This window comes from Fundulus heteroclitus, chromosome 7 (genome assembly GCF_011125445.2).
Source record: "Fundulus heteroclitus isolate FHET01 chromosome 7, MU-UCD_Fhet_4.1, whole genome shotgun sequence".
Lineage (NCBI taxonomy): Eukaryota > Metazoa > Chordata > Actinopteri > Cyprinodontiformes > Fundulidae > Fundulus > Fundulus heteroclitus.
The window spans coordinates 16,039,536-16,183,714 of record NC_046367.1 but is presented as its reverse complement, the minus strand read 5'-3'; the positions used below and the strand labels follow the sequence as shown (position 1 = coordinate 16,183,714).

General features: G+C 39.7%; 4 protein-coding genes across 4 annotated transcripts in view; 1 reads left to right on the top strand and 3 right to left on the bottom strand.

The window, feature by feature from the left end:
- rpl8 (ribosomal protein L8) overlaps positions 1-3,364 on the bottom strand; it is a 3,389-nt gene extending 25 nt beyond the window's left edge. Inside the window, exons 1-6 of the mRNA XM_012864414.3 lie at positions 3,254-3,364; positions 2,431-2,574; positions 2,201-2,342; positions 605-823; positions 395-510; positions 1-172 (exon numbers count right to left, since the gene is read on the bottom strand). The exon at positions 1-172 is cut by the window's left edge and continues 25 nt beyond it. Coding sequence (XP_012719868.1) covers positions 14-172; positions 395-510; positions 605-823; positions 2,201-2,342; positions 2,431-2,568 — 774 coding nt within the window. The 5' untranslated portion in view covers positions 2,569-2,574; positions 3,254-3,364 and the 3' untranslated portion in view covers positions 1-13. The remainder of the gene's footprint in view (positions 173-394; positions 511-604; positions 824-2,200; positions 2,343-2,430; positions 2,575-3,253) is intronic.
- Positions 3,365-50,022: 46,658 nt separating this feature from the next.
- Positions 50,023-76,972, top strand: itga4 (integrin alpha 4). The gene is made up of 29 exons (XM_036139039.1): positions 50,023-50,372; positions 52,184-52,384; positions 54,071-54,189; positions 55,252-55,349; positions 56,981-57,113; positions 57,795-57,862; positions 58,371-58,500; positions 62,416-62,501; positions 62,660-62,725; positions 62,817-62,957; positions 63,132-63,240; positions 64,462-64,556; positions 64,900-64,990; positions 65,088-65,133; positions 65,971-66,125; positions 66,313-66,467; positions 66,575-66,727; positions 67,851-67,927; positions 69,766-69,904; positions 70,152-70,253; positions 71,117-71,193; positions 71,338-71,427; positions 71,593-71,680; positions 72,702-72,809; positions 72,954-73,079; positions 74,163-74,288; positions 74,603-74,701; positions 75,331-75,450; positions 75,593-76,972. The coding sequence occupies exons 2-29, from the start codon at positions 52,197-52,199 to the stop codon at positions 75,689-75,691; spliced, it is 3,084 nt and encodes a 1,027-aa protein (XP_035994932.1). The 5' UTR covers positions 50,023-50,372; positions 52,184-52,196; the 3' UTR covers positions 75,692-76,972.
- Positions 76,973-77,082: 110 nt separating this feature from the next.
- On the bottom strand, positions 77,083-123,559 carry cerkl (ceramide kinase-like). The gene is made up of 14 exons (XM_021317423.2): positions 123,247-123,559; positions 116,053-116,162; positions 105,028-105,258; positions 92,581-92,712; positions 91,908-91,971; positions 89,082-89,212; positions 88,920-88,994; positions 84,248-84,425; positions 84,056-84,121; positions 82,982-83,019; positions 82,755-82,863; positions 82,573-82,669; positions 80,271-80,467; positions 77,083-77,514 (listed from the first exon to the last, which is right to left on the bottom strand). The coding sequence occupies exons 1-14, from the start codon at positions 123,390-123,392 to the stop codon at positions 77,436-77,438; spliced, it is 1,653 nt and encodes a 550-aa protein (XP_021173098.2). The 5' UTR covers positions 123,393-123,559; the 3' UTR covers positions 77,083-77,435.
- A 4,875-nt stretch (positions 123,560-128,434) lies between these two features.
- neurod1 (neuronal differentiation 1) lies at positions 128,435-133,573 on the bottom strand. The gene is given in 5 exon segments (XM_012864475.3): positions 128,435-129,132; positions 129,134-129,579; positions 130,558-130,787; positions 131,854-132,128; positions 133,467-133,573. Coding segments are annotated over 4 exon segments (1,053 nt in total). The 5' UTR covers positions 132,117-132,128; positions 133,467-133,573; the 3' UTR covers positions 128,435-129,018.
- Positions 133,574-144,179: the final 10,606 nt, after the last annotated feature.

The window sequence follows — 144,179 nt, the reverse complement described above, 5'->3', positions numbered from 1 at the left end:
AAGACAGTCACGTTTAGTTCTCCTTTTCCTGGACGGTCTTGGTTCCACGCAGTCTGCCTGTACGACGGGCAGCGATGAGACCGACCTTGCGACCAGCAGGTGCGTCCCTCCTGATTGTTGAGGGTTTGCCAATGTGCTGATGGTTACCACCACCGAAGGGATGCTCAACAGGCTGCACCGAGGTGAGGGAAGAGGGAAAAATAACGGTGAGAAACAGGTCAACCGTTGCTGAATTTCTGGAAAACAGTGACTAAATATGCTTTCTGTTACTTGATCTTTAGGAAGTCATTACTCTAGTTTTAAACAAATAAAACCGAATAGAAACGGCGAGCAGCCTCCTGCACACATCAGGCCTCTGAGAGAAGAGCAGCCTCCTGTTCCCGGGTTCACTTACGTTCATAGCCACACCACGGACGCGTGGCCAGCAGTTCCTCTTGGCCTTGTACTTGTGGTAGGCCCGACCGGCCTTCAGGATGGGCTTATCAATACGACCGCCTCCAGCGACCACACCTGCCACACAGCACCAGAGAAGGTCAGATCCGCTTTAGCCTCAGAGGAACAAACTGTCTCACCAGCGGCGTCAGAACAAGCGGCGGCTTCTCACCGACGACGGCTCTGTTGGCAGAGGAGATGACCTTCTTGGCGCCTGAGGGCAGCTTGACTCTGGACTTCTTGGTCTCGGAGTTGTGGGAGATGACGGTGGCGTAGTTGCCTGAGGCGCGGGCCAGCTTGCCTCTGTCGCCAGGCTTCTCCTCCAGGCAGCAGATGATGGTTCCCTCAGGCATGGTGCCAACAGGCAGAACATTACCAATGTTCAGCTGGGCTGTAAGGCAGAGGGGGGTTGGAGACAACGGCTTTAAATTGGGACAACCAATCACCTTCCCAGTATATACAATGATTTAATTTCACCATTTCGCTACTATTTTTCCTTCTGGCTTCAAGCCGGGACTTAGCTTCCTTTACCGCATCCCCAGGATTCCCTAAATGACTTCCAGACAAGCTGAGGCGGGTTTATTTTTACCACAGCTTAAAACTTCTACAAGGCTTAAAAGCAAAGACAAAAACAAAGTTCAACTAAACAAACTGAATAAAAAAATCCCCATAAATCTGGATAATTCTCATCTTTAGAACCATAACGCTGGTAACAGTACACTTTATTTATTACAGTGGATTTAATGAGTGCAACTCACTTAACTAACATATTTAGCCCAACCAGAAAAGTGAAAAGGGACACAAACGTCCCACTTTACAAAAAAACAACAAAAACAAATGACGGTCTGGGTAAAAACGCAGCCGAGAGAGTTTTAAAGAACACAATTTTGTTTTTGACGTGGATCCTAATTTAACATCAAGACAATAACGTACGATGTGCGCATGACTATGCTTCCATTTCAGTCTGCAGCATCTGCATCTTTCCACAGGCTGACGTCCCACCATGAACAGCCCTATGGCGTCACAGCCACAGTTTGTCAGCCCAGGCACCAGCCGGGCCGTACGGAGGTCATAAGAAACCGGCACCTCAGTGGACTCCTAACACCGAGGCGCCAGAACAACAACCAGCCGCACCAACAACGATCCACAACCCACTGGGAAGCGGTCAAGGCCACATCAGAAACATTTGGACCTGAACCGTGTCACATCAGATGGTTAACCTGAACCAGAGGAGACGGGCCGACCGGGCGTCTCCTGACCCAGTTCCCAGTTTCCTTTGATGTCTGTGGAAGTTCTGCCGACCAGAGAACAATCTGCCACAGATTTAATAGCTTTCAATCTGGCGTAAATGAGGGAATCACCACAATTCATGCACCTAAGCTTGTCTCAAATACCCTGTGACAGTTTTGATGTTGATGATAGTTTTGTTTTTCATCTAATTTAATTTACAAATAGAGAAAATACTTGTGTTATTCTTCTAAAACTTGCATTTCCTACGCTTGTCCGCATTCGACCAAAACAAATTCCTCGTTTGTGTAAAATCCTACTTGGCAATAACGCTCAGACTCTGATGTGGACGCTAAAGATGAAATACTCAGATTTAATGACTTTGAAGGACAAAAACTGAGAAGACGTCATCACAATAAACGTCTGTCAATTTCTAACACTCAGCGCCTTAAAACGTCGTTAAACGTTTGATCAGACAGAGCATCTTTGTCCTCAACACAACCCGATCGTGAAGACAGACCGGCGCACACTCAGTTCTCACCTTTCTTGCCGCAGTAGATGAACTGTCCGGTGTGGATGCCCTCGGCGGCGATGAAGAGCTCCGTCCTCTTCTTGAACCGATACGGATCACGGAAGACCACCTTGGCCAGGGGGGCGCCGCGGCCGGGGTCGTGGATGATGTCCTGTGGGGGGAAGATGCGCACACTTCAGCTCTCCCGACTGCAACACCTGTGCCATCCCCAACAGGAGGACGATGTAGTCCCTGCTTACCTTCACGATGCCCTTGATGTAGCCATGGCGCTCAGCGAAGTCGACATGACGGAGTTTAGCAGCACCTTTCCTGTGCTTGACGTGGGCTCTGAAAACGGAGCCCGCACCTTTTCTCTGTCCCCTGATCACACGTCCCATCGTGTCCTGGAAGACAAACACGTGTCAGAGTCACTGTGGACAACACAACCAGGCATCCACGCTGTCGCTACTCATCAGTTCAGAATGGGCTGAGCTTAATGTTTAGGCTCTATGTTGACACGCTTATCAGGAATTTCAAATTAGCCATCTGGGAGAGATCGGTACCAAAACACGTTTAGAGCCGATTTAAACTTAATTTCTTATTTTAAAAAAATCTCCTGTTCTGACTTTACGAAACTGTCCAACAATCACATGCTTTACAACAGACCCTCTGATGTTCCTACGTGTTAGCCTGCTAGCTAGCCGCACACAGATTGTTTCATTCACAAGTTGTTCGCGGCTCTTCCTGTTAACACTGCTGCTTCTTTCGTATTTCTTAACTCGTAGCATTTTAAACACATTTCGCCCTAAAAAAAACAATTCACACGAAGCTCCTGTGCGCCTTTAGCACAGCGGTAACCGGCCTCCTAGCTGCTCTCACACCGCTAGCGCGGCGCCATGTCACCAAGAGGCGACTAAAACATCTATAAATGCTTTGAAACCCCCTCCGCCATTAAAATAACACATGGGCGACATTCTTATGAATCTTTTGCAGGCTTATGCGTGTAGATTTAAAGTGGATGAGCCAGTAAAAGCGAGATTTACACAGGATTTAAAGACGGGGACCAGAAAGAAGCTGTCCTACCTAAACTCCGTTGACGGAAAGAGGAAGTGCAAAGAGAACAGCGAAGGTTTTCTTCCGGAGAAAGCGCCGAAAGTGGCTGATGGGAGATGTAGTTTAATGTGTTGCAGCGTACCGCTCGGTTTTGTTGGGAACAACAGGCCCACACATTAAATGAATGAATGAATGAATGAATAAATTAAAATGATAATAAATAAATAAATAAGTAATAGAAAAAAATTAAACATTGATAAAATCTTGTTGTTTTGCGTATTTGTATAAACGATCACGGTTATTTGTCTTTTAAGAAACATCTGTTGTTTACATCACTGTTGATTTAAAGCACAGTGTATCCCTAGTATAAAAAAATAAAATGTATATATATATATATATATATATATATATATAAAATGTTTTTTAACTAAATAAACACCGTGCTTTAAATCAATAAATAGTCTTTCAGTATAACAACTGAGTTTTTATCGCAGCTTTTCTGCTTAAAAGTTCATATCTTTACTTGTTTTTTTTTTTAATAGTACAAAAGGAATCTAAAAGATATTATGCAGCACTGTGCAAAAATATTATTTAAAATGACTAAAAACTGTTATTGATATGATTTTCCCACCACTGCAGTCACCCAAAGTTGCATCTGCTTTGATTGTAAAAACAAAAGGTAATGCCAAGAAGAAGAAGTAAAAGCCTGACTACTTCTTTATTATCATTAATGTATTGTACTAATAAAGACTGAACTGGATTCACATTTTTCACCTCAATACTTTGGCTAAAAGATGCTAGAAACATTCTTGATTCGGTTAAACAAGCAAAGTGATTAGGTTTAGAAGACTTGTAGTCCTCACAGGACCCTTATCTGAACCGAAGGCCTCAGCTTTGCGTCTTACTGAAATGTACATTTCTCTTGAAGCTGGAATAGCAGGAAGGACCTCAGATGAATATGAAAGGTTGAAAATATCCCACATTTCAGGGCAGCATAACACTACACAACCTACATTTGGAAGTGGCAGCTATTTATGCACATGTTCTAAAAAATGTATTTCAGCTTTATTTATTTATTAACCATGAGCCATTGTTTCAAGTCTCGTTGTGTTCATATTGTCTAGCTACTGTATTGGCTGTTGAATATTACTCTGTTGTTCTACTATACTATATTACTGTACTATATTGTGCTGTTTATATATATATATATATATATATATATATATATATATATATATCTATCTATCTATCTATCTATCTATCTATCTATCTATCTATCTATCTATCTATCTATCTATCTATCTATCTATCTATCTATCTATCTATCTATCTATCTATCTATATATTACTGTACTATAATGTGCTGTTTATATATCTATCTATCTATCTATCTATCTATCTATCTATCTATCTATCTATCTATCTATCTATCTATCTATCTATCTATCTATCTATATATATATATGGTCCATTTATGTAAGTAGCTGTGACTCTGAAAGAAACCCATTTTTTATCGAGGGTCTTCCTCTGTGACGTCTCATCACTACCAGAAGGTGGCAGCAACACAACATAAAGGAGAAAGAGGAGGTTATAAAAAAAAAACACAATGGTGAAAAGTCACATATCACCTTTGTTTGTGCTTTAGTGTGTGTAAGTGTATTATTAATGGATCAGGAGAAACGCTGTGATGCTCCATGACTCTGAGGTGGTACTCTGATTTACTGTTCTGGAGCAGACTGGCTGATTCTGTCATCCTTTAAGAAATACTGTTTTAAAGGTGGAGAACCTATACTTGAATTTTGCCAAATTTACAAAGCTGATAACTGTATGATTGCTTTCACTCTTTAAAAAAAATAGTCATCAGACATATTGTGATGTCCAGGGACTCCTGAACATGTGAGCCGATCTTTTTTCTGCGATAAAATCTAAGTTGGTGTTTCCATCTGGGTCCTGAGCCTTGGGTTTGGATCCTGCAAGCGGCTTTAACTAATGGTGATTTGCCAATCTAGTGTCCTTTCTCAGTCTCTCTTTGCCTCCTCACAGAATTAAAATGCAACATGCTGATGACAGAGGTACATGACTGTAGTTGGTTTAATAGCTCCCGTTGTAAGCTCAATTGAGCATAGTGTGCCGTGGACACACTGTGCGTTGAGGTAATAAAGTTGGACTAGGAGGTTTTCTCCCGGAGGTGAACTTTAATGACCGCTTTATGTCATTAAAGCCTTACAATCATCAAACATTTCCCTTACTTGAATGGCATGTTCTCTTGTCTTTCCTATTTTGAGAAGTGTGCTTAAGAGAAATGGTCCTCTGTATCAGGCCATATTTATACCCCACAGGGGTATAAATATGTGTCTAGGTAAAAATACCTAGACACACGAACCTGAATAAAAATAAATAAAATTAAAAAAGCTTCAGGTATATTTATTTTACAGCAGTAATTGGTCACAAACAGCATTCTGAAACTTTTTCTTCGAGCGGTTTCATATTTCGGATGTTTTCTCAGAGTCCCGTGTGCTGGTTTGCCCTCCAGTACAGAAGAGATGTCGAGCAACAGATGGTTCCCCTCCTGAGATCAGAGCATCTCGCTGAAGGAACAGTGCTGTTGTGATTAACGAGGACATGCACACATGCAGGGCTGAAACAGCGGGTGATAAATATACGGCTTGGTTATTACGATGCTGCATTGTTTTGCACGGTCCCGCAGGTATAACAGGCGTAAATACTGCGCGCGCCTTCTCCCACGCGTTCATATATTCTGGATTTGGCCTCTATTGTTTTCTTATTTTTACCCCCCCAGAGATCAGAGAGTTTAGACTGATAAAGCCGCTCCTGTTGATAAGTATTTGTTAAAAAAAAAAAAAAAAGGCTATAAGCTGGATGAGGTGTAGGGGATTTCATCTTTTGGCTCATTTTAACTATGCTAAAGTAAATTAAAACTAAAAGAAAAGGAAGCAGTGCTTATATTTACTGATGGCGCTACAAAGCACAGAGGGACCTCTAATTGTGCTGTTGGGAGGAATTCTCATGATTTTGTTGAACATTGGGCATCCAAGCATGCCTTCTTTCCAGATGGCACCACAGTAAGAGTTGCAATAAAAATAACTTTGCTTGGATTCAGTCTCACAAAATACAAGTGCTGCTAGATAGAAACATCATAATGCAGAAGGATTAGTGCACTTCTGGCTACAACAAATGGTATCTCTTAAGAAAAAAGTTGTAAGAGATTTAGAAAATCCACAATTTTAAATACAATTAGATGTATCCTTCCATATTATTTGAGCAAAGGGAAACTATCCAATTCAATCGATGACTCCATTGTGGCTGCTATGATTTGGCGTCCGGCGAATGTATTAGTACTGAGACCTGGTGCTGCAGACGCTGAGGAAAAATGTGTCTTCAGATGTGTTTAGTACCAAAAAAAACAACAACAACAAAAATAGCATTGTGTCCAATCTTTAGCTGCTTATTTTCCCAGCTGGAATTCATTCCTCACCTCTTTCCAGGCGTCTTTTTCTTCTGTACACCTTTTGGACATATTTGCCAACTCTTCTATGTTTGTAAATTATCTGTCTTAGATCACATCACCTGTGTGTCACTTTCACTGAAGAATATATTTTATCTGGGTATTTTATAGGCCTTTTTAGGGCTTGTTATTTCTGCTACCCACTGATTGCAGCTTGTTTAGGCCTCTTTGGCCGACTTGGTAACTGTCTTTATGTCCTCCTGAAGGTTCACTTCTGAGTCCATCACTACACCAAGATTTCGGGCCTAATCACTGTTTTCTGGCTGTAGTAAGTGAGGCTGTATGTGGGTTATCGCTTTTGCTTTGGTTCAAAAACAATTGAATTGGTTCTACTTTTATTCAACTGAAGAAAATGAGGCATATCCACACATTGATTGGTTCTATGCTTCCACTAAACTCTTGAATGGGTTTAGAGTCACCTGGTGACATTGTAACGTAGCGCTGTATGTCATCTGCTTAGTTATGGTAACTTATCGTCCTTGTTATAATCAAAGCTAGGGAAGCATAGTTTATGTAGATGTTGAAAAGTGTAGCGGATGTTGATTATTGGATGGGGACGGTCTTATCATTAGACTGGCTCACGTTGAACATTCAACCAATCACTACGGACCATGTTCTAAACACAGATAAGAAAGGCATCTGCACACTGACACAGTGGGTTACAGAGAGCTCTCCAGACAGTTGCTGCCGTTATCATGTAAGTTTAACAAATGACAACAGAAGATAAAGGACAGAATTTAAAAGAAAGGCTGAAAATAATAATAATAATAATTAAAAAAGCCTTTACTTTCCAACTTTATCCCAAGAAGTGCCTATACAGCATAAATCCTACAGATCCGTCACGCTGCATTTGTTGGTTTCCCCACCCGCTCTTATGTGTGATAGAGGATGTTGCAGCTGGAAATCCCCGGTTCAAACATTCATGACTGCATTTCCTGAGGAGACTTTCTCCTGCAGATCAGACACAGATTAATCTCTTCTGACATCGCACGAATGTATGTAAAACTTTTAAAACCGATAAAAATGGAAAATATTACACAGTAACATGGAGAAATGTAAAATAACACATATTATACAGTCTGAAGGGCTACAGGGACTTGTAAAAAGAATTATGCCACTAGAACCTTTTCACATTTCGTCACATGACAACCACAAACGTCAGTGTTTTAATGGGGGTTTTATGTGGCCGACCCACACAAAGCAGCTCCTCTGCAGCTACTAACCTCCTAAACGAACCTCCGCCCCCATTCTCATGTGTTTTTTTGTGGTGTCCAACAGGCTTTCTTCTTCCAGGATAACTCTGTGTTCATCGCCATCCGTCCTCCCAATCGCCTTTGACGAGCTTCCTTCTCCCTGCCGAAGAAAAGCATCCTCACAGCACGATGCTTCCGCAAACATGTTTCACTGTGGAGCAAGCGTGTGTCCTGAGCGGTGAGCAGTTTTAGTTTGCATGATACCAAAAGTCATTATACCAGAGCACCTTGTTCCACAATGTTTGCCATGTCCCATATGTTGCTTGTGGCAAAGGCTGTGGAGTTCATGAATAAAGGGTGTCCATATTGTCCCCTCTGCAGCTCCTCCAGAGTTAGCCTGGGACTCCCTGTTTATCTGAACCAGAGGTCATCAGCACGGTAACTGTGGACACCAGGTAGCCTCCAAGGAGCGGATGTGGTGCCCTTGAGCCTGTTTTAAAATTGGCACCACCTTCCAGTGAGCTGCATCTAAAATGTCATTTTATGCCGTCACACTTCCTTTGTAATCACACCTGCCTTTAAATAGATTTAAAAATTACATGATCTAAAATAAAGCAGAAAATGTTATTTATTTTACATAAAGTTAAAATGAACTCTGACTCTACTAGTTCAAAGATCAGTACTGGTCATCCTTCGTATGACACAGTCCCAATGAAGCAGCTCTCACAATCAAAAAAGGTTGGTGACCCCACAATGCTCTCCTTTCCTGAATAGAGCCTTGATAACGCTGCACCACAGTACATTTAACAGCAATCTAAGATAAAGTTCACTAATTTGTCTTTCCGCTGGCATAAAGAAAATTGTTCTTTGTTTTCTCACAAAAAAAGGGGAGCAAACGTGGAGTCCCCTGTAAGACATCAGAGAGGAGGAGATGCGTCTGAGGGCGCCCGCTGATCTCTGACCTCCCATTGGTGGAATGACCTTCAGCCTGCGTGTGGAGGAAAATGCAGAGAGCTGCAGATGTGACAACAACGCTCCATTCTGCTGTCCAACAACCACTAAACATTGCGCTCCGCCGTATGTGTGTGTAGATTAGCCTCTTCATCATTAGTGCAGTGCGTTTTTGTCAGATTGGGGACAAAACAGAACAATGGAGCTGAAGCTCTTATAACGCACAGGCCGTTCTGTTTCTTTTATCGTTTCCTGTTTCTGTCCACGCTGGAGCAGTGAGAAGGAACCGCGCCGAACGCCGTCACTGTGTGCATTCACCGAAGCCGATTCCCAGCTGTTTGTATGTATGGACATAATGTGTATATTTGGATGTCGGTTGCCCCGCCAACTCCCACGGTCAGGACAGGAAGTAGACATTGAAATTTAATTCAATTAGTCACAGTATTCAGAAACAAGCTCATTCTCCGTCTTGAATTCGTCTTTGATACTTGAGCTGAATGTTTGGATCTCTTTATGGGCACTAAGATGCTTCAAAAAATGTAACTTATTTTAATATATTGTTGGATCTGGATCTTTGTTTATTTGCTAGTTGGTGATAAGTCCCCCTTTTTGGACTTCTGGATTCTCTTGCCTCTGACCCTCATGGTTTGGAGTTCACCTCCAAAAATGTGAAAACAAACATGTAACATAAAAAGCACCACGATATGAATATCCAGTGCATTTTCTCATTGGACGCTTTGCAGCGCTGTGCACAAAACTCTTGAGCTACCTAGCTCTTCTGATCTATGAAATGTTGCTTTCATTGAATCTCATTTGCAGGAAAAAATATCTGATTTGTTTAGCCCAAAACAAATCTGTTCGCAAACGAGCACTGGATATGTTGCAGCTTTAATGCTCAAGACCACTTTGGGGAGCGGGAGGAAATATAAAACAATGTCACTGTCCTTCCCAGATTCCACTGGAGTTGAGGGTTCAGTAAAATTCACCCCTGGTAGTAGGAGTAAAAAAAACAAAAAAAAAAACAACAACATATCATGCGTCCCTGAATCTTAAGATCCAAAATGTAGAGATGTGCAAGACAGATAGACATAGACAGATAGACATAGATAGATAGACATAGATAGATAGACATACAGTGTCACGTCTGGGTTGTGGAACATTTTTTGAACATATTTTACAAAACTATTGTATTTTATCTTTACTTTTAATTGTTTAAATTACTTTGCAAATGTCCAAAACATGTTGCTGTTACAGTTCATGATTCTAAATATTAGATGACTTAGTGTCCTTGGACCCCTGTGACCAGGGGGAACTCCTGCTTACTGCTTAGTCAAGCAAAAAATAAGTAGGTGGCCTTTTCACAACTCACAACCGTTCCCCATTTCACCTCGCAGGAACCTCCTAGCCTAGCTTCCTGCGACAGTGGCACAGGAAGCTAGGAGTTTGTCCTGTAACATGTGGGTTACTGGTTTGAACCCCTGCTCCAACTGACTCAGTCATTGCGTCCTTGGGCAGGGCACTTTCACCAGCCTTGTCCGTTGGCGGTGGTCAGAGAGTCCGGTGGCACCGATTGTCTGCTGGCCTCGCCTCTGTCAGTCTGACCCGGGTCAGCTCTGACTGATTGCAGAGTAAAGAGCTTTGGTTGAACAAAGATGATTCTAATCTTGGTTCTTAATTTTTGTTTTTGGTATAGTTGAAAATTCATATAAATGTCCAAATAAATTAGATAAGCACACACCCTGTTGTAGGTTGTCCTAATTTTTTCACTTGATTGTATTCAGGATCCTCTCCACCCTTAAAAAAATTCATTTTCAAAACTATAAGGTGACCTATATCCATCAGCAGGCCTAACGGGACTTCATCGTTCGTCGTATTTTGAAAGGTTCCGACATTCAGAGCTGGTTTTTAAAATACCAAACATTAACCCAGATCCCTTACAGACCGGCTAATTATATGAAAACCAAAGGCTGTGACATGTTTAATTCATTTCTATTCTGATAAACAGGTCACTCTGAGCAAAGAATAAAGAAATAAGAGTTGCCTTGCTCGGTACTGTCAATAACGTTTTTCTCATTCATTTACATTTTTTCCATTTTATTTTCAAAATGCTCTTGATCTCCACCTGAGTGAACAGATTCTCTTGTTCTACCTTTGCACGGGCAGGTTGATTTAAAAACAGCTGCCTTTGTCAGCATGTACAAAACATAGTGGTGTCACAATATTAGATGACTTTGTGTCCTTATTCCCCCCGTCTTGTGCATTTGTGCACATGATGGGGGGGAACTCTTGATTATGAATAGTAAACTGTCTGATTCTTTTTTAATGCATATTAAACTTAAACGTGTGTTCTGTAACAGCTAAACCCCAGCGTGTATATTAACTGGCAGTCATGTGTTTTAAACCTGTAACCCAAACCGTTGGCTGGTGTGGGGTACAATGGTCAAGCAGGGTGAGAAAAAAAGATCAAATATCGACAACATAGAGTGCCGTGTGGAAATCTGGATCCTCATCACTTATTTTGTTACAGCTCAGTCAAACGTGTTGAACATGAGGTATCGAGGCGATGAATACGAACACCGCAACAACTCCTCAAGCAGAGATGTACAATGTAGGCCACATGGGATTCAACTAATTCGATATTTTGTAGCGGTAGCATTATCTCAGGTAAGAAATTATGTGAAATTCAGGCTTTCGTTTGATTGCATCAACTGTCTTCAGCAAAATCTCTTGTGCCAAAATTATTTTCACCCTTAGCAATCCCAAACGTAACTTCATGCCAAATGGCTGGTTTAGAGTGATGCCAGGAAGAAAGCAGTTTTTTTTGTCCAATCATAAATGTAAACATGTGGACTTTGCAAAGTACTACTGGGGATTTAACTGGAACCATGTTCTTTGAGCTGGCTGAGACTAAGATCAAGCTTTTCAGCAGCAAAGACACCTTGTGGGTTTGGCATAAAACAAAGAACCTCAGTTCCTCTTTTGCGCATGGTGGACAGGATCTGTCGTGCTCTGCACCCCTGGTCTATTCCATAAGACATGACGATTAGCTCTTGAAAATAGGAGTTTTTAAATCAAATAAAATCTAGTTACTCTATCATGAGCTGAAAATGGATCAACATTGGGTCTTCAACAATGACAATGATCCCAAATATGTTGCCATATCTGTACACAAACGATGGAAAATTAATCTTCTCAAAGAAACACCGGGGATTTAGCTGAAACCATTTTACACCATGAGATTATGCTACTGAGATGAGAGATTTGTTTTTGAAAGCCTTTTTTTTTTTCATATTTAGAAGGGATGCTAATTAAAGTGACCAGCCCTCCATTTAGGGCAAAAAGTAATTAAACAGAATCAGAAACATGTTTACTTGCCTGGTCTATGTACAAATACGATGAATTTTACTCTGGATTGCACAATTCTCATGATGTGCATACTTATACAATAATACAATAACACAATCATGCAGCAATAAAAAAATAAAACACAGTCTGCAGCAAAGAAAACACATATGAATACATTTGTCAACAAGAGTCAATGAAGCAAAAGTGCAAAGGATGCAGGAGTAAATATTATTAACATTATTGTTATTATTGTGTGCATAACAGAGATAGATGTGATGTACAGGTCCAGGTTAGGTTCACATATCAACATACATGTCCATGATGTGATGTGAGAGCAGAGAATGCTGGGATAAATGACTATTATATGCAGTGTTATGTACGTGAGGTAGTTGGATTTGGTGTACAGTATATAAAATATGAACAATAAGATGAACGGCACTAAAGTAGAGAATACTGGATAAATAACTGGTAAATAGTAAACGAGGCAGAGTAACTGGTTTATTGCACAGGAGTTTGTTTGTGAGAGTCAGCTCTTCATTAGAGTGATGGCTTGTGGGGAAAAAAACTGTTCCTGAGTCTGTTGGTTTTGGTGTACAGTGCTCTGTAGCGCCCACCAGAGGGGAGAAGTTGGAACATGTTGGGACTGGGGGTGAGATGGATCTGCAGTGATGTTTCTTGCCCGGTTCCTGACTTTGAAAATGTGCAGGTCCTGAATGGAGGGCAGGTTGACACCGATGATCTTTTCTGCAGTCCTGATGGTCCGTCGCAGTCTGGCCTTGTCCTTTTTGGTGGCGGATCCAAAGCAGACAGTGATGGATGAGCAGAGGACAGAATGGATGATGGCTGTGAAGACGTGGATCAGCAGCTCCCTAGGCAGGCTGAGCTTCCTGAGCTGGCCCAGGAAGTTCAGCCTCTGCTTGGCCTTCTTGATGACGGTGACAGTGTTGAGCTTCCACTTTAGGTCCAGGGGTAATTGTGATTTTTTACAGTGCATTTTTTTCACGGTATACTAATGAAGCTATTCTGAGCTGGAAACTGGTTGAGGCGACTGTTTCAGTAAGAGTTCTTCAAGATAATCGTTAGGGAAAATATGATTACAGCAACTTCTAAGTCTAAGTCTTTAACTGTTGAACTGCTGAACTATAAACTGGACTCTGCACCACATTTCCACATTTGCTCATTTTTTGCACATACAAATGGTTTAAATATTCTCCTGTACACTGTAAGCGCACATTGTTTCTTTCTCCTGCATCGTTTACATTTCAATTGTTGACTTTTTACTCACTGCTGCACTTTATACTATAATTCACAAGCTGTATGCAATGAAATTTCGTTCTGTGCACACTCTGTACATACAACATGACAAATAAAGTTGTCTAAGTATAAGTCTAAGTCTGTCTCTTTTATAAAGTTTTATTGATAAAAAGACAGATAATAGTCCAATTTCGCCAAATCACGAAGCGGCGAGTCTGAGCCGCCTGATTACGTTTTGATCAGTGGAAACACAGTTTTCTGTTTTTCAGCAAAATGACGCGTCTGTCTCTTTTTTTTATCTGGGTCTCTTTGCCGTCGGTCAGAACAGCTGTTTTCCTCCAGAGGCACTGTGGGTCTGAGTTGCTGTGGCGATGCCTCCAGTTACGGCAGCTGTTCAGTCTGCCGATGTCAACATCCCTGTTGGCGACTCTGATTAAAAACAACATCAAGACACTTTGTGCTATAATAAGGACATCATTAAACAACAACATCATTAAAAGCTATAGGATCTGTGTATGCACATGTGTGTGTGATAATTTAGTCATCGAAAGAAATCGGTCCTCTCTCTGCAGCCTCCCTCCAAGTCCTTTGGTTCTGAAAACAAACGCAGCGCATTTTTTTGAGTTTCCATCGGAACGCCGCTGACCTGACAGGAAGTTTTACCGCAGCTTCAGCCTCTGATCTGCTTAAGCTGATACTACGGTTCACCCCTCACAGGATGTCCCATTCCTGTCATTCTGTTTCACTTCCTGTTTGTTTATTTATTTATTTATTTTTTGTTGCCAAGAAAACAAACAGGTTTTGGAAACGGGTTGCTATAGAGGCCGGAGGCGAACACACACAGTCGCACACACCGAGCGCAGCTGTCAGCTGGCTGAGAAGACCTCCTCTTTGTTCAGAGGAGACATGAATGAACAACGGAGAAGTTGTCAGGAGAACGAAAAAGGGAAAACATACCGTTCAAAGGATAATTGTGATATTTGTTTTCAAACTTATGCGTTTAGTATTAATGCATCTAGAATGCACACCGTCCTCGAATGCAAATGTCCATCCCTGTTTTCCCGCAGGTCGCTGCAAACACCATTGTAGGACCACTGGTCTAGTCAAAGCAAAGTCTTACGCTTGCCCGTCATGGCCTGGGATCACGAGACACAAAGAATTTATGACCTTACTAGCTTTTTATTGTCAAGATGTTCATCTGAATGCCTCACAGACCATGTTATAGCGTCTCTTATATGGGACAGTTCGATAACAGTTTTACTGGGGTTAATAATCTTCTTTTGTTTAATTGAAAAATCAAAGAAGCTTCGAAATAACTCCTAATTAGCTTAGTATTCAAATAGAGATTGTAATGGAGTTTAAATGTGAAGGCGATGTTTTACTCGATGGACCGATTACAAGCTTGAGAACACAAGAAAGGATGAATAAATGTTGAATCAGTGCAAGTGATTGCTGTCAGCGGAGCTAAGATGCAAGCAGCAGGATGCCACACGTCCAGAGACCGAGGTAGCTCCCTCCTATCAGAACCAGAATTAACTTCTTCAGCAGCCATTGCTCCTCATGTACATCATTGTTCTTTTGGTCTGTTGCAGGCTTAATGCTGTTCCTTCCTCTGACCACTTTTGATAGATACAGGCCACTGCAGACAGGAAGGAACCCATAAGAGCCGCAATTTTGACCCTGGCCTGTCGCTCTTATAATCTGGCTGTTGTCAAACTCACGTTTTACTTTTACTAACACGTCAGCTCTGAGGACATCATTTTCATGTGCTGCCTGCATCCCCCGACTAACAGGTCCTATAAGAAAGAGACGATTCTCTTCACCCCCTGGTGGTCATAATGTTATGCCCTATCTGTTAAAAACAGTGCGTCTAACTGAGCTGGTCCTCACACATAGATACAATTCTCGCCTGCATCTCTAAGCCCGCCATGGGTTGTGACTTTGATTGACACGCCTTATAAATGAATCTGATTGGTTAAAGAATGACACAAAAAGCGTTGATTGGCCACGGGCGCAGAGAATGACCAATCAGAGACCAGCATGAAGTCACATAAACGCAGATGATAATTGGTATTTATTTTGAAATTTATGTTTACCGTATCTACACGTTTTTATTCAATTTTGATTGCTGTTGACAAGCTGTCACTACTAGAGTTTAGGCTTTGGGTATCTGTGTTTTCTTTATTTTACTGCTGTTTAGGTTCTTTTAGGCGTTGGCTGTTTCTGTTAGGTTTTTCGGCTCATTTTTATCGCTTATTTGTATTTCTGTTCAGCTCCATTCATGCCCCCCATCCTCAGCCTCCCTGTGCTCCTTCTGCCCCAGTTGCTTCACACCTCTCCCGATTAATTCACCTGTACTCAATATCTTTCTCCACTTGTCGCTCAGTATACATGGTTACCGGTTCTCATTGTTCCTTGGCAAGTTCTTTCTTTAAACCAACTTGTACTCTGTCCCTTCTTCAGTCTGCCTGTTTTTCCGCCCGTGCTGAATGTCCTGTCCCGTTCGGTCCTCTCCTGGTGCCACACCACCTGTACGTTTTTTTTTTCTTCTGTTTTATTCATTTAAGAGCAGCTGCCAGTAGATCTACTTAGGTTCTTTTTTAAACAAACATGACATGTCAGATTTGGTGTGTTTGTAGCTGAACCAGTTCATAGACGAACGCTTGGACGCAGCATGGTGAGATGAGGCGTGATCTATTAAATAAATAAAAGAACAAACTTTCAGGGACGACAGGCGATGAACAGGAGGAATAGACAGAAACAACAGCTGGTGGAGCAAATGAACTCCGGTGAGAGGAGTAAAGGTAGCTAGGCTGAAGAAGAGAGAGAGGGCCATGAACTGGCAGGGGCAGGAGAGGAACAGAATCTAACAGGGAAATGTGATGAAAGACCAGACAGGGAAGAATAACAGAAACAAGACTAAACTACTAGAGAAACTACCAAAATAATAAGGAGCAGAGAGCTAATTAATGTTCAGAATCTAGAGATAATGAACAATGCTAAAGAGGTGCAAAACATAAACAAACTGCAGGATCCCCAAGGACGTAAAACAAGTAATCAAACCCCTGGGGATCCTAACACGACAACCTTAACAGTAACCTTCTGGCTCCTTTAGTTGGTTACACTTTATTTGAAGGGGTGTACATAAGACTGACATTACACTGTCATAAACATGACATAACACCTGTTCTGAACATAAATGACTCTTTATGAATGTTTAGGACTGTTGTCATTAATTGTCATTTGGTAAATTATGACACTATTAAAGCAAAGTTGACATTGTTTAAAATGTCTTTGTTATGACAACTTGACATTAACAGAGACAAGGTTAACTTTAGGGCTTGACTTGGGATTAGGTTAAGTTAAGGGCTTGTCATAACAAAGACATTTTAAACAATGTCAACTTTGCTTTAATAGTGTCATAATTTACCGAATGACAATTTATGACAACAGTCCTAAACATTCATAAAGAGTCATTTATGTTCATAACAGGTGTTTTGTCATGTTTATGACAGTGTAATGTCAGTCTTATGTACACCCCTTCAAATAAAGTGTAACCCTCTAGTTTCTATGCCATCACTTTACTGCCATAATGTTTTTGAGTCTAGAAATATTTCCACACAGCTTAGTTTGCCTGACTGAGGGAAAACTGAGACATTGGCAGCAAGTGGACGAGGGGCGGTGCTGCCTTTCCACAGGAAAACTCCAGGTTGTCTTGTGTTAAGGGTCTTGAAACTACAGAATTAATATGACTGAAAAGTAAACCTTGTTTTCAGTAAGTGGTCCACCGTACACCAGAGTGACAAAGACGAGGTTGTTAAAATCTGTTAAAATATCTGTTTGGGACTCAGAAAGGACACTTCTCAACTAGAGCTAAATTCAGCAACACGAAGGACAAAATTTGTCAGGCCAAAACCCATTTGTTTGTTGACACGTGCTTCTGAAACGTCAGTGTCACAGCAACCTTGAGGAAGTAACAGGGCACGTCTTTCCCACTTTTATCTTTTCAGAAATAAAAACGAAGAGTTGGGGATGTGAAGGAGTAACAGACAAGGGCAGGAAGACTGTTGTCAAAGTGTGGTCGTGTGTGTTTCGCTGTGTTCAGGATGTTGTTTCACCTCAAAGGCAAAAGGGTGAACGGCCTAACTCTTATTGTGACAAGAGTTCGGCTTGCAGTGCTTTTATTTTTATGTCCCTAAATAGAAAGAGGCCTTGACAGGAGGACTTCCTGTGATGATAGTCAGGCAAAAGCAGAAGGAAACAGGCAATGGGTACCAAAACCTCCTCATTCATGGCAACCAAGCAAAGAGAGGAAGTTCAGTCAAGTAGTCATGATTATCAAGGTATTTACAACCAAAGCCACCAGGGAGGAGATAGTTATAAGTGAGAGGATGTGTGACCTCTAAGTAGTTCACTGCAAAAAATAACTAAAAGTAAGTACCATTTTCTTGAAATGAATGCGTTTTACCTTGATATGAGCAGTTAAATAACTCAATTTGCCAATAGAATGAGTATATTTACCCCTAAAAAGAGATAATTAGATACCTTGCACATGAAATAAGATAATCGAGAGTCATTGTTCCTATTTTTAGTGCAAACAATCTTATTCCATTGGCAAATAGTCCTATTTACCTGCTTAAATCAAGAAGAAATACACTAATTTCAAGAAATGTTTACTTACTTTTGGTTGTCTTTTTGCAGTGTTCAGTCTTTCTTTTTCAACCTTAGATATAGTACTTAAGAAAAATCATATTATGTGAAAACCTCAGGGTCAGAAAAATACTGTGCCTGCGCTGAGTTCACCACATGAATTTGGAGATAAGAACTCACACACCCACGGATGACTATTTGTCTGAGCTTTCTAAGCTATTGGGAAATGTACTGAAAATTAGGTATACAGGGTCACAGGCTAAGACCCAAGCTATGGCCAGCTAAACCTAATAAACAATATCCTCTCACTCAATTTGACAGTGTTGGATGTAACATACAACTTAATAATGCTGAGAGTAATTTTTTCAGCTGTTTATGATACGCTGTGGTCATATTTCCTCTAGAACGTGTAGTTGAAACTTTTCTCAGAAACTTAGATATATAGGAGAATGTGATTCAGTGATTAGAGATAGTTCCTGATTTGTTTCCAGGCAACAGACCCATTTGTAGTAAGCAACAAATACTCTCAGCCACAATACTACCACTGCTATTCCAGTTCTGCCTTTTTTTTGGTCATTTTCTTTCCATTTCTTTTGCTGGTGATTTAACATTTCAAAAGCAAACAGCCCGTTCCAACAAAGGGGAAAAACTTGAAAACACCATTGAGAAAAGAAACAGAAAAAATAAAAACAAGTAGATAAATAAATCAAAAATAAAACAGAAAGTTATGGAGATGCTTACTTGACAACCAGATACATTGGTACAAACACCCTACTGTATCCTAAAAAAAGGGTAATGGGTGGGAGGGTGTGGTTTTACATGAAGTCCGATCTTACGAGCATGACATACTCAGACCATTTCGACCAAATTCTACAAAATGTATCTTCTTGTTGCTCTTCCAGTTCTGCCTTTTTGAGCCCACATCCTGTTGGCTTTTTTCCCTAGACAGTCTTTTTTTGGGCCACATGAGTCAATGTGAATTCATTGTTTTACATCTGACTACGTGCTTGAGATGGAATGGCCGGACCTTCTGCATAATGTTTTTTATTCACTCTAGAGTCTAGACAAACAAACCAGTGGGATTTACTGTGTGTTTTTAGTCACGGACAAATTATGGAGGGTGGTAAGTGACCTCGTGGGAATGACCCTCATGAAAAAAAATGAAACATGATGGCGGCGTCAAGGCGAAATACCTTCCCTGTTGCAGTGGAGGGCTGTGATTCCACACCCTTTATTCCTTTATCCCAAAATACAAGCATTATTCAGAATGGGAGAGCGTCAAAAGCAGCCCGTACTGAAAAGAGGGAAAAGGACTTAATGTTTCACAAAATCCTTTTCATTTCTGCAAGTTTAGACCTGCACAACACATGGTCTTCCATACTCGAGGCGTGGCGAAATGGCAAACCGTGTTAGAGCAACTTTAGATTTTAGAGTCACAGTTTGATAAATGCTAAATTTTGCTGTCATGCTGTCGAACTTAACATTTAAAGTCCTTGTAATGAGATACATGAGGAAGTGTCGGCGTGACCAATGCTTTCTCCTTCTTTGTGGGCCTCAGAACACTGCAGTGATCACCCCTCCCCCACGTGTTGCTAAACACTGCTGTTAGGCTGGCTAAGAGAATGCGACACTCAGTCCACACAATGTTTGTTGAGCTTTTGACCGCAGGCTACTGGGCTAGTTAGCCAAACCAGTTAGCATCAACTTATTTAACTCTGTAAACGCAAAATGATAGAAGTGTACAACAGCCTGTGCTTTAGGCACGTTTATTGAAAACCGCTGCAAAATATATATTTGATGGATGTATTCTCTATGTTTGTACTCGCCGTTTCTATCAAATAAAAATAAATACATATTATAGATATTTTTGATTTGTATCATTCTGTATAATTCTTGCTTTCCTGTTTAAAGTAAAGACAATTAGATTCTAAATCTGTTGCAAAACCCTTGATGAGCCTCTTTGACTCAAATGCAGACGGAAAACATGTTTCATGAGGTACTATTCTCCATACCAGTGACAATGAGTCAATAACTTGATGTTTAAATTACATGGGGGGGGGGGGGGGGGGTTGTTCGTAGCACGCACAAAGATAAAGAAATATAAAACACAGAAAAAGCTGAGTAAAGCAGCCTGAAATCTTGGCCCTGCTTTTGATTGAATACCTGATTTCGGCAGCGTATATCACGATATGACAGTAAACAACAACACAAATTGTCTAAGAGACAGTTCTTTACACATAAAGACCCGCATGAGGGGAAAAGGTGCTTCACCTCCAGCTGAGTCTGTTAATGAATCATCAGCCAGTCAGAGCGCTGTGGGAGACAACACAGCTGTGATTGTTAGAGTGCGTGTTCTGCATTTAAAGGCGCAGTGCGACGCCACTCTGCAGCGTCTCTTTGGCTTGGGATCGAATCATTCTTGACTTCCGATGCAGACTGCAGGAAAACTGAATAAAGCAGAGTCCCTCTGAATGATGGACACCTCTGATTCAGAAAAGTAATAATTAATTTCACGCACCGTGTTCCTGCTCCGTGCAGCTGGAACTGGAATCTACTCACTGTGTAATGATGCTGACAGAGCAGTTTGTAACCTTTTAATGAACAGCCTGTCCTTCAGTTCAAACTGTGATATTCTACACATATAACAGATTTCACGCAAGACACATTTTTTTTAGCTGTTTTACTGTCAGTGTGATATGGCAATTATGATAATTTATTCAATGAACCAACAGATTAGATGTAGGATCTGAGATGAGTCAATTTAAATTAAGCACAATGTCAGTACCGCTTGGATATTTAGAGCGATAACAAAATTAACTCTGCGGGTTTGCTCATCTCTCAGTTAGTTGAACTCTCAGCAAACACTGAAAATAGACGCAAGGATGTTGAGATCAGGGCGCTGTGGGGGGCCTGCCACCACTTCCATGACAATTTTTTCTTCTTTACTCAGAAGGTAGTAATCAATGTCCTCAGGTGCATTGTTGGGGGTGATTGTCCTGCTACAGAATAAATCTGGGGCCAATCATATGCCTCCCTAATGACGTTACAACATGGGGAAGTATCTGTCTGTATTTCTCAGCTTTGAGACGGCATTAATACTTATGTATTGAACTGCCACCCCGAACTTGCAAGGAACCTTCACAGTGCTTCAATGTTGCCTGCAGACACTTTTTATTGTACCGCTCTCCTAGCCTCGTGAGACCATCCTGATCTCGTGAGCTTTCAAGGTTTCACTCGCAGATTAGTCTGGCTACTTTCCGTTAAAGAAAATTTGGAGCCGTTCACCAAACGAACGTTCAATCAGCGTTGGCTTTGAGGCGGGTTGAGGTGTGACGCACTGAGAAGCGCGACAGTTCAGTCTAAAGAACATGGCGGCCTCAGCCGATGAAACTAGCGTTAGCGTGGCTATCGAGCAAGTTTTATCGGAACTACAGAGTATTTCTTTGCTGAGCTAACGAGCCTTTACCTGCAGCAGCAAGAGTAGCTTGGCTTGTGGTTGTGTTTTCGTCGTCGCTCTGTTACGAGCGACGACGAAGCATGTTGACGAGTACGTCATATGCTTCATCGATCTGATTGGTTTATTTGGCCCGTCTATCACCAACATAGGCCAATCAGCTAACCAGTATTTTCGCCCCTTCCCAAAATTACTTCAACAGAAGGTTTCCAGATGGATATGCGGAGCAAATCCATCTGGCGGTGTCAGGTAACCGCTCTCCATCCCTTTGGTGAACAAAACGCCTTCTGCTACGGCCCAAGAACTTTTGACTCATTAGCTCAGTTCACCTGCTGCCATCTCCTGATTTTTGGCTGCAACTCTTCCATGAAGACCACTTCTGGCCAGACTTCTCCGGACAGAGGATGGGTGTAACTGGGTTCCACTGATTTCTGCCCATTGTGAGCTAATGGCACTACTGGACATCTTGCAGTTTCTAAGGGAAATAAGCTTGTGTTTTTCTTCCGCTGCACTAAGTTTCCTTGCCCCACCACTGCATCTACGCTGCCCGTTTCTCTGTGCTTCTTCAACAGAGCTTGAAATGCACATCGTGAAACACTAGTCTGCCTTGAGATATTAGTCCCGGGGAGACCTGATGCCGTATAACTACCTTGTGTCTTGATGCTGTGCTCAGCCGTAGTGGAGGACCCGAGGCTGTCTCCCAAAACCTCATCTTGGTGGTAGAGTTGGCTCTTCCTCACCCAGTGTTAAGCCTCCAACGCTGCTGTTTCTGTTTCAGTAAATGACTGAGTTACAACCTTCATGTGACACTGATGGCCATAAGCACCTCTTTGATATAATTGGTTGACGAGACACCTGACCACAATCCTACAGAACCCCTGACTTTTTAAAGGTAAAGATAAGTGACACCAAATATTGATGTGATTTAGATTTTATTTTGTGCATAGACTTTGCATGTTGTGAAACATATCCATAAAAATATACAATCATTGTTTATATTTCTGTCAGCACTCTCAGTTCACAGTATTTTTTCAAACCTGCCTAAAAACATTTGCACAGGACTGTATATCAGTACATGTACCAATTTACATGAATAATACATCCACCTTTAACGGGGAAAATTGTATCATTATATTGCATCGTTTTAAGCAAAACAATATCATTGAATTAATAAAAGGGAATAAAATCTAAATACACATGTACCAGTGAATATAAACCACTGGTACAGAGGTTCAGCAATCACTGCAATAAAGCAAAATACATAGATCTTTGTCAATGCCATGATATAAAATCAATATAAAGTCCACCCAATAGTACGATAAAATACAGAAATGTTTACCTATAAATTTAAACAATGATGAAAAAAAGATTTTAAGTTTGCTTTTATAAGCACAACTATCCCCTAGTGCCCTGACACATTATGATTCACAGAGAAAGACTAATTTTCTCATACCAAAACCACAGCAGTTTTTCCATCTCCCTCCCCTTAACCTTTTACCTCTGTGAACTCACAATGTTCCTCTTTTGATGCTGACAAATGACGCATACTTCCTGTGTCTTTCGCTCTGACCAGGCCCCCATAACATCTTGTCTTGGACTGCATCATAGTGAATCAAGTGTAGATGAAAGTTGAACCCAGACCCCTTGAAGCAGTAATTAATTAAGCCTTCAGTCTATTTTTATGACAATCATGTCCTTCAGAATATGATTGTCAAAAGGTTATATACTTAAAACTTAAAAGGTTATATACTTGAAAACAGTCTGTTTACCAAATGCTATGTGATGATGTATATATTTAGCAGTATAATGACATTGATACATTTGATACATTGACTATTTACAATAGACATACATGTCAAATGCAAGTCAAAAGGTGACTTGACACGTAAAATAAAAAAAATAAAAATCAAAGTTATGTTTTGAAAGTTAAGTATATTTTATATTTTAGTGGATCGGTTGTTTTGTTTTACATGGGAGTGTAAGACAAATATAAAGCCATAAATCTGTAGAGTATACTTATGATACAGAAAAAGTAGGAATCTAGGAACATTATTGTGTTTGATATGTGTATTTTAGAGACTTCTACCTAAATGATGTGTTTGGTGTTACAAGGTTAACAGTACAACTTGGATCATTATTATACATCATAAAATTAAATAAAAACCTGCCCAGGAAGGAGTTAGTGTTTAAGAACCAGTGTGCAACTACCTGCATTTTTATATTCAAAAAGCTAAATGTTGTTTAAAGATAGAAACAGGAACTGTCCTACTAGGTCGCACAGATGAAAAGTATCTCAAATTACTGAGGGTCAAAAGGGAAAAGGGAGTGTGAGCGTCGAGTCGTCTTCTGGGGTGGGAGGTGGCAGTTATCGTCTTCAAACTATCTGACATGTAGTTTAAATAAATAAAAACTGCTTATTTTACAGATAACCTGGATTTCTTTTTATGTTATCAACCTTTTCTGTAGGCCTTCCTATTCAGATGCAGATAAACAGCATTTTACACAATTTTTTTGTTTGTTAGTTTTTCATCTCAAATCTGACTTCACTGAGCCTGAGCGAGTATAACATGAATCTGCCTGTCTCTGGGGCCGGACTGGGATGATACAAGTGTGAAGCCGTTATAGCTTCCTTCCCCCCCCCCCGTCCCACACACCCACCACAGGAGGTCACAGCAGCTTGATCCAACTCGCAAATCAGAAAGACCTTCCGTCCTGCCAGACAGGAAAAGACCTGACTGCGTACGCATGTGTGTGTGTGTTTGTGAGTGTTTTCATATGTGCGTGAGTCTAGTTATCAGAGATAAGCAGGTCAGGGCCGGGGAGGGACACGATTCAGGATGGAGCCCTCCTCCGCACACGCAAGAACCGGCTGTGATGACTGCTAGGGCCAACCCGACGGTCCCTCAGCCGTCATTAACCAACGGCCCGTTTCCCTCCAGGAGAGATTTTAATGACGGCTAATTAACATAATTAATTGGCTCTCGTTAGCTTAATGAAGTTGCAGGTTAACACACACAGAGCGGTGTCTTTTGTTCATTCAGGATGCTGATGCAGCTGAAGTGCTTGAAGTGTTCCCATCAGCGCGAGGAATCAACAAACATTAACAGCACTGGAAAGCTCTAATTGAAACCATTTAGCAATGCGAGGTAGAAAGGAGGCAACGTGGTAAGGCTACACTGCATTACAAGAAGAAATCTAAAACGTAAAACTCTTTCCTAAAGCTGATTTACTAGGAGGTCTTTTCCTGATCTATAGTGGGCAATGCTTCGACCATTAAAGAGGTTTAGAGGAGATGATGCCGCTTCCTACAGTGTTTCCAATCTAAACACAAAAGCATCCTACTGCTCATGTTACCTTGCAGCCAATTTGATTTAATCTTATTTGTATAAGGACTCGACGCAACAGAGTCAGAGGTCACAGTGAGCGCCAGCGAGATTCAGCAGTCCTGATTCTGTCCAGCTTCAGAGAACATTTTAGTCATTCTTAAGTGATATCTGCAGATAGCACTTGAACTTCCGCACCTTTGTAATCTACACCTGACTGTGGGGAGCGACAGTAAGATAAGATGAAGCCTCTAAAGCCTTGGATCATTTTCTAAGCAACAGTCCTGTGAAAAAGCAACTCCGTAAATAGTTATGTTTTTTTCCCCCCTCTTTTTCACATGTAAATGTTTCAGATCACACACATTTTATTATCAGACAAGCTAACCTGAGTCAATAAAAATTACAAATAATTATTTGATTGTATTCATTATTTTCAAATAATAGATGAATGAAAAGCAAAAAGGCAGTCTAAACCAACTTTGCTCTATTTGAACGAGTAACTGCCGCCTCGTTAAATCATGAACAATTAACTTAATTAAAAATTACGTTTTTGGTTCAGTTTCACTAGTTCTCATTACTGCTGGACCTGTAGAATCAAGAAATCACTTAAGTAAAACCTGTCTGACACAACGAGGCTAACCGGTTACAAAAAGTAACACTTTTTGCACTTTTCATGCAATGGAAAGAAAGAGAGAACAGTGGTAAAAAAAATCCTAAGAGTAGCTAAAGCTCTACCAATAATTACTCCAAAAACACATCTTAGACTCACGTAAGATGTCACAAAACAACCCAGAACAACATTTAAAGTACTGCAGGCCTGACATGTAAGACTTCTTCATTCAATAATAGGAAAGAAAAACTAACCCATGGGTCCATGGGAGAGTTCTTTGGAAAAAAAAAAAAAAACACACATAATAAACACAAAGTCCTGTCTCACATATGCCAAAAAAACATCATAGTGATGCAGAGGGATCGAAATGGTAAACCCCTTCTAAAATGCAGAGGATTTCAAGTTATTATTAAAAATGACGAGCTCAACAGAACGAAAACCCTTGAAAATGTTTGACCGATACCAGAGCTGAAGTTGCACCTCAACTTTTACAATGCCTGGCCTAATTACCACACCCGTAGCTGTGAAATGAATTTAGAAGTGTGTCTGCATGTCGATGTGAATTCACTCTGATTCTTCCTGTCAAGCAGCAGCAGCATCAGCCCGGCTGCCCTGAATGACCCTCAGCGGGACGGACAGGCAGTACCAGAAGTCTGCTTCCTGGCGAGCACAATGGTCGTTGTTCCAGACAGGATGTGACATCATCATCAAGGACTCTGGCACAGGAAGAGCCTTGTGACGGCGTCACTCTGTGTTGCCTTTGGTAACTTGGAAACGCCACTTCTGTCCTTCGGCCCCCCGATCAGCTGTTTTAGCAGGGGGCAGAGACTGAACGTTACTTCCACTACTTCATAAGCTTTTAACTCACATTTCCACCACAACAATGAAACATTCGTCTTTTTTTTCTAGCAGACCCAACTGTTTATCGCAGTGACGGAAGGATGTTAGCCGCCAGCTCTGATTGTTTATTAAGTTTCATTGAGAGATACTGGTAGGAAGTTGGTCATAAACAAAAAAAACGCAGCTATATTTTACTTGCTGCATCTGTGCCTGCAGTTGTAAATAATTCAGCTTGTTATATAAAAGGGCAAAAATTAGTGGGGACAGTGATAAACAATGCTTGGCTAAAGGTTTTGCTAATGGAGCCACCAGCTGCTCTGATTGCATCAAATCAAGACAAGACAGATCAGTTTACCACCTAAACTTGATGACTCAAGTATGTAACTATGTAGACTTAATAAGATATATATTGTTTCAGCACAAACATAAATAAATATATAAAAACAAACTCCAGATTTAAAAGCAAATATATTTTTGCCCAATAATAGTTAAATGCAATTACTCAATCATGTTCTAGCCATGGATGGAAATGACTAGGTCTAGAAGAGTTTACGAGTCTGACGGCTCAGATATATCTTTGCTTGTCCTAATAATCGTAAAAAGATAGACTCAGACTGATCTCTTACACTGAAACAAAGCAGGCCCCCTGACTCATCACACAATAACTCATCAGACTGACAAGTATCTTCAGTTTGCAAGTAGATCAGAGAAAAAAAAATACTGGAGTAACTTTTAAGACATAACAGCTAATTGTTTTCACATTTAAGGCTTTAAAACACAGCTTTAAAATATCCTTGCTGGACATTTAGATCTCGTGACAACCTCTTATTTCACACAGATGCCTTCCCATAATCTCAAAGCCCAACAAAAGGCTCTTCTCAAAAGATGTTTTATCTGAATGCCTGTCGCAATATCTCAAACAAATGATCTTTTTTTGAAGTTCAGAAAGCTTTTACACAAGACATGATGTGTTAAATGTAAGATGTTTTGCAGAAAGGGGATTACTACCCAAATTGAGGATGTTTCTATCCTGCTTTGTCAATCAATCATTTTTTAAGACATTGTCTGCTGTGAGCTTTGCTAATAGGCCTGGCTGGATTAAAAGGAAGCAGCTATGCCGTTTTTGACTACGTTGTCAGAAAATTAAAACAGGACAGTATTTTTAGTTGCAGGAGTAGATGGGTGGGTGAATAATTCACTCTGCTATGCAGCCCAATATTAACAGGGAACAGAAAGCGTGAGAACAATTTTACTCAAGTAAGAGTAGCACTAGTTCAACGTATTTTTACCCAAGTCAAAGTAAAAAGTAACCAACCAAGAAATTAGTAAAAAAGGTATTTGGACAGAAGGCTATTCAAGTTCTGAGTAAATATTTATAACTACTGATTTGATATTTAAAAATGTAATGTAATTTGTTAGGCAAAAATATGAAACTATGTTTTAACGAGTAACATAAAAATGTACAAACAATAACAATTACAAAGTAGCAAATAGAAACACTTTTCCAAACAATGTTTTTCAACATAAAACGTATGAAATCAAGCAGTTAATGTATATACAGTAAGTTAGGACAGCGCAAAGTACTTCCAATAACAATATCTATATGTTTGCTGTGGTTACTTAACCTGTAAATGAGCTCGGCAGATAAAAAATAACATTAAAACAACAAACAACAAGTCTTGTGTACGATAAAATAAACTATACATGTGTTTCTCTGGTGCATTTCTGGTTGAAACAAGTTTGTTCTTTATTCAATAAAGTTACTCAAAGTGGTTAGATTACATTTTACTCAAGTAACAGTAGCGATACTTCTTCATATTTATTAAAAGTAGGAAGTATGGTTCAGTAAAACTACTCCCAGAAGTATATTTTGTTCAAAAAAAGTTACTCAAGTAAATGTAACTGAGTAAATGTAACTGGTTACTATCCACCTCTGCAACTGTGCATGTCATTTTTTTCTGTAAACATCATTATTTGCAATTAAACATGGAATTTAAGAATTGTAATGATTATTAATTTGCACAATTCATCTACAATCTCAAAGAATAACAGAAATAAACTGTGCAATAGTCAGGTATACTTGACTATGTAATATAAGTAGGTTGGGGTGAAATGGCAACACGTGGATACAAAATAGGGGTAAATTGACGAGGAAGCAAATCATTCCCATTCTGGCACTTTTAATAATTTAAAAACATTGTTGAAATGTCTAACAAATAACAACAAAAGGTGACGTGTGTCAATTGTGAAAAAGACTCCTGCAAATACGAACAGTTCAAAAAAATGCCAGGAGGTATACGGCAGCAAAAGAAAGGGGAAAAACGTGCAAGAACCCTCCACATTGCTATAGACGTTTCTGCAAATAAACATAGGTAGAACATGTCCACGTTTGCATCTGACAATGCTTTTGTAAATGTTCTGACTGCACTTTTGTCTCTGCACACACATCCAGTTGGAGGTAAAGATATTTGAGCATTCTCTCTTTAGCTCAGGAGACATTTGACTCCACACAGAAATAAAAACTGCTGAGGAGTCTGTCTCTTCAATTGGCAGGGCGTGTGTGTGTGTGTGTGTGTGTGTGTGTGTGTGTGTGTGTATCCGAAGGCATCTTCTTCAGAAACAGCTTGTGTTGCCTGTGGGACAACGTGCACGCTCTCCCTCTCGTGCACACACATACAGTATAAATGCTGCAGGCCTGCAGCTCATTAATGATCCAGCATATGGCCCCTCACACACAGACAGACAAACGCAGTTATCCAGCTTTGATTAACTTGTTATTAATTGCCGTTGCACCAAAGAAGAAGCCGCCTGCCTGCATGCCGCGGTGAACTCTGACCCAGTTTACTGGACTCGGTTTATTTGTGTTGAGTTTCACAGTTGGGACTCCTGCGTCGCTCTGAGATCAGGGTTCAGCTCTGTTTTCTGTCTTCAGGATTCTCAACTATTCCACTCACAGTGCGAAGCAAAGCCTTCGCAGTTGGCTTGTTTTGCTCTCGCTGGTGTTCCTCCGCTCGGTGTCCTCATCAGCCCTGCTACACTTGTGTCTATTTTTGTTCATTTTTGTCATCTAGTCTGTAACATCCAGGCCCCCTAACAGTCAAGTCCTTGTTGTCTCAAACTGCACTGACATGCAGACTCAGCTTTAGGAACTATTTGTATGAAACTTGAAGAAAATCAACATTATTTGATAACTAGGAACTTTCAATACGTTTTGATTGTTATTTTTCTACTTAAGATGCGTATGTAGATGATCACAGCCCCTTTGCACATACCCTAAACCAGAGGCAACATAGACTGTTTTTGTTCTCCACAGTGGATTGACATAAATTTTATCCCCAACTACCTTTTCTTTTCTAAAGATTGTTCCTTTAGAAATTGTGTCCCTGATATCAGTTGGCTTTCTGGCCACTAGATCAATGTTCTAGGCACACACAGACCAACATGTCAGTGTCTTTTCTTTTAGCAATAGGAGCAAAATAAATAGAAAATTAAATCTAATAATAAAACTATATAAGAACAAATGACGTACAAATTAAAAAATAGAGCTGCTCCACTCTAAGAAATATGCATAATTATTATTATTATTTGGTCAAGCCTGAAATTATAGATCGGAGCTTTGTAACTTGTTGCATTATCCTGTTGGAAGCAGCCATCAGGAGATGGGTACATTGTGTTCATTAAGAGATGAACATGGGCAGCAACAATGCTAAAGGAGCCTCCGGAGTTTAAACGATGCTCAGTTGGTACTAAGGGGCTACATAATTATGGCTAGAAAATATTCCTCACACCATTGCGTCACATCCTGGCTCTTGTCAGCTTCAGACACTGATAAGAGCCAGGATGGATCCATGTGTCCATGTGGCTTAATGCAAATTCTGAGCCTACCATCTAAATGTTGTGGCTAAAACTGTGACACTGCGTTGATCTGTTGTTGTACAATTTCATTAAAGGTGTGCAAGTTATAGCCTGTTTCCTTTTCTTAGCTGACAGTAGTTTTGTTGTAGGGGGTTCTAGCCCATTTGTTTCAAGTTCTAACATGTCTTGCTTTTTATGACTGGAGTCTGTTTGAGCTTCCATTATCTTTCGGTCAGACCATTTTCCTCTGATGTCAGCAAAGCCTTTTCATTTGTATAATCGCCACTCACTGGATATTTTGTGCAACTTTCAAACCAAAATTAAATGGAAAAAGAGAAATTGTTCATAGCCTCTCTGCTTCATTCATCGTCGTTATCATTTTTTAAGCTTGTGATTTTGAATTGAGGTGAGATCTAGAGAGATTTTTTAAAACCTCCACTTCCACAGGGTGTCTTTGGGCCCCTTATTGCTCTGCAGTGTGAAACATCCTCAACAAATATGTAAACCAGGTGTCTCCAGAGATGAAGGATACATTTCAGATTGGTGTTCTGCAGCTGAACTCCTTGTGGGTTTAGTCACCTGCTGCTTCATCCTCCGCTGATACTTCCACCCTTCTGTTGCAGCTGAAACACTTTGTTGGTGTTCATAACGAGGCTGTTTTTCATCATTCTCAGTGACATGCTGACTGCCCTCAGCCAATCCCAGCGATGTGGCCTTGTTTCCATTGCTGAGAAGTGGATGTAAGACTTTTTCACATCCTCTGTAAGACAGTTTGAGCTTTAATGGGTCTTCTGCTAATTTCAGTTCTGGATAAATATTTGACAAACTCCATCTGCGAAATTGTTTTGAAAACGGCTACATGAGCCGATTTTCACTTTCCATCTCCCTGCTTTGTGATTTGGACACAGTTTCCTCTTGACTTTAAAGGACACGTGACGCTTTTCCATTCCTCCTTTTCACATTGAAATCAATCAAAAAGCAAAGCTTTTGTCTGAATTCCTTGTTAATTTACCCCCACGTTCTACCTCTTTACCCCTGTTCTGGGGTGTGTCTGAGATCAACTCGTTTAGGTGCTGTATCTTTAAATTCAAAAGAGTCGCAGAGCGTTCTACTCCACACTGTTCGGTCATTTTTGTAGTATGATGTGCGATGGTGTAATGAACAACTAAAACATTTTGACTTATCCACCTGTAGCTTCGGCATTCTTCAGCTTGGACTAGAAAATCGCTTTGATGAAATAAAATTGGTGGCTCCAAAGAATTGGTAAGTTGGAAGTCCATGACTTTTTAGGCAGCTCTGCAGCAAATACTGTGACATAATTGCTCTATAATGTAATAGAAAACAGGGAAAATTAAACAACTTGAAAGTTATGACCCTAAAAGAATATAGAGACATCAACGCAGCACCCAGAGACACTGAATTATAATTTTCTGCTTCCCTAGACACTCCAAGTAGATACAAAAACGTATTTAAGGGCTAAAAAAAAAGTGGATTATATGTCCCCTTTAAAGCCCACCTCAACCTAACATTGTGATGCTACCTGGTCAGGGATGGCTATGCTAAAGCCTGGAGGCACGGTCAGATATATATGCGAGTTAAAAAGGTAACGTCACTCAAACCTGCTTCTAATAAACTGATCAACTCTGAAAGCTGGTTCAAATGAAAGAGAGCTGGGAACAGTTCTGTGATTGTGACTGCGCCATGAGTTTACACAAACACAAACACACACACACACACACACACACACACACACACTGAGGGGCCTGATGGTACCAATTAGCAGACGTTATCATGGCCTGGAGACGTCACAAGCTGTTCACACACCCCCACCCTCCCCTGTGCCTGCCAGGGGGTCTGCATGTGTAACTGTGTGTGTGTGTGTGTGTGTGTGTGTGTGTGTGTGTCGCTTCACATGCATCAGTTCTAAAATATTTACAGTCCTCTGTGTTTTACAGTTTACATGACTGACCTACATTATTAATGTGTGTGTGCGTGCGTGTGCGTGTGTGACGGCAAGTCTGGCTCTCGAAGACCTCAGTCATAGGAACCTCTCCATTTAAGGTCGGAAGCCGGGAGCTTCACAGTCCTCTGTGTGTACTCTCATGTCAAAAAAATCTGACTGTTTTCTGTCTGCTTTAACACTACATCAGTTCTGTTTCTTGCTGCAGTGCAAATACTGAGAAAATTGGCCATGACATTCTCAACACATGTATCATCGCTGTAACTTTGTGTTGCTTCTTCTACCTGAACGCGAAAGGTTTTCCGTTGGTTAAACGTGATAAATTGTTGAGGAGTAAAGTTGTGCTCTTTTTAAACGCTACATGACTCACTGCTGGAGCACATCTCCCCTAGTTCCACCGTCAGTACAAATGACTAAGGCGCATGGTTCACATTAAGAACCGAGCCTCCGCCTAACAAAAGGAAATACTAAACAGGACGAAAAGGTTCACAACTATGGAGCAGGTTTGAAGACAAAATAAGAACAGACATTAAGTCTCATACAAATACTGTTTTGGGACATTCCCTTCAGTTTTTGTACACTATTTAGAACCAGAGATTTCTAGTTTGCCCAGTTTGTTTGGGTAAAACAACCAAACGGTCTGAGTACCCTAAAGTCTTGGAACAAGTGTCACCAAATACACTTCAGACCTAAAGATGGGAGAGAAATTAATGGAGCTTGTGATGGTGTGCCTGTGGATCATAACCAGGTTGTAAGCAGAGGTTCAAAATGCAAAAAGAAGAAACTTTAGCAAATTATTATTGAATATGATGCTCAGTATCAAAATGTGTGCTCATCAGATGATTCAAAAGTTTGGACCCTTGGTCTTAAAAAATGTGTGCATAAATCTGCCTCGTTAGGATATTGTCTGTCAGACATTCACATTGCCATAACAATGAAGGCGAAAGCCTTCAACAATAATAATTTCACACTGAGGTTGGATGCAATAGGAAGTCATTCTAAATTTATTTAAAGGTTTTGAGGGCTAAGGGACAAAAAGACCCACTAAAAGCTTTACTGGCAGACCCCCAAAAAATGTCCCCAGCTCTGAACCAGGGGATCCAGTGGAGAGTCTGCTGAGACTCAGAAAGATGTATGACCCAAATTAAGGCCCTTCATGATGATGGCATGTAAAAACTGAGGACGTTTTCTCAGCAACTCAGTGGATAAGGCTCTATCATGAGCTTTTTTCCTCAATTAAAGGTAGAGTCTGCAATTTTTCCAAAACGCTATCTATCTATCTATCTATCTATCTATCTATCTATCTATCTATCTATCTATCTATCTATCTATCTATCTATCTATCTATCTATCTATCTATCTATCTATCTATCTATCTATCTATCTATCTATCTATCTATCTATCTATCTATCTATCTATCTATCTATCTATCTATCTATCTATCTATATTTGGTTCTACTGCAGTGAGAGCTATAAAAAGCAAAAGTATTACAGGTACAAACAACCAACGCCTTGATACCATCACTGACAAAATATACAGTATTGATTATTATGACACATATGAAGTTACAACTAAGCTAATAATAGGTGTTGTATGGAAGTGAATCTGTAAGCACCTGAATCCAAACACCTATAGGTGTTTTGTAAGAGTGCATGTAGAAGCCAATATGTGTGAAGCCTCTATAAGACCGGAAATGATGTGTGTATGAGTGTGTGTTTCACTGGAAAAGACAAATCGGTTTTGACCAGTTAGCCGCGAAGCACTGTCACCACACAGCTGGCTGTTTGTATTATCTTTTGTTTTATAAGAAAGCTAAAGTGGGAATAAATCGGCTTTTAACTGCAAAAACAGAGTTTGGACATTTTCTATTTACCATCTCACACCGGCAAATGCGTGTCAGCCATAAGTTTCCGGTTTAAAAACACTCCCGTTGCTTTAAGCGTCGGCTTACCCCCTACAGTGCACTTGTGTATATAAGGTTTATCCATAAGAAAAATGTTCAATAGTGGTTGTGATTGATGCTTATTTTTGACAAGAAATACTTTTTTCCAGGAGAATTACAACGCTCATTTGGTTAAACTCACATGTTCCCCTGACTAAAATCCAATGGAAATATTTTGATGAACTGCAAATTGGCCACCATTCTGTGGTACTACAGAGGAAAGTCTGGACTTAGTCATTAGTTTGGGGTCCAAACACTCATTTCCTTTAATTTTGACTTATGTCAGCAGCTTCGCCCTTCTCCTATGCAGTTTCCCAGTTAGAGCAAAGGGACAGACACACATACACGTGTTCAGTCTGAGATCAAAGCATTATATCTGGTCCTGATCGGCCTGATCTGTAATCAATTGATGTAAACACAGATGGGGGCGTCTGTCTATTAGCATACCACAGATAGCACAGATAAACTCCAGACCATGTTGAGAGCTTAGCTTTTTTTTTTAAAATCTGTGACGGTGTTCTTCTTCAAGAGGAGTCGGGTCAGCTAAAACGGTTACTGGCCTTTAGGTGTGGTGCCTTGCAAACTTATTCACACCCTTATCATGTTTCCGTAGGGTTAGGGGTATTCAGCCGCTACTTTGTACTTTGCGTAAAAGCAGATTTTGTGGCGGTTGCATTTACAAGTCATTTAGTATTTGTTCTTACAAGCTGTTCACATTTGTAGAATAAAATCTGTGCCCATTCTCCTTTGCCAAAAAAACTCCAAATCAGTAAGACTGGATGGATATTTTTAATTGACTTTGACTGGGCCATTCTGATCCAGATGTGCTTTAATCTAAACCATTCCATTGTAGCTGTGTTGTGTTTTTAGGGTTGCTGTCCCGCAGGATAGTGAAATCTCCATTTCAGTCACAGGTCTTTTGAAAGCCTCTGACAGTCTCTTTTCCATTACTGCCTTGCATTTAGCTCCATTCATTTTCCTGTCAGCTCTAGCTAGCTTTCCTGTCTCTGCTAAACCAAATCCTCCACACAGCATCATGCCATTTTTCTGTAGAGACAGTATTCTCAGGCTAATGTGCAGTGTCTGCTTTTCTCTAAACATAGCATTTTGCATGTAGACAAAAGTAACAAATTGGTCACATCTGACCAGAGCGACATCTTCTGCATAGTTAGCTGTACCGTGTATTTTCTTCATTAGGGACTTCTTTGGGATTTCTTTCTCCTTACTGACTTTCTTTCTGCCTCTCTTCCTTTCTGGCCAGCTTTGTGGAGAGCATGACTAGTAGTTGTCCTCTCGACAGATTGTCCCACCTAAGCAATGAATCCCAGGAGTTCCTCCAGAGGTACTGTGGTGTGTGGGTTCCCTAATGTTTTCCCAGGACATCTTGATTGGTACTGAGATTAAATTGATCTTTTCACTCTGTTTATTAATTAGGCAACTTCAGAAGGCATGTCACTACATTTTATTTAGGGATATGAGAGTAAAGGGGCAGCATTCAAGTGAATGAAGACAGCACTGGGTTTTAAAGGGGACACATAATTTTTTCAGCACCTTAAATACATTTTGTCGTGCACTTGGAGTCTCCAGGAATGCAGACAGTTTGAATGTGGACTCTCCAGGTGCTGCATAGATATCTTTGTATTCTGTCTCATTTTTAGAACTATTTTGTCTCAGTATTTGCTGTGGAGCTGCCAAACAAGGTCATGGACCAAAAGTTAATTTTGTAGCAGTTTTGTGGATACAACAAAAATGTCCGAACAGGATGGAGTGGAGCACTCCGCGACTCAGAGGAGGGCGGGGTATGCAGGGTGTCCTTTAGATTTAAAGAGACAGCACCAAAACAAGTTTCTCCCAGACCCACCTAAGAACAGGGGTAAAAAGAAGGGCAACATGCATTGCATTTCCACTTTATCTAGACCACAACTGCATGGTTTGAATTTGAAAAGGAAGAACCTGCAAAATATGTAGAACCCTTGAACTGATAACAGGGCTATTTGTGTTGCCGTGGATGTAACTTCTCTCCGATGTTTTGTGTGACTTTGGCTTGAAATATTGCATAGTTTCACACCAATAATTTTAAATGAAATTATATGACTAAAGTAGAATAAAAGTTTCAGACAAATGAATTAAACATAATTTAACAACTTTATTGCATTATGATCATCATTAACATTATTGCAAACATTTTTCTATAATTTATGTTTGATGCTATAAACAGTGCATTAAAATCAAGACCACCAAACTATAATGAAAAACATCTGCAGTGGTGGCCAAGAGGTTGTTTGTTCATCCTTTTAGTTATGAATATTTTTAATTAAATAATATTTAGCTGAACAGAAGTACACAAAGAGAATAAATAAAGAGATGAACACAAAAACAAAAGTAAACTGCTGCCAGTTCTGATGATTCAGAGATAACAAGAAGGGGAAACAAGAGAAAACATTGCACAAGGTGGTTATAGCACATGGAAGATAAAAAAAATGCACGTGTCTGTTTTTAAAATAGAAAAGGAGTGGTAGGTATATCTAAAATAACAGCGTGGGACAAGTGTTTGAAATCAAGTTATAGAAATGAGGTAGATAAAAAAAACAAAAACGTGTGAAGATATTGCTACTTTAAAAATCAAGATAAATATCACTGACTTATGTGGGCAACAAATGTTGCTTGTACACATAGCAAGGTAATCAGAGATGATGTAGTGAAGTTTTTCCACTCCCTCAGAAAAAAACTCATTCCAAAAGCAAGTGCCTTTTACAGCTAATTGGAGAAGAAACTGTGACTGAAGACAGGTAGCCAGGAAAATAAGGTGAATATCTGGAGAAAAGTGTTTGTCAGATGCTCAGCTGAAAAAAATAAAAACTGTTTAAAAAGTATTCAACTTTAGAATAAGACCAGAGTAGCAATCACAAATTGACGCCTATCACATACATACAGGACATCCAGCTGAAAAAAAAAATGTGGCTTTGTTTTTGATAAAAGGAAGATGGTGAATAACGTTAAACTGGATACATTGTTTTAATCCCTTTTAGAGCCCCAGCCCAGAGGTCGGCTGTGATCTCCACTCCCAGGTCTTCAGCCCACGCGTCTCTGATGTGAAAGGTTTGGACGTGGAAGAGGGAATAAGCCAACAGATGTCAAAAATCAACAGCTTGGAGGATTAAACACTGGTACACAAATCACAAATAGTGTGTTGTAAGGCACAACCTGAACATTTTTTTTTAAAAGAGACAGTTGAACATAATTTCTAACTAGCGAAAACAATGTCTCTCAGTTGGGTTAAAGAGACTGTAGCTGAGCAGAAGTTGCAATAAAAGTTAAGTGACAGAAATCATAGTTTTTTTTAGAAACTTTATAGCTTTCTTTCTGGCAGTTTTCCTTGTGTCTATATTGCTTTCAAGAGTAAGCAGATGAAATCAGTGCTGGAGTGGGACTAATTTTCAGCCTTGGAGTTTCAAGCCTCAGACCGGCCCACTTAAGATAACAACTTATTGGTATTAAAAGACATGCACATTTATTTCATATTTCAGCCTATTCCCTTTCACATGTGGGCTTTGTGTATTTACTATCTTACTTTTAATGATTATATATATATATATATATATATATATATATATATATATATATATATATATATATATACATATATATATATGTATGGTCGTATGCAGGCAAAGTTTCCTTACCCATTCCATCGTCCTCATTTAACGTTTCAAACCGCAAGCTCATTTTTTCTACAAAAAGCACCAAATTTTTTTGCGTATTTAGAAGCAGCTGTTTTCAGAGCTTTCCTCTTTAATCCTAAAAATAAAAATGAAAAAATGGTGGAGGCAGCTCAGGGATCGCAGCAGCAGCGGATTGTGACGTGATCCACTGTACTGTGTCATGACAGAACAGCGGCCCAAAAAAAAACATAAAAAATTTAAATAATATAAATGAGAACATATCAGACCGGCTCACAAGGAATTGGCACGGTCCTCTAGATTTGCCACTGGAAGAAATGCCATTATTTGCAAAGTCAACACAAGTTTATGAAGTCTAACTTAATCACGAAAACCTAATCGTTGTGTTTTAGTCTGGCCTCAAACTGATGCGCTGGTATCTTTTAACAGATATTATTCTGTCATTCTAGACTGATTTAGAAGAGTAATGTTGTTGCTTGAAAAGGGAGTGGTGCTTGAAATCCTCTTTCTATTGTCAACCATGGTTACCGCTGATCCCGCTGTTATCAGCAGTTCGCCTCCAAAGGCCTTCATAGGCAACTTTTTTTGACTCATAAATAGCTTAAAGAAGAAAGGGTCAGTTGCTGTGGAGAAGATTGCAGGAAGCCCAAGAAAGACTAGCAGTGTCGTCTAAACGAGGTTCTAGTTTTGTAAAGAGTAAGTTGTAAATTGGCTCTCTGCATATAAATAAACTGAAAACAACTGAACTGATCTGAATGGGATTGGCTTGTTACTATGTGAAAAGCTCCTAAATATTCAAACAACTACACAACATGTGCTGCAGATCCAAAAGATAACGCTTAATCAGCGAGAATGACCCCTGCTTTCTCTTTGAATGACTTGCAAAGCTCTCACCCAGAGATGCAACAGCTGATCAACTTTCTGTTGTCAAGATGACTGTACCTCTGTGTATCTGCAACGACTTCTCTATCATGAGTCTGAAACAGGCCATGGGAAAACCGCCTGTTGTTCACGCACTGCTAGGCAAACTAATTTGCAACATCACCCAAACGTATCGTGACACATCTGAGTTTGCGGAAAGTGTCAAACGGTGTAAGGAAGCCATCGAGCTGTTCTGATCTCCTCGGATCGCTGAGGGGGGAAGCAGAGCTGATGGGACACACACACACACACACAGTCCCTCCCACTCTTAAACGTGGTTTTAAAGTCAAAAGTGAGTTTACCTTGTGGTCGCAACACGTTTCGCGACCGCCTTTAAGCATTAAGAGTTTCATCACTGCACTTTGTGGCTTTTTCCAGACGCTCTCAAGCCAATACCCTCCTGAGACTCCAAGTGGACGGACAAAAACCTACCTAAGAATCCACTCACCACAAGTTCTAATTTTGAATCTTATGTCAACTCCACATTCTGATGAAAGGAGGAAGTGAAAGAGAACAGAGGAAGTACGAGTTGTGAGCTGTCAGCAAACACACACGTGAAAACACGTTTTACCACAAGAACAGCACACATACACCACCACACAAGACAAAACCATGGTGGTGGTGGTGGTGGTGGTGGTGAACCCTCCCGCGGCTGCAGACCGCCTTAACGACCAGATGAGAGGGTTCAACTTTCATCTGGCTGCGGCGGCTTATCGGCTTCTCATCCTCTGGCCTCTCTTCCTCTGCGGACTGTGACCTCTGACGTCCTAATTGCAGGCTGACCAGAAGTTTACAGTAACTTCAGTGGCGGCAGCGCACTGCTAAACAGATCGTTATCAACCATAATAGGAGCCCTACCAGCCGATTGATGGTCCGTTAGTCACAAAACACTGACATCTGTCACTCGCTTATCATTTTTGGGTTGCTTTCGAACGCTTCTGTTGAAGCTGAACTGCAAATCCTTTGTCTGTTGTCGTCGCTGGAAGACGGGGAAGCCGGAGGTCCGTCACATCCATCACCTGGGCCCCGAACGAGTCAGATCCTGGTCTGGTGACTCTGCTGAGGTTCAGCTGCTTTAACAACTGAGGCTTTGTTGCTCTTTTTCCTGCACCAGTCCCATGATGAGGGGCTGAAAAAAAACACCAAAACGCTTCTCGTTAACAGCAATTAGCTTTTTCATACAACATCTTGCTTGTGTGATGATGGTATCATCAAATCATCCCTGCAGAAAAGTTTTGAATTTCCTCTCTTTTTGATGAAGGTTGAATATTTTTTCACTTGGTGTACGCTACAGGTTTTGCTTTCACACAGCAAACGTTTCGGCGGCTTTCACTTGCGTCCATCTTCACTCTGAATGTTTTTGCTAAAATGAATCGTCTCCGTATGAGGCAAGCTCACGCAATGAAGAGGCGAGCAAATATCAACTTATATAAAATATCAAGGGCCCGTGATGAGCCAGGCGTTCAATTCAAGTGTGCTGAGTCAGGAAAACACCTAAAACATGCATGACGCCGGCCTTTGGGGACTGATCACTGCGCCGCATCAATCAGTAAGGTTCTACGTGACCAGACTAAATGAGAACCACAAAAAAAAAAAAGGATTGCTGCAATGTTCCATTCGTAAGTCAGAGCGAGACCTTCTGACTCATTATCGTTTCTTGCCTGAACTCAGATAATAAAGCTGTGGATGATGAGTTTTTTTTTTAGATAAGACTGTTAATAAAGATACTTTGCAAAATCTTGTATGAGCCGTTGATTTCCATGACAGCAGTGTTGCTTTTCACAAGAAAGCGCATGTCGTCATGGTGAATTAACCATAAGATCAGTCAGATAGGCTGAAAACCTTTCTTTAGCATAAACTTCCTGACAAGCTGCATCTTATTATTTTACAAGGTGAGGATAAAGACATTTTAAAACACGAATATGCCTTCACAAACAACTGCTCGCTTATAATAGGTCGTGTTTATATCCAGATGCTCTGACCAGACTGTAATGAACTCAGAGAGGGAAGTATGACTCTATTTTTACCCCATTTTTTTGGAACTCATGGAGACTTGGAGTGAGTGGGAAGTCGGGAACAGTAGTGGGCCAGATTCCAGCGTAATAACTGCCGGGTCATTAGCGGGAAGGACCAATAAACAAACTGAGGAAATGTGAATGTGTGCGTGGAGCGGAGTTCCTGTCCTACATTCACCCAAAATAGTGTCCTTCAGTCTGCAGCTATTTATTTTTTCAGGGTGGATCAAATAAGGCTGATTACTGCCAGAGTGCTGAATAGAGATTGTTCATGTTTTCTGCTCAGGTTCTTTCTCACATTAAAAATGCGCTTTTGTGTTCTTGTTTATACTTTTTGAAAAAATGTTCTTTTAGAAATCAGGAGTCAGAGACTCAGACCTCTTGAACTTTTCCCATTTTGAAAAATCTATATAAAATCTTTAAAAAATAAATAAATAAATTAGAATTTAGTGTGTTAGGGCAATGCAAAGTATCACATAATGCTGAATTAAAAGAAAAAAAAATCCCACGTAGTGTTTTGTTGTTTTTACAAATTAAAGTCTGAAAAGTGTCCATTTGTTTTCACCCCTGTACTGCGCATCACTCTCAAATCCTTGTCCCTTGAGGGAAATATGGCGGTGGCAGCATCTTCATATTTGGATATTTTTCTTAAGCAGGACGAGGGTAGCTGGTCAGAGATGACTGGAAGATGAATTAATCTAAATACGGGGTAATCCTGAAGTAGACCTGTTAAAGCACAAGTGTCCAACTCCAGCCTTCAGGATCTGGTGCCCTGCCAGTTTCAGATGTGTCTCTTACATCCATTCCAGCTGAGCTTCGGCAATTTGCAAAGAAGAATAGGCAAAAATTTGAATTTCTTACTGTGCAAAACCAGGAGAAACGTGTCTTAAAATACCTGCAGCTATAACTGCAGCACAAGGTGTTTCAGCCTGGTTTCAATGCAACGTGTTTCATAGGCCACAGTGTTCAGAAGTTTATTCATGGAAAAAAGCATTAAAAAAATCTTTTTTAAAATGATTTTCTTTCCACTGCAATATAATGTTCGCCTATCATCTGAAAAGGTTCAGTAGATAGGAATATTTTGCAAGGGACAGCATTCAAAGCACAGGAAAAAAAAATCCCTCTCATCTTTGCGTGTCTCTGTAGTTTATTTAATGATGGATGTATGATGATCTGGAACGAATCCCTGAGCACTTCTGAGTGCTCCTGTGAATCTTATTCGACAAATGTTCGGCCCTCTGAGCTTCAGCTAAACAGGGAACCTCAGCTCTACATTACTTCAGTCTGCAGAAAATAAAGTAATAGTTTGGCGACTACAGTAATGATTTAAACAGTTATTTTTGGAAATGATTTTGTACAACTTGGCTTGTAGGATCAACTAGTAACTCTTCTTAGGATGATGTCAGCAGCCTTTAAAAAAGGACTAAATAACATTTTAATGCTGGTTTTTACAAAGTAAAAAAATAACATTTTTGAAATTTCTTAGCACAGCTTCTAGAAGAAGCTCCTTTATTGCTTGATTGCAAGCAATCGTCTCTTTTTATGACAATCTTTGTGCAGCATTTTAAAAAGGGTCTCATGTCACCTATTGGTCTCCATGTTAAGCTGATGGACAAAGGACTATATTGAAAAAGCAATATCTGTGTTTATGTTGACTTCTATATTTGCCCATCTAATAGCTCAACTTCCTATTGCACACATAACTTGCTTTTAGAGTTTTGTTTTTTTCGCAACAGCCTGTCCCCACACCACTGTGGCCAAAAAAACATAATCATTCAAAGTTTTGAAATCTGCTGCTACGCAAAGGTCATATTCTTGTCACTTTGGGAAACAGTGAACATAGTTGTTTTTTTCTCAGAAAAACACAATATATCTTGTGCTAAGCATAGCTGATGCTCCTCTTTTTACTTTAGGTCAGACTTTTTCCCTCCCCTCTACTTTCACTCAATATTTGTGGCCTCCCTGTCGATGTGTCCATTTTATTTTAAGTTTCAGCCACGATCATATGAGCATAGTATTCAGTTTCTGTGACTATTGCGTTTGTCTGGTTAGATTTATTGTGAAGAGCTACAGAAAGACCCCTTACATATTTGCAAAAAAAACCCAAAAAACATGAGTTTATGGTAGCCAGAGAAATCCCATATAAATCAAGTGAATAAATGAAAGAATCATATCATGTCATCCCTGCTATTATGTTCTTGAAGGGAAACACAAAACCGACAGTCACTGGATTGCTAATTGAAAACATGGGCTGTAGATCAGAATATAATATAAGAACCCTTTTGTCTGTGTGGGGACATTTCATTGCATCAGTAGCAAGGGGATAGGCAAATGGAAGCAGACAGATACACACAAAAAATAATAAACAAACAATAATACTTAAAATAAAGGTAATACGGTTGTAAAGTGTATAAAATAATGCAAAATACAACGTAACAATTGTACAGTTATGAATCAATAGCTGACGTGGATCCTGAAATATGCAGCTGTATTAAGGCAAAGGCAGACCGTACAAATTGTGCTTTTTTATTTTTAGAAAAGCAGGCTTTGCACAAGAATATGGAAACCTGCATAAGAACCAGGAAGGATGGTAATGATTCATTTTGTTTGTTGGGAGCTTTGATAGTCCTACGCGCTCACAGCTGCTGGGAGCAACGGCCTACAACATCGCTCCTTCATGCCTTTAGGATGCCGCAGACTGAGAATAAATGACCTCTCCAGTGCTGCTAAAGTCCAAAGCACGGGGTCGGAGACATTGTCTTTTTTAGTCTTTAAATCTTTTTCACATCTCTATCTTTTTTTGATAAGTGATTATAAAAAAATTCCTGAAGGAAACAGAAATAAACGGGAAGCAATGATGATCACTAAAGTGGCTGAAATGCTTTGAAAAATGTTTTTGGGGAAAAGACAACCTGGGTCAATACCAAGTTCTTCCTTTACAATAAAAGTGGCTAGTATTGTATTATCTTGAAATATGCTTAAGTTTTATATACAGCAGGCTTAATTAGGAGGCTTTAATTGGCAGTGAGATGTCTCCCAGTCTCAGCTTTCTACATGAGCCATGTTTTTATTTTATTTTTTTGCCACATGCTTAGAGGGATTGCTGCAAAGTCGACAGCTTGAAATGGGTTTGGTTTGACTATGATTAACAATTGTTAAGTGCCTAAAGCAATTAGAAATAAAATTAATCATTTTAATAAAAATGACAGAGTAGGAACACCATCTGATTATCAGAAATTAATGTTTCTGAATACCTGCTGGGTGAGGTGTGGTATTTTAGAACAAAATAAGTGAATTCACCCACTGCCTTTCTCAAGCAGCAAACACAAATTACTTCTTCCCAAATACAAGGATTAATTAACAGAAAGTTTAAATTCACAGTTAAAAAAACCCTCAGCCAACAACCTCCTTGACTAGACTTGTAACATTCAACCACAAATTAAAAAATGAAAGGAATAAGTGTGATTCCTTCCCAAAGCATTATCAATCTCAAGTTATTTTGTTTAATGGATTTACTTGGGTCTGGTGTAAGAAACTAAAGCTCAAACTTTCAAGAAATACCCCGTTAGCCGCATGTAAGGGAAAGGAAATCATTTTCATCTTATTGTCTTAATAAAAATCGCAAGTTTTCTCTAAAGGCGGTCAACTGACTTTCCCCAACATCACACAAAATCATCTATAACATTTAAATACATTTGAGGTGCTAGCTTGCATTTTTTAATTTTTCTGTATTCTGACATCAAACGACATTTCAGCTGAGATAAAAAAAAAGACAATTTCTGTATTTGAAAATTACATCAAATCAAATACAGAACACCACTCTAAATCACTACCCTATGGGAAATCCAACCCCAGTATACAACATTTACAGTGGCAGCAGTAACAACAAATATTATTAATAAGCTACAGGAAAACAATCGTAAAAAGACTACGTAAGTGTAACTGTGTCAATAAATTCCAAATGACTGGCCTTGAAAATGTATTCAAAAGTATAAAAATCACTGGAGCTCTATGATGAAAGTCAGCATCTACGGTAATTATACTGTAATTACTGTATTACGGTCTAAAGTTTGTTTTGGGGAAACTAATTTGGGATTCTGGCTGTAACATAGAGAGTGTTACTGTGGGTGTGAACTGCACTAATTGTTCTAAAATTGTCACACAGCCCACCTCAGATGAGCGGGATAATGGACCACATGATGGTTGTGACGTTTGCTGTGGTTAAACTCCAAACCTGGTATTATACTCCGAATCCTTTTCAACTAGAAAGAAAAAACATTGCAAAACTGAGAAAATGCTAATCAAGTTGTCATTCACCAGTAGTTCCAGTAGAGTTGAAGCTAATAAAAAGGTCGGCAGTATTTTAGTTGCTCATTTACATGAAATCCCTATCAGAAAGTAGATTTTCAAGAAAATAAGAGTCAGTAACCTTTTCAAAAGACTTTTTTCATGTGCCACCACGCTTACAAAAAGAGAATTGTTGCTTTTTCGAAGTAAATGACAAATTATCTACCAGGTTCCTGAACTTTTCAGATTGTAACAAAAAAATGATCAGAGGCAACGATGGTTAAACTTGTTAAAGTCAACCAATAGCTATCGGGCCAAGTAAGAAATAGAGATGTTGGCCAACTTAATCTCAATCAAGCATAATACTTCATGGATAGCTGTTTTGCTGTATGAATTATAAAATTTTGTGTTGCAGTTATGGAAAAAAGCATACTGTCAGCAAAAAGTTTGAAAATTACATATATTGCTGAAGTTTGCCCAATGGGCTCTTCCAAACAACGTAGGAAAACACATCGCCTTTGGTAAACACCGCTCCAGCAAGGCCGTCCAGCGTATTTGACACAACATATGTCATTTATTTTTGATCTACAGCCAAGCTGGGCCACCATGGATTTTTATTAACACGTCAAAAAATTGGACTGTGAGGTGAGCTTTGCTGTTCTTTATACCAGACATATGCATCATTGCTATGTATTTTTTGCAAGTGCTACCTACCTTTCTCAGCAGTGATTGTATAACGGTATTCTATGCAGCTGTCTGCTCTGCACTGACAAAGACTCACTCACCCCGGCATGCTGAAAGCTGAAAATGGATCCAACTGGTGGCCATTTTAACTATTTTCTGATTGCTTTGACCACTTGTGGCACTCAAAGACTTTGTATTGACAGTTGTTAATTAAACCCAGGATGGTTCACAAATCACTGAGTATGAACAAAGTAATGTGTCTTGTCCTGACACAGTAATGAGAATAGTAGATACCTGGGAAGAGCAGCTGTCTGGCAATGAAATAATTGCGAGTTTAATTCTACCTTACCACTAACGCATGTTTTCTTTTGTGTAAGTCACCAAGCCTCGAAAATTTGATTGGTGTATACGTGCATACATGTGTGAATGTTGTAAGTGTGATTTGGTGCATGCAAGTAGCGCTTTTAGTAGACTGTACGGCTAGAAAAGAAAAATATGAATTCAGGGTGTGTACATTTACACTCTTCCCCCAAACACAATCACAACACTAAACAAGGCTGTTAAATGTGTTACACTTGGCAGATAGTTTTAACAGAACTTTATGTTCCTCAACACATGGTTCAGTGATTCACATTCAGGCTCGCATAAGGGCTTGTCCCGTCATATATGGCAAGATGAGAACCAGAGTGACAACTCAACAATTAATAAAATTCATTAATATTTGAAACATACAAAAAGCTGCAGAGAGCTACTTAATGTTTGCTCTTGATTAATTAGGCTTTGCTGGAATACTTTGTGATGCTTGTAACAGTGACTGGTCCAATTTCTTTCTGCCGAATTTTTACTAAGATAAAACTCAAATCGAAAAATAATTTGAATTTGAATTTTCACCCTACATTTAGCATTCAAGGGCTAGCCCAAGGTTGTAATGGGCCCTTATGCAGAACTTAATTTGAGGCCCGTCTACCATTTAAGAATAACACCACCGCTAACAGCGATTTCATACAAATTTGGTGGAATCTGGGAGAAGGGCCCAGGTCTAATTGTCTGAGCTTAAGAGCAATCGTGGATAATTGGTTAATAATTGCTGAGATATATTTGTGAACAAACCGAGCTCAAACAGGAAGAAACAATTAAACTCTTAGCATTAGATTGGAACTATATCAACACGACAATCATGCAATGAAAATGATTCTTTGCAGTAATACAAAATAAACTTGCCTTTTACATTAAAGGGGACTTATTATGAAAAATTTCCTTTTTGCACATTTTTGTACGTCTATTTCAGTCTCTGTTCTAGAAACAATTCGAACGGTTAAAAAAAAATCCAGCTGTTGTTTGGCAATCAATAAATGTTCTGTTCTGGATCTGGAACACGGGCCGTTTCAAAAACCTCCCGATTTTGACGACAACACTTGTGGCCACTGCCCCTCACCTGGCAACCCCAGCCAAGCAAGGTTAAAATGTAACATATAAAAATGTAACACATTACTTTTATATCATATCTTAAATGAAACTGTAATTATCACTGGAATAAATCACATATACAACTTCACATTGGCATTAATACATGCTGAAAATCTGTATATAATTCCCATACACTTAACTACAGCTGAAAAGACACAGACAACTACAGGTCAACATGATGCTAATTTGCATTAAAAGTCCCAGAGGGATGCTAGAGCTATTAGCGTCTTATTTTTTCTCAGATTCATATGACCTGAAACAACCAGAAGGCCTCTTAGAGGTATCTTACACAAACCGACACTTTATAAACATTCACAGACAGATGTTTCTAGGCAGTTGAGAAGATATAACAGGATGGTTTAACACAGCAGACATGTGGCTTTCAACGTAGCTCTGGAAACTCTCTTACATGGTGGGTTCATAATGATAATTAGCCCAATTTTTGGCACGGGCTTCCTCTTCTGACATGCCCCGATTATCAGGGTGGCTCTTAAGATGATCTTAAGAGATATTCCCTCCTTGCGTTGTGTGCAAAGAGTGATCTGGTCCGCTCGGAAGGACGTCGGGGCCAAACGAGCAGCTCCTCCATATAATAGTGCAGCGAGCGTAGAGCTCCTGTTTGCACCGATTCCACTTCTTTAATCAATGCCTTTTCCTTTTTGTAATGTTTTTTCTCTGTTAAAATCAGTCATTGTTCTTCCACGTCTACCATGTTTATTTACTCTGAACTCACGTTTAATCTCAAGAGATTTTACAAGGTTTCCCATCTGAAATCTGAATAAGTGAAATCTGTACCACACACTGTAAGAGCAAACCTGTGAGATCTATGTTGTTTTATTGTTATGTGTGATGTCTCTCAAGTTTTGAAAATCAGCCAACAATTTTAGAACCTTGCCATGCGGACCAGGCATGGTAGCCCTGTAGGAATGGGCTACTTACTTACCATTCAGATCGATGCATCTTTGCTGGTTGGGCAGGAGGCTCCACTTCAGCGGTCTTCAGTGAAATTTATGATCGCCATGGTAGGTGCTGTCCAAATAATGCAGTGAGTAGAGAAGGTGGTAGGAAAACCATTTACTCTTTCACATATTACATGACTTGTTGGTCATCCATGTGAACAAGAGGCCTTTGGCCATCTTTGTCTTTGTTGTCTATAGCAAATAAGATCCGATAGTGTAACAGTAAAGTTTTAAATCAAAGGAAGCAATGAAAGTGCCAGCTGTGATGTGTGGAGATATAATGTATTTTAACCTTAAAAATTCCATCTTTGATTATTTGTTTATGCTGTGCACATCGTTTATTTTGCGTTTATTTTTGTATGTATATGCACCATTTTCTGTTAAAAATGAAATCTGTTCATATAATTCAAACAAAATAAATAAAACAAAATTATCTCCAGTATGTCAACTCTGTTTAAGAAAACAATAACAAGCCTTTGGAATGGTTACTGTTAGAACTCTGTGTAAGTTTACATGTCTCCATATCTTTTGATCTGTGTAATGAGAGCTTCAGACATTTGCTACGTTTGTCTAACTAGCGTGTTTTGTAGTTCGTTTTTGGAATGCTGTAGGCCCGGATTTGACTCGCAATATCCATGTGCATTTCCATCACATAATGACGTATGAGTTAAAGGCCGTCTGAAATCGGAAGTCCGAAGCTCCTGTCCTACCCACAATAAAGCTCTTACTGTTGACCACATAAAGGTCAAGAAACAGGAGCTGGGAGCTATAATTAGAGCCCAAGTATAAACATTGAGTTGGGGGGTGTGGCCAGCTACAGTTTATTTGCATAAAAGTCAGAAAAACAGCTTATTCTGAAAGGAGCTCAAAATAGGTGAAACTGGGGGGAGGATATCTTACTTTCTGACAATGATTTTGTGTAAAAAATGAAATTAACATGTTTTCTACAGCTCATAAACCTATTCTAAATGTTTGAATAGAAGCATAATAGGTCACCTTTAAATCTTAAATTGTTCTTTTTTATTCATCTATGTTGAAACAGTGTAACAAAACGTATTATACTCACTCTTAATAAACAATAAAAACATAAAAAACAGCTATTATCATATGAGGCCCCTGATGGTTCAAGGGCCCTAGGCAGCAGCATAGTTTGCTGGTGCGTTAGGTGGGCATTGGTCTGTTCAACACACAGTAAAAGTCCTATAGTTTCATATTTGGAAAAGAAATGTCGATTTCTTTGGCTAAAACTTTATGCCAGACTAAACATGGAGATTCATTTTCTCTCTAAATTAAAAAGTGTAAAACTTGAACTAAAACTGTTTTTCAATAACTTTTTTTTTTACCCAATTCAGAAGAAAATCCCGCTAAATGTTGATGTATTTGTTGTTTCTCAGTCTGTGTTGCCTTTCTATGAATTCACTGCGTTCAGACGGCCCAATTGGATTAAAACTCACTTCATTAACACTCATCTGAGAACTGAAGAAACACCGTTACACTCGCGCGCTCACACACACACAAACGCGCATGCGCACGCACATCCTTGTTTTACATACTTACTGAGGACAATGCCTATTGACTTTCATTAATTTTCAGCCTTTAACTGACCTATAACCTAAAAGTTATGATCCAAACCTAATTGGCATCTCAGTCCTGAACCTAACCCCTAGCCAGAAAAAAAGTTAGTACCAAAAAAAGGTCCTCAAGTTACATCAAAGTTCTCACTTTGTTGGTAAAATACGAAAAACACATTCTCACTCAACTGCAAGTACACACACACACACACACACACACACACACACACACACACACGCACACACACACGCACACACACACACACACTGAGCCGCGCGCTGTCCTGTCCTCGCGCTCAGTTTGGGCGGGTGCTGGAGGAAACGCCGCTCCACACATGGAGACGGAGGAAGGGTCTCAGACACCTCTCAGTCTCATTGAAACTCCGCTGAAACTCGCGTCTCTCGGGGTTCTTCTCTGTAGCCTGTCATTGATGTTTGAAGCTTTTTTCTTCGGGATTTCTTTCTCCTTCTATAATATCTCTGAACCTCGTGCGCTGCCGCGAGCCGCAAAGGGAGGTTTCACCAACAAGTCACAGCCGCGAGCCAGAGGAGTTTGACGGACTCCTATTAAAGAAACAGTTTGTCTCGCTTTTTTTTTTTCCTTTTTTTTTTGCAAGAATCATTCTGACCCGGGATTAAAGGCTCTCCGCTTTCTGAGTGGTATGTAAACGCCAAAAAGGTGTTCAGGGCAGAAAATGAATGAAGTGTCAAAGTCGGTTTGTTCTCTCTAATAGTGATTTTCTTTCATACTGAATTAGAAGCAGCAAAAGTTTTCTACGTTTTGGTGTTTCTTTAAAATAAAAAAATAAAAAACAATTATGGCGGATACTTAAATAAAGTGATGATGATGTGATACTTGTGCCAGTTTTTACATAAACAACAAAGCCTTGGCTTTTAAGTACGTTCAGACAAATAATTAGTTTCAGTTGAAACAGAGTGGAAGGAGTCAGGAGAATCAAGGTCCAACACATTCTGGATTTAGTTGTTGAAGCCTGTATCCTTCAAACTGTTTCAGAGCAAAAGAGAAGTAAGCCAGGCTATTGTGACACTTTGAGCATATTGACAGTTCAGCATTTCACTAAATATGGCTTTAAATTCTGTTTTTGTGGAAGGAACCCCTCTTTTATCTATGTACCTGTAGCAGGCATCACTCTATAAAGACTTTGGAAAGTAGAGGAAACAGGATACTGTCTACATAGCAGCTGTCCAAATAGCAGTTTGTGGTATCTACACGTAGGTTTTTCTGTTTGGAACAATCTAAGTAACGGGGGTCTTTAAACATCGATGAAAAACAAAGGCATTTTTGTTGGATTTTGTATAAATGATGTGTCTGTGACATGGGCTGGCCCCAGGCTCAGCCATGGTGGAACAGCCCTGCCGGTTTAAGAGGTGGGAGTTAAACCGCAGCTCATTCCAGCTCCCCCCCCATCTCCCTCCCCCCCCTTCTTTTACTTCCTACTTTTGTTGAGGGGTTCCTCTTGACACTCAGATGATCGCAGTCATGCAGTGGCGGCACATTAAGACATGAAGCTGAATCAGAAAACTGGAGATGACGTTATTTTGACGCCTTGACATCCTGGGTGTCTTGCCAGTAACTTCTGAGGATTGAAGATTTCCAATAAGCTGCCTTTCTAAGCACACAAATTAGATTGTTATAGAATCCCAAATTTTTTGACTGACTTTTCAAAGTTTTTTAGGCTTGTTTGATAAGCTTAAACGCTGTGTCCCAAAAGATTGTATTTTACATAGACTACATTTACATATTTACTCTGTAAACGTTTAAAAGTTGATCCTGTCCTCTTCACAACTCTTAAAATGACTGATATGTGAAGACTTAGGGAATATGTAAACCTGATCTTAATCTAAAACGAAAGCCTTCAATCAAAAAAAAAAATCCCTTAAACATTTGCGTAATTTTCCAATATATTTTGAGTTCAGAGTTTTTAATAGAGTTTAATTTGACCTTGATCTCATTACTGTGTTTTACATAAACTCAGACCACAGCTTTGCTGGGTTTATATTGGATCATTGTCATCTCTCCCCTTCACCATGTCATACCTTTGTAGTTATGCTCATTTTGTGCCTTACTTTTTTTGACGGTGAAGCGGAGCCTTCTTCTAAAGGACATTTGATACAGAAAGTTTATCCATTTGTACCTGCCAGAGGGACGTTACCTACCCACTTTGACAACCAGTGGTTTAAACTAATCTTCAGTACTCTACTTATGGTCTAGTGTAGGGAAATAGGGTTATATCACTCCTATGAATGTTTCATATGAAAGATCATCAGGTCCACCAAAAAAAATCAGACTATGGTTTAGGTAAAGAGGTATGAATTGAAATAAAGAAGGGCCAACATGGCAAAGCTTGGGTACAAATTCAGGGTACAAACTGGCAAAGGGGTGAATTGACCCATTTTGTTCAGTTTCAAGCATCTGATGGATCCTATTGTGTTCTTTTTCTGTCCTGCAGGTCGTCCGCTAACATGTACCCATCAGGGGACACAGTGGGTGTCCTCTTTTGCCTGGCTCCAGTCCTGGTTCAGGTTCTGGTTCTGGTCTGTCCTGGTGCAGGTTACAATCTGGATCAGGAGCACAGTCTGGTGTTCAACGGCCCCAACTCTTCAATGTTTGGATACTCCGTGCTGCTGCATCGCCACCACAGTCACAAATGGTCTGCATCTAAACTGTTTACCTATTGACCTTCATTAACCTTCTGCTGAACCATAATCTATCCCTCATTGTAACTATGAAACTACATGGGTTTGTTGGAGATTCTATATTTACTATCAGTTTACCGTCAACTCTATTGTATTGCTATTGATTGTTTGTTGATCAGGCGTTGATCCACCTTTAATTTACTGAGTAAATGGCGTAAGTTAAAACATCTTGTTTGACTGACTTGTAAGTCACTTATAAATCATCTGATAACCTAAAAACACTTTCTTATTTTTAGTCTAATTTGGGTCCTCTGCAGGGCAGTTCATCCTCTGTTTCAATTCAATTCAATTCAATTTTTTTATATAGCGCCAATTCATGAAACATGTCATCTTAAGACACTTTCCAAAGTCAAATACAACCATATACAGATTGGTCAAAAATGTCCTATATAAGGGAACCAGTTGATTGCTTAAAAGTCCTGACAAGCAGCATTCACTCCTGGGGAACCGTAGAGCTACAGGGAGAGTCGTCTGCATTGTCCATGGCTTTGCAGCAATCCCTCATACTGAGAAAGCATGAAGCGACAGTGGAAAGAAAAACTCCCCATTAACGGGAAGGAAAACCTCCAGCAGAACCAGGCTCAGTGTGAACGGTCATCTGCCTCGACCGACTGGGGGTTACAGAAGACAGAACAGAGACACAACAAGAGAAACAAACAGCACAGAAGCACACATTGATTTAGTAATCTGTTCTACATTAGATGGTAATAGCGGGTGAGCCGTCTTCCCCGGATGATGTCACAGTTAACAGAACGTCAGACCAGGTGTACCTACTATGAAGAAAAGAGAGAGAGAGCAAAAAGTTAAAAGTTGAAATGACAACAGTCATTTCAATGTAATGCAATGCAAAACTGGAGAACAGTAAAAATCAGTAGCGTGAGAAAAATAGGCCCTGATGTCCTCCAGTAGCCTAAGCCTATAGCAGCATAACTATAGAGATAGCTCAGGGTAACATGAGCCACTCTAACTATAAGCTTTGTCAAAAAGGAATGTTTTAAGATTAGTCCTAAAAGTAGACAGGGTGTCTGCCTCACGGACCAAAACTGGGAGTTGGTTCCACAGGAGAGGAGCCTGATAGCTAAAGGATCTGCCTCCCATTCTACTTTTAGAGACTCTAGGAACCACCAGCAGACCTGCAGTCTGAGAGCGAAGTGCTCTGTTAGGAATATACGGGGTATTTTATTTTCTCTTAAATTGTCTACTTTTGGTCTTTTCAATCTATTGTCCATTCTTAGTTGATGTGTATTTCAAACAGCTTTTGAGATAGATTGTTTGTGATAGGATTGTGATATAACTCATGTTCATTTGGCTACTAAACCTAATTAAAATCCAGGAATAGGTTGCGGCATTATTTGTAAATCTAATTTTTTTTTAGCTTTAATTTAAAAAGAAATCCTGTTATGCTCACACATATTTAAATATTTATTTGGTTAGATTCCTTTAGATATTGCAGTAATGTTCATTAAAGGTCCATCCATGCAAAGAACTCAGTGTCCTGCTCCTGTCTGCAGACACATGATTTACTCTGCTCTTGAGCTCAGAGAAAAATTCTTTGATGTTCCACACACAGCTCTCCATTCAGACAGATAAAAAAACAAAAAAAAAAAATCATGTTTTCATTTTCTTCCTGTTTCACTCAGGCTGGTGGTCGGCGCTCCAGTGGCTAGCATCCCCAGTTCACTGGTTGAATCTCCTGGAGCGGTTTATCATTGCAAAATCACCGCAAAGTCACCACACAATTGCGTCCTTATGCCTGCTGGTCAGTGTTGTTTCTTTGTTGTTTTGTGTGTGCGTTTTTTTGATGACATCAATACAAGCATCACCCAACAGACTGGCAAGTCATATGTGCATTTACGTTAAAGATTCTTATCAAAACATTTCCAAACCATGCATGATTTTTTTTTTCTTGACTTCACAGTCCTGCACTTTGTGCCAGTTTGTCACATAAAATCCTAATACTCCACTGAACTTTGTATTTGTAATATGACAAAATTCGAAAAATTATTTTGGAAAGCACTGATATCCCATTCAAAGCCTATTTTACACTACTCTCTAGACCATCTTATACGTGATTGACTATCAAACTAAAACAATAAAATTGTTTCATGTAGGCCTGGGTGATAAATCTATTTAATCGATTCATTAGAATTTGCTATTTTTTAAGATTAAATTTGTTGAAAATCTGGACTTTATTTCATGAAGAGAACACCTTGCAATGCTGAATATATGTTGAGGAAAATATATTGTCAAACTATTGTAAAGAAGAAACATTTTTACCATAAAATGAGGCACTTTAATTTACTAATTTACTTATTTTTCTTTTAAGCTAGTATGAAGTTACACATGTGTAGTGAAGCCTGTTCTTAGCTCATTGTGTAATACCACTAGCAGCAGTTTGTTATATTTTCATCGTTTACAATTGCAGGTCCGCCATCTTGTTTTACAAGCATGTTTCACAGCTTGTATTTGGTTGCACTTTGAATTCACATGAACTCCCTGATGAAATGCTTGACATAATAGTACAACTTTAAAATTATTTCATAATTTTTTTTTGTGAGACGATTAATTGGATTTGGTATAATAAAATTGGAGATTATTTTTAAAACATATCGCCCAGCCCTTGTTTAATTTATTTTTCAGAACATTGTAAAGATGGAGGACATTAGTAACGTTTGATACATTAAATAAGTTGACCTTGAAATTGTTTACAGCAAAGCAAGCTGTTGTTAAAGATTGAAGAGTGTACAAACCTGCATGCACTGTCTGCAGTTTAACTTCTGTCATGTAAACAACGCTAAAGTATTTTTGTTTGTTTGTACAGAAGTTTATAGCTGTGGGAAGACCTGCGAACCTGAGCGGGATCACCAGTGGCTGGGCGTCAGTCTGTCCAGACAACCCGGAAGAGACGGACGCATCCTGGTAACGCACGATCTATGCTTTTGTAGCTCTATAACCTCAACTTGAGGAAACATCCCAGTCAGTTTTATTTTTGTCTGGGCCATTTTTGTAGGGTATGAAGTAAATAATCTGGAATAATTATAATGCCTCTAAAATATGTTCTATCCAATATGTCACAAGATGTAGAGTAAATTATTTATGACAAGGCTGACTAGGTTGTAAGTTCCCTTTTTGCCAAGTAGCCTTTAGAAGGAGATACTGTGCTGTTATTTGTAGCTCAGAAGGTGCAAGACAATCAGGATGACTTGCTAATGTTACCGATAACACTGCATTTCTCCAAGAGTTGATCCTAATCTTAATTTAATCTGCAAATTTCTCCTGCTGATTCACCGATAAGATCTTCTGTTCGCCTTTGAGAACCTAATATTCTTGTGACAAAGGCCAGGACTGTCAAAATTAACAAGAATAACAAGTGTTATATCTGGTGCACTTCATATGTTCCTCATTGATTAGATACAGACTGTTTGCCAACAGCCACCCTGCTGATTCGCCTCCTGTGAGGCTGTTAGCATAAGACCATTCAAATGAGAGTAACACCCAATGGAGAACATATCCAAAATTACATCCAACTGTCCTGTATGGGGCAAAGTGCAGAGGCAGACTATGGCAAAAACAAGAGTTCTTTAATAATAAGAAATAATAAGAAGAATTTACAGGGCAATCACAGGAAGAGCTGGACATATAGCACATGTAGCTTGACAGAGGAACCAGCAAAGACAAATGAAAACCACCAAGCTTACATACTGAGGTGAAAGTGGAGAATGACATTGAATGTAGGCAAGTTACTCAGGTTATTAGGAACATGAGAGCAAACCGGCAGACTGAGGGAAGATGAATGAGAAGTTGAACTAGACACAGATAAACTACAAACCAAGTGGAAAAGACTAACACTGATCTAAAAGAAACAAATTCAAAATGCACAAAGAACAGAACACAAGAATAAACCTAGAAACTAAACACAAAAGAATGAACTACTGTGGCCCGATCTTTCTACCAATAAGGAACACAGAGGAATAAACCGAATACGGCAAGACCTTTAACACAGTAACACAGAACTTAGAGGTGATCAAGACACAAACACACAACAAACACAAATTAAAACCCAAATTCCAAATAACAACGAGGATCATAACACCAACCTAAATAAGTCCCCTGATATAATCTAAATATAGATTGTTTTTCAGCTTTCATTTAGAAACAATCTTTGGTGAATCAGGAATCTCTTTTAATAATGTTTTGCTCCTGGTCCAGTGGTTCTACTGCTTTAACAGAACCAGTAAGGCTGTGGTTAGGTTGTTATTAGTAGTATGGAACAATTGCACAACAGAGAACGAAATGTTAAACCATGAAGACATTCATTAGTTGACAGCGATGTGATCAAGGAAACGATTCAACTATGTGATCATTTCTGTTGCACAATTAATTAAATCAATAAACATACAGCTCAGATGACACTACCATTTGTCATAGGGAAAATATCACTAAGCTGCTGCCAATGTGTGGCACGGTAATAGTGTCTTGTCACATGTTGTGTGTGGGTTTAATGCTTTGTGTGTGTGTGTGTGTGTGTGTGTGTGTGTGTGTGTGAACAGGCATGTGCTCACCGCTGGACCAATGTGTACTACTCAAGGAAAGACCACCAAAGCAACAAGCTTCCTCACGGGGTCTGTTATCTCTATGAGAGTGACCTGAAGTCCTACAAGCCCTACTTACCCTGTTACAAAGGTAAACACAAACGCACATATTTCAGTTCAATTCATAATACGTCATATCAAGTCACTTTACAGAGTCAAATTCAATCAACTCATCCAGACAGATTGGTCAAAAAGTTTCCTATCTAAGGAAATCCAGCAGTCTGCATTGAGTCTTGACAAGCAGCATTCACTCCTCCTGAAAGAGCGTAGAGTCACAGGGAGAGTCGTCTGTATTGGTGATGGCTTTGCAGCAATCCCTCATACTGAGCATGCATGAAGCGACAGTGGAGAGGAAAACTTCCCTTCAACAGAAGAACGCTCCAGCAGAACCAGGCTCATTGTGAACGGCTATCTACCACGACTGACTGGGGGTTAGAGAAGGCAGAGCAGAGACACAAATACAAATACACAAGTGTTTTTTCCACGACTGCATGGTCCTCATGTCATGGTGGTGTGAAGTTTGTTACAGTCTAGGATATTTTAAAGCACCCCAGTAACCTCATAATAGGGTTCAAGATAAAACAAGGAGTAGGCAAATAAATGTCCACGCAAACATATCGATACCAGGAGATACAAATCCATGTGCTGGTGTGTGTGTGTGTGTGTGTGTGTGTGTGTGTGTGAATGCAGCGGCTGTTCAGCTGATAAGGGAAAACATTTGGATACTGTTTGTTCAGCTTCACCTCTAAGCACCTGTTTCTGTCACTCACAGACTACCAGAGGAAGTTCGGTGAGGATTATGCATCATGTCAGGCGGGCATTTCCAATTTTCTGACACAGGTCGGTAACACGCCGGCAAGATGCTTTCTGAAATCCTTTTTAGTTCTCGTTTCCTGCGACAGTCATGTAATAATCAGAGACGCACACATCAGAATTTTGCATCCAACTTCTGAGCTCAGATTTTTATTAATTGACGGCTGAGCTGTATATTTCTTTGAGAATGTAGGCTTGAACCTCCAGTCAGAGCTTTTGATAGAGCTGCCATAACCTCTAAATCAGGGGTCTGCAAACTTTACAACCCAAAGAACCATTTTGGCCAAAATCTGTGTTTAAAAAAAAAACCAAAAGCTTAGGGCTGACGTCAATACAGTGTTCCATAATGTTTTTTTTATTTTTTAAATGCTACTTTTTGATAAAGTGAGTGAAAAAGAGTCAAGCTTTGTCAACTTTTCAGCAAAATTATTGTTAGCCAGAGACTGTCACAACGTATGGTTCTCCAGAGTTTAAAGTTGACTGAGAATCTTGAGTTTTTAACTCAAAGATAACAAAGAGGTTCCTTTTTTTTCAGGATCTGATCATCATGGGAGCACCAGGAACGTTTTATTGGAAAGGCTCAGTTCTGGTGCAGAACATCACCAGCAGAAGGCTCTCTGTGTATTTGGATGAGAATGGAGTTGTCAACTATGGAAGCTACCTCGGTAACAATTTATCTAGTCAATTAGTATTAGTTTTTTTTTTTTATTCTACCTTAGTTGCAGTTAATCCAAAAATCTTCTGATGCATTGCAGAATCACAGGTAATCTGTTAGTTGCTAGCTACATTTTATAGGATCGATTTTTATTGTTACTTAAGGGTTTGGTCCTTAATTTTTATTATAGTATTTTTATATTATTTTTATTTTGTTAATTTATTTGGGTAAAACCTATAATCAGTTAAACGACCAGTCAGTCACGGTATCTTTGATGATTAGCAAAAATCACAGGCTAGTACAGGGCATAAGTTGGCCAGACAGTTCTACAGGGGCGAGCCTGTTGGCCCTTGTCTAGACGCCCTAGGTTTGTCTTTAAAGTTAGTTATGATGCTAAAGTGCGAGGATATACAGAGCTGAGAGAGAGGACAGTTTTATCCACCTGTCTCTTATCTCGTTTCAGTTAGCTGCACCGTGTTTCATTTGGCTTTTCAAACACTAATCTTAGATAGAGCTGAAAAAAGGAGGTATCATCTTATCCTTCCACACCCCTCTCACTGAGGCATTCTTTAGTTTTGCATGTTTGAAATGCTCCTGGTTCACGAAGCAACGTGGAAACTGAATGTACTTATCACCTCTCATGCTGTATGTAGATCAGGAAGCCAGTCTAAAAGGTGTGATGTTGTGCACAAAACACAAATCTCTTCACATAAATACAAACCCGAAGAGACGGTTTGGACTGACATTCAAATGTGTTTGTTTTGCTAAGGCAGAGCGCTTTTAAACATTCATGTTGAGTCTTTGTAGTGCAAGTATCTGCATGCAATACATGTAGAGATGCAAAAACAAATTAGGTTGAAGCAGAGCGACTGAAAAACGAAACATAACAGGAAGACAGGTTTTAACACATTTAAAAGCTGTGATCTAGTTTTTAAAATTTCCCACACTCAGAAACCCGTTGGTTAACCCAATATTACCTTGAAGGACATTCCTCTCTGCCAAAACACTGTGTGTAAAGATCATTTTTCATCAAAACACAATTGTCATACTAGTCACACTAACCATATTTGGTCACGGTAAACCAGGGGAGTAACTTACCACTATAGTTATTTTGTCCTGCAGTTTAATGGTAGATGTAAATGTCCTCGAAATGTAATTTAAAAATTTTGTAGATAAAACAATTAGGGCTTCAACTGGAGAATATTTGAGTGATCTACTACTTAATCAAATGTTTCCTTAATTAATCAGGTAACCGGAGAGACATGTGCTTCTGGTGTCTTAATGAGAACGTGATTAATAGAAGGTCATTTTCCTCTTAAAGCCTTTTGAGAAGCTGTGCCTAAAGGAAACAAAACTGTAAACGAGTACGATACCGCTGCTGGGTGTGCGCCCAGCAAAACATCAAACTGATGATTTGCTGCAGCACCTTTTCAGACACTTTCAGCTTTCATTTATAACTGCCTTTGATTATAGTGAATCTAATGATAAAACAAAGTTCTGCCGTCCTAGCAGGATTTTCCTGACATTCACTTATTTGCATCCATTAGTTAAAGTTAGAGTTTGCAGAGAAATCCCAAAGGATCAAAAAAATATTTTTCCCTTTCAGGGGTCGCCCAAGCGATTCATCGTCTCCATCTAACCCTATCTTACCGCTTTTCTTCTCTGACGACAGCTACCTTCATATCCTCTTTCACTCCATCCACAAATCTCCTCTAGACCTCCTGCCACTGTCTCTAAACCAAACAACGTTGCTGGTCTCACCACCGTCTTGTACACCTCTCCTTTCATTATTACATAACACATCTGACACTTTTCATCCAACCTGCTCGGACATGTTTCTTCACCTCTTTTTCCGCACTCACTGTTGCTCTGGACCGTTGACCCTAAAGGCCTCCACATGCTTGCGCAGACATGAGTCCGTGGAGTCCGCGCATACTCGAGGCGTACTCTGCGCTAACGGGTACGCACAGAGCTCAATTGTTACGACTACGTACGGGGAGTCACGCTATAAACTGCTCGGCGGCAAGAAGTCTTCGCATGACTTTGATATGTGACACTGGGAGTCGTGAGGACACGCGGCGTGACAGCCGCTCTCTGTGCCGCCCTGATAGGTGTGTGGTGGGTGACGGGAGAAGAAATGGCTCTAGGTGCTCACCTAGCGAATCAAACATTTTACCGTCCCGTCCCCCACTGCGTTTGCTGGCAGAAAGTGTGGGAAGTGTAGGAATTTGTCACAAGAAAAGTAGGCAACTCAACTATGAGGGGTAAAACATCCTCTGAAAGTCAGCGCAGAGTCCGTACGGCTCACCGTAACCAGAGTATGCAGGAGCATTTAAGGACTCAAAATCCTCCACCTTTATCTCTGCTTCCTGTAACCTCACGGCTCCACTTGTTTCCCTCTCATTCACACACATATTCTATCGTGCTACGGCTAACATTTAATCCTCTCCTTTCCAGGGCAAACCTCCATCTCTCTAGACTTTCCTCCACCTGTTCCCTACTCTCACCGCAGATCACAATGTCATCTGCAAACATTATAGTATTATTATCATGCTGAGCATCACAGTAGGGCTGGAAGATAATTCAATGACAATATATATCGATTGATAGACATAGTGTTCAATAGAAAAAATAGGGGTCAATAAAAAGCTCAATAAAATACCAGTTTTCTTTCCTTTTTCATTCTAGCCTATCATGTAGGTTGATACTACACTCATTACATCCTCCCAACCAATCACAAACGCCGAGCCAGGAACGCTCCGTAACTAAGAGTTCATAGAGCACATGTTTTCTTTTTCTTTTTATAAGACAGTTTTGGTAAAAAGTTGGTTGAATAAAGGGTTGTGTTTAAATTCAGTGTTCTTTATAAAAAAAAAAAAAAGGGCATTAAGCAACAGCATTACAATGGCTGGTGCTGCACTGAAAATATATGTTTAGAATTTTTTGAGAATTATCTATATCAATCCATCTGATTTCTATTTTATTGATAACACAGACACGTATTTTATTCTGATCAAGTAAACCTACACTACATTATTCATTCGCAAACACGACACAGCCCTACAATCATACACCCACTTAGGGGTGCAGTGTGGATTTAAAAGCCAGGCAGGAAAATGTTCCAGCTTGCAATGTCTTGATTATTTAGTAAAGGTTCAATAAAGGTAGTTCAGATGGTCGGCATGTGGGGTCTAACCTTGTGGCGTCAACCGTGGTGAACCCCCCCCCCCCCTCCCCCTGTAAAAAACAAGGATGAAGTTTTTGTGGGTGGGGGTGGGGAGGCTGTTGTCAGCAGCTGCAGCAGCAGCAAATACATTTCCTTCCTTTAAAAACATCAACAAGAAAAGCCAAGATATGTTTCCTGTTATACCTTACATAAAAACAACATTAATGCTGGTACAGACCTGCCTACTGACACTAAACCATCTCAACCCCTACATCACAGACTCAAAGTAACTACATGTATGGGTGTTGACATTAATTTAATTTAACCAGTGTTTTATCCCCAATCGCTTGTGAGTACAAATAGGATGCTGAGTTCGTGGACAAAGACTTTAGTAAATATTGCATACATAGATGTTAGATGTTCCCGGGTCCAATCAGAAAAACGGAGGTGATCATGCCTTCTGTCACATACCAAAAACTGTGGAATAATCTACCGATTCATTTAAGAGCTGCTCGTAATATCTTTTAAGATGCTTTTATAGATCCACCTCTACTCCTTGGCTTAAGTATTACATAGAGCTTGATATATAAGCTATTTTAAATTTTACATCTTTTGGGTTTCTTTTATACTAATTTTTTTTTCTCTTTTTAACTACTACCAGTTGTTTTGTTCTTCTTGTGCAGCTCTGTTCTCGTAAAGTGCTCCATAAATAAAGCACTGACACACTGAAATTAACAATAGCGTATCCTGGGGCTTCAGGTTATGCCGTCGGAGCCGGTCACTTCCAGAGTCCCTCGTCCTTGGAGGTGGTGGGGGGAGCTCCACAGCACCATCAGAGGGGCAAGGTAGGACCAGAGGACCTGCTTGTCTGCAATTTAAGTTCAACTATTCAGCAGTAATGCGATCCAGTGGCTTTTTCTGTCTTATTGTCACTGGTTGGGATCCCTTAATGTGGGTCAGCTGTATCGATGGTTGAAGTCAGTCTGCGTTTTGCACATTTCAGGTCATCATCATCTCAGTAGAGAACAACCAAATGTTGGATGTGGTTTCAGAAATTACTGGAAATGAAGTGAGACTCTTTTTTTTTTTTTTTAAGCATTTACAATCCTATGTCACAACAATACACCACCTTCTTATCTAAAAGATGGGTCTCTTTCCAGATGGGATCTTTTTTTGGCTCCAGTGTTTGTGTGGTGGACCTGAATGCTGATGGTTTGTCAGACCTGCTAGTTGGTGCTCCCATGGCCACGGGGACCTACAGGGAGGAAGGAAGGGTGTATGTGTATATCAATGAGGGACAGGTAGGACCATCCATCCATCCATCCATCCATCCATCCATCCATCCATTGTATTTGTGCTTTCAAAACTTGGCTAAAAGAGACTTACATATCTGAAAACCTTGTGTCTTGAAGAGTGTGCAATTTTGAGATGCAAAATCTTTGAAGAAACCCTAAAACTGCTAATTTCTCACAAAGGCGAAGCTTAAAGAGGCGGAGTTTCAGCTGACTGGCAGCAATGCTTACGCGGCACGGTTCGGACAGACCATCGCTGACCTTGGAGACCTGGATGACGATGGCTATCCAGGTAGGAACCACACCTGTACAGCCTGGGCTGTGCAACAATGCTTCTGCTGCTTCCACCACTTTTATGTTCACTCTGCAAACTTACCTTTTCTTTTGTGACTACAAATATATATATTTTCTATTGTTAATACCAATAGTAGAAAAACTACGGCTAGTCAGACAAATCATGCCACTGGCTCTAACAAAGTTACAGCCCTTTGTCAATCCTTTGAAAGCTTCTGTGGGTTGATCTATTTTGCTCTAGGGTACCTCAGCAGTTGTAATTAGGAAGGGCTAAGAGCTGATTTTCTCCTTGCTGATTAAATCTCCCGCCTCTCTGCTCCTTTATCGAATACCACCACTGTTGTTCAGGGGCATCATGCTGGGCGAAATCAACCCACGGACCACAGCCCACCACCCCCCCCAGTGCCTCTTGTCACTTTCTGATAACAGAGCACCATCCTGCCTTTAACAGATCGCTCCTACACAGACACACAGAACGGAGCCCCCTCACCATCTGTGTGTGCATGTCTGGGTGTGTGTATGTGTATGTGTGTGAGGGGTGGAGTGTGTTATTAAGTTCATTAAACTGTAATGACAAACTGTTGCTGCTCTGTGAGCGAACGTGCCCTCTAATCTGCCGCCGCGAGATAAAAAGCGACGTGTGAGTGCTCGTGTTCCTCATGTCGCGGAGACGTATACAACATGTGGGGTCTTCCAGGGAACAGATACTCTGGGCAGGTTTAAAATAAGGTTGATATTCATCTGCGCTATAGTTAGCGTTGTAGTTAAATTGTGATTTCAGAAAATTGGTGTGGCACAGTGAGTCAGGCCAGTGTTGATTGAGGAAAGAAGGGCTTAAGACTACCATATTGTCAAATAATTGAGGTTAAATATTAAAAGACAAGGCTGGTTTACCCCTTTTACCCATTGAACTTTTTGCACATTTTCTCCCATTACAACCAGAAATGATAAAATATATGAACATTTTGGCGGGTAATCTATCTCTCCTTGTGACCCATTGGAGATTGACAAATAAAACAACACATTGCAAGGAACAAAAAGAAAAAAAAAACAGATCTTGATCATTTCTGTGTAACTCAATACTTTATTCTTTAAGTTTTAAATAAGACGCAACATTTGTCGTTTACTGTGTGAATCTAAGAAAGTCAAACAAAAGACTGAAAGAAGAAGTCCTCACAGATGCAGTGAAGGCAGCTTCTGTGTGTGTGTGCGCTTGTAGACGTGGCCGTTGGTGCTCCACAGGAAGACGACCTCAAAGGAGCCGTCTACATCTACAATGGCAGGAAGGAGGGTATTTCACCATCACCATCACAGGTACACACTCAACTCAGAGCCAGAAACACTTGTCAGGGTGGTTCTTATTAACAGAGCTGCAATGTTCAATGTGCATATTACTATATTACTACTTTATTACAAATGTTTAGCACTTACTGGTGGCATAGGAAAACCATTTAGCTTTTTTTAAATACACAATATAGTTTATTTAGACCAATAAGAACCAACAACTCACATACTCTTGAGAGGTTTTCACTTTTTCAGATGACTCTTAATTTATCAAGATGTAATTATAGGTTTAATTGGGTAGGATACATGTGTAGTGATTGATAAACTTTGGTTTAGTCCTTTTACTCTTGATTTCCGCGCTATGTCATTTCAGAGGATTACAGGATCCTCCTTGGGTCGTGACCTGAGGATGTTCGGACAATCACTGAACTCTGGGATTGACATTGATGACAATGGCTACCAGGGTAATAAAAGCTCTTATGTTTCAGGATGTTCCACATTGCGCTAGAGGCTGTTTCTCACTGGGTCAGTACTGATTGTTGTTTAATGGTGTCTCCACAGATGTGGCAGTGGGAGCATTCCTCTCAGACTCAGCTGTGGTTCTCAGGTAAACCCATAAAGATGCTTTTCCATTGTCCAGTCATAGTGGTGCCTCCATACCAGGCTGTGTAGTACAGATTATTTGTTTGTTTAATATTAGTAATCTCCTTAAAGATACGGTTAGCGAAGTCTCCCCAAGCCCCTTTTTGAATAACTATGCATGCCCTAGACCGTCTTACCTCATTCTTCCTCTCTTCAGGGGAATCGTGTGAAAAGATTTCCCAAATCCACTCTGGTCTTATTTCTTTCTACTGAGGCCTTCCTCTTCTTCTCATAAACATGAATGAGGTTCGCATCAAGTGACTCTTAGCCACGTTCAAAGTATACGGTGAGAGCAGCGAAGCTACAATGAACGGATAACCGCTAAGCTAACCGCTAAACTAGCTGCTAAGCTAACCAGATACATAAACACTAGAAGTGGGCATGCGCAGCCAGCAAGCGGGAAGTATGAAGGACCAAGCACAGACGCTGGTGTTAGGTGAGGGCGGCAGAACGATTGGCATGTGGGACAAACAATAGATAAGGTGATACCCCCGGAACTTAAGGGACAAAGGAGAGAGAAATTAGGAACAAACTGTCCAATCCATGCCCTTCAGACTGAGGGGCATGGATTGGACAGAGTTTTACAGGCCTGCAGCTCCCACTGAAATTACTTTTTTAACCTCCTTTTTGTGAATACATAATGTATTTACTACTTTCAGGATGGAAGGACCACTTTACCCAGTATAATGAACATTTCTGGACAGGATTACCAACTATAGCTTTAAGACAGACCTGAGACAATTGTCTTCACAATATCTGAAAACCATCAGTCTTTAAGAGTTTTCTCGGTTGTGCCCCACAGGACCCGACCAGTGATTCAACTACAAGCGTCTCTGATTCTGCCTGAGCAGCTTGACCAGCGGGTGGCGCTATGTCAAGATCACAGGACTCAAACTGCCTGCTTCAACGTTACAGTCTGCTTCAGTTTCATGTCTAAACACTTCAGAGGGGCAATAGGTATATTAAAGCCTGCTGTTAAGACAACTGGTTTAAGTGTTAATCCCACTTTCATACTTCTCCTGTAACTGTTCTTGAATGTGTATTATAAACATACAACACCATATGTTTTAATATTTAACAGATAAATCTGTGATAGTATGTTTGACTTACTTAAGTGGAAGATTTTTGCTTCTTTTATTCCCAGAACTCCAGTATAATTTGACCACTGACCTCCTCCATAAACCATCGTTCCCTCACCGTTTCTATTTCCATGGTAACGGATCATCGAACAGCACGAGGGGTCATGTGAAGGCTCAACACGGCCAACCCACCTGTGCAACACATGTGGCGTACCAAAGGGTAAAACCCTCAGATTACCAGCAAATAAACAACAAATGCTGATCACTGACCAGAGTAGTAATCAAATGCTGAGTGTTTTCATTTCAATTTTTTTCCCCAAATTACAGAAAGATGTTAAAGACATTTATACTCCAGTTCAGTTTGAAGTTTCCTATGGCCTCAGAGAAAAAAGCAGCCACAGGGGCTCTTCCAGAACCTTCCCTCCATTAAAACCCATTCTCCAGCAGAGCGCAGGACATCGTCACACCATCACCAACCAGGTATCAGCCCGTGTGACGCCTTAAATCATACGTTTTAGCTGTGTTTAAAGTGTTTAAAGTCACAAAAACCAACTTAATAATAGACGCTATCACGTAGAAATGGATTGTTACAATGGTACTTTTCACATTCTTAACAAGAAAACAGCCAATTAACAAGGGATTAATATGTACTTTGCACTGGACAAAACAAATCTTAAAGGAACTCTTCAAAAAAAGAGTTCCTTTAAGGATTCTTTGAACATTGAATATTTGAATATTCCTTCAAATATTTGAAAAATTGTATCTGTACAAAAGTCATCAAAGGACTACTTATAGATATTAAATGTATATTTTATATATTGAATAATGCTTGTACATTTTCTTCTAAATAAAAAAGCTTAGTCTTATTATTTTGAATATTACAAAGTTAGACACCACATTAGTAATGTAGTGTAGCTGCACTAGTCATGGCAAAAGGGATTTTATCCCTTTGAAATAAAGCTACCAGGTATCTTATAAAATAAACGTTTAGATTTTTCAAGTTCAATCATCATAGAGCATAGATTCAGTATTTCTAGTGGGCTCTGAAGGGCAATGCTCCCACCTTATGGTCTTATGTCAGCAACAAAACCTTTATAGTTGTGCTGGGTGCTACACACCATATAGCATGCGCTATCAACATTTAGTTTTTCTTCACTAAGACAAATGTAAAATAAAATGAATAACAAGATCTAATAAAGATTATTTAGAATACTCCGTTTATCAATAAAGTGGAGTTAAAGGTAAGAAAACAGCTGCTTTAATGTCGGATACCTTTACAGCATACCCTGCTGCTAACCCAGATGTGTTTACAGCTGCAGTGCCTGCAGCACATTAGCTAACATCCTGCTCCTGCGTTTCTACTTTGCTTCTCCTTGACTCACAAAAACCGAGCAGAAAAACTGCTAAGAAAGAGAAACTCGCAGCTGGAGTGAGTCACGAGATCCTTATTATCAATCATGTGTAACTTCAGGGTCAGGAGTCAGGGGTTGCAGGAGCTTTTTGTAAGATCCTCAGTGAGGTAGCAACGACTTCTGCATTCACTCATTGTTACTGGGGTCGTAAATAGTCTGCTTCTCTCTCTCTCTCTGTCTCTCTCCCTCAGACTCAGTTCGCACGCTCCTGCTCTCTGAAAAACTGTTCGACCGACATGCAGCTGTCAAGTGAACTGGTGCTGCCGCAGTAAGAACGCAACACACACACACACACACACACACACGAAATCCACAACAGGTTTCCGTGTGAATCAAAAAGAAATGGAGACAGAGGAGCAACTTTTAGATGAACAGACCAGCTGAAAATGCCTCACAGGTCACTGTAGTGGATTAGCTTCATTTCAGCTACACTTTGTGCACAAGTTCAACAAGATGAGCCCTTCGGCTCTCTAATAATAAAAAACATGGACGGTTTTCCCCTCTAAACATGTGATGGTAATTAGCAGCAGGCAGATGCAGGACGAATCCATTACATCACTTAGCGTGTTGCTTTTATTTATAGACTGTAGTTTGTACAAAGCAGGAATGGATGTTCACTCACTGGCTACTTTAGTAGGTAAAACCTGCTAGTTGTGGGTCGGACCCCTACTTGCCTTCAGAACTGCCTCAGTTCTCCGTTGCGTAGATTGAACATGGAGCTGGAACGTTGCCCTCAGTGATTTCGGTCGACGTTGACAGTACTCTATTGGCTCGGGATCCGGTGACTACAGTGAACTCATTGTCATGTTTGGGAAACCAGATAGAGATGATTTGATATCCTGCTGGAAGTAGCCATCAGAGGGTGATTACACTGTGGTCTTAAAGTGGGCTTTGTGCGATTATGAGCCGGTCCTAAGGGGCCACTGAACATGGGAAAGTGCCAAGAAAATATCTCCAACGCTATTGCGTATTGAATGGATCGGTGCTTTTTTTGTTGTTCACACCTAATTCTGATGCTATTATCTAAATGCAGCAGCTGAAGTTGAGACTCCTCGGACCTGCCAATATTTGTCCAATCTTTTATTATTAATTGTAATGAGCTTATCTGAGCTTAGTTTCCTGTTCTTAGCTAACAGGAGTGACAGAAGGCGTGGTCCTCTGCTGCCGCCCATCAGGTTTAATGTGTTCTGCATTCAAAGATGGTATTTCATAAACCTTTTACTGTAGCCAGTGCTTATTTTAGCGCCTGTTGCCTTTCTGCCATCTTGAGTTACTCTGCCCATCAACATAGAATTGTCATTGACGTATTTTCCTCTCACTGCATATTGTCTCGTTTTCTCAGCGTTCTCTATAAACCTGGATCAGGACTGTTCATGTGCAGCTTCTGAAATAACGTGTTATCGTTTATTGCTCCCTTTGTTGTCTTGTGGGACGGTTGACTGTCACCGTATGGAAGTGCTGACACCATGCCTGATGACTGGTTTTCTAAACTATTTTAGTTAGTGGTTGTAATGCTATGCCGAATCCCAGTTGAAGCTGCTTTTGTCTTTTTTTCAATGAAGAATTAGAACATGAACTCGTGCACATCAGCTCTGTATAAACAGCTACTGAGACTTATTGCTCCCAATGGGAAAAAAAAAGTCTACATTTGTCCATTGTTTCTACTCACACTCGGTATTTAAATACATCTCAAATGAGTCCCGCATCCCAACACACTCTGACTCCAGCATCTCAAACCGTAGCTGGTTGGAGCTGATATTTCGCCACTCACTTACGCAACACTGTCACAAGTATGTGTCTGATTAAATGTGCAGATTGTGGCAGATAATCTGGTGTGAAAAGGGGATTAGCATCAGCAGCTACTGTCAGGAATGATGGAGTGTAGCAGCGGGTGAGAGACTCACAGAGGAGGCAGCAGGGTGAAAAAGAGTCAATATAACGACATAATCCACCTAGAATTAGAGTTCCCCACAAAAAGATGGTATCAGGCCATTGGGCAATAAGAAAATATGTTAAACAGGGAAGAAGTGGGTTATCGTAGAGGGACTCCATGTCGTTTCTAAACACCAGCACTGATATTCTGTGTTGATCTTGTTTGCCCTGCAGGCAGCAGACGTTTTTTGCTCTGGGCTCGGGACAAATCGTCCTGAAAGTCTTGGTGGTGAACTCCGGAGATGAAGCCTTCCTGCCACGCGTGACCGTGAGGTTCCCAAACAACATCCACTACATCAAAGTGCTGTATAACGTGAGTTTACGTCACACAGACGGAGGAACAAATTACAGTTTGGTTTCATGACTTAAGATTTCCGTTCTGGCTCATTTTTGAGGCTTCCTCGGTTCCTTATGAACCACAGTGGAAGACGTGACCTCCGATATGAAAGAAAGTAAAAGTCATTGCTGAAAACCAAAACGAAGAGCCACATAATAGCATCAGTGTAACCCTTGAAGAAGGATAGCATCTGAACTCTGCCCGTGTCTCCTTGTACGAGCAGCAGGACAACACGATTAGCTGTGACGTCACGGAGGAGGTGAACACTACAGACGTGAGCGTCGACTGCAGCATCACCGGCCTCGTCCTCCCAGCCCTCGCTCAGGTAACCGCGGCCGGTTGCTCTCCATGCTTCATATGAACCAGCCTCGGCTCACTGTCACAACAGCTGCATCGCTGTTTTGATCCATCTCACACCGACAGCACTGCTTCTTTAGCCAGGGAGGAGGAAGACAGGAGCTCAGGAGGCAGATGGTCATGCTGTGCGTTCCAAAAGTATTCATACGTCTTCGCAACTATTAGTTTTGCCCGCCACAAATCTGCTGTTTATGAAGCACGGTCAAACAAAAAGTTTTTATTTTGTGTGTGTGTGTGTGTGTGTGTGTGTGTGTCAGAAAACCATAACCACATGGTTTTACCAAAAGCCATGTGGAACACTTTTACCAACATGTACAAGTTTAGTTAGTTTATTTGGAACGTGACTGGAAAATAAGGGCAGAAGAAGCAGAAAAAGTAAAATAACATGTATAATCAGCAGAGATTTCACACTATACACAGCCTAGCGGCTTAATGTAATGCTCAAGATGGGGTAGGAAGAAGTAGAAACGTATTAAATCCGACGCCAGTACCTCCTGTCTCGACGTGTTGATGCCAGCGGGGCATTATAGTTGTGTTTAAACATTTAGCATTTTTTATAACATGACAAAATAGCCTCGTTATGAAGTGACAAGTGCCGTTATATTATTTTCCACCTACATACACTCGAATCCTTGCACAGCAAAACCAAACGTTGTACACATACCCACGATGCAACAGATACAAACACATGACCAGTCTGTCAGTGACTCAGACGCTCCTCAGCTAAATACTTAGTGACTTTTTTTTTTTAAACTTGGTGATATTAGTACATTTGCTTGATAATTCAAAGGAATAAAATTTTTAACTCTGTAACCATTTTTTTTTATGCAGATGAATCTGAGTTTTCTGCTGGATGTCAATCAGAACAGCACGCCTGGCGACGTTCACATCAAGATCAACACGAGCAGGCAAGCCCCTCCCCCTTCCTCTTCCTGTTACAAATCCAGAGTCTGGTGTCTGCCTTTAAAGCAGTGAGCCTGCAGATGATATGTTTCCGCTTCTTAGCATCAAAATGCCAAAAATGACATGTTTTTTTTCTCCCCCCGTTGCAGCGATAACTACGAGAATGAGGAGTTTCTCCACGATAACAGCATGACGCTCGTTCTCCCTCTGAAATATGCCGTCGGTGTCAACATCCACGGGTCCGTCTGCATAAACCTAACGCTACAGATCTGTGACGACTTTATACACATTACCGTTGAAATAAAACGAGAGAGATGAAAACACTCCGACATTTTTAACTAAAGTGAAATTAATGGGAACGCTTCATAGCTAGCTGCCGCTAATGTCCTTCTCTGTGTTCGCAGTTTCGTGAGTCCAACGTCTTTCGTGTTTGGAGACGAGGACCTGATTCCAGCTGATTGCTACCCTGAAAAATTCAACTACACATACAAGGTAGATTCACCTGTTTCTTTAGGTGTGTTCAGCAAAAATGCACAATGATATTTAAGACAAAAATATAAAGTCTACACAGCCATAGAGAGGAATGCTGCTACAGATACCTTCAGCAAGCAGGGGAAGCCACAAACGTTGCTAGAGAAGCTGGCTGTGGACAGAGAGATGTATTCAATGGAAGGTTGAGTGGAAGGAAAAAGTGTGGCGGCACAAGTAATGGGGATAACCGGAGCATTGTGAAGCAAAGGTCATTCAGGAGTTTGGCAGATTCACAGTCTTGAAATCCAACTGAGCTGCAGTCAGATTTCCAGAGCCACAACATGCAGATGTGTCCATGAGACGAGCTGCTGCTGCTGCTGCATTTCCTGTGTTAAGCTGTTTATGAACCAAAGACCAGTTGATATTTTTCTGTTGATATTTTTCTTCTGGTCTCAAATTGTATAGATATTTTCTGAGAAGCCGTCTTAAGGATTTCCATTAGCTGTAAAAAAATATGCCTCACAATTAATAGAAACAAATGCTTAAATGACCTAACATGGGGTAATGAGTCCATAAAGTACACAATTTACACTTTGAGAAATTACATTTTTTAAAAGCAATTTCCATTTGATTTGGAAATGTATACTACCTACTGATTCTGTGCAAAAACATTCATTTTCCTCTCCTAAACGATTAAAGCCTTTGTTCTTTCCTCCCCAGTGGGGTTGCATATTTGTCTTTAGGGGCTGGAAAAATCACGACAATGTTTAGCACACAACATAAAGATTTTCCCCTAACCTGTTGGATAATTTACTCAGACCAAACTATAGCCCTGTAGTGCAGAAAACAAGTAGAGCGAGCGAGCATGAAAGGAGCTGGATGACATGAATGCTGTTGGTTACACCAGTCTGCAGGCTCAGACCGAGCCTGGCTAAAACCAATGTTTCCCTCCTAACTTTATTTCTTGTGATCGATGTTTGAAAGCCCCCCCAAAAACTGAACTTGAATCTTCTGGCCTGTCTCTTGTTTTGTTTCGGTGCAGGTGTTGAACTCTGGTCCCAGCAGGGCAATAAACACCGTGGTGCAGATCGCACTGCCAAAGATCCTCGCGCCTTACCGACACAGACTGCTGCAGGTCACCGACTGGAAGGTAGGCCTGTGGTGATCACAGCAGTGGGCATACCTTGGTCTGTGTAGAAACCAGGTTTCTATCAGTCCTGCAGTGTTAGACACTGCTGGTTGACAACATGTGGGGAGTCTGTCACGATCGCTTTTTATTTGTCTCTTTCTGCAGTCATCTCATGGTTCGTGCTCCATAAGTGACAAAACGGTGTCGGTCATCGACGACTGCGACGTTCCTCAAGCTTCGTTCATCAACCAGCTCATTTTCTTCTTCTCGTCCACCACCACCCGCACAATGGTAAGACACTCCTGCAGGACTTTCCCTTCTCAGAAACACATCACTCAGGATGTACAGCTCATCAAGCAGCGAGCGAGCCACGATCACATGACTCTACATGCTCCTCACAGTGGCATGGAAGAGAAGGTCAGGTCGAGAAGAAAGTAGGATTAGAGATGGATCGATAAGACTTTTGTGGTGGATTTACGATTTCTATACTTCAGCTGCTGATTGGCCGACCATAGCCGATTCTAATATCTCTTTAACAGCTTTAATATTGGTTGATAAAGAATTTTGTAGACTTTTAAAAAGTGTTGTATGGCAAAACATACCGTTTCATTTGAAAGAGCATCAAACTACGTTGCGTGTGACACCAAGATCATGGACGCAAGTTGCAAAATTTGATCGTCTGAGTTTATGGGGTCATTTATGCCCCTCGGTTGATATTAAAATATGACAGGATGCGAACCAAACCAGAAAACTCATTTATTTTTCTTAATAAAACGTCCTTTAAAGGTATCATTTCTACATTCTTCTTTCACACCCTGAATCAACCATAGCCAAGTTTTGACATATTGAAAATACTGGTTTCACCTCTAAATTCCTTTCAAACCTCATTAATAATGAAAATAGGAAACACTGAGTCTTCCCTCAGTGACAGTATAAACACTGAAATCCGGGCTGGGAGATATGGACCAAAAATAATATTTCGATGTTTTTAGGCTGAATGCCGATATACGATATTTATCGCGATATGTTTTTTTTTTTTTCACAAAGTAATCGTAAAAAGACATCTCTGAATCAAAGCTTTATCCCAAATGTCTCAGAGGCACATATTTTGTAAAAAAAAAAAAAAAAAACAGCTGTAAGTAAACATGATAAAACAGCTGAAAAAAAAACAGCTGGAATACATAAAAGTATAATTCAAACACATTATAGACCATCTTGATACGAACAATATAGTCTCATCTCATATCTCTTTTTAAAAAAATCTTGCCCAGCTGATGATTTTTATTTCTGCTGAAATGTTGTTATTAATCACTGCCCGAATATCAACTGACTTACATTGGATGGCCTGTTCTCCACGTCTGTTTGCCTGTGCAGTTCTGTGGCTACAGAGATGATCTGTGTGAGCGCCTGGAGTGTCGCCTCGGTAACCTGGATGCAGGGAGGGATGCTACCATCCAGCTGGAGATCGCCCTGAACCCTGCTGTGCTGTTGCAAGCACCGGTACGAACGTTTGCTGAGTCTACAGGAAAAACTTCAATCGTTTGTTCTTTATGTAAAATGATATTTGCATACGCTAACATTAGTCCAACCATGTCTGTCCAACACTGGCATTCATTAATTCAGGGATGTTTGATTCATTTCTCTTAGGGCTTGGCTTACAAAAGCCTTTGCAACACGAAACATATTTCAAAGCTGTATTAAAAAATGTTTTAATGTGGAAAAAACTGCATTGGGTTTAATCAGTCCACGGATTTCTCCTAAGGCGTAAGCAAGCTGCTTTACATGTTATAAATAAACTCTGCTTTCTTCCTTAGGGCCGTCACGCTGTCATGACGCTGGAGAGCACAGCAATTATGTCATCTCCCAGAGAAGATCCTCACACCGTCCTAATAAAGGATCTACCTGTTGCACAGGTAAAACAGCCAGGAGCCTATCAAAGCAACAATAAGAGACCCAGATCTACCACTGGTAGTTCATAGCCAGTGGTGGTTCTAGACAAAATTTAGCAGGGGGGGCCAGGGTGGGGCCAGTGTTTTTTCACAGGGGCACAGAACAAAAGATTGGGAAAAAAATCATTTCATTGTTTAATATATTAAGTAAGCCAATGAGCCAATTGTGGCTCTAAAACTGCAGGTTGCAGACCCCTGATCTTTTCTCAATACGGCGGGAGCTTAATGTGAAACAGCTACATTTTTTAATTATTGTTATTTTTTTATATTTATTTTTTAATTATTTTGTTATTTTATTATTGGGTAAAACCATAAACGTAAAAAATACAACTGATCCAAATGACCAGTCAGTCACGGTATCTTTGTCAGCATTTATCATCCTAAGAAATTTAATATCATGTCTTTAGTACAGGGGCCATAACAGGGGCCAGGAACAGGTCTACTGGGGCCCTGGCCCCTGTTGGCCCCTGTCTAGAACCGCCCCTGTTCATAGCAGCGCCAGGGCTGAAGCACAGCTTCATAGAGTCTCTGCATTGTTTTCCTTTGAGGCATCCCAAACGTTCTGGCTGTTAAAGCGTGTTAATAATTTCCAGGTGGTGGTGGAAGCTGTTTTTACCCACAAACCCTCAGCGGTGGTGAAGATTTTCATCATCGTCGTCAGTTTAGTTTTGGGACTGATCATCCTGGCAGCGCTCATCTGGTGTTTATGGAAGGTAATTGGCTCATTTTAAACACCCAGTATACATCTCTTTTTTTATAGTTGGTATTCATGTATGTGTTCACCCTGTTTGCATTTAAGTAACAGCTTTTTCATTTTAGTGCAATAAAATAATCTGCTGTCCTGTCTGATTCCAGGCCGGCTTCTTTAAGAGAAGCTTCAAGAAGGAGGAGGAGCTAAACAGAGACAGCTGGGACTACGTTCCCAAACTAAACAACAGGGAGAGCTCTACTTAACCTCGGCTGCTGACTCTCTCCAGGACTTTGCAACAATGCAGGATGAGGAAGAAAGCATCCTGAACTGAAATACCAAATGTGTCTTCACAAAGGACAGACGAGCCTAAGGTCTTGAAAAAGACCACAGCACTGGATGGTTGGTTGTATGGATGGACGGATGGATAGACGGATGAATGTATGTATGGATGGATGGACAGAGAACTAAAACAGTCAAACCTTTGCCAAGATGAAGGCAACGAGGCTTCCTGTGCTGTGGATCAACACTGAAGAGGAACCGCACCCAAAGAAGTGACTTTCTGGTGATCTCAGGGGATGGAAACCTCACTTCTGATTGGTTCAAACCTTTGGAATAAGTTCCTTCATTTCGCTGACCTGCTGATCAGCAGAGACAGAGCAGAGACTTCACAGGTTGTCTTACGTCATCCAACAGTTGCCGTTGATGCTGGACTGGGGTCCAGGCATCAAAAGGCAACGGGCTGCAGAAACGTGCAGGAAAAGGGAATTAATACAACTTGTGTGTTCTGAAATGGGGACACAGGTGAATGCTGGGAAATGGGATCCAATGCTGTGTTTTGCTGTTTTTTTCCCCCCCTGCTGTCACTGGTCTGTTTGTGTCTGCTCCTTTTGGCTGAATCTCATGCCACCTCTAGATTACAAAAGACGTGTCCACACATATTTGCATTGGTCACCAGGAACAAGAAAGAACTAATCATGCAGCAAAATCTTGATGTCTAAAAATAAATAAAGTAGCTAGCTCTTCCCATAGTATAGAAATCAAAGAGCTGCAGATACTTTGGAAGATGGTGCTAAGAGATCACAGCGGGTAGAATGTCTTTATTTTTAAGAAGCCTTTATTAGAAACAATGAGGATCTAGCCATATGACACAGATTTTATTAACTTAATTTAATTTATGTAGTTATTTACAAGTTACAGTGTGCTGAAATTAAATGAATCTGCAGTGTGCAAAAGATTGAAGCGAATCTCCCCCGGACTACGCCAAAGGAATAAACATCTACTTGAAAGAGGCTTTTAAAAAAGGTGAAACATGTTTAAAGCATTGTTTTAACTGCTTGTATTCTGTGAACGCAACCTGTTAAAGCAAGCGCGTCCCTCGCCGTTTACATGTCCTACAAACACACATCATGCAGGTGATTGAATGTTTTATTGCATTTTTTATTTTGTTACCTTTTAGGAAAGTTTGTTCTGCACTGGAGCGTCTCACTGCTTTTTATCAATACTCCTTTATTAAAATAAAAGATTTTTTTTTATTATTATTTAAACATTAAGGTGTTTTCATTACGACCACAACATCATATGAAAAATAAAAGAAAAGGAAATATTCAATTATAAAACTTGTAGAGTGTTTGCTTACAGATTAAGTTTGGAGTTAGTAAAAAAAATGTCAAAATGTGAGTAATTTAACACAAACAGATAAAAACTGGCTTGCAGAAACCCACACTAACAAAAGATTACAGTAAGTAAAACAAAATCTTGGAAAATTGTACATGTAAACATTAATTTAAACAGAGAACAATCTTTATCAGCCGAGTTCTGCTGTAGGTGCTGCCAACCATTGGGTACGGTGGAGGACGTGTGATGGTGTGGGCCTTTTTCTGTAAATAGTTCTTAAAAACATAATTTTCTTCCTCTTTACATTACAATAACGTTGCCAGTGAGTGTGGGAAGCACATTGTGGGACTGGTTACCATGGCGGCAGAAGTTGAGCAGAGCTCCGTATTGTTGTCAGAGGCAGCTGCACGTGATGGTTGACTCTGCCTCATCCACCTCCTCTCCGTACAGAGTGATGAGTCTTGGATGGACCCTGAAAACGTGACAATTCTGTCAAGCTACAGAAAAACTTGTTTTCCTTAACCCTATTCATTTCTAGTCTATTCATTTTCAGCTGGCTGATTGTCCATTTTTGCCCATAATTTCTTCTCCTCCTTTGAAGTTGCTGACTGTTTCGTTAAGTCAGCTTCCATGGTTTGAAAGTGATTCCTTATTTATTTTTTTGTGAAAATGGATGCCATTTACTCTCAATGTAGAGGGTCAATTTTACCAGATTATACTGATGCTGTTGTGTTTTTCTGTGGTGTCTCTTCATTTGGGACCAGTTAGGGCGTGGGCCCACCAGATGTCGCTGTGGAGCTCTATGTTCGTAATAATCAATGGGACATGAGCAATAATGTGAAAAGACCGATTCCCTTACCAATAACATTCTGTTATAAACATTTGTGTAAATATATATCTAAGTGTGCCAGAATACTGACAAGCTCAGTTGGCTAAATCCTCTGGAGGCGCCCAGAAATTGTGGCCGGCCCGCCAACGTTTGTATAAATAAGGATCATCGCAGTGCACACGTCCAACACGCTGTCAGTAGACAGCCGTGGGGCACAAATCGTACGGCCCCATGCTCGGATCATGCAATGAAAATACTGGAAATGCACACTTTACGTTTACGTTCAGCCGGATAGTCTGTGACAATCTAGTGTTGGTTGTCCTTGCTGGCTCATTAAAGGACCGATGTGAATCTTTTCTGTTCAATGAATGAACAATATGGGTGAGCCTTTATTTGTAGTTTTATGTACAAAATTATTATTACATTTGGCTTATATATGTAAAATGGCATTTCTAGCGTGGAGGTTTATGCTAATTTATCTGTTTCATTTAAGATTTATCAAAGGCAGGTTGCATTAATCACAGAAAAATCTGTTTCTGCTAATTGGTTTTTGTGTCCCACTTAACTTATCATGCCACATTGGTGTTTTATGTTCATAGCGTCATATGTGAGTGTCCTTGACAAGAGGATATGTAGTGCATTTGTAGTTCTATGAGAATTTATTTTGTGGATCAAAATACACTTGACAGAATTTGAAGCACTGAGTATATTTACTGTTTATTGCAGTAATTTATTCCGTATTTTGCCCGATTATGGTGATCTAGGGGTCGTGATGACTTCAGTCTACACATTTTCAATCCTGAAGACAAAATGCTTTTTAAAGATGTTTTCAGTTTGTGGGACAAATGTGTTACAAGTTGTTCAAAACAGGATGAGGAGTACATGCGGTTGAGGATAAAAGACTTTAGGAGAAAAAACATGATTATGTCACGGCATTAGAGGAAGAGAAATATGTACGTATAATGGTGTCATCTGCATAAAAATACATATACAGAGTAATAGCACCAACATAGCACCTTGTGAAACCTTCTCAACCTATTTAATGATCTGTTTCAGGGGAAATTTTGTACAAATGGAATATATCATCTAACTGGTTAAATAAAAGAATTAGATGAACATTAAAATAATAAACAAAATTTTATAAAAAAACATTTTGCATGGATTCCCTGAAAGTGCTGTGGCTACTTTTTCATGTACACACACATTGTTTCTTTGTTGTATCATGTAGATGAGTAATGTTTTGAAACATTAATATCTGCTTAGATGTCAAAGTTAGGTTTTTCTGAATAAAGTGCCCCACCCACGTCATGCAAAAGATCGGCTCGCATCAGAACATAAAAGGTTGCAAGTCACTTTTGAGGGACAACCAGAACCCTTTGTGTAACAAGAGACTCCCAGATTGCTGACAGGAAACTGGAAATATAAGTTTCTGGTTTGCATTTTGCAAACTGTATATTTAAAATGGTCTAAAAAGAAACTTAGAGCTAAAACATTTCATAGAGAAAAAAAAGTCCAGCTCGAATTTTTTCCAGCAAAAAAATAAGAGACACTTTTGGCCCCCCCTGTTGTTAATACCAATAGGATAATGGTTCATTCTTCTTTAGACTGTTTTTAAAAGATCATAATGTCAGCATCCTGATCAGTGTGCATGCTGGCAAGACACCTACGGGTCATTGTCCAGCCTCGTTTGTCACAGTTCCGGTTGTTTAATTAGTTATTGCTATGAATTTATATATGGACAAGTTTAGGAAAGTAGCAATCTTTTCTTGTTGGCCATTTGCTGACTTTTAAAGAACAACACTAATCTGCCTTACTTGAATGATATGTTTGCTTGTCCATTTTCAGGAACATAAAAAGGAAATTGGATCTCTGTGGGATGCCAGTCTTTTTGTTTTTACTCCAGTAAAGAAGTAATAGTTTACTACTTCAAAGTTTCTAGATAATATTGGTATGAGCGATTTGGTTAAAAACACTTGGTTCTTAATCTGGATAATTTGTCCTATAGCGTGAATGAAATGAAATAAAACAGGATTTTAAACATTTCCAATGTGAAAACTTTTCTTTATTTTACACTGTTTTTTTGTTTGTATGTTTTAAGAAAATCTTTATTTGGAAAGTGCTTCACATTCACAATCGCAAGTTTGGAAGATACTGAACTTGTTGTGAGTGATATGGGGGGTGCATTTTGTGTTGAAGCAGATGCATTTTGCATAAATGAGCACCTTATTGTGTTTTGGGTGAACTAACCCCTTAACACTGTCCTTGTTTGTCTTGTCTCCCCTTTTCTTAGGGATCAGTTTAAGGATATAGTTCAAACAAACGTAAAATGAATCAATAATTGGAACCTACATCTATGAATCTCGTCATTTTGGGGTTTTAGTCCTGAAACATGGTCCCACCTTATGAACACTTCATTGGGGATCTCCACCAGCTCTCCATCGATGTTCCAGGGGAAGGCGGCTCCCTCTGATTGGATGATCGGTGCAGTTTTGGACTCTCCCTCTTCGTCGCTCTCCTCCTCAGACCAGCCAATCAGTGAGCGGGGCCGAATCTTCACCGCTGACACAGAGTGCGTCTCCACAAAGGGGAAGCTGAACTGCAGACAGACCATCACGTCACTGTGTTTGTATGTGTGTCAGGGCTAAGCTGAGGAAGACTTGGGAAGCTTATTAAATCCTTGTTAAGCAGCTTGTTTTTGTGCTGCCGTGACTGAGGTCCTTCCTATTTCCTGTCCTCTGCTGTGATATCACGATACGCCAACAGGGGGCAGCAGAAACCAGCTGGGTGTCAGGCCATCAGAGAGTTGCTCTCTTTCCCCACAGAAATTATATTTTCAGCTTTACAACAAGCCCTTTAAGGTCAAAAACATTGTTTTTTAAATTCCAATCAAGCATATTTCAAATCTAAAAAATAATGATCATCCATGACAAAATTGTTTTTTTACTCTCAATAGTAGGATGGTGGTATTTCGTCACAATTTTCAATTATTTGGAATGACGGATAGAATTATTTAAAATTATTCACATCTAAATAAATGTATTTAAAAGAATGGCCTATTTATTTTAGTGGCAATATCCTCCAATATCTTTGTCTATGTGTTATCTATCAAAGTTTGGTTGTCGAGTCATTTCTAATAGGATTTTTGAGAACGGAATACAATATTTTCTGAATAAGTGCTCTTTTGTTTTTATGCTTTTATCTTTTTTTTTTTTTTTTTTTACTCTTTTTGCTATACAACTCTGAAAACCATATGAGGACACACGCTCACTGAGAAGATCCCGTTTGAGGATAAAAACATGCCTGACCTCTTACACCGGGGTCTTGATGTTCAAATCATTACAACCATGTGTCAAAAGCTACACCTGGAAATTGGAGCTTGGTGTTGATCACTAGTTGCATGGAGGCAAACCGAATGTAGGTCACCCAGTCCAGTGTGCCTTTTACTTTGCTGGACAGTGACATGCATCACATGGTCCGTATATTTAGAAAGTGGGTTAACCTTCAGTCTCTCAAGCCACCACAAGCCATGCTAAATCAGGCTAATCTGCATGTTAATTATTTTGTTTTCCTCCACTAAAGGTGAAGCTTTAGGAAGACGAGGTCATCAACTGAAAAAGAAAATCATATCAAGTGTGGCTCCCGAACTATATCCTGTTGTTTTATTTGTTTTTTTTTAAATCATTGTAGGTTAAAATGCCAAATTTTCTCATCATTTGACTGTAAAATGAAATAAAAAGTATTGACTACATTACAGATGCCTGATTTTGGCAAAAAAACAAAACAAAAAAAAAAGAAGTAATTGCATACATTGTAAAGGGTTTGTACAAAAAAACGACAATTTCTTTTTTCCTCTCTAACTGTTACACAGATTGACCCAATTGTTCTCCAGCTATTAGGTAACTAGAGTATCAGTATGGGTTTGCTGGTTAGTAAAGTCTTTTTGTGACAAAAACTATGAACCCACAATTTCTAGTCTTGCCATGTATGACAAGTGGGTGTAAACGTGAATTAATTAAGAATCCTGCTATGTATATGAATATATATGTGGGTCTCTTAAGATGTAAAACCTGTTTTATGCAGTATATGATGTGTATTAGGAGGATATTTGTATAAATGACAAGGTGCCGGGTAAATTGCCTTCACATCACATCATTCTTTTATATGTACTGATCAGCCACCCAACCAAGGATCAAAGTTTAATGCTCTATTACAGTCTGTAAATGTCTTTAATAATTATTAGCTAGATTAACCTTAAAGTAGGTTGTGCTGCCCTGCTGTGGGAGCGACTTCAGACATCCTATTAGCTGGGCTGAATAAATCTTCATCACGCAGTGATGTGTTAAAGTGCTATTACGTTGACATTTGTGCGTTGCTTTCTTAAGCTCCGTAGAAGCGAGTTGCAATAGAGTTGCCATGCCATGAAATGAGATAGATGATTTATATGCTTTTCACTAACCTAAAAATATAAATATTAAAAGCAACGTTTAAAGATTTTGAGTGGGAATCGACTTCAGCAGACTAGACATTGGTGATCTGTAGCTGATGTGACTTTTCATTAGATGTTAAAAGCCTAATCATAACAGATTCAAAACAGTAAAATGCTCATAAAAACCTTATTGCGCCACCGCCTACTAACAATGTAGCATAAATTCCTAGTTTAGTTTGCTCCAATAGCAGATGTTACATCGTGGTTACGCTCACCTGTCCACTAGAGCTGCTGTACCTCTTGAGGTGCTTGATGAACTCTGACCTGGAAGCATTACCTACTGCAATCAGTGAGGCACTGCCGTTGTCTAAACTGTCACAAACAGGAAGTTAAACGAGGGAGGTCAGCAGCAGAAACTTCCTGAGCTTACCTGTCGAACGGCTAGTTTAAGGTGTACCTGGTGTTTGGAGCCAGTCCTTGAGGCGCATGTGGGCTCAGACAGGGGATAGACATGATGCTGATGCTGAGATACAACCCCTGATTGCTCATCCAAGACTCCTCCACGTCTATATAGACCAATCACAGAAAGCCGAAGTAAAGCCGAGCTTGTTGACGAGTAGGAAATGAAACCAGCTCCGGTCTTCAGATCACATTTGTTCTTGTACAGAAAAGTGCTGTGCTCACCTGAATCTGACTCCTGTTCTTGGTCTTTGCTCTGGTCTCTGGGAGAAGGAGGAGGGTGTATTTAAACAAAGAAGGTGTGCTCATGGACATTTATAAATGTATAAAGAAATTAAAACAGGAGAAACAACAAGCGAACTAGCAATAAAACTGGTCTTCTTTTTCATTTTTACCCATAGGTGGCATCAGAGTTGAGCCCGATTAGGGTGTTTTTTTGCTATCCTATTCATAAATCTTTTTATATTACCGTAGATAGATCACACATAATAAATATACAGATGATTATCAAGGTAACGTTTTAAATAAAGTCATTGATTGAAGAAGAATACAACCGAGTTTGACTGCTTCTTTAGGATAGCCACTACAGAAGGGAAACATGCATCACATCCTAATTGCAAAACAACGCCCTCCAGTGGTGACACTGTCATTTTATTTTTCAAAACCTGGGAAAGTGCTACTTTAAGCAAACTGTATGACTGAAAAATATGACTGAAAAGACTGAAATGATTAATATGAATCTCTTTTAAACAGTTTAATGTCACCTCATATGTTGCTGGTTTAAATGACCAGAAAGGCTGGGTTATTTTATACAGTTTGCCATGAAAGAAATGCTAAATCAAGTAGAACTGGAAAAAAACTTTATTAAAATTTTATTTAAAAGCAGTCCACTAAAATAATCACTCTTATTATCTCTATTTTCTCAAACTAACATGAAAGTTTAGTTTTTATTCTGCTATTTATTTTAATATATGTTGTATGTATGTATATATTCATGTTTCTATGTATTATAAATAAAGGCATATCTCTTAATTTTCATTGTGGGAAAAATTAGGTCAGTACCACATAAAACAGTAATCAACCATTTCTTAAACATTTTTACAGAGGACAGTGATCTAGTAAGGTCAGTGTTATAGCAAGATTCTCTGAAATCAGGCTCTCTGATTCCCCTAAACCTCGAACACCCAACTAGGACACCACACAGTAGCTTTGCACCTAGAAGCTGTCAGCCGGTAACTGTATCTGTGATGTTACAGACTGATCAGCTGCGTGTTACCAAATCTTTTAAGTGCTTCTCACCGGTACCCAAACAAACCGCCGCGTGAGTTTTGTGCCGGTAAAAATGACAGCTGACAGTCTTCTGGTCTGACGGAGACAGAAACAGAAAAAAGGAATGACAATCAGCAGCGCCTTAAGCTAAATGCCTGTTACATGTTCACTAATAGCATAATGTCTTATTTTGAAAACAAAATAAAAAATAAAATATGTCACCTTAGCCTGGCCAGCGTCTTCACCAGGGCATACTCTCGTCGGCGTGACGATGACATCCATCTCTTCTTTTCTGCCCGCGCTAAGCTCCGGCCACCAAAACCAAACATGGCGGAGAATCCGAAACGCACCAGCTGACCGTTAGACAAGAAGCTGCACATGTCCACCTGCTGCAGGTGACCTGTGCACACAGATAGGAGATATTTGGATACGTTACGTCTCCAAGCAATCGGTCATCACGTTGTCTTTTCTCGTCAGGGCATCGTTTTACCGTTTGGTTAGCTCAAAGTAAGGCTTCAGCCTAAAAATGAAGACCACCCAGTAAGAAACTAAAAAGTGTTTAGCATTTACGACCACAAAATTCATGTTGTCCTGTTGGAAGCTTCAAAGTTTCAACCATTTTTCTTCCAGGATCATTATCTGTAAAACTCCTCCAACCATCCTCTCTTCTTCCTGCTTGTCTCCCATAAAATTCATATTTGTGAGTGCGTGACTAAAGAGCTGTCATGTCACCAGCTTGTCCCACCTAAGCAGTGGATCTCAGCAGCTCCTCCACAGTTACCATGGACCTATTGACTGCTTTACCAATAAATACTGGTCAGTTTAGTTGCTCAACAATGTTTTAATACATTTGCAATCGTGCCATATTCCAATGTTATCTAATAAACCTCTAAATCATTTACAGAAAAGCTGGATTTATACTGAGATTGAATCCAACACAGTCAAACTCTATTTAATAATTAAGGGACATATAAGGCTCAGTGGCTGCAATGAATATTATTTATGGCAGTATGGGGGGTTTGGATACAAACACACACCACACTTTTCAGATTTTTATTTGTTTAAAGAAGGAAAAAAAATAAAGAAAACCATGTATGATTTGTCCTCTACTTCACTATTGGTCTATCACATAAAATTGCATAAAAATACGTCAAAGCATCTAGTTGTAATGTGACGAAATGTGAAAGGGTTCAAGGGATACGAATGCTTCTCCAAGGCGCTGTAGGCACTGCTGTACATCTTCAGGCACTTGAATTGTTTAAGTTTATATCCTGCCAAGAAAATCCTAACAAAGCTTTTGATCCTAATGAATCTGGTGAAGGGTTTAAAAAGAATCTCCAAATTATTAGAAATAAATCACCACATTGGGACTAAAATCCATTGAAAGTGTAGTTTTTAAATAGCTGCCAAGTTAACCAATAATAACAGCTGAAAGCAGATTTCACTTGGAAAACAAAATGCTGAGATATCTCCAAAGGGTTTATGAGAGTTTTTTTTTTTTTTTTTTAAAGATTTGCAAATAGCTGTTTGGGTTGCTTATGTCCCATTGCATCGATCCACAGTACAACAAAAGACTTAACTGGCCTTCAGCGATAAATCAGGAGATATCCACTGCTGGCCTTAAACAACAGAGTAAAGAGCCATTACGGTTGGATTTGCCAGTGAATATACGGAAGAGCGCAACGTCTTGGTACAGCCTTTTCCCCAGAAATACTTGGGGTCTAAATGCCTGGCAGAAAAATTGTATCTTTATTGCTTAACATTGATGGAATTTTTGACTTGTAAATGTATGTAAGAGTATCACCTCCGATTATGCCACATATTTTTATTGCAAAACCTAACTCCAATTGTTGGAGCCCTGTTTAAATATAGCTGTGGGGAAAGCAGTGGCCACTAATGTGGACCTCAAACAGGAACGCCTTCTGGCCACACATGGTTCCTGGAATGGTTTCATGTGTGGACTGACCCAGATAAAATGCTTTCAGACAGAACATCGTTCACCATTTCCTTTCCAGCTAACTCAGGACGCAAAGAACGACGAAGCAAACTGAGTAAGGAGAATCGCATTTAATCCAAAATTCATAAACGGGGCCCTTTAGAGAAAAAGCTTGATCAGCTTCCAGATGGGTGTCGGTAATTTGTCACACACGCTCAGCAGCAAACACGGACACAGAGTGTGCCATCTGGCCACATACCTGCTGCAACCTACTGCACTGCAGTCTACTCACCTCTCTGTCCTACTGACTGCCTGTCTGTCTCTCTGGCTGAATCTGATTTCCTCACCATATGGCCCGTTGTCAGTGTGTTAGCGGAGCTCGGTGTGTTGTGTGGGATTAAAGCTGACGCGGTCAGTGTGTCACCGAGATCAAAACCTGCAGCTCATTTTAAAAGCTCATCTAATATTTATAAGGAATGTAAACAACAGGGGGAAAAAAAAAATCTGGATTGTTTTTGCTTGTTTGTTTGCTTTTATTTTAAAAACGTGCGCCTTCCATGACACCTCGTAATTATTAGGTTAAAATCAAGTTTGTGCGAGCAGAAGCAATGGGACATGTAGAAAATTAGTATTATAAAAGTATTATCGTTATTTTCCTGTTTGTATTTCTTTTACTGCAACAACTTATACATTTAAAGCACATTAACAGTAATGAAGATGGGGGAGCAATTGCTGTGGCTTTATGAAATCACAAGTTCCTAAAATATTCAAATGCTCAGGAAAAATATGCTTGATGTGCATTTATTTATTTTCTAAAGCTGCTTGGTCTCGTTTGAGGTCGCAGGTGTCATGGCGTGTGTCTCCAGCTGTACAGGTTGCCAGTTCATCACCAGGGTCTTGGAAAAATACACTCAAGACCAACAACAATGCACACAAACACACTCACACCTGAGAGTAATTTGAAGTGAGATATTACGTAACATCCATGTTTTTTAAGTGTAAGGAAAGCTGGGCTGCTCTGGAAAAACTCCACACAGAAAGCCCTTGGCTGAGATTTGAACTCCGTAAACCCCCAGTCCAACATGGGACCCAACACACGACATAGTTTGACGACCTTTCGGAAATTAGAACAATCAGACTGTATTACCGTACGCAGACAGTGCCGCCCAAAATAATTTATATTCCTTAAGCTTGCTCACATTTAGTCTCGCTACAACCTCAAATTTTTATGCATTTTATAAGGATGTTTATGGTACAAGTATGTATCTATGTGCAAGTCGTGTCAGTTACTTTCTACATTTTTCTTTCAAGAATATGTTGACAACATATGTTTGTCTGTCTTGTTGTGTCTCTGCTCTGTCTTCTGTAACCCCCAGTCGGTCGAGGCAGATGACCGTTCATACTGAGCCCGGTTCTGCTGGAAGTTTTCCTTCCCGCTAATGGGTGTTTTTTCTTTCCACTGTCGCTTCATGCTTGCTCAGTATGAGGGATTGCTGCAAAGCCATGTACAATGCAGACGACTCTCCCTGTCTGCAGGAGTGAATGCTGCTTGTCGGGACTTTGAAGCAATCAACTGGTTCCCTTATATCGGACATTATTGACCAATCTGTTTAATATGATTGATTTTGACTTTGTAAAGTGCCTCGAGATGACATGTTTCATGAATTGGCGCTATATAAATAAAATTGAATTGAATTTAATTGAACATTATTTATAATACGTTTAAATCATGTCCCTTTAACTGTATGCAATATTTTGTCTAGATCTGCCAGAAAAAACAGAAAAACCTACATTGAAGATTGGGCTTGTAACATGACAAACTGGGTAAGAGGTTAAGCAGTATAAGATTTTTGCAAGACACCGTAAATCAAGATGATTCACTTCATCCCCGTCGAAAAGTCTCTCTGCCTCTTTTTGATTGCTCTCCGTTGTTCGGGTTTTACTCCTAATAGTGTCACTTAATACTCCCCTTTCTCTCTCTCTCTCTCTCTCTCTCTCTCTCTCTCTCTCTCTCTCTCTCTCTCTCTCGCACACACACACTAGCTACCAGTTTTAATTATGTATGATGAACCACCTCACCAGAAGCTGTCAAACAAAAACAACAACATGGCCCGCTGGAAGCTGATTGGCCGGCAGATTTACCTGAGAGGAAACGGAGAGAGGTGAGGAGGGGTCGGTGGGGGGCGGGACCACAATGAGCAGGGAAAACCTGTGATTTAGTGAAACTGATCCTACAGTGGGACATCTGTTGGCTTCCTCCCTCCAGAGTCCAGTACCACCATCTGTCTGCATGTTTTTTTTTTTTTTTTTTAAACTCTGGTTCCCTTGCCACTCTAATCGAATGACAGCCAATCGCTTCAAAGATTCGAAGCAATGTAAGCTTCTGGTTGGTTTCCACTCTGACGTTTTGAACGCACGGATTTCAACCATAGATTTACTACGGGTAGAAATCACTCTGAAGGACCAGAGAATGTAGATGTAGACAGAATCCACTTGGCACAGATGTTCAAACCGTCAATGTAGCATCGTGAGAGAGAAATCCCTCTTTCATGACATCAGAAAATACAGTCAAGTCAATATTCATGATAAATATGCTGCAGTGATGGTTTTTGGTACTTTCATTTACACACAATTATATGGGATCTTTTCTATCAAATGGGGTGCTATGTTTTTAAATTTAATATATCAGCCGTTGATCCTTGATTAGAAGGAGGTGGAAAAACGATCTATGGACCCTCCACCCAATGTCCAACCTGGTCTGCCTCTCGAACAACGCAAGATATCTCAGCTGTAAATTTATTGGCATAAATTGTAGACCCCACATTAGAAACACAGACCATAAACCTATAACACACAGAAGCTACTCTGAAAGCCTTCACCACAGATGTCCTGACATCGTAAAACATCCAAGTCAGGTAGAACTAATCTAACAACAGATATCAAACAGAAGGACCGTACCTAAAACAATGTGGAGAGCTGCTGTGACTGGATCTCTGACTCCATGGACAGAACAAGAAACAACATCTGTAGAACCTGTTGAAGCAAAAACGAAAAACAACAAAAAAAAGCTAACGCTTATAACATGTTAATTAGTGTTTATGCTGTATGAAAAGGTCTTACCGGCAGGAATGATTCCCAGTGGCAGCGCTGCTCTCACTGGTTTTTCTGGAGAGTTTGCGTCTAGCTGAGCTCTGAGAACCAAAGCATGGCACAGCTCCGCCACTGATCCGTCCCCACCAACACACACCGCCCTGACGGACAGGTGAAAGCAGATCTCCATCAGGACAGGTAGATGACTAACGCAGACGTCAGAAGAAAAACGTGCCATGGAGCCCTGTTCAACCCATTGTTTGAAAATTGAACCGCAAAATTACCAAGACATGGAGATTTACCCTTAGCATACAGCCAGAGCTACAATGGCATGGTTTGAACGTAAACATCCAGGTACATGTATATATAACTATGTATGAATATGCAGGTGTATATGTTAAAATGGCCCAGTCAAAGTACAGACTTTCATTCAACTGGTGGTAAGACCGAAAAATGCTTATTTGCCACAAAACCTTGTTCTACAAACTATTTAACTAAACACACAAACGCACCAAGTTTTAGGTATTCATTTGTAAAAATCCTTTACAAAGAAAACCATGAATACTTTACCATCTGCATTACAATGATGTGCCACGTTCCTCTAACTACTGTTTTATTGCGGCGTACAACTATATTAGATGTTTCTAAGCGTTTGTGAGTGTGAAAATGACACGTCCACAAATGCTACACCACAGTATTGTTCGCAACTCTTCCTGGAAGCCATCTCTCTCACTTTCCTTCAGACAAGATGACTAGATAAGCCTGGAAAAGCTCTCAAAAAAGTTAATTGTTGCTATTAGGGGTTTTTTTTGTTTGAATCTCTGAAAATCTTCTCCTTCACAATAAAAGTACAGTAGTGTGTCTTACTTTCAAACAGACAGACGTAAATCTGCTCAACAACTTTTTCATGTCAAATAAACGTAAGAAACTATATAGAACAGACACTGCAGTGTTAGGTTTTACTGTGAGTACATGAACACGACAAGGATCTTAGTTGTGTGACGTTATAACTACAGTAGAACGGTGATAGCAATATAAAGTGATGAGGTATGTCATCTTTAGGGTTCATGCTTGCAGTAAATAGGAGATAAACTGGCTCCACCCCCCCCATCCCCCTCTTCCTGGGCCTGGGATTACCTGAAACTCTGGTCGCCACGGTGACAGCCAGCCTAATTGGCAAATGTAGGTTTCAACCAAATCCTCACCAGTGTAGCCTCACACACACACACACACACACACACACACACACACACACACACCCTCAGCAGCTAGCTTAGCAACGCTGAGCTAATCTTCTCTAAGCACATTAAGCTTTATGAGTGCTGAGCACAAAAGCTGCTTACACACACACACACACACACACACACACACACACACACACACACACACACACACAGCCACAGATAGAGTGATGACAGTTTGACAAATGTTTTTATTTTCTTCAACAAAATGAGACACGGACACAAATTATATGTCCTCACAATTTACCCCAAGACGAGCAGAGCAACGAGGTCAGTGAGCGTCACGTAACCTGTGTGTGTTCGCGCCTGAGTTTGTGTGCATGTGTGAGAGAGATCAGTCTGGGTCAGTGTGTTTTAGTGTCAGCCTCTGACAGTAAACCTCTGTTTTGATTACAAGGTTCACTGCAGTGCGCTTTAAGGGATGTCACAAATTAAAACATGTCAACCAGCGCCGTCAAAGGTGCATCTTCAAGTGATTCTACCTGTGGCATATCATCAATTTTTTTATTTTATTTTACAAGTTTTGTACAATTATTCATTTGGTTTTATGCTTCGCCTATGAATTGCAAAGTCTCTAATGGATTTGTAAAACCCACGCAGTAAGAGTGGCAGGTTATTTCTTTAAACCAAAGGCTGGTCTGACGATGTTTAGAGGAGAGGTTGGGTAGTTTTAATCACACATTTAGAACCAGGTACTTGGGTTAGAGGAGAGACTAAAAGGAGCCTCAACAATCTTCACAGACGGCCATTTTGAACGACCTGATCAGAGTTCAAAGTATGTTTTACCAGAGGATGAAATATGAAATGGTGAGATGGTAAAATTAACCATTATAGCTGGTTAATATCAGTGTGTTAGTTTCTACAGCTTTAGTTCACATTGGAGAGTGGGTTTATTTACTTGAGATAATATTAGCTTTGTATTTACTATGTACAGTTAAGTCCAGAATCATTTATACCCCTTGCAGATTTAAGATTACAGTCATCTTTTAGTTGTACCAACATGTTTCTATAGACTTGAAGTAATAGCAATGGTCCAGCCAGAATCCCCACCTGAATCTGTGAAGGGAGTAAAAAATAAGGGTGATGGCAAAGAGGCTTTCCAACCTCAAAGCTCATCACCACAGATAAATAATCAAAATACCAGTGGAAACATGCAAAAAGCTCTTCAGAAATTATAAGAAGGGTTGGATTGCTGTGACATCAACCCAATTTTGGGGATGAAAATGAAATGCAGGATGCTGGGTCAAACTCATAATCCAACAATGTCACTCTAAATCAACTCGGGCCTGGATCAATTCATGTTTAACCCAGGACTAGGTTAGCAAAAAATAACTTGAGGTTTGATGTTTTTATCCCAATGATATTTGGGGTACATTTTCTGCAGTGTAATAATTTCCTGCTTTTTCATGTAGTTTAAATAAATATCCATGACAAACTCAGTGGGGGGTGCATTAAGAAAAAAGGATGGTATACTTACCAGCATGCTTTGCACAGTTTTCCCCACATATAATTACGGATAAATATCTCAGATTTCCATTGAATAGAACGTGTAATTTCCCAAAACACATTTTTTTTTAAATCCAGAGATAGGAGAAATAAGAAAGAAACAACTAACCCATCATATTCATCCAGTTTGCATTCCTTCATCACTGAGAGAGCATGACCCTTCCTATCAGTTACTGCAGAGACAGACAGAAAGAGAGACACGTAGAGACAGACAGAGGGAGAAAAAGGAGAGGTAAGCAGATGGAGGGACATTGAGATGGACAAAGATAAAGTGTCCGTGCATGTGTGTGGTCAGATGTACACGAGCGTGTGCTTGATAGCTGCCAAAAGGAAAAGTGGGACAACGGATATCGTGCCATCTGCTGAGAGAAGGGAAAGGAGGAGAGGAGGAGTAACAGTCAGAAAAGAGGAGAGGGGGATAAAAGCAAGAGAAAAGATGATAGAAGGAGAGAAAAGGAGAAGAGGGTAAAAAAACGGGGAAAGGAGAGGAAGTTGTGTCCCACTGTCACAACAGATGGACTTAGCTCCGCCTCCTGGATCAGGTTACCTAGCGACCAGAAACTGCCATTAGCTCTGACCTTTGGACCCGGACACTTAAGCACACACAGAGATTTCATATCGTTTCCTTTTACGTCGATACAGAACAAATTTTTGTAGCAGTTGGACAGACTCTTGGACGGACTCTCATCACAACGGCGATGTTAGAAACAAATAAATAAATGTCTAAACCTGTATTTCCTTATGCGTTGTAGAAAGAGAGATAACCAGCACCACGAGCCAACCTGTGATGTCAGTGCGGATGTCAGCCATCTTGAAAAGGGGAGCCACATGGTCTCTGTAGATATGAACGGCCTCCTTCTTGTGGCTGCTTGGGTTGATGAACACCTTCACATACCTGGGACGGCTGCTGAATCCTGCATACACACACATGAACGAGCACCTCCATCACTGATGAGTTTGAGAAAACTCTGCTGCATCTGCGTCACGGTGAGCAGTCCATAGCCCCTACAAACACGCTCTCTGAATGGACATCTAAAATATATGAAGAAGCAAGACACACTATCCCTTTGGCTTGCAGTTTGTTGGTGAATTATTTCCAGGGCCACAATGCAAGAACTCAAGCTCAGCTTACATTTAGGAACCGCATGTTTGGCTGATTGAACAATCAGTCAACTGCACAAATAAAATTCAAGACATATACAATTATATTCTAACGGAAGTGAGCAAAAAAATGTAAAGGGAGCTCCATGTGTGATGGTGAAGACTAGTTTCTAAGGATTTGTCATTCTCACATCACTTGTAATATTTTAAATTACAAGTAAATACATGAAATATATTATAGTGCTGAAATATATTCAACCCCTGCGCATTTAATGCAATCTGCCTTGTGAATGGAGTGCTGAAATAAAGCAAATGGTGGGTTCAAAACACAGTGGTCAGAAATGGAGCAAACTGCGCTGTTTTGTGGCCCCCTTTAGTTATAGAATTAAAATGGACTCTGTTTTCTTTAATGATATGAAGAAGCAAAGAAAAAAAGTTAATCAAGTAAAATGTCACAGCTTGATAACACAGCTTCCATTTTTTTTTAAAGAATTTCAACATGTCTGAAGAAAGGATTAAAGCATAAAACTGCACCGAATTTTAGGATGTCTTCTGATTTATATTCTATGAAACTAAAACGCTTACTGATAAAGAGCGTGTGCGGTTGTGTGTGCGCGTGCGTGTGTGGTTTTACAGGATTGTCTCCAAAATACACACATTCACTGAGACACCCCCCGAACAGCACATCATTAGGCAGATTTAGCGACCGCATTATGAATCCCCATAGACTAACTTAGATCAATACACACACACCAGCTCCATTATCCAGCTCATGACTATAATCTGCTCCCAACAGGCCGTGACCTCGCCCTGTTAATGACCCCACATGCACACACAAAGTGCACCTCCTACCATCACTCCATAGTTCTGTCCAGGTTCTCCGGAGATCTTATGAGGAGCCAACTGACACCTTCATCCCATCGGACCCCCAACAGTACAAGAAGCCACGCCCACCATTTAAAAAAAAAAAAATCCAGTGCAAGATGTATTACATTTGTCATTTAACCTCTTTTTAATAAAGGTTAGCCCCAGTTTTATCTCAATATTGAAAGAGAGTGGTTAAGTATTGAAGCTGACAGTGTATTCCTTAGTGTAAATAGTTTAATAGGGAAAATTAAATACATGTAAAATGCATGGTGATCTTCAGTTCTTTCCATAGCTTGCTCTTAACATTTCAGGATTATGCTCCAACAGCGCTCACCGCAACATTCAGAAGTTTAGAAATGCTGCCGCAACAATCACCATTTGCAATTTTTTGAAACAGCAGACGTTTTTGTGTAGGTCTCTTTCATTTTACCAACTGCACCACTCTGTAAAATGCTTTGGTTGTGAGAACGTCTTTATAGGTCAGATCAGATGATACAGATTTGCACACAGCATCAGGAATGCTTTCTAAACGCTGAGATTTCAGCTCGTTTCTGTGTGACTTTCTGCATATGGTTTGCACCGTGTGTTCATTAGTTATTTTATGTGTCATTCCAATTTATGCCTTACTGTATGTTAATGAGTAAAAAGAACTAGTGAAAGATACCTGCTAAGTTTCCATTATACCGGGGTCACAGAAGCAGGAATCGATAAAAACGAACATAATGACGGGAGCCAATGGTTTTTATGAGCTATTTTTATTAAAACAATATCAGGAACAAGACAAGAGGAAATAAGTCATCGCTACAAATCATTATTAAGGTTTCCACCTTTTTTAAGTTAACTGCTCAGAGGACTCTAAACTACTACTTGATTTGATGGGGGACTCCTACCGACGCGCTCAATCACAAAATGTGTCAGAAGATGATGCAGGTTAATTAGCTGATGTGTTTCCCAGAAGAAGGAGGACACGTGGATGTTAGGAGGTCAAGTATATATCGGATCATCTCTCAGTCTTGGTCAGTAGCATGTTGCTTTGGTTTTCTGACGCGTTACCATGGTAAACAATCTCTATGTTCTCAAGGATCAGTGTTGAATTTCCGACGCAGGAGTTGAAGCTCTACAGCTGAATGTTGCTGACAAAAACAGAAGCTCCATCTGAGGTCACAAACAAAAATTAAGAACTCAAAACAGGCAAACATTTACTAATAAAAAATGTCATAAAGGTGAATTAGCAGTCGGCAATTTTGGTGTTCAATATTAATTTACTGTGATACAATTCATACCTCTTGAACCGTTTAATGTTTTCATGTTAAAACCACAAACATAAACTTAAATTTATTGTGATTTACGTGACTAATGAACACAAACTGGAGCAGAATTGTGAAGTAGACGTAAAATGACACATGGGTTTCTGGGTTTCACAAAGAAAAATATCTAAAAAGTTCGGCCTATATTTTCATTCAGTGCCCCTAAATTAAAACTTTAAGCCAGGATTTTAGTCTGGATTTAGACTGGGCCATTCTAACATATGAATGTACATTCATCTAAACCATTTAATTGGACGTATAAATGTGTTTAGGGCCGTCGTTCTGCAGGAAGGTGTACCTTCCCCCTAGTTTGACATCTTTTGCTGCCTCGAGCAGGTTTTCTTCCGTTTTCGCCCCAATATTTGGTGCAAATATCCTCCCATCAACACTGACTAGCTTAGTTTTTCCTATGGAAGAAAAACAAGCCCACAGCATGACGCTTTCACCATCATGTTGCACACTGGGAAACGTGTGTTCTGTGTAATGTGGAGTGTTAGGTCTCTGGAACACAGAGAGTTTTGAGCGTAGGTCAAAAATTGTCCATTTCAGTGTAATCCGACCAAAGCATCACACATGTTTAATGTGTCACCTTCATCACTTGTTGCAAACTGTAAACGGGACTTGATTTGAATTTCTTTCAACCATGGGTTTCTTCTGGTCATACCTCCAAAAAGGCTTTATTTATAGAGTGTACAACAGATTGGGTCAAAAGAATATCCCACCTGAGATGTGGATCTCTGCAGCTCCTCCATATTTACCATGAGCCTCATAGTCACATCTGACAGTTTAGGTGGACAGCCATTACAGTTTCAGCCATATTTTTTTCCTTTTTGGATAATGGAATAATCAGAATCTGTGAGCTGGTCAAAGTCTGAGATGTTGTCTTATGACCTAAACCTTCTGTAAAGCTCTCCTCTGTGTTATTGCTGACCTGTCTGCTTTTTTCTTTGGTCTTCTTGAGCTGTGTCTTTACTAATTATTTTCTTCCAAACCTCTGAGACCCTCACAGAACAGTTGTAACTAGACTAAGATTACTAACGCGCAGCAGGACACTTCTAAAGGAAACTCGTTGAACTGTGTTTTATTTAGTGGTAGAGATTAAAGGGGCAAGAATTCAAATACACAACACACATTTCAGATTTTTCTTTGTAAAGAAGCCAGACAACCAAGTATAATTTGTATTCCACTTCACAATTATGTGCTACTTTGTATTGGTCATTTACACAAAACTTGTGTAATTGGTGAAATTGGTGTTAGTAATTTGAAATAGTAAGAACGTATTTTTATTTTTCCAACTAAAATAATTCTAATATAATGTTATTGGATTATTATTCTAAAGTCACTATGACCTGATGCCACTTCAGACATGTGAGCACTGGACACACGATTTCAGCTCCACTGTCCGCTGATTGCCAAGGCCAATGCTTGCATATTTACTGTGTAGGATAATGAATGTCTAGGATAGACTGTCTTTGTTTTGTCTCATGGCAAGGCTGCTATTAGATATTAGTAAGAGGCGAGAACGAGCGCCGGACAGAAACAGGGCAGACGAAGGCTACTTTCATCTATGTAATCTTTGCTCTGATTCTAAATAAAGTGCTGGAACTTGACCACTTCACCGTTTCCTCATTCAATAAGTCTGGGAAGTCAGTTATTGTTTGATTTTCCTACTACATATACTCACATATATATTCCTACTATTTTTTTGAAATATCTTTATTGTGTCATTTACTCAGGTCTTCAGAAAAATATTTTCATTGCTTTTCATATTTAGCATAATACCTTTTGATGTGTTTAGTGACACAATGTACATCTATTGTAAGGCCGGACGGAAAAACAGTTTCAAAAGTATTTTGCATTCTAATCCAAAATGGTGGTTGGATAAATTTATTTATATTCAGGCACCCCGTCATTGGGCCTACAGTGATGATTGGGAGAAATAGAAGGTTTGCATCTGATGACGAGGTTTTAGGTTTCAGTCCCCACCTCCTCCTATATACGTATGGTGAAGAGTTCATTGGCAGAATGCTGCTGCTAGTTAGTGTGCATGTGTCAGTGGGTCAAATAAAAATGCAAGCAGCACTTTAAATGTCCACGCTGATACGCCGCTGTTACCAGAGGTACACATGTATTTATTCAGCTACTTTTTGCCACACCTTTTCAATTGCAGAGAAACAAAGATTTCTTTCCTGACAAACCAATAAAGACAGAATAAAGTAAATAGGGAGGGGGGGAGGAAGTAAACAGACTGCTCTCATCCTGTTACTATGGATACACAGAGCTTTACAGACATACCAGTTAATATGTAACACAGAGCTCGCTGTATATGAAGGGCCATAAAGTAATTTTGAACACACTTAGACTGATCGCTCTTTTGGAAAAAAGACTAAATAAAGAAAATTACAATAATCAACATTTGGTGCTTAAATGTACTGTTTATAGAAATTTGAAAGTATTGTCACAAAACAAGACATGAATATATTTTTAGACTCATCTATCATCCTTGAAAATTATTGACCTCCGAGAAAGTCAAACGTTTCAAAAGAAAAGTCTCAATGTCAATTGCGTGATCAGGCATATGAAATTATGAACATAGAAAAAAAACATAAAATTCAATTTATCACCATGTTGAAATGTCAAACTGACAAAGGGGAACCAAAGATCCCTGATTTTCAACAAGTGCCTAAAATAATTAGAGTTCTGCAATAACGCAATTTACAACATCTTCCTAACGCTGGTGAAGATTCTCAGTCATCCAGGTCATGGTCATTCCAAAAAAAAGTAAAAAACAAAGCAACTGGACAACTTTGTAGTTGAAAACGTTTCGCTTCCTCTCCAGGAAGCTTTCTCAATTCGAAAAGTCTGGAGTAATGTGCAGTACTAAGCTTTATATCATCACTTTGATCATTACTTTGATCACTTTTGATCACAAAAGTGATCAAAGTGATGATCAAAACATTGTTCTTTTAAGCCAGGCCAATAACAACCCTAACGACTCCTCGTTACAGAGGAGTGGACCAGTTTTGGTTCAATCTGCTGGCTTAATGGCTTTAACGACCGCCCATTACTAAGGGGTGGACCTGTTTCTGTTGAATTTGCATGTTATCTAAGCCATTACAAGGCCTTTGTTAGGCAGTAGTATAAAGCTTGTTACTCCACATTACTCCAGACTTTTTGAATTGAGAAAGCTTCCTGGAGAGGAAGCGAAACGTCTTCAACTACGGAAAACAAGTCCAGTTGCTTTGTTTTTTACTTTTTTTTGGAACATCTTCCTAACATTCACTCACTATAATAAACAAACAAGCTAATAGAGACGTATCCACTGTAAAGATGGACTGAACTTTTGAGCACAAAAATGAAGTAATGAGTTTAAAAAACCTGAGAAAACATGGGAGGCTTAACAACCCTGCAGATGAAAAGGTTGGTCGTACTCCAAACGCATCTCTAAATGTGTGTGAAAGGGATTTCAGATCTGATCAAGTCAAATGCTCACAGGTATGTGGATGATCTGATGACCCTCTACCCAGGAGAGGTTTTCTGTTGTTTCAGAACTTCATCCAACAGAAATGTATAAATTCATTCTACAACAACTAAACACTCACCTCCACACATTACCAGTATAGGGAAATGTCTGCTGCTAAAAAGACTCCCATTACATTTAGGACTAGCAGTACAATAAAAGCTACATTTGTACTTAAGCCTATTTTTCTTCCATTCCAGTTACATTTACATTTGGCTTTGCTTCATTCCCAGAGAGCAAACAGTGAGACTATCCAAGCTGAATAATGCCGATGTAAAATTTTGGTTTGATCTACATTTTTTCTGCCAACTGTAGCTGAATTAGAAACCGCAACGTTCTCAAATAGGAGAACCTAGAGCCCTCTTCAGTGATGCTTGTTAAAGGTAGCACAGTGGAGCAGATCATTAATTTATAAAATTGATTATAGCTCTTTGAAACTAAAGCTCAGCGATGATAAACGACGACAAGGAATTTTAGGTTTGGAGTAATAATGTATACATAAGGGATAATGCCCGACGAGGTGTCCATTATCAGAAATTAATGGACTTCCATTAATTTCTGATAATGAGCATCTCAAAGGGCTGTATCCCGCTTATATCATGGTCATTTGCAAAATAAATAAATATTAAATCAATTATTAATACTTTAATGTATTTTTCACCATTAAAATCAACATTTGTTTTTACAAGTGGCTGAGAGAACAATTTAATATCTCTCGTTGTGACATGTTGCCAATGTAACCAGCTCTCTGTTTTACCAACTGTCTAGCCATTACCAGCTAACGTTTGAGGCAGTGCAATAATTTAGAACAATAAGACTATTTGACCAGAACTTTTTTATAGGTGAAGGATAATACCCAATGAGATGTCCATTATGAGAAATTAATGGACGACACGGATGCATGAACCGTTCTCCACTTCGCGTCGAAGGTTGCTTCCGCGAAGTCCATTAATTTCTGATAACAGACACCTCGAAGGGCATTATCCCGCTTATAACATGGTCATTTATGAAAGAAGGAAATATTAAATAAATTATTAATACTCATGTTTTTTTCACAGTTAAAAGTGTATGTTTTTCACAAGAAGTGGCTGGTAGAACTATTTAGTATCTCTCGTTGTGACATGTTGCCAAGATAAGCAGCTCTGACCACAGAACCTAGAAAGTATAATTTCAACGATCAGCTGTCTTGCCGTTTGAACCAGAGCAATAATTTAAAACAATCAGCCTATTAGATCGGAACTTCTTTCATAGGTGTCCCCACTTTTTAACGGACACCCAGCTGCCAATCAGAATCGAGTATTCACCCAAACCATGATATAATGGGTTATAATTTAAAGAGGATTTAATTGATGTCAAAGAAATGTATATTCTCCAATCCCAGATGAACTTAGTCTTTTTTATAGTGTTGAGAATTTGGAAAATCTCAAAAATCAGTAATAGACTACATAGTACATACCTTTTAGCTGACACGGTGTAAAATGCATTTCCCAACACCTTGCAACCGCTGAGACTTTCACTGCTTGCAGCGGACTGTAAGTCTGTTCAGCTGTTAAACAAGTGCAGTCAATTATTCCGTCGTCTGACTGCATGTATTGAAATAGTCTCTATACAGCATAAATACTTACCTTTTGTAGCGCTGACTACCATTCAGCTTTTTGCGCAGCCTTCTGCAGCTGCCTCATACAGCAAACGGCACAGAATAACGCTCTGGAAACAAGGTGCTCCCTGCTCACCATTGTGCAACTTAATGTTCGGACCTAGAGGTTAAGAAGCGGCGATGGCGTCTGCGGCGGCGAGACTGCCCACTCTGCGGCACCAAGACTCAGGCAACAATAGGCTTTTCATACTGACCTCTGGCTGGAAAATAGGCTTAATGTCCGCAGGGCAGCAGAGCGACCGACTGTGTTTACCTTTCACATCTACACACATCCAGAAATAGACTCCTAAACTGCGGTGTTTAAAGTCACAAAGGCCATCACGGTTTGATCTGCAGTGTGACCACTCGAGCTGACACTCGACCTGTGAGCCATTCATGTGCGTAAGTATGAGGCCCATAACATAGCCTTGAAGAAGTTGTGACTTTGCTGCAGGGCCTCAGGGGTAATCTGGTTTGATGGACAGACAGAAGCACAGTCAGACAGGTGACCAGCGATAACGTGTCAGACTGATGCCATGGTGAGAGAGCGACGCTAGCCTGAGTGTCAACTTTGACCTTCTCATTTAACGACTGCTTGTAATGTCTCTGTCGGGTTCAGCATAGATGGCGAAGCAGAAAAGAGACGAAATTCAAAGCTTGTTCATGCAACTTAAATCTATACACACATTTCTATTGTGTGTTAACAGTCAGCCAGGCACTGCCCACTACAGTGCATCTGGGAAATCAGCGCATGGGAAACTCAGACTGCAGTAGCATCCAGGACTTCACTGAAAAAGCTCTTGACAAGCAGATGGCTGCTGCTGAGGAAACTGGCTGATTTACCTATAGATTAGCTGGAATACTGTTAAGTTCAGATGTAATGGAACAAGTATTCAAACAAATAAAAACGGCCATACATCCCTTTCAATCGAAGGCAAACCTTTAAATCAGTACACACACAGAACGTTTATTTGTGGCTCTAAAGTTGGAACTTTACATTCTTTGCCATAACTTTAAAAGAAAACACCAAACCAAACTAGATAGGACTTCCATCTATCACTAAGGTGTCCTATTCGAGAACTTTACAGTTACTCATTCAGCTACAGTGCAGATGAAGAAAGAAAGTGGACTACACCAAAGCTTTGTGCCACCGTTTTCAACAGTGATAAAATACACTGAACCTAGTTACTCAACCACAATGACTTCAAATACAAAGTAAAGACCTCTGGTACAGAGAAGAATAGGCTGAAGCTGGCAGAAACATTGTCGGGTTGAATGCTGCAGGCAGCTAGATTTTGTTTCTGCCAGCTTTGTTCATCTAGAAACTATTGTTTTGCCCTGCTGAAGAAAAGAATTCCCACAACACGATGCTGCCATTGCTCCATGTTTTAAATTGAGAAATGTGCAGTTTTAGTTTTTCACCATAGTTTTGCATCTATGCCAGAAGTTCCGTTTTTGTCTCATCTGACCAAAACGTGTTGATTTAATAGATAAAAAACTATAATGGAAATATTTTGTTAATGGGCTAAAATCAAAAAATAAAACGTCAATTGGAATGATAACAATTATAACAATAGCGGCAGTGATTTTTACCTGAGCTCAGGATCTTGACAACTCCTCTAGAGTTATGATCTCTTCTAAGGTCAATGCTCTCCTTGCCCATCCTCTCAGGTTAAATATATTGATGAGATATTGTCTCATAAACTATCCCTCGTTTAAACTTCATCAGAACTTTCCCTGATTTGTATTATGTTCTCTTTAAAACCTCTGAGGTGTTTCACTGAACACATATAATAATATTAGACACAGTATGCTCTTTTTTTCCAGCTTTGTCATTTTTTAACTTGGCTGGTTGCACTCAAATTTATTCAAACATATCAGACTTAAGACAGTTGATTGTGTCACTTTTATTCCACAGTAATGTTTTTGTATTGGTCAGTCACAGAAAATTCCAGTTGAAACATTGATGTCTGTGGTTGCAACATTATTAAATGCAATTATAGTTCAAGAGGTATGGATACCTTGCAAGGCAGTGCATTTGGCTCAGTTACAACAAGTCATGGCCAAGATTTGTGTTTTCTGTGGCATGCTACTGACTCTTAACACTTACCATCATCTTTGTCAAAGCCAAGCCATGATGTTTCAGCTGCTGCTTCTACAAAACAGAACGAAGATGCTGCCTTCTTCACCAATGGGTAGTTATTTTGAATTAAGCCTTAAACAGGCCTTTGGTGTTCTCAAGCACTCTAATATGGCTGAATTGTAACAGTTCTGTGCAGAGGAGTAGCATAGATGTTCTCAATATTATGTTGTGCTATTTTAAATGACTATCACATTCATTTTTAGAGGTACTTTTTAAAAGCCCAACTAGGGACAAGTGCTGCGTATTAGCTGTTGCTATTGCACTATGACGCAAACATGGGACGGCTGTTTTGTTTAGTTTGTCAATGTCGATGTGTGTCTGTCCCTGCCAAATAAACTTTCAAAATAATTAAAAATAAGAAATAGAATTCACCCACAGTGATGCAAACACCAATTATTGAAATGCTTGATGGTAGTTGTTGCTGTCATGGGAAGCAAAACCAGCAGTTACTTTTTCATATCTGGCCAGGTTGATATGGATAACGTTTTTCCCTTAATCAACGAAATCCTTATTTGAAATCTCCTTTTTGTATTTACTCAGGTTATCATGGTCTAACCTGCCTACCAAAGGTTGGTTTTAGTCACTCATGGTATGAAATGAAAATGGCGTAAGCAGCCGGCACCATGACAAACCACAACAAGATTTGCTGGTCAAGGCGCTTATTTGGATAGTGATACTCATGACAGTTGTGGATTCTGACTAAATAAATCTGATAGCAGCAGCTACGCGTGCGTCCTCCTGCGCTGCCATATTTATTTTGGTTTGGCTGTGCTTTCGTCACAGCTGGTATGTCCCGTCTTAAACTATAATACTGAAATGGGATTGGCCGACCCGTTTTGGTTTGGTCTCGAACGGTTGAGGCGGGAGTGGGACAAGATGGATTGTCGTGCGTTTGTGGATGCACAAATACCATGATAATTCATCTTACAGGCAAGGTTATTGAAGAATTTAGGTTTGATTTAAAAAAAATTATAATTTGAAGACACTATAATAAAAATAGCATACCATTGACCTTATAGTGTACATTGTGCAAACTTTGTAATGGCTTTAAAATTTACACAATTACTATAAACTACCATCCACTTTTTTATATGGTTAAGTTGGAAGAGGTCAGTTTATACTTAGGGCCGGTATTCTAACACTCAATAAAAAGGGTTTTACATCATTTACTGCAACCTTTCAAGTAGACCTTTTTTTTTTAGCTAATCTCTTCTACAGACAACAGTACTCAACTGCTGACAGCATGATCATTACTACTGCTGAATGTGTATGTGTGTAATCTGCACGTCTTTGTTCATCTGGATTATCTGATTAGCTCTCTGGTCTGATGTAAGTCTGACTTACCTCATTAAAGTGAATGTGAACAGTCTAGAAAGAATGATTGCAACAACAACACAAAAACACAAATAATATGACCAAAACCTGAAATTGTGCTCAGCAGCTGGTTGCCTGTAAGATGATATTACTGATAACAATAGTTTATGCATCATCTCAGACACCTGAGACATACTGTAGATTATTTACTGGAATATATATTTGAACTCTAGTATAAACAAATGTTAGACCTTTGAAGTCATTCTCGGACCACCATTAAGATCTGACTTTATCGCCTGTTTATTTATGGGCTTACAAAAACATTGACAGTTTATTCAATATCTTTTTATTTTTGGTCAAATTTATCTTGTATTTATGTTGTATTAGTCATAAGAGTAGACTTATGACTAATGTTTGGTAACAAGATATTTAAGCCTTAAAAATCTTATTACCAAACAAGGTATTTAGACATATTAATTGTGGCAATTCTCCTTTTAATTTGGAGACTATTACCTATTCATACATCTGTCTTTCAGCTAACAATCAGATGTCCTTTCACAAAAAGTGCTCTGCTATATTTACACGGTTCTTACATATTTTTCCACAAGACAACCTTTTTGAGTGAATTTAGGTTTACATATTTCTGTCATTGTTCAATGAATAGATACATGTAAAGTTGGATGATACAAGAGAGGTTGGATTAAAGAAGAAATCAGTAGTTGGAAGGATTGATAAAGTGAAGAACTGATAGGTGGATGTGGAAAGATTTACAGATACTAAGGCTGAAAATACAAGTATCTATCAAAACCTTCCCAGACATGGGAAATGCTTTCAGATATCAAACATTTCCAGACCTTTCCGTACTGTACGGGATTCCCGTGTTTAGCACTGAATGTATGACTGGGAAGAATTTCTAAGGAACTGTCTGCTGTTTCAAGTGACAACATAATAACTACTAAAAATTAAATACAACGTGGATCAAAGTCAAACCTGATAAAATTGGCTGTAAACAAGGACTATTTATCAATGCATTAATGTTCACTATTATCTCTAATGGAAAAGGGGATTGTGTTATTTCCAGCTGAATCACTCAGCAGCATGTGTGTAATCACCTTACAAAGAGGCAATCACAGACGCACTGAGTCATGTTTCCATTGCTCCATCTTATGTAACACATACAATCCAAGTATTAGACAGTCAGACAGCAACAACACGTGAAGCCAAAGACAAAAAATGCCACTAAGTTTGGTTTGAAAAAGTGGGTGAACAATTTTTATACAATCACTGCCTCAAAATGGGCTAAAACCTTCTAAACTCCATGTTGATCAGTGTGAATATTACCTGTGAGCAGCTCTTTCAGAGTGTTATACCAGGAGTGCGTGTGTTCTGCAGAGGCATTGTGGAGGTGCAGTGTGTCCTCCTCTAGCCTCCTTCCTCTCCTCTTGCAGTGGAAGAGAGCAAGGCCGAGTACGGCGCCCCCTGACTGTTGGCTCGCTGCGCGCCTCCGCTTCACCTTCACGGCGTAAACGTCCTGCAGCAGCAGCACACCGGCCTCCAGCACGCTTCCATCTCCTGCAGAGAGAGGCAGGGGACACATGCAACACGTGAGCTGTGCTTAAAAAGCTAATTTAGACAAAAGCTATAACATGCATCAGATCTGAAAACAGATTATCTACAGACAAATACAACTGATACCTCTTCTAACGTGTGAAATGTTGAATTCCTGATTATTAGTGACCTCTGGTTGGCGTAACCGGGTGTCATTACCACCAGCGTGAATAGCAATCTTACTGTATTTACGCTTATCCTTAGCCAGCAGTTTCTGGTAGGATTTGATGTTGCCCAATCTGGACCCTGGCAGGCGTTTGACTATGGTCTCTGTTGTCTCTAATGCCGCGTTTCTGACTATGGAGCTGCCAATTACCAGAGTCGGCTTCTCAGCTTGCTGAATGAGGAAAATCTGTTAGAAACGACAGACGGCTTGGTGGGGAAGCGGGGGCTGAGATAACTAGTATTAACTAGTATTGAATAGAAAAAAGTTGGAATAGATTATTGGAAATATTTTTACCCCATTTAGTTTATCCTACACCTGTAGGGTGAATGAAGCAAGCATGGTCAAACTGCTGCCAGTTACATAATATCACCTGTAGATTATTCACTAATCTATTGATCAGCACACTGCACAGTCACATCCTCCAATCGTCCAGTTTAATCAGGATGGGAATTTGAAATGTGATTGGTCCACGTCAAGTAAACCTCCTAATTCTCTTAGGATGCTGTCAGCACAGCTAATGTTGCCGGCTGAGTTACATAACACATTTTATTCAGAGCACACATGACACATTTTAGCCAGAAGAAGCTTGTTGCCACTCTCATTGGGGAACAGCCCAAGAACCTTTATGAATCCATAAATGAAAACATGAATGAATTAATAAAACTCAAGCACAAACCATACCCCTTCAAACATATCTCATTACTGCTTGTTTCGTAGGAAGTTTTGATCATAACTACCATCTTTATCATTTTTTGTGTATCCTGTTTATTATTTATTTCTGTGCAAAGCTGAAATCATCACATGCGTATTACTACTCCAAGTAATAAGTAATTGTGAAAATGACGAACGAGCAATGCAAAGTTTCCTGGTTTCTGCTTTTTATTCTTTAAAAAGGAGCAAGTTTTGAAGATATATATAATTTTTCTTTTCTTGCCCATACATAACCCTTTCAATTGCCTGTTGTGTAAAATCAGTAATCCCCTGTTTACCACAATTGCCTCTATAGGCTAGATTAGTCAGTTAATGAGAGAATGATTCAGACCAAATCTTCTGGGCTTGCATGTGGGTGTGACACGCTGTGCGCTCTCATTCACTTGGTAACTTCGTTGAGTCTTTGCCCTTAATGTCATTATCGAGAGAACACGGGGAAACTTAAATATTTATAGCTTTCTTACCTCAGAAGATATTACGTTTCTAAACAAAAGACCTGTGCAGTCGCAGCATCAGATGCTTTTCTTCTTTTCCGATGCACAACATTGGTGTTATTTCAACTTGTCACCAGAGGGGGCAGACTTCTGCAAAAATCCTGCAATTTGCTCAATGCTCCTTTAAACCGGTTATGAAGCGTTAATCGTTGAAGTGGCAGATCAGCGAGATTTTTCTCACAGATGATGTCCAGGCAGAGTGTAAATTACAATGGAAAAAAACGCAAGAGAAACAAATAACATAAAAAAAAAAGCCCTACAGAACTGCTTGAAAATTTGAGTCTTTTTAATAGCAGGTACAGCCACCTAATTAATGGATAAAAAAAATGGATGGATGGACTGACTACACAGGAATAAAGCTAGGTGAAAATGTTGTTTTAGGAGTTTTTTATTATGACTTTGTAGAGATGTGAGACTAAAAAAGGTTTAAATCACTTTGTAATGGTTTCAATATTTAGACAATCCAGTGTGCAAGAAGTACTTGAATGTACTATAGAAGCGCAACTGTTGGGAACTCCTCTCTGGTCAGCATCAGGCTCAGTGGCATCTGCTTTTTTTCTTATATTATGAAAAAATGTATTGAGCTCATGTCCAGGATGGGACTTCCAGCATCTTGTCCCCGCAGACCATTTCAAGATTGCTGAAAATGAGCAGCAACAAGTGAGATCTGTACTGTTACAAATTCAATCAAGTACAGACAGACAGGTCAAAAGGTTTCCTAACTAAGGAAACCCAGTAGATTGCATCAAGTCTTGACAAGCAGCATTCACTCTTCCTGAAAGAGCATAGAGCCACAGTGGACAGTCATATGCATTCTTGATGGCTTTGCAGCAATCCCTCATACTAAGCATACATGAAGCAACAGTGGAGAGGAAAACTTCCCTTTAACAGTGAAGTAAAACCTCCAGAAGAACCAGGCTCAGTGTGAACGGTCATCTGCCTTGACAGAGACACAAAAAGCACAGAATCACACATCGGTCTACGAATCCTTTCTATGTTATATTGTAATAGCGGATGGTCTGCCTCCTCTTGATGATGTCACAGCTAACAGAACGCCAGACCAGGTGCACCTGCTATGGAGGAAAAAAATGACAGAGAACAAAAAGTTAAAAGTTGAAATAACAACAAACAATGCAAATTAGAAAACAGTAGGAGAACTCGGCAGAGCGAGAAAAAAATAGACACTGATGTCCTGCAGCAGCTTAAGCCTACAGCAGCATAACTATAGAGGTAGCTCAAGGTGACATAAGCCACTCTAACTATAGGCTTTGTCAAAAAGGAAAGTTCTAAGATCAGTCTTAAAAGTAGACAGGGTGTCTGCCTCACAAACCAAAACTGGGAGTTGGTTCCACAGGAGAGGAGCCTGATAGCTAAAGGATCTGCCTCCCATTCTACTTTTAGAGACTCTAGGAACCACCAGCAGACCTGCAGTCTGAGAGCAAAGTGCTCTGTTAAGAACATACAGGGTAGGGCTTCAGACATGAGAAGGAACATTTTAAATTATATTCTTGATTTAACAGGGAGCCAATGAAGGGAAGCTAAAATAGGAGAAAATAGGATCCCTCTTGTTGATTTTCATCCGAACTCTTGCTGCAGCATTTTGGATCACTGATTTATAGTGTTTTTATCTGAACATGAACATTTTATTTCATTGTTGTTGTTGAGAACTTGTATGGAAGGTCATACACAACAAGAGGACAAATGATTTTAGAAATTATTAAGCTATTGACAATCACCTTTTTCCTTTGATGGGTAGTTTTATTTGTTTCTACAAGTTAATTTGTTGAATATTCAAATGTTTTTCCATGTCTTGTCCATCTCAAATGTTAACGGCATGTTGAATCTCTTCTCTTGTTAAGGGAGCATCACAGCAGAGACTGTCCTCTTCGGAGAGTGAGGAGTGGATCAAAACAACCTTTCTGGATAAACATTTCAACAGGTGAAAATGTTTAAAAAATAAGTCTACTGTGTGTAACTTTTTGTAATTTATTATTTATTATTTCACTGATTTGTTTGCTTTTTTTCCTGTCTTAAAAGGAAAGCTGTGGGTTTTTATCATTCACTTGGAAATGTAGCTTTACTGCAAATTATGGCTCTTTTGAATGTATTTTTATTTTTAATCGGGCTGTACCGGTTACTTTTGTTACAATTAAGTGTACCATTACACTCGGGAGATGTTCATGAAAAATAATAAGGTGCATAATTTATCAGGGCAGAACATTCTATGTAGTTAAAAAAAATACATATATAATTTCTTCAACCAGAAAATATTTTTATTAAGCTTTAATGGCTACAGGTAAAAACACTTTCACAACAGATGGACTTTTTTTGTTTTTTTAACCAATAATGACAAATAATAATCCATTAATTATGCAACACGTTCTGATCTGTTGTTTTATACTGACTTGATCTGATTCAAATTTCAAGCCAGAATAAAGAGTGAAACACTTTATGTTCATTTGGCAACACTATTTATACTGTAGCATGTACAATTTCACTAAAGACCTTTTAAAGATTGAAAGTCTTAAGTGCTCAGGTCAATATTGATTTACTTCTCTGATGCAAAACAAAATTGCAGCCTTGCCAGTACTTACAACCAAAAAATTATGTTAACTATAAAGACTAGTTCAGAGCACGCAACAGCAGAAACATAAAACAAGGCAGAGATCTCAGTGTGGTCGGCTTCATCAGTGTCCAAACTGTTTATAAATGGTTATTGGTGGTTAACCTCTTCTGTCTGAAAAAAAAAAAACAACTTATGCTGTTATCAAACACCAAATACCCCAAATCATCCACCGTTGTTCCCCCAGAGAACCATGCCTCCATATGTTGAGGTCACAGTTCATGTGTTCAGATGATGTTTAGTTTTTCTTGTTATATTTTCTACTGCTGCTTTGTAGAACTTTAAATAAAAGGCTATGGAGATTACCTCTGAAAACTGAAACTGTAACAAATAAGTGCATGTTTAGGTTTTATTTACTCTCCTTTTTTTCTCTTGATTTCTATGCATTCCTCATATGATGAACTGTTGCCAAAACATTTTAAGAGGTGAAAGACAACTGGGGACCTAAAATGGGTCCATTAAGTCTCCAGAGTAAAACTGTAATACATAAATGGCCATTCAGGGCATCCTTTCTTCACAACTTAATTAACTGTATCACCATTATGGAGAAGTAAATGAAAAACAAAGATTCTTTTTCTCATGTTACAGAAAAAATGACGCTGATCTATGCTGACAAAGCCTACAGAGAGGCTGTAAGCACACAGGCACCGGTTCGCTCCAGATGGAGGTAAGTTTCCCATCATGACCTCACAACCCACTGTGCAAACACACACACACACACACACACACACACACACACACACACACACACACACACACACACACACACACACACACACACACACACAGAGGCAGTCCAGTCTCATGTTGACCGGGCCATGTGGTAACTGTAGGGAGTTTTGGATCATAGTGTGATCACACATACACAAAAACCTACACTCATACACGCACAAATATATCTGTTCAGAGGGCAATGATATATGTCCATAGGACATTTATCATTGCCCCATATTATCCAATAAGTTAATCTTATTTTAGTAGTCTTGGTTATTGAACATAATCGTATTAAACCTACTTTTATATGTTGTTACTATGGATAATAATTAGTATTAGTATTATGTCTAACTAATATAAGTGGAAAACATACATTGGCTATATTATTGTCCATTGGTGAAACAACAGTAGCAGTGTCAGTAAAGCAGTCTTTCTTTTGCTATCATGACATTCCCAACACACTTAGGCGTTCTCATCTAAACCACATGCAGACATGCAAAGGCAATGAGCATCTCCACTGAACAACAAAATATAATATTAATAGGTGTTTCATGATATCAGGAATACATGCAATTATAATACTAGTGCTGAATACTCTGATGATCATGTTTATTACAATTAACCAACATTTTACATGAGTTTCAGTTTCTCAAAAACTGATATAAATTTAGTGAGCACATCAAAGGGAGTAAGAGTTTCTCCAACAGGCCAAATAAATTATTAGCATAGAATTTTTTAATGCACAGTACCTTACAAATGATCTACCAAAAACAGCTTCCAAGCAATCCATTGCATTATTGTGATGACAACTGTGATTCAATACATTGTGCAGCTCTTATTGTGACTATTCAGAACATGGATGCCTGGGATTTGAAATAAATTAGCCTAACATATCTTAAAATCCAGGTACTCACTTTGCAGTGATGAACATTATTCCTTATATTGTACACCTCTAGTAGGTAATACGAATACAACCTGTATAAAATCTGAAGAGTAAAACGGTTTCTCATTCGGCTCCTCAACACATTCCACAAAGGAAGTTCGAACATCAGGAAAAACGCAAAAAGAGTTGTTGACAAAAATAATAAAATCAACAATATAACCCCACAATGCCTTCTCTGACGCAATCTGTTCTCATAATTAAAGCTTCAGTAGAAAAAGAAAAAAAAAAACCCTGCAAAACCAACGGCAAAACTGTACGCAGACACATTCATGCTATACTCTTAGCTACCTTATGGTTAACAATACGGCAAAATGACATTAAATTCACTGTGATTAATCCACTGTGACATCAAGCTTCTTTCAAAATGCGATCTAAATCCTAAATCTGAGTCTAAACCATTTTATGAATATAGGCAACCAAGAGGCCCGTGTGTGCAAATGTGATTCTGCATTATGTTGTAATTTTATCTCATATGAACTCAGTAATTAAACAGACCTGCATCACCCCTCTCAGGGTAAAAGGAGGGATTAGATTTTATCAGCAGAGACAGGTCAAAAAGCTCCACGGTCAATTTAGAGTCATCCACTAATTCATTGTCTGATTTGAAACTGAATAACCTGGAGGCAGGCAAATGAAGAGGGCAAACTTGAAACAGAAAGGACCGATTTAAAGATAAACTCCACTTTGCTGCCATTTCATCACCACTATCACCATGAAATTAGTGATCAGTCTGTTGGAAACAAGGAGTACTTAAAACAAGAAATGAAAATTTAATTTTATTAATCAGAATATTCTTATTCAAGAGATTAGCTTGTTGAGTTGGACATCAATCCTTGTTGAACATAAAGTGCAACCAACAAACAAGTCTATGTATTAAACAGTTTGACCACTACTTAATGCTATGATGAGGTTTCTGAAAGTTTCTGGTAAAAAGGTGTGATTATATAAACTCTAAAACAAATAATAAAATTAGATTATCTCACTGCTGGAACTCTCTTCCCTTCCATGTGGAGGCAAACCCACTTTAAACATATTACCGACACCTAAAAGACGTGTCCGATCCATTAATTGTTACATGGCCAAAAATTGCGATTATATTGCAAATGCGATTAATTGTCCAGCCCTATACCATGGCAACACTTTTTGAAGGTACGGGGTTATTTCTGGTTTGAGAAAACAAAATTACTATTTACAATATGGCAAACTTAATTTTTACTTAAAGTAAACTAATAAGTAGGGGACAATTCAGCCCTTGTTTAGAGAAATATACAGTTTACATCTCACTTTTTTTGTTTGGCAAAACACTAGACAAGATAACACTAATAGTGTTAATATGCTTTATGGAAATATGTATCTTTCATTCATGCATTTATTTTGATTTATTAGAATTGCTTATCTTTAGTGTTCAGCTGTGTGCTTCAATTAGCCTGTTAATTTGCCGATGATACAAATAGATTTTACAAATAAAGGGATAAATAAAGAATTGCTTTATTCAAAAAGCATGGATCTCGTGGATACAAAACACCCTTTTTTCCATTGTAAACAATCTCTTGTTGTCTGGCTTTGACCTTTTAGTAGTAGACTACTGTTTAGATTAGCGGCTGCAGGAAAGTTCAGTGTACGCTGTGCTGCGGTCGGAAGAAGTGCAACAATTATTGCAAATGTGAATGGTTGACTTTCACACAAATTAATATCTTAGAATAATAATTTTTTTTAGATCAATCAAGAGACTGATTATTTTGCCAACAGTAGTCTAGACAAAACACAGTTTCATGTCTGAAATACGACCCTCCCCATTTCTGTCAACTGATTATTAATTTGTATATTCAAGTAATGATATGTTTCCTTGCTCTTGTTATGATCCATTTTCTTCTTTCTTATATCGTAAAAAACAATGATGGGTAGTTTAATTTGATGCGTAGAACAGGTACAAATACAAGCATTGGGCTTCTGCCTGTACCTTTTCTGCTGTTTGTCTTGTTGTAGTGCTGACAAATTATCTGATGATTGACTGAAATAGATCAAATAAAAAATAAGTTTTATGTTCAAACAACAGAGTACTCTTCTTGGCCACACAAACGCCATTTTGGACAGTTCAGGGCCTAAAACTCTCCTTTCCACCTGCAACGATGCAAAGTAGAACCTCTGTATCTGACAGCTCAGGTTTCGCTTCCCTAACAGAAATAGATGAGAGTAATTCCTGTTTAGAAATAAACAAGAGCAGATGATCCATTTATATAGAAATATCTCATCAACACTCGGAAACACACACACACACACGGCGTGCTGACAGACTGCTTATGTGTATGTGTGCGTTAATCTCCTCACACTGAGAGACTCTAATAACCCCCCACGGGCCGAACCAACTGCTCTCCGGCGCTGCCAACACACACACACATACACAGTGCTGGCTTAATGACATTAGCTTGGATGAAATACAACAAAACAGATTGGCTTCAGACACACAAACACATTGAATTTACACCTTTATTCTGCTTCACTAACCAGTTCGGTCTGAATGGATTCCAAGTAAAAATCTACCGCACAACAGGAAAGCAGTAAATATGAGCAAAGTGGTAGCAAAACATCACAGACGTGAGTAAACTGGCAGCGGTGGGCACTTTTAGATCCATTATAGTATTTGTTTGGGGGGGTTTAAGTTAAATACATATTTCATTTTACATAAATATATAAATATGAATCAGGTATGGGCATTAAGGACAATTAGAATCAATTACCTACTTTACACATGAATGGATGCAAATTATTATCAACTTTTACTCTTATCAACCTTCCAGACTACTCCGATCTTCTGGTTCTGGTCTACTCTGCATACATAGAACCAGAATCAAACACGGAGAAGCGGCATTCAGCTTCTGCGCTCCACAAATTGGGAACAAACTTCCAGAAAACCGCAAATCAGCCGAAACACTCAGTTCCCTTAAATCAAGACTGAAAACCCACCTGTTTAGAGTTGCTTTTGACCCGTGATAACATTAACCGTGACCAACATATTTGATGTGTATTTCTGTTTTTCACTTGATAAAATTGAATGTTTCTTAATGGTCTCACAACCGGTGACTGTTTCAATGTGTTTATGGTGCTTTTATGTTTTCATGATGTTTGAACTGCCTTGCTGCTGAAATGTGCTATGCGAATAAACATAACTTAAGTAGCTCAAATTCAGTCAGACTGGAAAGTGAAAATTTTCAAGTATTCCCATAGATTCTCAGGTAGATTTAGGTCTGGACTTTTGACTGGGCTATTTTAAAATATATATATATATGATTTGATCTAAACCATCCCATTGTAGTTCTTGTTTAGTGTTGTATTCCTGGTGGAGGGTGAACCTCAGTCCCATTCTCATGTCTTTTGCTGCTCTCCTGTCCCTGAAGGAAAAATGCATCAATATAGCTCTATGCTGCCACCGCCGTAGAAATGCAATGTTCTGGGTGGTGTCAATTTAGCTGGACTTCTTAAGGCTTTCTTTTAAGAATGGTTGTCTTCTTGCCACTCTTCCATAAAGGTCACATTTGTAGAGTGCATGTATGACAGAAGTTCAAAGATTATCCCACTCTGCAGCTTTCCACAGTTACCACGGGCCTCTTGGTTGCCTATCTGATCATTGCTCTCTTTTGCCAACCTTTCAGATTAGTTGAACAGCAATGTCTTTTTGCGTTTGCAGTTGTGCCATACTGTTCCGATGATGGGCAGTAAAGGGCTCTGTGAGATGTTCAAAGTCTGAGATATTGTTTTATAACCTAACCCTGCTTGAAACTTTCCCACAACTTTCTCTTCAGCCTGTCTGCTGTGTTCCTTGGTCCTCGTAATTCTGTTTGTTTACTAATGTACTCCAATAAACGTGTGAGGCCTTCAGCTAATAGCTGGATTTATACCAAGACTGGACTACACACAGATAAACCAAATTTACTTTGAAAGTGACTTCTTAAGGCAATTGGCTACACAGGAGTTATTTAGAGGAGTATTGGAGGCTGGATGCATTTGGATGCCACACTTGTCAGCTTTTTATTTTTAAAGATCTTTGAAAAACATGTATCCTCATCATCCATTTCACAAAAAATGGATTGCTCTACAACATAACGTCCCATGAACATCCATTGAGGATTGTGTTAGTAATGTAACAAAATGTGAAAAAGACCACAGGTTGCAAATGTTTTATCAATCCAGTGTATGAGTACAATATTGTGTGCCTGAGCAACGTTAAAAATAAAGACAGTTTTCCTGTTTCAAAGGAACAACATTCTAGCTGAATTACACATCTCTCTGTGATACAGGATAAATCCATTAGGTCTTTGTTAAATATTTAAGCAACTTTACTGTCATCTCAACAATTCCTCATCATTGAAGACTTTGCGTGTGGTCATATTCTTAGAGCAGCAAGCCTGTCAATAATCTTATGGTGAGCAAAACAAATGCACCATACAGAAGCATGTTACAGCAGCTCACAAAAGAAAGTACACAATCCTCGCATTTTAGTAATTATTTTATTATTTCTTTTCATGGGACAACACTGAATATATGACTCTTTGTTGACACTGTAACATAGTCAGGGTACAGCAAGCATACCTTTAAAAAAACCTCCACACACAGCCGCTAATGTCTAGGCCACTGGCAACAAACGTGAGTACACCCCTAAGTGAGAACATCCACATTTTGCCCAATTAGCCATTTTCCCTCCATGGTGTCATGTGACTCGTTACTGTTGGGAAGTCTTAGGATGTGGAGCAGTTGAGTTAAATTTGTGAGATGCTGTATGTAAGTGATGCCTTCTGAGACCAAAGGGCTTTCTACTACTGTAATCATGTTTTCAGAGCACTGTTGAAAGCACAACCCTAAAAAAATACATTTAAATGGAAACAAATTCTTTACTAAGATGAGAAGTGTAGAATTTACCCATGCTTTTATTTTTACAACAAATACAAACTGTTTGAGTATGAAGTAGGATGCGGACATATTATCCATGTATCCAGATGACCAGACGTTTCAGAGATCCTCTCCGTTACAAAACCAGCTGCTATAACACAAAGTCTGTCCTGTGGCAGCAGAAGTACTGAACAGCACAAAACATGTACCCATTGAAACTGACCTGTGGGACTCTCCGGGATGATGGGGGTCCAGGTCAGTCTGGTTCTTGTGAGCAGGACATCATGGCTCTTTTTGCCCACTTTGAAGATCCCTCGCATCAACACACTCTCACTGACGGATCAAAAACAGACACAGAGCTCTAGTTTACTTCAACCAATCACATATTATTTACAAATGTCCAGCAAAAAAAGTGACTGATAGATCAGTCACTAAATCGTACAGATGATTAATGGTGACTCATTGTTAAATAATCTGGCAGGTGAACTCCTAATTAAAATCTTAACCCCGGACAACAAATCACAAGCATGCAAACGTAAAAATAAGAAAAAGGTGAAAGAGACTTTCAGGTTATTTTATGTCACGGATTCAAACCGCCATCCTGATGAAAAAAGCAAAAAAAGACTTTCTGTCATTGAAGGTGGCTGGATTGTTGAGCTACACAAGCAAGGCCCCCTGCACCGCTAAGTCATTGTCAAGGTTGTACACAGTAAGACAGATATTTTAAATCTCTTAGAACATCCTGAGCCGGTCGGGAGAAAAAAGTCAAGTTGTAGACCTCAAAGACATTGACTCTTGCTGGGTCGGAGGATACAATGGGCTGTCCATGAAGACAAAGGCAGAACTCCGACCCAAAGTAAGGCCCTGATGCTGACTACAGCCCAGAAACCATAGGATGGTATCTGGGAGAGACAAAACAAACCCGCCAATATGGACTTTCTAAGCGTGCACCAATCGGGTCATACAAGGATGTGAAAGAAAGTTTTATTCTTTAACGAGAACCAAACATTCTTCTGGATGGTTCTGATGGCTTCCAATAACACTGGAGCAACAAGCAGACTCCAACAGAGTTGTTTTCTACGCTAGGTACACCCTGAACAGGTTGCCTGTCTATCACAGGGCAACGCATAGACACACAGGACAAACAAACCACGCACACACAGACTCACACCTAAGGGTGATTTAGTTTAATGAATATTTAACTAATGAATTTCTTATTTAAATTTTTTATCTTATTTTAATCTCTATACTTTCTGTTATACACGTCTTCAGTTTAAACTGACACATTCAAATATCTTTTGAGGCATTTTAAGCAGCAGTGTACATCCCTTTTTCATGCTAAAGTGCTGGGAGTATGTTCAGTAAAGAAGGAGAAGAAGAAGCACAAAGTAGTCAGGGGAGGATTTTTCAGGACATCTGCATTTGTGACAGAACGATGACGTCCGAAGGAACATCAGAAGTTTGTCAGTGTTCTTGTAGTGCAGCCGGAGGCGGGCATGAATAAGACAGTGGGGAGCCTAGTTTGTACCGCCAGCTTCCCTAGTAAACATTTCATCACTGTGCACTCATCAAGCTGTTCAGTAGCAGAACAGGGCAAACAGCTCCCAACCTAATGATTTCTTCAAGGGTTTTCTGACACTAAGCAATGTTATGCATATGAGTGTAATCAATTAATCAATCGATCCATAAACCAACCAACATCACCCAGCGTACCAAGTCACAGAAGGATGATGCCACTCAAGTGCACAGACAGCCACACGATGTAGTGTTCATTGTGGAAATTCAATCATATCATTCTGGTATTGGTAGGAATATTTCAATTTTAAATAATACTAATTTATGACATCGAGATCTGCTGTTATCATTAACATGTGAGAATTCCCTCTATTCAAAGGGAGTAAGGCTGAAAAACATATCTTTACATGGGGTGTATTGTTATTAAATGTTAACTTAGTATAAGTTAAAGGAGCTATAAGTAATACTGACACCTTGTGGCTCAAATCAGTAAAACAGCTTGCCAATCACAGCAATCTAATATGCCGTTTTTAAACGGTTTGTTGTTTATTTTTACGTCCACAGGATAGGTCTAGAATGTTGTATTCTGTTCTGTTTCTGGTCCGCTTCTCCTACTGGCTTCCATGTTAGCAGTATGAAGCTTTTTTGCCAAGATAAAATACCAAGTGCTGCTCTCTGTGTTTGGAACCCTGTGAACTCTCATGTGATTGGCTCAGGAACCAGGAAGTAAACACAGCTTACACACTGAACCAAAGTAGTTCCGTACCGTACCTCTAGGTTTGAAAGGAGAAAATCGTAACTAAGACACTGTTGATGGAGAGGACCGATTGTTTATAGGGAATGTTGCTTCCATCCCGGGTGACAAATTAGAATGATTTTGGTTGATTTTACAGTAAATATCTTACTTATAGCTATACATTTTTTGCACAAGATTGAACACAGATAAAGAGATTTCACCTCCTGAGTTTTGCCTATTTTAGCTCCTTATGGAATGAGCTATTTTAGGGCTGTGCCACTTTTAATGTCTGGTCTCTTGCCGTCCTGGCTTTCACCTTCTTCGAATGTGTAGCTTGTAAACTCCCCGGGCCCACTCCTACCATCATTGCTGCAGTCTACGCCCCCCCACCCCCCACCCCCACCCCAAAAGCTACACAGCGACTTTTTAAATGATCTAGTTAATTCACTCACTCAACTTTCTCACACCAAATGTAATATTAATGGAGGATTTCATCATACATCTGGAAAACAATGACATTTTCCTCACCAGAGACTTCATGTCATTTCTGGAAAACTGTCAGTTTGATCAATTTACTAACTTTCCCACATACAATGTCTTATTCTGTTGCTCTGGTCTCCCCCCCCCCCCTTCCCTCAAACTGTTCAGCTGATGATCTTGAAATAACTGATCATTTCCTCCTCTCAACATTTCTCTCCGTCCCTCCATAACTGAGACAACACGTCTTATCTCATTCAGGAATATTAGGGACAACAACATGGATACCCTTTCATCTCGTATCCTCAGAACTCTGATTCCAGATCCTTCTTCCACCCTTGATGAGCTTGCGTGTCAATATAATAACTGTTTAAATTATATTTTAAATTATCTTGCTCCAGGGAAAACTCTGTCCTTCACCGTCTCCCATTCTGCCCCCTGGTACGCCTCTGAACCCCGGTCCATGAAAGCTAAATGTCGTCAACTTGAACGACTACAAAAGAAAGCTAAACTAACAATTCCCAAATAAATGTACAAAACTGAAATAGCACAATATAAAGAATGAATTGCTCAAACTAAATCTAGTCACTACTACTGATTTAATCAGTTCCAATGAAGGCAACTACAGGACTTTGTTTTCACTGTTTAACAACTCCTTTCAGGCACAGAGTGCATTCCTACCCCACTTGTTCTCTACAAACTGCTGTAATTCTATAATGCAGTTTTTTTTATGAGAAAATCCACAGGATTCACAGATGTTTGTCCCCTAACATGTCACCTCTCTTCCTTTTTGAAATTCTGCCTTTCTGTCAGCCATTTTGAAGTATTCAGCTTCCAACCATCCCTTGAATCTCTGAAATCATCTGTAAATCTAACCCGTCCATCTGTGTGCTTGATCCAGTCTCAACACTCCTGGTCCTGCTGGTTTGAATCCTGCCTTTGAGCTCACCTTATATTCATAGCTGCCATCATTCTCTTCTCACTGACCATTGAAACTGTTCCTACTCTCTTTAAAGCTGCCTGCATCACTCCTATACTGAGGAAAGCCGCTCAGATCCCATCAACTACAATCATTTTCGCCCCATTTCTAATTTATCTTTCATCCCCAAAGTATTTAAAAAACAGCTGCCTTCCAACTTCATTCTCATTTAACTCATAATAATTTATGAACAATTCCAGTCTGGTTTCCATCCCAGCCACAGTACTAAAACCACCAATGATCAAAAATCACCAATGATCTTCTGATGTCACCTGGCTCAGGTTACAGGTTTCTCATTTTTCTGGATCTGAGTGTGGCATTCAGTTTAATTTCTCTCTCCATCCTTCTCCACAGATTATCTTCAATCGGCATCATTCACATCCTCCTTGACTGGTGTCATTCTCACATTACTGGCCATACTTAAGGCTCTCGCATACCCTGGCGTACCGTGCACATACTGCGAGTTGCACAGACTCCGTGCTGATTCTCTGCAGACGTTTTATCCTTCATAGTTGAGCGTACCTATTGCCTACATTTCTTGTGGCAAATTCCTACAATTCTCACACTTTTTGCCAGCTGGACGAAGCGGCGGAAAGATGGTAAAAATGTGTGATTAGCTAGCTGAGCACCTAGAGCCGTTTCTTTTCCAGCAGGCTCCCACCGCACACCTGTCAGTAAGAACAGAGAGGGACTGGGATGCTGTGCGTCCTTACGTCCACTTGTTTGGAGCAGCTCAGTGCATCAAGCTCGGTGTCACATATAAAACAGTTTGATGTAAAGACTTCTTGCCACCGAGCAGTTTATAGTGTCACACTGTGTACGCTGTTGTAAAAAGTGAGCTTTGCACGTACCTGTATGCATGGAGTTGGTGCATACTCAAGGCAGACTCTGTATGCACAAGTATGTGGGGGCCTTTAGTTTGTTCAACTTAAGTCCTTTAAGTCCTTCAACTTAAGTCCTGTCACAAATGGCACGCCCCAGGGCTCTCTCCTGACCTCTACTTTTCATTATTTACACTGTTCTTATCGGCAATATCTTACAGAAATTCAACAATATTCAACGTTCAACGTTATGCGGATAACACCCAGCTCTGTCTTTTATATAAGCCAGGTTGTAGACGCCCAAACTGTATCCTTACCTCTTTCCTATCCGAAATAAAATCCTGGTTCACTTCCAACTTTCTAAAATTGAACAGTGATAAAACAGCTTCAAGTTCAGAATTCAGCTGCTCACATTATTACCAAACCCCCTCATTTCATAACATAACCCCAGTCCTACAACAGCTCCACCGGTTACCTTTCTGATCTTCACATCGCTACTCCTTCCCTCAGCCTCAGATCATCCTCTTCTGTTCACTTCCCTGTTCCTTCTTCCCGCCTCAACACCATGGGGAGTAAAGCCATCTCCCGCTCTGCTCCCAAACTCGGGGCTTCTCTCCTTTCAGACATCCGCAACAACCTCTACCATTTCAAGTCTAAACGCAGAATCTATCTTTTCAAATGTGCATACTCTGTGACTGCTGGTTCACTGTAACTTTTACTGTTTGTTGTTTTATCTTTATTGATGTTCTAATCTTGTTCTATACAGTGTCTGAAAGGTGTTTTGAAAATAAAATGCATTACTATTATTATTATTTTTATTATGCAAATGACCTGCAGCTGGCCACGCCCCTAACTCAATAATTACACTCGCACTTCATCCAGGTGAAAGTGGCTGCACACAGATGGACAACGGTACAACCGTAAATCTTTGACCCTGAGTCAGACCCAGAAGCTGAAGATGTGGAGCCTCCTGCTCAACCAGCAAGGATGTAGCAAGCGGGTTCTAAATGGTATGTTTCTAAAAAGACACAGGGCTATTAACAGGAGTTATTTGCTAGCCATGATCCTCCATGATCCTCTGAATGTGCGTTCATGCTCAACGCAAATGTGGCAGCCCGAGCAACAGACTTACATGATATCCCTATGGTCAGGTGTAACACAGGAGCAATGAGACGCAAAAAGAGGCAACAGATGCGTTTCTAGCTATGCAAAAGGTGTGATTTTGGCAATAAAAGCGAAGCCAGAGCGACACAAAACCTGCGATGGGTGTAAAGCAACAGTGGCTGGAGTTCAAAAATCTAAACTTATGTGTCTTGTCGTGTTGCGGCAACCAATCAGGAACTGGATGTGGCTGTGACACGGGGTAAAGGACTGTAGCGGAGACGAAGCTATTTTCATTCATTTTTAATCATTACCATTCAACCAATTATTACTACCGGTCTGGAGAAGAGTGAGTGAAGCGTCACTACATTGCAGTATTGTGCTACGGTATTACTGACTTGTTTCCTGCAATGGAAACTTCCGGCGATATGTCAGGCGAGCGAAAGCATGTAAAAGTGGTGACATTGTCGCCATATTGGTGTTCGGTGTGAACACACCATAAGGATCCAGCTGATGTTTATTTTGTTATAGCAGATCTTCTGCAACTATAAGCATAATCTTATGGTGCGTTCACACCGAACTTGTGTGCTGTCGCTCACCTGTCATATCGCCGGAAGTTTGCATTGCAGACAGCAGCAATTGCGCAGCGGACAACAAGCCTGAAATACATTAGTAAAATGGTGCCATCTTGTGACGCTTTCACTTTCCGGCCACTCCAGTCTCCTCACTCTCTCTTCTCCAGATTTGTTCCTTTCTGGACATGTCTCGGTATTGGTTGAGTCATACTCAAGCCGATTGCAGACATCCACTATCAGCTTGTCTTCCATAATGAATGAAAACAGCTTCGTATCCGCTGCGGTCCTTCACTCCACGTCACAGCCACATTCGGTTACTGAATGGTTTTCCTGATGTGACAGGACACAAAAGTTCAGATTTTTCAACTCCAGCCACTGTCGATTCCCTTCTATCGCAGGTGTCATGCCACCCTAGCCTCTCTTTAGTCGGCAAAATCACGCCCTTTGTGTAGCTAGAAACGCATCTGTTGCCTCGCTCCTGTGTTGCATCTGTACATAAGGATATCGTGTAAAACTGTTGCTCGGACTGTCACATTCGCATTCGATGTGAACGCACCTTTACGTTGGGAAACAATCAATCTGAGCTTGTAAATTTCAAAATGATTTTTATCAACATTGTTTTAAGTTGAGAAATGTTACAAACACATTATCTTTGTTATTGCTTGACTTTTGGTTGTGCAGCTTTTACTTTTGTTTGATTAATGAAATTTAAACTGACAAATCTTGCATGTTTCTAACGTTTAAGCCAAAAACAAAAAGGAATAATTATAAACTAATGTATCTGATTAAAATGAGATTAAATGAGTTTAAGCACATCTTTATGTAGCATGCAAAGAACTGTGGTCCTTTTATACAATACCACAACAAGCCAGTACCTATAAATCTTTTTTTTTTTTTAAACAATTGGTAAAATCTCTCAATTGGTTTAAATTGAAAACTATCCTGTATATAGCTTATCTCCACTAAGGAGCATGTGTTTTTTTTTTTTTTTTTCACTGAATGTAGTGAAAGTGGCTTGGTAATGCTAGCTTCTACACCCTGCATCAATCACTTCCGTTGTTGAAATAACACTTTTTATTTTTATTTTATTGCAAGGCCTTTATTTTGAAATAATTTCCCAAGGGGCATGTGTGCGTAAATACTTCCTCTCCCATTTCCTTCTACGTTAACTTTTTTTAATTAGACAAGTGCAGAAACTTCATGTCCGACTCACCTCCGCTCCTCTTCCTTCTCCACCTGCTCCTCTTGTTTCCGCTCCTCCTCTTCCTCACTGACCATTCGCTTCTCTTTCTTTTTCTTTTTCTTCTTCTTGCCGCTGTCCCTCGGCTCTCCCTGCACTTCAGCCTCAAGCTCCGACATGCTTACACACTTGCAGGAGGAAACAAACAAAAAGAAAATAAAACACGGTGGATATAAATCTGTTCCTTTCTGACAAACACGCACAGTAAGCTGATCACTGTGTGTATTTCCGGGGTCTCGTCGCTATGGAGACAGGTCGCGGCTTCATCGGGCACGCGGCAGATCCACTGGTGAGTAATCAACATGCGTGCGCGCTCCACCTCCGCTCCACGGCCGCACATGCATGTTGTTTTTTGATAATCTTTTGAGAAACGTCTGTCTCATTTCCAACCTGGCAGAAATATCTTGGCTGAATAGAAATTATTTCAAATCTAAAAGTGCCACTTATGTGGAAAATATCAATCTTACATAAAAAAATACATAAATACATAACAGAAAATGTATGAAAATGTATGATAATTTATACTGTCCTATTTCCACAGATCGCAGTTCGAATCCTTGTTTTGGCCGATTGGGTGTTCCGAAATATGTCCGATTATGACACCCCTGATCAAACTAAATGGGCCCTAACAGGTAAGTGCAATAACAAGATCACATCCTTTACTATGAGAAACAGCTTGGTGCCTCTGTGTAACTAAAAAAAAGTTGGGTAGGGCCCAAAACTTAAGTACAAAACGCACGGAATAATAATAAAAAAAAAGACCCATTGTGAGTCGTAAAACCATTTATACTAAAACTCCAACATATTGCTGTTTTTTTACTCAAAATGAATGAAGAAAATGTGTTGCTTATTCTTGAGATGATAATCGATATTATAGTTTAATATCCATCCATCCATCAATCCATCCATTTTCTTACCCGCTTAGTCCCTCATGGGGTCGTGATTTGAAGATAATGTAAATGTGAGGGAAGTAGTAGAGATATGATAAGAAAAGGGATCTTGCCATCATTTTTAACAAATACATTGATATTTACTGCCTTATAAGGTGGTGAATTTTCAAAAAGTCCCAAATATTTTGCAGACATTAATAAACCTTAAAAAATACGGTTCTCCAAAACCCCTCCTGGAAGTCATGTAAAGGAAAATCACAAATTCCATCAATCCGCATTATTACAAAGAATTAAAAGGTTTTGATGAGATCCAGGGAGAAATTTTATGTATAACCATGTCCAAATGTTCTATACTTTTGTCACTATCAGGTGACTTTCATCCGCTGACAAGGTATGCTATTTTCTACAAAAGGACAATGAAGAATATCTCTATTGGCATCCTGCAGTGGTCTAGATGTGTGTCCTGTGATGTTATTTAACAGACACCTGCCAGCCAATCAGAAAGGATCTTAGGGGGGAGGGGGGGGGGCATGGTATTAATTCCATATTATGAGCTCCGGCTCAAACACTCACTCAGCGTGTGTGCGGCTGACAGATGGCTGAGTTTAAATCTGCATTAATCAGTGTTATGATCAGCCAGCAGACTGAAACACAAAACCCCAACCACAAAGGCTGCTCACAATACAAATGTAATGCTACTAATGCTACTGTTGACGTTGTAGGATGTTTTTAGGATGCTCCAAAAACAATAAAATGTACTTTATTGTTGCCTTTCAAGAAGCTTCTTACTCTCGCGCAAACACCTACAGGTGCTTGGATCCGGGTGCTTACAGATTAACTTCTATACAGAAAAACCCTATCATTAGGTTTGGCTGTCACTATATACATCTTGTCTTAAATAATAAATATTTTTCAGTGATTTTATCAAGGCCGCGGTTATTTGTACCTATAATACTTTATCGGTGACTCGGAGGATGTTATCTTGTTCTCTTCTTTTCCTCTCCTCTATTTTTGTCACATTTTCTCCCTTTTAGCAGTTTGTGCTTTTGTCCTTTTCTCTTCCTTTATTTCTCTTCTACCTTCCTGTTTTTGTATCCACTGAAGGTGAAATACTCCCAGAATAATATATAATAAAGCTTTTGTGCATCTATCTATCTATCTATCTATCTATCTATCTATCTATCTATCTATCTATCTATCTATCTATCTATCTATCTATCTATCTATCTATCTATCTATCTATCTATCTATCTATCTATCCATCCATCCATCCATCCATCCATCCATCCATCCATCCATCCATCCATCCATCCATCCATCCATCCATCCATCCATCCATCCATCCATCCATCCATCCATCCATCCATCCATCCATCCATCCATCCATCCATCCATCCATCCATATACATACATACATACATACATACATATCACTTGGAGCACTATAACAAAAGCAGTACTGCTCCACTTGTGCAAGTGAATCTGTTGGTCTCACTTTGGCATTAAGACAGCAATTCTTAATGCTACACAGCCAGACAGGACACATTAAAAAAAAGAAGCTTCTTTGAGCCTTTTGCGCATCCTTGTATCTTCCAGATGCAGAAAAAAGCTAATCAGATCTTTGTTGTAACAATGCTTCTAGCAGCTGTTTCTTAAGGGTTTGCCTTAAACAGACCAGAATTTGTTTCTACCCTTGCACCTTTTGTGCAGGTGTGAATACACTTAAGCAAACCCTGGTCCGGACCAAAAAACCCGACCAAGACCCACTTTTCAAGGTGGTTTCGGTCTACTTCCAAACAGACTCTGGTGCAGTTCGCTTCTGGTGTGAATACGAAACGGCCCTGATCCAAATCAACCACAGAAAACATAATGACTTAACAAGCCACCGTAGCGGTGAACGTTACTCAAGTCATACCTGGTCCAGCATCTGTTGCTGCTGCGAGCGTGCTGTGGGATTCCTTTAGCTTGCAGGAAGTATTCTCTGATGCCGTTCCAAAATGTGAAATAAAGTGTTTTGACACCTCTGCTGAATGAGCTTATCTGGCCATTCACAAGGATTTATCAGCTGTAATAACTCCACAAAATGCAAAACAGAGGTGCTGCACTCCATATTTCCATAGTAGTTTTCCTCCATTTCCTGGACTGTGCTACGTTCTGCCCTACTCATTTCTGCCAAATGAGAGCAACGATCATCACACGCATGGCTCTTTTTTTTCTACAAGTCATAGTTCACTTGCAATAAGTACAATGTTAAAGCAAACCACACCAAACGGGGGGGGAAAAAAAAGGTTTTGGGCTTGACCAAACAAACTGACCAAAAGGCTTTCCTGGTGTGACTACACCCTTAGTCACTGGAAAACCAGTTTCTTTCAACTTACAGTTAAAAAATATTTCACATTTGTAAAAATAACAAAAGATTCTGGGTTGAGAGTTGAGTTATTGGGTTAAGCCCAGAAAAACTTGTCAAATCCTCTCTGCCAGTACGAAAAAGCTTTTCTGCTATTGACTTTTTTTTGGTGTTTATTTGATTGCATTATTAAAGTTTGAAGTTGTTGCCTTTTGGACTTTGGCACAACAGCAAGGTCCTGATTGCAAAAGTCTTCTTTGAGGTTGAGATCAGGTCCAGGCAGACCATTACTTCCTCTCTACTCTCAAATTCTGAAGCTAGTCTCTGACTAACCCAATCTCAATCCCAAAGACTGAGGACATGGGATCGCCACTGCTTGCAGAGTCATCATCTTGATATCTCTCTTTATGAAGGTTACTAAAGCCTGGTTGACACGGCAGAATAATTAGCCTGATTTTTGCGCCGATCTTCCCCTTCCGACATGCCCCGATTATTGGGATGGCGATCGAGATAATCTTGAAAGAAATTCCTGCCGTGTGTTGTGTGTTAAGAGTGATCTTGTCCGCTCAGAAGGACATCAGGACCGCTCCGATCTCAAATCGGCGGTTATTCAACATGCTGGATTGTCTAGGGCTGATATCCGAGCATGTGCGGCGTTCCCTGAAGACAAACTAGCAAGCCGCCTGCTGAATGTGACGTGTAGCCAATCAGAGAAAGGGGTGAGGGAGACCCAGAAAAAAACCCCAACTCACCTCTGTATCATGGTACACCAAACGTAGAGCCTCTGTTTGCGCTGCTTGCACTACTTTAACCAACCCCTTTTTAAATGCTTTTTTCACTGTTAAAATGAGTTCACAACCTACCGCCGTTATTCTTCCTCGTCATCCATGTTTATTTACTCTGCACTCACATTTAATCTCGAGAGGTTTTGCAAGATTTCCCATCTGACCCCTGAATGATCCTGATCTGTTTGTGTGTGTGTTGTGTTTGCCGTTTGACCAGACACCACACATTGTACAAGTAAAATATCTACACTTTTTTTTTTTTATCGTTATGTGTGGAGCCTTTCAGTTCTTGAAAATCCTCCGGCAGTTTTAAAGTCTTGCCGTGTGAACCAGACATTACCATGCTTACAACCTTTTTTGGGCTGGGCACTCCACATCATCCCATTGCCTCCACCAAAAGCTGTTTGGCATTGGCAGAGAGCATTTCCTTGCTTTTGTGTCAATTTTCATATTCAGTGTTTGTTACCTATTGAAGAGGAATTGTCAGAGACCCCGAGTCTTGAATATTTAGGGTACATATCACATTACCGCAACATTGTTAATCTTAATTGTTTTGCCAAGTAAATGCAAAAGTACCTACAGCCACGTGACTAAAGAATTTTGTTTCAGATGTTATGAAGTAATGTTTTTTATTCATCACTTGCTTAATGACATTCCTCTTCAACATGGAAGGTAAATGGTGGGATATGGCCACCATATTGTCCCAGTTGACTTACACACACAATCAAGCAGTAGGAAATTAGTGTGCGCATCGGTGTGTGTGTGTGTGTGTGTGTGTGTGTCTGTGTGTTTTGAGGGGGGCTCTCATGCATAAACAAGATCATTTTCATAAATTAAAATCTCGCCTGCAGAACGAACATCTGTGCCCTTCACTCACACATAAACACCAATCCTTGTTTTGTCCTTCACAAAGTGGGAAAGCGACGTTAACGAGAATTTAACGTCGGAAATCTGTAGTATTTTCACTTCTGTCAACCAGAAATCTGGGAAATCCTTAATCCAAATTCTTTGCAGAGGGCTCACAAGAAAAGATTTAATTTTTAAGTGAAAACAGCAAACAAAATGTGCTGTTATTTTTGACCGCCATGTTGCATCTATGGATATGTTTTATGAATAAAAGCTGTGTGAGGAAAAGAAAGTTAAGTTGTAGTGTTTTTTTAATGATGTGTTGTTACAGATAAACCGAGTCTTACAGGTAAATCACATGAAATTTCTTTTAATAAAAGGCCTTTATAAACATCTATCTTATAAAATATGAACAAGAGTCACATGAAATGATAACGTAATGCTACAGAGACCATATAAAAAGCAAAAACTTAAAAACAACATTAACACCTGACACCAGCCCAACGTCGCCTCACACACTGACCCTCCAAAAAAATAGAGAAATCTTTATTCTTTCAACATTTGGAATCATCGGCTGAGCTTTGCTCAGTTTTTAACAAAATTGCATAGTTTTCTCCAGATTATTGCTCATTGATTATTGATTATTTTTGAAATGATAATATGGACACTGACAAGACATTCAATGAGCGTCTCCTGCCAGGTGAAGCGCTACAAAGAAGGTTACGGCATTGTTGAACTGCCATCATAAAGAGGAGGTAAAGACCCTGATGAAGACAGGATGAAAAGCAAGGACAGAATGAGAGACAGTTGATGGATTGATAGTAGTCTCCTCATGTCACGTTCCCTCTGCCTTCATTGGTCTCACAGTCCTTCATCCTCATGAGTCATGAAAGATGGCGTTTAACTGGGCATTCATCAGCCGTTCGTGGTGCGAGTGTCCATCAAACGCCATCAGTTGTTCCACCTGCAGCTCCCCGCACCGTGGGGTTAGGCCCTCCGCTGCCGTAGATGGCGGGATGGCCCCCAGCTCCTCCACTTCCGTAGTGCACCCCGAAGGAAAAGCTCTTGTCATAGTCGGGGGCAGCAGCGGGCTCATGCTTGAAGGACGAGAAGTTGCCATTGATGCTCAGCGGTGGGCTGAGGGGGGGGTCGAACGCCGGGCCATCTGACACCAGGACTCCATCGAAGAAGGGTTCCAAGGAGCCGTACGGCTGACCTTTGACCTGGTGGAAGATGTGGGAAGGGTCCATGGTGCCGTAGGGGGGGCTGGGCAAACCGGCTGTCAGTCCGGGGCTCTGGTAGGGGAAGTGTCCGGGATAGGCGGCAGCACCGGCGGGGGGAAGGTGCGTGGGCATGTCCGGCGTCTGCTCCGGAAGGAAGGTCCGAGGGTTCAGCTGAAGGCAGCCAGCCACCAGGTTAGTGGTCGGCTGAGACAGACCTGAGAACACAGACAAAGGCCAAGGTCAGTGCCCATCAGTACCGCTGATTACGAGATGTTACGAGACGTCATGATATTTATCTTCAAAGTGAAGTCTGTCTTGTGAAGAACTATCCGTTTGTTCATCGTGTTACTTGCGCTGTAACTGTCTGGTGAAGCTTGTCTAAGTTGTTATTATGAGCTCCTGAATTTAAGGTGAGTGCTTAAAACTAGACACCTCAAGTGCTCGTTTTGAAGTGAAAAGGATTCTTGAGTTGCTCTGGACTCTGGACTTCTTATCCAGTTGGCGACAAAACGATCTTACAAAGTAACTGAAGAAGGCTTCCCTTCTTTTAAACTCTTCTATTTCTTACCATTTTGGAAAATCGTTAGTAAAAACAAATGGTGACTGATAAGAAACAAACAATTTGTAAGGACTGTAAGAATCTTGTGACAACAAGTTAATTGTTATACCATCTAATAATGGAAAAGTTAGCACCTGGTATTCAATAACTTTCAAGTAGTCTGCACTGGATCTGGTCATCTTTATAGTTCCAAATCCAAAATATCTAGACCAGTCAAACCTGAACTACATCATTTTATGCTCAGTATGTGGAAAAAAAAGATGGACTTTTAGTATTTTTTAATTTTTGATCAAATCTTGTCTCGTTCCCTTTACTTCTACGGTGTATCTTCCTGGTCTTTGAACTTTATCTTTTGCTACATCTCTGTCAACGATGTAATTTATATAATGGCACTTATTAGCTCCTGATAATACTGACAAATAAACATTAATTATCACTACAATAAGTGCCCATAAATAAGTCATGTTCATGAATATGAACATTTGAATGCAACATTCTGAAAAAGAGCTTTTAAAGCAGTTAAAACAAAACATTTAACACAAGGTAACAAATAGCCGACTGATCAACATTTTTTGTATTCCAATTATTATGTATCCGATATTGTGTTAAGGGATCAGACTGCAGTGCTTCTGACCTTTGCAGAGTGCCTGGACGAAACTCATTAGGTCGGGGGCCTTTCCGGAGCGCAGGATCTCACTGAGAGCCCAGATGTAGTTCTTGGCCAGACGCAGGGTCTCGATCTTGGACAGTTTCTGGGTTTTGGAGTAACAGGGGACAACTTTTCGGAGACTCTCCAAAGCGTCGTTCAGCCCGTGCATTCGATTCCTCTCCCGGGCGTTGGCTTTCATTCGACGGATCTTAAACCTGCACGGGCAGAAACAGAGCCATTAAATATATTTAGGAAAGGTATTAATCTGTGGCAGGTTCAGGGATAAGGTGTGTGGCTCACTGCCCAGGGCAGAATGACCTGGGTCAGCACCATGAGCAGAAAAAAATTCAATGATCTGATTGAATAATTTGTGATAATGTTTTAATACATTTGGAATTAAATTAATAAAAAAGCTAAATAAATAGTTAGTTTTTGGGAAATGGTCTTTGTGAGAAGAACTGTGTGTGAGTGTGTGTGTGTGTGTGTGTGTGGGGGGGGGGGTCTTTTGAAAAAAAAAAAAGTTTACAAATACCCTTTGTTTCTAACGTCTTCACAGGTTGGTTTTTAGCAGTTGTCTTTAAAAGCCTGCTAGAAATGGAGTTAAGTCACAAAGCGCGACTCCAGTTGCCTAAAGCATAATAGATATTAAAACAGGACGTTGAACAGGGTTAAATAACTTTATTATTCTGATTTTATGTGCTCTGTAAGATACGGTTTGAGCTCAGATAACTATCCATGTGCCAAAAACCTTCTCTGTGGACACTGCTAGGAATAATGGCACTGCAGCACGCTTAAAGGCTTCATGACAATGTGCCAAATATAAACAACGCTTTAAAGGAATTACACTATTAATAAAAACAAAAGTGAGATTAATGCTCCAGAAAAGTTTCAGAAATACATTGATTTTTTTTAACATCAGTGTCTCCTCTTTTTTGTATTACTCTATATTACATGAGGTGACCATCATATGCACCATCACCAGAAAACACCCTGTTTTCTATCACAGGGTTAGAACTGAACGTTCAAAGGAATCTGCCTAAACAGCTTAGAGAGCGATCATTCATCATGCATGGATTTCATGTAAAATGTCACTATTTTGTGGGGTATTTTTTTTTAGGTTTTAATTATTCTTGTCGTCTAATGAATAATTTAGATCCATGTTTCTACATTATTAATATTATTTCTGTTTTCAGCCTTTCACTTTTACTCCAGTGTTTGTACGCTATATCTATAAATGCGTTTCTACAATTTGCCCTTATGCTCGGAGGGTGGACCGTGTACCTCTGGAGGCGAGCCTTGGTCATCTTTTTCTTCTTTGGCCCTCGCCGCTTGGGTTTGTTCTCGCCATCCTCCTCTTCCTCTTCGTCTTCCTCGTCGTCTTCCTCTTCGTCCTCCTCCGGATGGTGAAGCAGGTCCTCCTCCTCCTCCTCCTCCTCTCCAACTCCGGCTGCTGCCCTCTCGGTCTCTCTGCCTGCAGGGCTGCAGAGCTCCCGCTGCTCGTCCGATTCCACTGACGTGTGCTCCTCCCTCACAGACCTGGTCATGATGCTGATTCTCTGTGAAGCAAAAAGTTGGATTCGATAAAACGAAATGTTTTTAGCATAGGCTATTTTTTTTTATTTTTTATTTTTTTATTTTTTTTGCGTGTTTCGAAAATGTATAATTTTACATAAATTACTATTATTTTTATGATGATCATAATTTATTTTATTATTATTGTAATCATTATCATTATTATTATTATTATGAGTAATGATACTACTATAATAAAGCATTAAAGGTGTATCCAAGCACGGAATATTTTTTCTTCCTAAATCTGTTTTTTGACATTTTTCTTGGCATCACAAGCCATCAAAGTCGGAAAATGGTTTATTTCTATGGAAAACAATACGGAAGAGACAAGTTTTAAACTTTATTCTCTTTAAATAAGACTAAAAATACGAAGAAGGAAAGAACACGTTACTCTTGCTTGGCTTTGTTACATGCGCACTTCAGAAGTTCGGGTGCAGACATTGGATATCATTCTTGAGCAAAAAAAAATAAATAAAATAAACTAAATTAAATACAAATCCAGCCGAGGCCTACACACAAAACCCCAAAAGTTGGGATATTCAGCAGACTGTTCCCTCATTTAAAGATCTAAGTCGGACGACGGGACAATTAATCTTCTACAGCGTGCGAGTGCTTCACATTTCCCTCTTTTAAAAAAGTGCGAGTTGTCTAATATTTCTTAAATAAAACGCATGACAAAACGGAGACATATAAACTTAGAAAGGTTGATGAACCTATTTGATTTATCTCCGTTTAATTAACCAGCAACTAACTAAACAAATGCGTGAATAACTTCAACACCTTGCTTTTAAATAAAAATACTAATACTATGATAATACTAAAAGTACCACTACTATTACTACTACTACTACTACTACTAATAATAATAAATGTGTGCTGTTAAAATTAAATAATTAATTTCTCGTCTTCTGCTAACTTGTCCCTTTGATTTCTTGGTGATACAGGTGGACGTAAGAACATTTCGCACCACCTCATTCATAAGCGGAATATTAGTGATTCTAGAAGATCTAGCTGGATTATTTAAGTCGTTTTTGTGCAAGCAGAAAAAATGTTGAGTGCATAATTTCGAGTAATGTAAAACGTTTTTAAACGAATTAAACAAAAAAAGATATTTTAATTTAGGAACGAGCCTGAAACTGTTTTCTGTCGGAGACACAACTATTCAGCTCATCTAATGACGACTTAAATTTGTACCTATATTTAAGCACCCCCGTAGGTTCTCTCTTATTTTAGTGTAAATTGTCCCGGTGAGAAATCACACGTGTTATCCTGAATTCATAGGATGATAGCCAATATTGACGGACATTGTGTTAAAAACCTACCTGTTGTTTGATGGACGCAGCTCGTCAATTCGCAGGCATCCCGCGCGCTCTGTCTGTGTCCGTGCGTGGCTGTGCGTGATCTGATGGGGGGCTTTCTGACGAGTGTGTGAGAAGATGCTGGTTTTATACTCAGCACCACACACACACACACACACACACACACACACACACACACACACACACACACACACACACACACACACACACACACACACACACACAAAACCAAATCCACGCGCGAGGGGCCGTGAGTAATTAGCATATCGAGATCCCGCCCTCCCGGCACGCGCCATATGGTCCCTACGTCATTAAAACGGCCCCGGGGATCACGTGACGAATCTTGTAGGGAGTCTCTCTCTCTCTCTCTCTCTCTCTCTCTCTCTCTCTCTCTCTCTCTCTCTCTCTCTCTCTCTCGCTCTCTCTCTCTCTCTCTTTCTCTCTCTTTTTGTGGGGAAACTTGACCATCTGTCAACACAAACACACTGATCCACTCCAATAACACCTGAAGGGAGGCCGCTTTATTGGAATAATACTGCAGGAAATTAATAAATAGCGCACAGTCTGCTCCAAAGAAGGAGAACAATATAGATAGTGTTAAGGGTAATGTCCAAAAAGAACTGTTAAAACCAATACTGACAGTATATAATGCTTGTTTCTGGCGACTGAATCTATTATTTTGTCTATCAGTTTTATTTCTCTTTATTTGAAAGTTTTTTTAAAGGCCAGAATTTGCAAATCATTTTATGTTTTTGTTTGTCTGATTTCATCATTTTTTGCAAATGAAATCAGATATTATGATCAGTTCCTCAGGGCTTGAGTGACTTTTTTTTTTTTTTTTTTTTTTTTTTACAAAATATATTTTTTACTCTTGTTTGTGTCATTTTTAGATGCCTAGTTTTTACTTCTACATGAGTAGAAATATATTGAAGTAAATTCTGCTCTGCTTCTGTACAAGAGGCACCATTTAGAGGGAAATAAGTAGATTTTCAAAACAACACAAGTTTTCTTCTTTTTCTTATATAGTTCAAAAGCTAAAAATGTGCCGTCAGTGACAAGGATCCTAGGTTCAATGCTGATTAGTTGGCCATTCCTTTTGGCAGAACTGGAGTAACCAAGTCAGGATTCTAGGATTCTTGCTCACACACAACTTTTTAGCTCTGCACACATTTTCTGTGGGAGAAAGTTTACGGGTTTGTAATGGCCACTCCAAAACATTTACTTTTTATTACCTAAATCCCCTTTCTACTGAACTTGTAGTATGCTTAGGGTCACTGACCATTTGGTTGATCTGTCTGTGCCCAACTTTTCCTGGCTGATTTCTTCATGATGCCGTTTATTTTGTAAAGCGCACCAGTCCATCCTGCAGCATGATGCTCCCACCCCTGTACTTCACATTAGAGATGGTGCTTGAAGACTTGCAAGCCTACCCCTCTCTGTGAAAAATGTGACCAAAAACATCAGCTATAGTGAACTATTGTCACTGGGTCCATTTACAAATATTTAGAGGGATGGCTTCTTCTTTTCTGTGTGATCTTTCAGCCCATTTCGGTACAGGATTCAATCCGCTGGAATAGTGACCGTCTCCTACTATCTTGAGCCAGCACCACCACAATGTCTTTTTCCTTTGATCTAGGATGGATTTCGAGGGCTGTAAATTTCCAGTGTTCCCCCTGACATATAACTGCTCTAACAAATGAACACGTCATCTTTAGGCATCTGCAAATTGTAGGATGAGGTCCGCAATTCTCTTTTTGATATACCATTGCTAATCCTTTAAGTTTTTCTATAACATTACACAAAGAAGCCGTGTGTTTAAACTGAAGCCTCTGTGTGTTAAATGAATAAGCTGTTACATTATGTGTCCGTTTGAATTGTTTGATTAGAATACATCAAAAAGATTAAACTCAAGCTTATAAATATCGAAAACTAAATGTCAGGTTTCAATTTTTCAGCAAAGGCAATTAACCAGTAAACAGTAAGCTGGTTTACATCTTATCTTGAGTCTAGAGCACTATTTAAAGTAGATCAAGACATACCTGCACATTAAAAAAAGGGGGTATTATGTTAGACTGTATGATGTTTAGTCTCTTCATAAATGACTTACCTCTGCACTGCTCTGGTGTCAACTGTCAGCTCTAAGCAGACGGTGCAATTCTTTCTGCACCCGCTAAGTCACCCAAGCTATCTGCAAAGGTATTGTCCACCTCTATGTCGGATTTCCAACAGTGGCTTATCCAAAATCAGTTAGTTCTAAATCTGTCAAAATCAGTCTTTATGGTGTTTTCTATAAGGATGCTTGAATCAAAAGAAACATTTAATATTGATTTCCAAAATGTCTTGGAGATTTTGGACTAATTAGTTGCACTCCCCTTAGCCTTCTGCCATCAGTCACCATCCTATCTGCTCAGTCTCCTCAGCCATCGGTCATCAGCTCAGATGAATAAATAACGCAGAAAAGCAATAATCTGCTTTTTTCTTTTTTTCTTTTTTTACAATACAGTAATATTAGTTTTATTTCATCCTTATCATGCAGCCTATTTACATGGAGCGCTTTTAAAAGTAAAATGATGAACTGCAGGAGGAGAGGAGTAGATGGGGTGCATAGATCATGGCTACATCATAGGATGTTAAATGAATAAGCTGTTACATTATGTGTGCGTTTGAATTGTTTGATTAAAATACATCGAAAAGATTAAACTCAAGCTTATAAATATTGAAAACTATATTCTGGGCCTTCCCAAAGTTTTTAAATGCAATGTGACCATCTGAAGTTACAATGAGGCAATTGATTAAAAACATCTCAGTAAAATTCCAAAAAAAGGTAAAAAACAAAGCAACTGGACTTGTTTTCCGTAGTAGAAGACGTTTCGCTTCCTCTCCCGGAAGCTTTCTCAATTCAAAAAATTCGCTTTTTGAATTGAGAAAGCTTCCGGGAGAGGAAGCGAAACGTCTTCTACTACGGAAAACAAGTCCAGTTGCTTTGTTTTTTACCTTTTTTTGGAATGACCATGACCTGGATGACTGAGAATCTTCACCATCTCAGTAAAATCTTTCAGTATTTTTGGCAAAGTTATAATTTTCCTAATTCAACTGTTCCTAAAACTGGAAAACACTGGTGGGATTTCTTGTCTGACAGTGTTTGTACAATGTATGTAGATATTTGATGTTAGGTGTTGACTGCATACAATAACTCGGGCTGTATTGCCATGTACTGTTGTTGGAGGACCAAAATGTAGACAGAAGCAACTAGTTGAAAGTTTTATTGATAAAGGTGATGGAAAAACTTACAGCTGAGGCACTGAGGGAACAGGACATGGAGCATGGGCAGCATAGAAGAAGGAACCAGCATTGAACAATGAAAACCAGGGAGCTTATATACAGAGGAGATGTGATCAATGCCATGGGAAACCGGTGAGTCTAATCAGGGGACTGTTGAGGCCCTGTGAGAGTGGATTAGACAGAGAACTGGGGAAGGACACCAATAAACACAGATCATACACGTGCAGCTGAACTAGACACATAAATATATACAAATCAAAAAAAAAGGGAAAAGCTTAGTACTAACAAGAGAATAAACTGAAGGCACAAATAGAAAACCACAAATGAATAAAACAAGCACCAGAAATTCTGTAGTAAAACTAATACCAGCGAATGTAATGATTATGGCAAGACTTTACTAACAAACATAAACCCAAAAATTATGAAAAAGCCAACACAATACAAGATCAAAACACAAACACTCGTGGATCCTCACATGTAGCACATATCGTCCGCTTTCTGTTTTACTTTAACATGGTAGCAACCTGTTGACAGAGAGCTTTTATTGTAGTGTCTATTATTACCAGTGCAAAAAGAACACTTTTGGCAACACCATACTAAAGCAACATTTACTCAAATTGGTTTGAGTTCATTTGGTTTCTGCATGATGTTAATAAATAAACTAATCTTAATCAATCCACACTTAAACCTAACAATTAATTAGATCGTTTCTGGGAGTTTCAAGCTGCTATTTTTCTAATTTCCTGCAGTAGCTGCCAAGGGCTTAACAAAAGAAAGAAATATTTCCTTCTTGGGAAATTAAATTACCATTAAAGAAGAAATGCAAACATTGTAAACATGACTGGTGTTAGATGTTTTCCCCTAATTATTATAATTTTTATCATTAATTATATCATCAGTGTTTTGTTTTATTTTTGTTGATTAATATTTTCTTTACCAGAAGTTATCTTTGCAGATTTCATTGTGAGGCTGTATTACGGTAGCTGGGTTTATTAGCTGGGATGAAAGGGAAGTTGTTGTCCTCAGCCCTCAATTTAAGATAATTTGCCTTTTTTCAAAACACTATGTGTGTTAGGCTCAGAACAGGTGGACCCAGAATTCAAGGCAGACAAACAAAGTCGTTTAAACAGTTTATTCATCTCAGAAACAGCTCGGGTAGCGTCAGCGTCTACAGCGGGGACTTCTGCAGGAGGAGACAACCGGTTAGTGACCACTTTAGCTTGGGGTGCTCGGACACAAACGTGTAGGTCACTAACCTGGTTGTATTGTTCAGTTCTGGTCCAGAAGCAACAGTAGACGCCAGGTGGCGGATAGCCAGCCCGGTGCGGCGGATAGCCAGCCCGATGCGGCGGATAGCCAGCCGGGTGTGGCGGTAGCCGCTCAGAGAGATGATGCGGAGGTCGGAGGACAGGCAGGAGGTCAGAACTGTGAAGACAGACGTAAGCAGGAAGAGACGAGGAACGAAGCCAATGCCAAGGTCGGAGACGTAGCTGATGGTCGAAGCCAGGTGATCAGAGAGCCGGTGAGGTGCCGAAAGACAATCCAGGATGGAGTCGGGTCACAATTCCAGGTTCGATACACAAGCAGCAGACAGCATGAACGAGGGCAGGCAGGCTCGGTAGTTGAAGGACGTTCCGGTCGGTACACAAACAGCAGAGGTCAGGCAGGTAGTCAGGTCAGGCAGAAGTCAGGAATCAGATCAGGCAAACAGGATCAGACGGGAACAGGCAGGCTCAGAGGCTCAGGAGTCAGAACAAATAACGGTGGAATAAGTCTCACCAATGGCTCGAAATAAACTGGCACTGTTGTCTGGTCTAAGAGCTGGTTATATACTAGTGAGAGCAGGTGGAACAGACCTGAAGTGATGAGAAATGGGCAGTGCTAAGCAGGTGTGTGACATGAGAGATTAGACCAGGCAACAGTGCCGAAATCACGACAATGTGAAAAGGAAAACTAACACTGCACATCACTGAGTACACAGCACCTATGGTGATGCATGGCAGTGGCAGCATAATGGTTTGGGCATGGGGATAATTTCAGAGTTGGCGAGGAGGAGCTAAATAGAGGCCAATCCTGTAGACTCACCTTGAAAAAGTTGGAGGTGAGGATCAGGTGTTACTGTGGCTTACTGACCCTATCCATGCTGCCAGAGTCTCGCTTGAAGGGTTTCCACCAAAGAGTATGGTTAGAATGTCCCAGTGAACAGCCAGATCTAAGACCAATTCAGAATAAAATGTATCACTGAATTCCCTCTGAGAGAGTTCAATGGAGAGAAAACCGCCATTGTCTTTACACATTCATTACTTTCTTCTTTAATCTGTGGACTAGAGAGACATTCGGTGCTAATTTCTTAATACAAGGTTAACTATGGTTAGCTTTTATCTAAAATGTCAGGTTTAAAATTTTCAGCAAAGGCAATTAACCAGTAATCAATGAGATGATTTACATCTTATCTTCAGTCTAGACTCTAGAGCACAATTTAAAGTAGATCAAGATATACCTGCACATTAAAAAAGGGGGTATTATGCTAGACTGTATGATGTTCAGTCTCTTTATAAATGACTTACCTCTGCACTGCTCTGGTGTCTAAGCAGACGGCGCAATTCTTTCTGCACCCGCTAAGTCCCCCGAGCTATCTGCAAAGGTATTGTCCACCTCTATGTCGGATGTCCAACAGTGGCGTATCCAAAATTAGTTGGTTCTAAGTCAAAATCAGTCTTTATGGTGTTTTCTATAAGGAAGCTTGAATCAAAAGAAACATTTCATATTGATTTAATATTGATAATATTGACTAATTAGTTGCACTCCCCTTAGCCTTCTGCCATCAGTCACCATCCTATATGCTCAGTCTCCTCAGCCACCGGTCATCAGCTCAGACCAGCTCCACCTGCTGCCACTAATCAGTCCCAACTCTGCTCACCTGTTCTCCAGCCTTCATGTACCTGCCTCATCACCCACTCACTGCCAGATCGTCTCTTGTGTGCTCTGCTATCATAACGCTCTCAGTCTTACGTGCTAAATCAGCTGGACGTGGAAACTCTGCCTGTGATCAGCCCTCACTGAAGAAGGTTTCCAGTATCTGCGTGCTGCTAGTCTGCTCTGTTTCCAGTGAGGTCCTGCTGCTTGCTCAGCTGAGCCTTTGGCCTGCATTATCTGCTCAAGTCAACTCCTGCCTTCACCTCCGGCTCATGTTCCTAACTTTCTGCAACTCCTGATCTGTCTGCATCTCTGGGGTCTCCTTCCCATTCCTCCCTGCCTGCCTTGTCTGCCAGTATTCTACGTGTCAATAAACCTTTTGAAACAAACTGCGTTGACTGGATTTTGGGTTCATACTTACAAACTTGACTAAATGAAAACATTCACTCCGTTACTGAATTTATCTTGGATTGATATCTTGGATTGATGAGATCCTTTAACTGAAATTTGATAAATGTGTAAAGACAATTTAAAAAACAATACAAAGTAATATTAGTTGTTTCAAACTAATCGGAAACTACATCCCAAAGCAGGCAATTCTGCTACACATGCAGATGATTTTTCTTACATATCATGCTACATGACAGGATGACCACAGGCCGCTCCACCTGTGACCAAATGCTTTGGCTCTTTATACAGTTGAGCTATAATAATTATGTATAAAAATCCAATCTGTCATTATCAGTGTATGAGTTTTAGGAAATGTAATGAGTTTTGATAACTTTGTCAATTTCTGTCTTCTCAAATTAATCCATAATCGACCATTTAACACCTGAGCCACTACGTACATTTGCTGATAGAAAAGCAATAGTCACTGGAAGCACCACAAATCATGAATGCAAAATATTATACTGCAGGGCAACCTTTGCACAGTCTTCTCTGTTGAGCTTTGGAACTCATTACCATCGGATTTTTTAGACCATACCTGACCGTAAAATGTTCATTTCCAGGCATAAGAATTGGCTAACGACCAACCAGAACTGTACAAAATTTTAAATATTGTAATTTTTTTGATTAAGTACATACAAATTTTGACTTTAACTGTTAAGTGTCCTAAGGATAGGTTTTGTGAATTAGCCATGGCTATAAACATTGTAATGCAGGCATCAGATTGTTTAGAAGTAATGCTGTCTCTATCAAATAAACAATAAGATGAAAAATAGATGAATAAATAACACAGAAAAGCAACAATCTGCTTTTTTTTATTACAAAACAGTAATATCAGTATTATTTAGTCCTTATCATGCAGCCTATTTACACTGAGCGCTTTGAAAAGTGAAAGGATGAACAGGCTACAGGAGGAGAGGAGTAGATGGGATGCATCTAAGAAATGCAAGCATGACCTTACTTGCTCCTTTTAGGAAGTCAGACTGGCCGCATCAGCCCTGACTCTCTATAAAGAAGGATGTGGACTTTGGAGCAGGCTGCTCAGCAGTTAAGAGGTTGTTATAGTGATGCCAGACTGGGCTGCGGTGTGGTAACCAGGCAGCTTTGGAGGACTTGTGCATCTGTAAATCAATGTGGACCCCCCTGACAGCTAATGGTTAACTTAAAATCAATGTCTGCTCGGATTTATGAAGGTAAAGCTTTAAGTGTTATCAGGCACATTGGTAATATCAGTAATGAAAAAGAGGCAGCAGTATTTTTAATTGCCTTAAATGCATCACTTTATCTGTAAAATATCGAACAGAAAATTGAAATGAGATATATATTTTTTACTTATTTAAGGCAAACTAAACGCCTAGCAATCTACCGCTGGATGATAATTAGGCTACTATGCTATACTGTTGGCTGTGTGTGACTGTGTGAGAAGGTCAGATCATCCTATTCATAAAGAAAACCCCCACAGTAGAGTATCCAGTGACACCAAAGGTCAAAATACAGACTCCAGAATAAAACCCTTCAGTTTAATTCTCCCCAAATAAAAATCAATCAGAAGCATTAGAAATGGTTTATTCTAGTGAATGTTTTGGCAGATGGAAATTGAATAGAAATCTCCCTCTTTATCTTTTATGTAGTTTTAAGTTGTCAAGCAGGTTTCACATTGTCTCTTAAAGTTAACAGTGCATATTGTATCAAAATTCAAAGTAGCTATATCTAAGTCAAGAACATATTTTTAACGCCACTGAAACCCTATGCTGCAGAAATGTTTGACACCAAAAGCAGTAACAGGCTTTAAGAGGATTTGTTAAATTTAATAGCTTTTGGTTCCATCTAGCGGCAAAATAAGTAATTGCATGTAAGAGTATCCAGCATCTTTCTTTCTTTCTTTCTTTCTTTCTTTCTTTCTTTCTTTCTTTCTTTCTTTCTTTCTTTCGTAAAATTATAACAATGAAAAGCCTCTGGTAAAGTAAGAACACAATTTGAATGGTTTTGCTGCTGATCTTTAATCCCTTTTTTGTTAATTATGCAATGAGTACATCTAAATATCTAGGTAGAGTAGTGATAATTTGCTCAGATATATACTTTTTATTTATTTATTTATTTATTTTATTGCCAGGATATAATAATTATCCCAAACGTTTGATTTCTTACGAAACCTCTCGTCATCAACCACATCGTACCAGCAGGGGCGCCTACGTGCACATCAATTACCAGGCTCACAGGTGTATTTGTAATACACTTGTATTGTAAATGTACCATTTGCTTCATGTTTCAGCTTTAAGAGTTAAGAATGGAGCTACATACGAACTTCGTATGTAGCTCCATTCTTAACTCCTAAGGCCTTTTTTAAACATGTTAAAAACACGTTCTTAATCAAAAGTAGACACAAATCATGCAGTTATTTATGTGAGCCATGCAATTTTTTAGGTTCTGAGTTTTGCTTGTTACGTTTACATTTATACCAATAATAATAATAATAATAATAATAATAATAATAATAATAATAATAATAATAATAATAATAATAATAATAAAAGTCAGGAATCTGTAAAAAAAAAAAAAAAAAAAGAAAAAGAAAAAAAGAAAAAAAAAAGGCCTACACCATGTTCATTTCTCTCCAAAACTTGGCATCTTTATGTCTGAGTCTATTAAATTCTTTGTAGATTATTATCAAAGGTTCTATGTGCTCATGTGAGCTCAGAATGAAAAAATCTATAACAGCAATTATGATTTTTCAGTGTAACCAAACAGTGTAACCAAACAGTATAGGTTGGCGGATGGCGGATTCAGGCAGGGGCGCGGGTGGCGCGCGCACCCCCTTTTGGAGACGAAAATGATTTTTTTAGAGCGGACGGGCATTGGGCGGAAGCTGTACTTTTTTTTTTTTTTTTTACCTCAGAGTGGCCATCGCTCTGGTCGTACTATCTTTGATGTGTCAATCAAACAATTCAACCAATCAAATCAACGACTGAAGACAACATGCTAGCCAATTACAGCTGGAGAGGGGCGGGTCACTTGGTCATACAAATAGCTTTCAGAGCGAAGCCGGCGGCGTGGCTCGGCTGTGGTCACCGTCGGTGTAGGTAGAGCGGGATGGATATTCGGTGTGATTACCAAACAATTAGAAGAAGAGACAAAGAAGCAAGCGAGAACGAGCTGGAAGCAGCGCTATTAATTTCTGTTTGAAACGTCTGTTTGAAGTCAACACTGGAGTAAACATTGATGCTAGGAGGGTTAGCTAGACAGCTAGGAGGGTTAGCTAGACAGAGGAGCACAAGGAGCAAAACTCAGGAGTAAAACTGCTAAACTGAAGAAACTTGGGTTACTTCAGGTAGAAGGGAACTCTGCTTTGTTCTTATTCTTGTGCTCCTAGCTGCTGTAATTACAGAACCTCTTCTAGTATGAATTTTTATTTCAGTCAGTGTTCAGCCTGACACCATTGCTCATGTTTATGTATGCTAATGCTTGACTTTTGAGTCAAGACAGCTCTACAGGTTGCTGTATCTCACTGTTAGGTTCCATCTCAAACCAGCATAAAACCTGCCCAACTAAAAAGAAAAAAACAAGCCCAAATCTCAAGCTCTCTTATGTTAAAAGCGCAGAAGTATGAAACACATGAGAACATGCCACTATGTACACAAAATGTACAATCAGTCAACCAAATAACACACAAAATCACTTTAACAACCATGATATATCAACCGGGAAAAAAAAACCTTACCTTAATATAAACTTAATTTGTCTTATAGAGCTCAATAAAACATTTTTCTTTTAGTAGAACTCAACCCCTCTAGGGGGATTTACAGAGACCAATACAATTTCATAGTGACACTTGATTAACCATTATTATTTTCTTGTTTTATTATAACAATCAATATTATTCATAATATCTATTATTCATTGATGATGTCAGATTCGACTCATTTAAAAAATAAATTGACCAGTAAAATGAGTTCAATGAGATGGCATTTTATTAAAATGGTTTTAGTTTTTTTTCCAGACATGGACAACCATTGTGATATATATTTTGTTAGTAATTCTTTCTAAAAGCCCAACAAATGTAAAAAGCTTCCC

What these genes read in the sequence shown, in the direction of transcription:
- itga4 (XM_036139039.1), top strand. Translation starts at nt 52,197, where the DNA reads ATGTACCCATCAGGGGACACAGTGGGTGTCCTCTTTTGCCTGGCTCCA. An exon ending in CAACTATGGAAGCTACCTCG is followed by an intron (nt 58,501 to 62,415) that starts GTAACAATTTAT and finishes CTGGGGCTTCAG; the next exon opens with GTTATGCCGTCGGAGCCGGT. An exon ending in AGCACCATCAGAGGGGCAAG is followed by an intron (nt 62,502 to 62,659) that starts GTAGGACCAGAG and finishes TGCACATTTCAG; the next exon opens with GTCATCATCATCTCAGTAGA.
- cerkl (XM_021317423.2), bottom strand. Translation starts at nt 123,392, where the DNA reads ATGTCGGAGCTTGAGGCTGAAGTGCAGGGAGAGCCGAGGGACAGCGGC. An exon ending in AGCTCTCCACATTGTTTTAG is followed by an intron (nt 84,426 to 88,919) that starts GTACGGTCCTTC and finishes CTGTGTGCACAG; the next exon opens with GTCACCTGCAGCAGGTGGAC. An exon ending in GGACTGGCTCCAAACACCAG is followed by an intron (nt 82,670 to 82,754) that starts GTACACCTTAAA and finishes TGTTTGTGACAG; the next exon opens with TTTAGACAACGGCAGTGCCT.